The sequence below is a fragment of the Sphaerodactylus townsendi genome, linkage group LG03, assembly GCF_021028975.2.
Source record: "Sphaerodactylus townsendi isolate TG3544 linkage group LG03, MPM_Stown_v2.3, whole genome shotgun sequence".
Lineage (NCBI taxonomy): Eukaryota > Metazoa > Chordata > Lepidosauria > Squamata > Sphaerodactylidae > Sphaerodactylus > Sphaerodactylus townsendi.
Window position 1 is genome coordinate 177,725,559 of NC_059427.1, and position 125,022 is coordinate 177,850,580.

Genomic DNA, 125,022 nt, shown 5'->3' on the forward strand with positions numbered 1-125,022 from the left:
GGGGCTCTGCCCTCACTGACCCCCACCTGGAGACAGAGCTCCACTCCCCTCCACCCCACCGGCTGAGCCGGCAGTCCCTTCTGCCCTCCGCTCCAGGGAGACCACAAGAGACTGCCGTCCCTGGCCTCGGAGAGCTGCTTTTATAAGCACTGAGGCTGGGGGAGCGGGGCTCAGGGGGTGGGGTCACACCCACTACACCCCTGGGGGCGTGGCCATGTCTCCCCAAGCCCCACCCCCCGGAGTCAGTGTTTATAAAAGCAGTTCTCCGTTATAACAAGACAACAAAAAGGCCGTTATAACGAGACAACAAAAGATTTAGAATATTACATAAACTTAGTTGATATGGCAGCAGCAAAGTTTCAGGGAGTGACTCCAATTTTGCAAGTTCTGTTGTGGGTAAAATGCTATCAAACAGCATCATATGCTACAGAGAAATCTTTTGTGTAAGGAAGAGCCAATCGATGCGGTAAACTCCATTGCTGCCTTATTTTAAGAAATTGCCACAGTGACTCCAACCTTCTGCAACCTCAACCCTGAAAAATCAGCAACCATCAACACTGAGGCAAAACACTCCATCAGCAAAAAGGTTACACCTTGCCAAAGGCTCAGGATTAGCATTTTTCAATAATAAAGTATTTTTAATTAAGATATGTACATTTTTAGTCATAATGCTACTGCATGCGTAATAGACTATGGTATCATGTAAACATCACTTTTCTATGCACTGTCAGATCAAAAAATAAATTTCTGTTACTCACTTTATTGTTATATTGACTTTATTGCAAAACCGCAATATCTCTTGAGATATCTTGTGTATTATTTAAACTTCAGCACTGAGAAACCCAAAGGATGGGTGAAAGTTGAATTCTGTTTGGCAACCGTGTATTCAAAGACTGCATAAATCAGTTAGGCCACAGGTGTCAAACTCGCAGCCCTCCAGATGTTATGGTTGCAAGGGATGATGGGAACTGTAGTCCATAGTATCTGGAGGGCTGTGAGTTTGACACCTATGTAATCTATTTAAAAGAAAGCAGCTGTGTGTGGCCTCTATTCTAGAAAGAGGGGGGCAGGGTTTGGGGGGGGTGGCCAGGCCAGTCCAACCAAGGAGTGGTTGCCAAGGGCCAGCCCCACCCTTGTGCTTTTCAGAAAAGTGGGGGAGATTCTATGGGGAAGAGGGGACCAGAAATGACTTCTTGCACATCTGCCAGCCCCTGAGCTGGAGCTTCCCAGCGCTCCTGGGAGAGGGGGGTCCGACCCCTGTGCTGAGTGGATGCCAACAGCCCGGGACACCGCCACTCGGACCGCCACCTTTGCACGGGACTTCATGTGCATAATTCACGTGGAGGTTGCCTTGTGTCGGAGCCTCTTTGGAGCAAAAGCCCCTTTGCAGAGTGGCGCCCAGAGTCTGAGACGCGCTTGTAGTTCATGCCTTTAGCCACCGGAGGGCAGCAGCAGCGTCCCCAGCGGCTGCTCTGCCCAAAGAGGCTCGGACACTCCACAACCTCGACGTGCGGCCTCGTGCGAAGGTGGCACCTGGGAAAGGCCGCCCTGGGCTCTCGGCTCCATTGTCCAACCGGGCTGCCAGGTCAAAGAGGCTCGGCAAGTCAGCGGAATCCTCCCCCCCTCCCCCCATAGCATCCACCTGCGGTCTCGTCATTCACTATGGGTTATTATGACGTCATTCACATCTCCCTTCTGCAAACAAGGAGATAAGCACATTCACATTTGGAGCATGTTTGTGTGCGCGCGCGTGTGTGTGTGTGATTGTTCCAGTCAAGCAAATAACTTTATTTTAGTCAGACCCTGGGAGGAGTTAGGGTCTCAGTTCTTCTAAGCAATAAACCTTGTTTTTGAACTGTTACACCTTACGTGTGTGTCTCCCATTCTGTTCCACCCAAGAACAGGGCACCTTTAGATTGTTTTACTTGGGGGACAGAACATGGTGAGTACCACCTTGGAAACCCCTCCTCTAAGGTCATTTCATATGAATCCCTGGTCCACACTCCTTTCTGTGCTTTGCTGGTTCCAAATCGCAAGACTCTCTTTCTGTGTACCTGTTCAATGTATGTTGTCTTTGAGTGCCCAGCTGAATTGTTCCGTTAGCCCTGCTTGCTAATCTGATGCAGATGACAGCACATCTTGCTGAGCGAAACCTGTGATCAAAGGAAACGCACTGATGCATCTGGAGCTGGCCTTGGCAGCATACTAAAGATGCTGTTGTGGATCTGCCTGCTATGAGCCCCTCCGCTGTAAGAGGGTCGGCATCCTGAATTTCATGCTTTCTGCTGCAGACTCTTTTCTTAGACACTTCTTCTGTTTCCCTGGTGGACTAAATGTAACTTTCAGAATTGCTCAGGTACTCAAGGGAGTGAGGTCCTCAACAGAGAAGGTTTGATGGCAGGAAGGCTTCCTCCAAATACCTTATTTGTCTGAGTTAGAAGGTATAATATCTGCGGCTTCCATGGTTTGTACCTTCTGATGCATTTTACAATTTAAGGAGAGCCATGCTTGGTCAGACCAAAGGTCCATCCAGTTCAGCATTCTGTTCACACAACAGCTGACCAACTGCCTCTAGGAGGCCGACAGACAGGACAATGGCTGCAGCATCCTCAAACTTGTGCTACCCATCAACTGATTTAAGAAGACACGGTGCCTCTGGTACTGGAGGGAGTAGGTCGCTATCATGACTAGTAGCCATTAGAATTTCCATCCTTGATGAATTTGTCCACTTCCCTTTTAAAGCCTTTTAAGTTGGTGGCCATCAGCAACTTGGCGGGGAGTTCCACAGTCTGTTTGTGTGTTCAGTTTTTCTGTCCTGAACCTCCCACCCTTCACCCCAGGTTCTAGCATTATGAGAGATGAAGAAAAGCAGCAGTGGTGTAGGAGGTTAAGAGCTCATGTATCTAATCTGGAGGAACCGGGTTTGATTCCCAGCTCTGCCGCCTGAGCTGTGGAGGCTTATCTGGGGAATTCAGATTAGCCTGCGCACTCCCACACACGCCAGCTGGGTGACCTTGGGCTAGTCACAGCTTCTCGGAGCTCTCTCAGCCCCACCTACCTCACAGGGTGTTTGTTGTGAGGGGGGGAAGGGCAAGGAGATTGTAAGTCCCTTTGAGTCTCCTACAGGAGAGAAAGGGGGGATATAAATCCATCCTCCTCCTCCTCCTCCTCTTCTTCTTCCTGTCTGCTCTCTCTTCACTGTGCATCATTTCGTAGATCTTTGTGATGACTCTCTTACTTGCCTTCTTTTCTGAGCTAAGCAGCCTTAAGGATTTCAACCACCCTTGGGGTGACAGCAGTGCTGGGTTTTATCCATGCGACAGCTGTTTGTTTTGAGTGGTCCCAGCCAACACCACGAGAGTTCTCATGGCACGTATTGCTGTCCCCCCAGGTTGGCCTGAAATGCCGTCACGTGCTCCCTATGGATCAACTGTGGTCCCGAGCCCCAGACCCTTCAATTCTGTCGCTTGTAAGTATTTGATAACTTGTGCTGATGGGTCAAAACTTAGGTGTGTGTTTGGGAGATCGGTCAATGTGTAAGGTTGATTGGGCCAGAGATGGTTAAGCTGGGCCAGCAATTCATTGTTTATGCATTTTTTGTCTAATTTTTCTTATCCCACCTTTCTTCTGAGGATCTTGGGCGGCGCAGACGCTTATCCCCCTCTGCTTTATTCTCACAACAGTCCTGTCAGATAGGTGAGCAGAGAGCGAGAGGTCGGTTGGCCCAAGATCACCCAGGGTGCTTCCGCATTGTCGTGCTCGACCTGAGATCGACTAGAGTCCGACCCGAGTCCTCCGCACAGACGTAGCGTCGGACTCGTGTCTGACTCGACTCACCTCCCTCTCGTCGTTGATTTTCTCGACCCTGCTGGGAGGTCGAGTCGACCGGCGGACTCGGGTTGCGCTCGAGCCGAGGCCGGCGGAATGCGGAATCTCTGCCGACTCGACGCGGCCATCCAGCCAATCAACTTATTAGTATGTTCGCGCATGCGCAGAAGCTCCTACGCCGCTCCTACGTCGTTGCCCGTAGCAACGTCGCTCCTACTTGGCAAACGGGAAAAAAAGCGTACTCACGGCAGCCAATCGGAATGAGGAGCGGAAAACGTGCGGAGGTGGTCCCGCCCTCTGAGCTCGGCTCAGCTCGTAAGCTGAGTCGAGCTCAGCAACCAATCGGAAAGCAACGCAGGGAGGTGGTCCCGCCCTCTGAGCTCGGCTCCGGAGACACGAGTCGGCTGCTGTGCGGAGGAACGGGAGGACTCGAGTCAAGGTAAGACTCTGCCGACACGAGTCAAACCTGAGTCGACTCGTGTGTCCGGAAGGGGCCCCAGAGAGCTTCCATCATGCCAGAGGTGGAATTTGAGCCCAGCTCTCGCAAGTCCCAGTCAGACATTCTTAACCCTTTGAATATACTGGCACACCGATGTTAATACTTTTATTCTTTCTGTGAGGTTCTGTGCTTTCAAAACCGTTCTTTTGTGGTGCTGGGAGGGAAGTTGTCTGTCTGTGTGGCAGAGTCTGACCACTGGGGGAGCTAAACCCCCAGTCCAGTCCCAGCTCTGACTCCTATACTGCTCTATCTCTACCACGTACAAAGATGTTCCCAATCTAGTGTGAGCTGGTTGCAAATGATGACAGGATAGTCTGCTGATGTCTCTGATTTTGCTCTGAAGTCAACGCACTGATGCAGCCAAGCAATTGGAAACCAGAGGTGGGGTCATTAGCAGTGTGGTCTTGTTACCGTGGCTTGCCAGGTAACAATAAGTGATTTCAGCTCAGCAACTTAATGAGGCGCAGGAAGCAGGCGTTCTTCAAGCAAAAGGATTTTATTGCAGATGGTGGTCACAGCTCGGTCAGGAGGGAATCGCGCCTTTCAATGCAGTGCAAGAACTTTTTATTCCCAAACTTCAAAGGGGGCAGAGGGGAGGGGAGGGGGCAAGTCCCTCACCCAAAACACCAATCGTAAAACAAGACAGTTTACAAACAAGATACAATTACACTTTTCTGAATGGGACTCCCAAATCCCGCTGTCAGGCGTCTTCCCGCGAGATCTCGCAATGGTGCTGAAGGAGAGACCATAAGGTTTTTTTTCATAAAACTCCTGAATGCTATCGCACTCAGCTAATCCTATTATCAGCTGGCTGTTTCCTTCAGTGATGCCCTCAGGCTCCCGCTTCACTCTGCTGTAACAAAGAAAAGTTCAAACTGTCCAATGGTGGTCCCTGCATGTCTTCCAATGGCTGGGTGACCCTTGGGTGCTGGCAACAGATTCGATTTGTAAATCCAAAGAGGGACGTTGTCCTTATCAAAGGGTCGGCTGGGTGTTGGTCTAAGCTGCATTCCAGAGCCAACTTCTTTGTCCCTTAATATCAGACCTTTACAGGCTATTGCTTTTACTATCAGACACAAATTTCAAAAATAACATTTCTAACTTAAACATTAGGGAAACCTTAAAGGATAAACACATATACTTACACTTATAGGCATGACTTTACATATACCTAATGGCAGGGCTTGCTTAAAACTAACAATAACAAAACCTTAAGCTAACTGAAGAACCTAACTAAACTAACATCCTAAATTCAATTTAAAAGGGGCATTTATTACATCCTAGAATGACACAAACACAAGGGAAACCATATAGCATTGGCACAATCATACATATACATTCTTTGTGAACCTTATGAAGGCTTCTGAACCACACAAGTCTCTGCATCCGGGCATGGAGCCAGTGTAGCCAGGCAACCTGTCTTCAAGAAAATATTTCTTTATTTTCTTGTGGCGGTAACAGACTCTAGTAGGTTCCAGTCTCTTGTTAGCTTTCAAGTTTCTTGAGATCTGAGAAGGCCACATGCCCTCCTTTTCTAGTGCATCACGCCACCTGGCTTGCCAGGGGTCCGCATCAATTGCAAAACTGGCCAGGTGTGGGTATTTGGTTGGGTAGAGCCAAGACTGAAGAAATTCTTCTCTTCCTTATCCGTTCCCTCTAAAAAGGTTGTTTACACAAATTCCTAGATTGTGTTCCTCACTATCACCAAGAGACTGAAGGTCACCATTAATTTTATTTAATTTATTTCCCCCCAGTGGAGACTCAGAGTGACTTTCATCGCTTTCCTTGCCTCCATGTTATCTTCACAACAACCCTGTGAGGTAGGTTAAGCTTAGAGGGTGTGACTGGCCCAAAATCATCCAGCAAACTTCCATGGCAAAGTGAGGATCCTGGTCCAACACTAATCCCTGCATCACACTGGCTCTCATTTTAAGGAGGAAAAGCAGAGGAAGAGACCGTGATGCAGAGAATCCTGGGATGCAGGAGGCTTGGATGAGCCCTTGGGTGACATCGTGGAATATTCCCAACAGGAAGTGAGGTAAGAGCCTGAGCAACGTTCGTATCCGATTCAATAGGATGGGTTTTTTAACGTTTTATTTTCTCATATGAGTGGGCAGCAGCATGTTCTGTGGGATGCAGCCTTGAGCCCAGGTCTGATTTTGTAATTGCCCCAAATAAATGCTTCCTGATGCATCATACTTGGAGAAGCAGATATGTTATACATGCCTGTGTTTTCCATGCCACGTGGCTGGCATTTTCTGTATACGGTCTTTCCCGAGCTCTTAGCTTTGCATTCCCGAGAATGGGAGCAGCAGTGGCGTAGTGGTTAAGAGTAGGTGCACTCTGATCTGGAGGAACCGGGTTTGATTCCCGGCTCTGCTGCTTGAGCTGTGGAGGCCTATCTGGGGAATTCAGATTAGCCTGTGCACTCCCACACATGCCAGCTGGGTGACCTTGGGCTAGTCACAGCTTCTCAGAGCTCTCTCAGCCCCACCTACCTCACAGGGTGTTTGTTGTGAGGGGGAAGGGCAAGGAGATTGTCAGCTCCTTTGAGTCTCCTATAGGAGAGAAAGGGGGGATATAAATCCAAACTCCTCCTCCTCCTCCTCCTCTTCTTCTTCTTCTTCTTCTTCTTCTTCTTCTTCTTCTTCTTCTTCTTCTTCTTCTTCTTCTTCTTCTTCTTCTTCTTCTTCTTCTTCTTCTTCTTCTTCTTCTTCTTCTTCTTCTTCTTCTTCCTCTTCTTCCTCTTCTTCCTCCTCCTCCTCCTCCTCCTCCTCCTTCTTCTAGTTCTGGCCAGCTGTTTGCAAGCAGCAGAATGACATAGAAATAAGATATCAGAGCAGATTTCTAGGCACAAGAATGGCCTGGAGCTAGAGTGGGTGATTATACCAGTCCAGCTCGCGGGGGTGTCAGGCTAAATTATTTAAAATGCATATAAATCTAGAACAATAATACAGTTTGAAAAAGCGTTTCGTTTTAGTTCTCTGTGCCAGTCCTTCACTCTCAGGGAGTTGTTCATGTTGGGGCATACTGGGGCATTTGTCAGCTACAGGGGTACATTCTGCTATACCATTTTAGGGATTGAGCACCCCATTCTTTTGTGGTTGGGGTTCAGGCTTTATAGCCGTGTCTTGTGGGAGGAGGCCTTCCCAGCATGTGAGAGACGGCCCATTGCAGTTCTCTCTGTATGTTCAAGATCTGCTGGAGCAGGGGTCCTCCGTGCGCACCACGGCCCCTGCCAAGTGTTTTTTAAGAAGTGGACGGAGCCAGGTAGGAGCTTGAGTACACATCTTGGGCCCCTCTGAGCTGGCAATCCGGTCTGGTTTAAACAATCCTCCCTGGTAGTTGATTGCAGCTGCTTTTGTCTGCAGCGCGTGTTGTTGCTGAGTCGTGCCGTTCTCCGTTTGGATCAGCTGCCTTTAGCTCACCGTTAACCCCACCCTGTGACCCACTTTTTAAAAACTTCATACTTCTACATTTCTCTTGCTTCCGAGGGCAGCTGAGGACTCCTGTGCCTTTTCGTAGCTGTCAAGTAGAGGCAAGCTAGATAGGAGCAGTTTTTCTCCCTCTTTTGCGGTGCTCTGACTGGATGAGCAGAAACCCTATTCTTGGTTCTCATCTGAACCCTCTGCCTGTCTGGCTGTTTGCAAAATAAACACAAACACAAAAGACACAGACGTAAATGTCAGGCGGGGCAGCCCGTATCTGGATCCCCTTTCGCAGTGGATGCAGCTGAGCCTGCCCTGCGGCCACCCTTGCGCAGGCTGCGTAGTCTTCATCTGCTGCACCATTCAGCTTGTGCATACAGGGCCTCGATTCCAATCCCTCACAAAGCCAGAGAACGTTTGTCTTTTCCTTTTCTCCTTGCACAGAAGGAGAGTTGCACAACTGCAGTACAAAACTGAAGCAAACATGACCACCAGTCAAAGGACTAGAAAACTTAACAGTTTACTAATTCAGCAACGTACACAGCGTCTGCAGAGGGGCTATACTACATATCATGGCCCTCTAGCATTCATGTGAAAGCATCAACAAGACATCATTTGTACATCAACAAGACATCATTTGTACCATATACACATAATTCTCTAAACTAATGTGAAAACCTACAAACAAGCAGCCAGATTCCAGCATAAGTCTGGCTTTGTAGAATCTTCAGTGGCTCATGGGATTGTGGTATTTTCCACATGCATCCAAATTGTCCTATAATATAAGGTGACCAGATGGTCACCTTTGTGAACCGGGATGGGGGTAGGCGGCTGCGCGCACATGCGCGCCAGCTGCAGGAGTGCACTGCCTTCTGGGGCTTGCTGTTTCCTGCCCTGTCACAGGGCGGGAAGCGGCAAACCCCCAAAGGCCGTGCTCCTGCGGCTGCATGAGCGCATGGCCTTCTGGGGCACTGTTGTTTCCCACCCTGTCACAGGGCGGGAAACAGCAAGCCCCAGAAGGCTGTGCTCCTGCGGCCGCGCGCAGGGGAGGCTGCCGCACTGCCTTGCGCCCCAGAAGGCAGTGCGGCAGCCTCCCAAAAAGCGGGACAATTGAAATAACCCGTGGGACGTGGGACAAATTGTTTGAAGGCGGGCACTGGCATAATGCCCATTGGGCAAGGTGGGCAGCTGCCCAGGGCATCACCTTGTGGGGGGCATCAAAATGCTGGGTTCGTTTTTGGGTATTTTAGTAGTTTTCCATTTTTGGCCTGCAGGGGGCGCAGTTTTTAGGCTAGCAGCACCAAAATTTCAGGGTTTCATCAGGAGACTGTCCTTATGATACCCCCCAAGTTTGGTGAGGTTTGGTTCAGGGAGTCCAAAGTTATGGACTCCGAAAAGGGGTGCCCCTATCCCCGATTGTTTCCAATGGGAGCTAATAGGAGATGGGGGCTACAGTTTTGAGGGTCCATAACTTTGGCCCACCTGAACCAAACTGCACCAAACCTGGGAGGTATCATTAGGGCAGTCTCCTGATGAGAACCTGAAAGTTATGAGACTGTGCCTTCAGAAATGTGCCTTCTCAGTGCCTCGCAACCCCCCCCATTGACAGCAATGCAAGCTCAATGTAGAACAAAGATTCTTGGGCAAATTTCGGGATGTTCTTGCAGGGAAAGCATTTCTGATGGACCAGTATCAGCACCAAAATTTCAGGGTTATCATCTGGATCACTGTCATGATGGCTTTTAAGGTTCTGAGTGCAGTTACTGGTTCAGGGTCTAAGAGTTATGGACTCTCTCAAAGCGGGTAGCCCCCATCTCCTTAAGCAAAGAATGGGGGGGATGGGGCACCCCCTTTGAGGCAATATCCATAACTTTGGAACCCCTAAACCAAACTGCACACTGAGAAACGTTGAGGGGTATTTTCCATACGGACCTGTTTCCCAGATGATACCCTGAAATTCTTGGTGCTGGGATACATCCAAAATAAAAAATTGCGCCCCCCTGTAGGAACATCCCAGAAATTTACCCAAGAATCTTTGTTCTGCATTGAGTTTTCAGTATTGCTGTCCATGGGGGTTGCAAACTGGGGGGGGGGGCACATTTTTGAAGGCACAGTCTCAAATCTTTCAGGGTCTCATCAGGAGACTGCCCTAATGATTCCCCCCATGTTTGGTGCAGTTTGGTTCAGGGGGGCCAAAGTTATGGGCCCTCAAAACTGTAGCCCCCATCTCCTATTAGCTCCCATTGGAAACAATCGGGGATAGGGGCACCCCCTTTGGGAGTCCATAACTTTGGACTCCCTGAACCAAACCTCACCAAACTTGGGGAGTAGCATGACAGTCTCCTGATGATATACTGCAATTTTGGTGCTGATACGTCTAAAAATGCACCCCCTGCAGACACCAATGTCCTGGTGCAAAAAAATTGATTGTGGTGGAGTGGCCGCCTGGGGTGGGGTGGGGGGCATCCAACTCAGGTTTTGCCCAGGGCTACAGTTTGCCCAGGGCTGCCTCGTTACGCCCCTGAAGGCGGGACTGTCCCGCCAAAAGCGGGACGTCTGGCCAGCCTGCCATAATAAGACTTTCTTATCGTTCAAACGCTGTCCGTGAAATGTCCTACACTTGCTCTCCTTCCTAGCTGATGTTCTCTGTCCACTCCGCTCTTTCTCTAGCTCTGTTCCCGCAGAGCAGCAGGATGAAACGGGGCATCCATCAAGCCCAGAAAAGACATACGCTCTCCGGCTCTGTGGGGGATTGGAATCGAGGCCCTGTATGCACAAGCTGAATGGTGTAGCAGATGAAGACTACGCAGCCTGCACAAGGGTGGCCGCAGAGAGACTTTCCTGGTCTGCTCAAGGGGGTCCTCCCAGGGCAGCGAAGGGATGCTCTTCAACCCACAGCACAGCAACCCAGGCCAGACTGAGCAGCAGCAACCGGGTTCAAGGGCTCCGGGGACCCCAGCAGCACAGCAGGGCTGGACTGCAGTGGGAGCAGGCGCCCAAGGGAAAGGAAACCTCCAGAAAGCGAAGATACACGGAAGACAGGGCCGGCGTAGCACCCAGGGACAGCCTTCTGCTTGACGTTGTCATGCACACACAGGCAATGCCCAGTAGTCAGAGTCCAGTCCAAGGTCAACACCAAGAGTCCTGGCTCACAATTGTCCAAGCAGGGATCCAGGCCGGTGTCAGAATGAAGGAGACAAACCACACACACTGCTAGGGCAGTTGCTTCCATACAGCCTCCTGTTTCCCAGCCTCCTTCAACAGAACACTGCCAAAGCATCTGGAGTTGCATCAACCCTCCTCCTGCGACTCCACTGCTGCTGGGTAGGGATGGAGCCCCCTGCCACCGCCACCATCGGCCTGCTCCGCTGAAGAGACCTCGTTTCCTGGACTCCATTGAGCCTAGCTGGCCATTGGCAGGCATATATTTTTGCTTGTTCTTTTTGTCCTTGTAATATACTGATTCTCCAAGTTTTCTGGCATGTCCTGTCTGTGTCTGGTTTGGATCAATACTTTGTTCTGGATCGGTGTGAGCTTGTTTGTAGATAGGTGCAGGCTGGAAATGGCAGCCAGCCCGGCTTGCATCATAGGCTCCTATGAACGTTACTGCGGCACACAACCAGAGGCGTAGCAAGGGGGGAAGCGCCCGGTGCACTGGTGCATCCTCCGCCACCCCGCCCCAGAACGCCCCTGCCGCACACCCCCACATGGGCTCACGCCCGGTGCATCGCACACCCCTGTCCCCCTTGGAGCTACACCTCAGCACACGACTCCCCTGCATGTAAACAGCAGCATTCCCAGATCATCAAAATGTGATGAGATGCTCATTTTACCAGACACCTCGCAAACATTTAGTGCGGGGCCCTTGAAAATACAGGGCACGTAGCATACAATACTTTTGCTACAAGGTTGATCCGGCAGTGCTGCCTTCTCTCCCACATTGAGGGGGTCCTGGAGCACAGATCTTGGATCCATTGTCGAAAGGAAAATATTACGGCTGTGTCTGGCTGACCACATTCAAGAAAAATGGGAAGGGGAGATGGGGAAAAGTCGTGGACACATCTTTTGCAAGAGCAGCAGTAACCACCTAGCTCAGGGGTAGGGAACCTGCGGCTCTCCAGATGTTCAGGAACTACAATTCCCATCAGCCTCTGTCAGCATGGCCAATTGGCCATGCTGGTAGGGGCTGATGGGAATTGTAGTGGGGGGTGGGGGGGGGGGGGGGTGGGGGGGGGGGGGGGTGGGGGGGGGGGGGGGTGGGGGGGGGGGGGGGTGGGGGGGGGGGGGGGTGGGGGGGGGGGGGGGTGGGGGGGGGGGGGGGTGGGGGGGGGGGGGGGTGGGGGGGGGGGGGGGTGGGGGGGGGGGGGGGTGGGGGGGGGGGGGGGTGGGGGGGGGGGGGGGTGGGGGGGGGGGGGGGTGGGGGGGGGGGGGGGTGGGGGGGGGGGGGGGTGGGGGGGGGGGGGGGTGGGGGGGGGGGGGGGTGGGGGGGGGGGGGGGTGGGGGGGGGGGGGGGTGGGGGGGGGGGGGGGTGGGGGGGGGGGGGGGTGGGGGGGGGGGGGGGTGGGGGGGGGGGGGGGTGGGGGGGGGGGGGGGTGGGGGGGGGGGGGGGTGGGGGGGGGGGGGGGTGGGGGGGGGGGGGGGTGGGGGGGGGGGGGGGTGGGGGGGGGGGGGGGTGGGGGGGGGGGGGGGTGGGGGGGGGGGGGGGTGGGGGGGGGGGGGGGTGGGGGGGGGGGGGGGTGGGGGGGGGGGGGGGTGGGGGGGGGGGGGGGTGGGGGGGGGGGGGGGTGGGGGGGGGGGGGGGTGGGGGGGGGGGGGGGTGGGGGGGGGGGGGGGTGGGGGGGGGGGGGGGTGGGGGGGGGGGGGGGTGGGGGGGGGGGGGGGTGGGGGGGGGGGGGGGTGGGGGGGGGGGGGGGTGGGGGGGGGGGGGGGTGGGGGGGGGGGGGGGTGGGGGGGGGGGGGGGTGGGGGGGGGGGGGGGTGGGGGGGGGGGGGGGTGGGGGGGGGGGGGGGTGGGGGGGGGGGGGGGTGGGGGGGGGGGGGGGTGGGGGGGGGGGGGGGTGGGGGGGGGGGGGGGTGGGGGGGGGGGGGGGTGGGGGGGGGGGGGGGTGGGGGGGGGGGGGGGTGGGGGGGGGGGGGGGTGGGGGGGGGGGGGGGTGGGGGGGGGGGGGGGTGGGGGGGGGGGGGGGTGGGGGGGGGGGGGGGTGGGGGGGGGGGGGGGTGGGGGGGGGGGGGGGTGGGGGGGGGGGGGGGTGGGGGGGGGGGGGGGTGGGGGGGGGGGGGGGTGGGGGGGGGGGGGGGTGGGGGGGGGGGGGGGTGGGGGGGGGGGGGGGTGGGGGGGGGGGGGGGTGGGGGGGGGGGGGGGTGGGGGGGGGGGGGGGTGGGGGGGGGGGGGGGTGGGGGGGGGGGGGGGTGGGGGGGGGGGGGGGTGGGGGGGGGGGGGGGTGGGGGGGGGGGGGGGTGGGGGGGGGGGGGGGTGGGGGGGGGGGGGGGTGGGGGGGGGGGGGGGTGGGGGGGGGGGGGGGTGGGGGGGGGGGGGGGTGGGGGGGGGGGGGGGTGGGGGGGGGGGGGGGTGGGGGGGGGGGGGGGTGGGGGGGGGGGGGGGTGGGGGGGGGGGGGGGTGGGGGGGGGGGGGGGTGGGGGGGGGGGGGGGTGGGGGGGGGGGGGGGTGGGGGGGGGGGGGGGTGGGGGGGGGGGGGGGTGGGGGGGGGGGGGGGTGGGGGGGGGGGGGGGTGGGGGGGGGGGGGGGTGGGGGGGGGGGGGGGTGGGGGGGGGGGGGGGTGGGGGGGGGGGGGGGTGGGGGGGGGGGGGGGTGGGGGGGGGGGGGGGTGGGGGGGGGGGGGGGTGGGGGGGGGGGGGGGTGGGGGGGGGGGGGGGTGGGGGGGGGGGGGGGTGGGGGGGGGGGGGGGTGGGGGGGGGGGGGGGTGGGGGGGGGGGGGGGTGGGGGGGGGGGGGGGTGGGGGGGGGGGGGGGTGGGGGGGGGGGGGGGTGGGGGGGGGGGGGGGTGGGGGGGGGGGGGGGTGGGGGGGGGGGGGGGTGGGGGGGGGGGGGGGTGGGGGGGGGGGGGGGTGGGGGGGGGGGGGGGTGGGGGGGGGGGGGGGTGGGGGGGGGGGGGGGTGGGGGGGGGGGGGGGTGGGGGGGGGGGGGGGTGGGGGGGGGGGGGGGTGGGGGGGGGGGGGGGTGGGGGGGGGGGGGGGTGGGGGGGGGGGGGGGTGGGGGGGGGGGGGGGTGGGGGGGGGGGGGGGTGGGGGGGGGGGGGGGTGGGGGGGGGGGGGGGTGGGGGGGGGGGGGGGTGGGGGGGGGGGGGGGTGGGGGGGGGGGGGGGTGGGGGGGGGGGGGGGTGGGGGGGGGGGGGGGTGGGGGGGGGGGGGGGTGGGGGGGGGGGGGGGTGGGGGGGGGGGGGGGTGGGGGGGGGGGGGGGTGGGGGGGGGGGGGGGTGGGGGGGGGGGGGGGTGGGGGGGGGGGGGGGTGGGGGGGGGGGGGGGTGGGGGGGGGGGGGGGTGGGGGGGGGGGGGGGTGGGGGGGGGGGGGGGTGGGGGGGGGGGGGGGTGGGGGGGGGGGGGGGTGGGGGGGGGGGGGGGTGGGGGGGGGGGGGGGTGGGGGGGGGGGGGGGTGGGGGGGGGGGGGGGTGGGGGGGGGGGGGGGTGGGGGGGGGGGGGGGTGGGGGGGGGGGGGGGTGGGGGGGGGGGGGGGTGGGGGGGGGGGGGGGTGGGGGGGGGGGGGGGTGGGGGGGGGGGGGGGTGGGGGGGGGGGGGGGTGGGGGGGGGGGGGGGTGGGGGGGGGGGGGGGTGGGGGGGGGGGGGGGTGGGGGGGGGGGGGGGTGGGGGGGGGGGGGGGTGGGGGGGGGGGGGGGTGGGGGGGGGGGGGGGTGGGGGGGGGGGGGGGTGGGGGGGGGGGGGGGTGGGGGGGGGGGGGGGTGGGGGGGGGGGGGGGTGGGGGGGGGGGGGGGTGGGGGGGGGGGGGGGTGGGGGGGGGGGGGGGTGGGGGGGGGGGGGGGTGGGGGGGGGGGGGGGTGGGGGGGGGGGGGGGTGGGGGGGGGGGGGGGTGGGGGGGGGGGGGGGTGGGGGGGGGGGGGGGTGGGGGGGGGGGGGGGTGGGGGGGGGGGGGGGTGGGGGGGGGGGGGGGTGGGGGGGGGGGGGGGTGGGGGGGGGGGGGGGTGGGGGGGGGGGGGGGTGGGGGGGGGGGGGGGTGGGGGGGGGGGGGGGTGGGGGGGGGGGGGGGTGGGGGGGGGGGGGGGTGGGGGGGGGGGGGGGTGGGGGGGGGGGGGGGTGGGGGGGGGGGGGGGTGGGGGGGGGGGGGGGTGGGGGGGGGGGGGGGTGGGGGGGGGGGGGGGTGGGGGGGGGGGGGGGTGGGGGGGGGGGGGGGTGGGGGGGGGGGGGGGTGGGGGGGGGGGGGGGTGGGGGGGGGGGGGGGTGGGGGGGGGGGGGGGTGGGGGGGGGGGGGGGTGGGGGGGGGGGGGGGTGGGGGGGGGGGGGGGTGGGGGGGGGGGGGGGTGGGGGGGGGGGGGGGTGGGGGGGGGGGGGGGTGGGGGGGGGGGGGGGTGGGGGGGGGGGGGGGTGGGGGGGGGGGGGGGTGGGGGGGGGGGGGGGTGGGGGGGGGGGGGGGTGGGGGGGGGGGGGGGTGGGGGGGGGGGGGGGTGGGGGGGGGGGGGGGTGGGGGGGGGGGGGGGTGGGGGGGGGGGGGGGTGGGGGGGGGGGGGGGTGGGGGGGGGGGGGGGTGGGGGGGGGGGGGGGTGGGGGGGGGGGGGGGTGGGGGGGGGGGGGGGTGGGGGGGGGGGGGGGTGGGGGGGGGGGGGGGTGGGGGGGGGGGGGGGTGGGGGGGGGGGGGGGTGGGGGGGGGGGGGGGTGGGGGGGGGGGGGGGTGGGGGGGGGGGGGGGTGGGGGGGGGGGGGGGTGGGGGGGGGGGGGGGTGGGGGGGGGGGGGGGTGGGGGGGGGGGGGGGTGGGGGGGGGGGGGGGTGGGGGGGGGGGGGGGTGGGGGGGGGGGGGGGTGGGGGGGGGGGGGGGTGGGGGGGGGGGGGGGTGGGGGGGGGGGGGGGTGGGGGGGGGGGGGGGTGGGGGGGGGGGGGGGTGGGGGGGGGGGGGGGTGGGGGGGGGGGGGGGTGGGGGGGGGGGGGGGTGGGGGGGGGGGGGGGTGGGGGGGGGGGGGGGTGGGGGGGGGGGGGGGTGGGGGGGGGGGGGGGTGGGGGGGGGGGGGGGTGGGGGGGGGGGGGGGTGGGGGGGGGGGGGGGTGGGGGGGGGGGGGGGTGGGGGGGGGGGGGGGTGGGGGGGGGGGGGGGTGGGGGGGGGGGGGGGTGGGGGGGGGGGGGGGTGGGGGGGGGGGGGGGTGGGGGGGGGGGGGGGTGGGGGGGGGGGGGGGTGGGGGGGGGGGGGGGTGGGGGGGGGGGGGGGTGGGGGGGGGGGGGGGTGGGGGGGGGGGGGGGTGGGGGGGGGGGGGGGTGGGGGGGGGGGGGGGTGGGGGGGGGGGGGGGTGGGGGGGGGGGGGGGTGGGGGGGGGGGGGGGTGGGGGGGGGGGGGGGTGGGGGGGGGGGGGGGTGGGGGGGGGGGGGGGTGGGGGGGGGGGGGGGTGGGGGGGGGGGGGGGTGGGGGGGGGGGGGGGTGGGGGGGGGGGGGGGTGGGGGGGGGGGGGGGTGGGGGGGGGGGGGGGTGGGGGGGGGGGGGGGTGGGGGGGGGGGGGGGTGGGGGGGGGGGGGGGTGGGGGGGGGGGGGGGTGGGGGGGGGGGGGGGTGGGGGGGGGGGGGGGTGGGGGGGGGGGGGGGTGGGGGGGGGGGGGGGTGGGGGGGGGGGGGGGTGGGGGGGGGGGGGGGTGGGGGGGGGGGGGGGTGGGGGGGGGGGGGGGTGGGGGGGGGGGGGGGTGGGGGGGGGGGGGGGTGGGGGGGGGGGGGGGTGGGGGGGGGGGGGGGTGGGGGGGGGGGGGGGTGGGGGGGGGGGGGGGTGGGGGGGGGGGGGGGTGGGGGGGGGGGGGGGTGGGGGGGGGGGGGGGTGGGGGGGGGGGGGGGTGGGGGGGGGGGGGGGTGGGGGGGGGGGGGGGTGGGGGGGGGGGGGGGTGGGGGGGGGGGGGGGTGGGGGGGGGGGGGGGTGGGGGGGGGGGGGGGTGGGGGGGGGGGGGGGTGGGGGGGGGGGGGGGTGGGGGGGGGGGGGGGTGGGGGGGGGGGGGGGTGGGGGGGGGGGGGGGTGGGGGGGGGGGGGGGTGGGGGGGGGGGGGGGTGGGGGGGGGGGGGGGTGGGGGGGGGGGGGGGTGGGGGGGGGGGGGGGTGGGGGGGGGGGGGGGTGGGGGGGGGGGGGGGTGGGGGGGGGGGGGGGTGGGGGGGGGGGGGGGTGGGGGGGGGGGGGGGTGGGGGGGGGGGGGGGTGGGGGGGGGGGGGGGTGGGGGGGGGGGGGGGTGGGGGGGGGGGGGGGTGGGGGGGGGGGGGGGTGGGGGGGGGGGGGGGTGGGGGGGGGGGGGGGTGGGGGGGGGGGGGGGTGGGGGGGGGGGGGGGTGGGGGGGGGGGGGGGTGGGGGGGGGGGGGGGTGGGGGGGGGGGGGGGTGGGGGGGGGGGGGGGTGGGGGGGGGGGGGGGTGGGGGGGGGGGGGGGTGGGGGGGGGGGGGGGTGGGGGGGGGGGGGGGTGGGGGGGGGGGGGGGTGGGGGGGGGGGGGGGTGGGGGGGGGGGGGGGTGGGGGGGGGGGGGGGTGGGGGGGGGGGGGGGTGGGGGGGGGGGGGGGTGGGGGGGGGGGGGGGTGGGGGGGGGGGGGGGTGGGGGGGGGGGGGGGTGGGGGGGGGGGGGGGTGGGGGGGGGGGGGGGTGGGGGGGGGGGGGGGTGGGGGGGGGGGGGGGTGGGGGGGGGGGGGGGTGGGGGGGGGGGGGGGTGGGGGGGGGGGGGGGTGGGGGGGGGGGGGGGTGGGGGGGGGGGGGGGTGGGGGGGGGGGGGGGTGGGGGGGGGGGGGGGTGGGGGGGGGGGGGGGTGGGGGGGGGGGGGGGTGGGGGGGGGGGGGGGTGGGGGGGGGGGGGGGTGGGGGGGGGGGGGGGTGGGGGGGGGGGGGGGTGGGGGGGGGGGGGGGTGGGGGGGGGGGGGGGTGGGGGGGGGGGGGGGTGGGGGGGGGGGGGGGTGGGGGGGGGGGGGGGTGGGGGGGGGGGGGGGTGGGGGGGGGGGGGGGTGGGGGGGGGGGGGGGTGGGGGGGGGGGGGGGTGGGGGGGGGGGGGGGTGGGGGGGGGGGGGGGTGGGGGGGGGGGGGGGTGGGGGGGGGGGGGGGTGGGGGGGGGGGGGGGTGGGGGGGGGGGGGGGTGGGGGGGGGGGGGGGTGGGGGGGGGGGGGGGTGGGGGGGGGGGGGGGTGGGGGGGGGGGGGGGTGGGGGGGGGGGGGGGTGGGGGGGGGGGGGGGTGGGGGGGGGGGGGGGTGGGGGGGGGGGGGGGTGGGGGGGGGGGGGGGTGGGGGGGGGGGGGGGTGGGGGGGGGGGGGGGTGGGGGGGGGGGGGGGTGGGGGGGGGGGGGGGTGGGGGGGGGGGGGGGTGGGGGGGGGGGGGGGTGGGGGGGGGGGGGGGTGGGGGGGGGGGGGGGTGGGGGGGGGGGGGGGTGGGGGGGGGGGGGGGTGGGGGGGGGGGGGGGTGGGGGGGGGGGGGGGTGGGGGGGGGGGGGGGTGGGGGGGGGGGGGGGTGGGGGGGGGGGGGGGTGGGGGGGGGGGGGGGTGGGGGGGGGGGGGGGTGGGGGGGGGGGGGGGTGGGGGGGGGGGGGGGTGGGGGGGGGGGGGGGTGGGGGGGGGGGGGGGTGGGGGGGGGGGGGGGTGGGGGGGGGGGGGGGTGGGGGGGGGGGGGGGTGGGGGGGGGGGGGGGTGGGGGGGGGGGGGGGTGGGGGGGGGGGGGGGTGGGGGGGGGGGGGGGTGGGGGGGGGGGGGGGTGGGGGGGGGGGGGGGTGGGGGGGGGGGGGGGTGGGGGGGGGGGGGGGTGGGGGGGGGGGGGGGTGGGGGGGGGGGGGGGTGGGGGGGGGGGGGGGTGGGGGGGGGGGGGGGTGGGGGGGGGGGGGGGTGGGGGGGGGGGGGGGTGGGGGGGGGGGGGGGTGGGGGGGGGGGGGGGTGGGGGGGGGGGGGGGTGGGGGGGGGGGGGGGTGGGGGGGGGGGGGGGTGGGGGGGGGGGGGGGTGGGGGGGGGGGGGGGTGGGGGGGGGGGGGGGTGGGGGGGGGGGGGGGTGGGGGGGGGGGGGGGTGGGGGGGGGGGGGGGTGGGGGGGGGGGGGGGTGGGGGGGGGGGGGGGTGGGGGGGGGGGGGGGTGGGGGGGGGGGGGGGTGGGGGGGGGGGGGGGTGGGGGGGGGGGGGGGTGGGGGGGGGGGGGGGTGGGGGGGGGGGGGGGTGGGGGGGGGGGGGGGTGGGGGGGGGGGGGGGTGGGGGGGGGGGGGGGTGGGGGGGGGGGGGGGTGGGGGGGGGGGGGGGTGGGGGGGGGGGGGGGTGGGGGGGGGGGGGGGTGGGGGGGGGGGGGGGTGGGGGGGGGGGGGGGTGGGGGGGGGGGGGGGTGGGGGGGGGGGGGGGTGGGGGGGGGGGGGGGTGGGGGGGGGGGGGGGTGGGGGGGGGGGGGGGTGGGGGGGGGGGGGGGTGGGGGGGGGGGGGGGTGGGGGGGGGGGGGGGTGGGGGGGGGGGGGGGTGGGGGGGGGGGGGGGTGGGGGGGGGGGGGGGTGGGGGGGGGGGGGGGTGGGGGGGGGGGGGGGTGGGGGGGGGGGGGGGTGGGGGGGGGGGGGGGTGGGGGGGGGGGGGGGTGGGGGGGGGGGGGGGTGGGGGGGGGGGGGGGTGGGGGGGGGGGGGGGTGGGGGGGGGGGGGGGTGGGGGGGGGGGGGGGTGGGGGGGGGGGGGGGTGGGGGGGGGGGGGGGTGGGGGGGGGGGGGGGTGGGGGGGGGGGGGGGTGGGGGGGGGGGGGGGTGGGGGGGGGGGGGGGTGGGGGGGGGGGGGGGTGGGGGGGGGGGGGGGTGGGGGGGGGGGGGGGTGGGGGGGGGGGGGGGTGGGGGGGGGGGGGGGTGGGGGGGGGGGGGGGTGGGGGGGGGGGGGGGTGGGGGGGGGGGGGGGTGGGGGGGGGGGGGGGTGGGGGGGGGGGGGGGTGGGGGGGGGGGGGGGTGGGGGGGGGGGGGGGTGGGGGGGGGGGGGGGTGGGGGGGGGGGGGGGTGGGGGGGGGGGGGGGTGGGGGGGGGGGGGGGTGGGGGGGGGGGGGGGTGGGGGGGGGGGGGGGTGGGGGGGGGGGGGGGTGGGGGGGGGGGGGGGTGGGGGGGGGGGGGGGTGGGGGGGGGGGGGGGTGGGGGGGGGGGGGGGTGGGGGGGGGGGGGGGTGGGGGGGGGGGGGGGTGGGGGGGGGGGGGGGTGGGGGGGGGGGGGGGTGGGGGGGGGGGGGGGTGGGGGGGGGGGGGGGTGGGGGGGGGGGGGGGTGGGGGGGGGGGGGGGTGGGGGGGGGGGGGGGTGGGGGGGGGGGGGGGTGGGGGGGGGGGGGGGTGGGGGGGGGGGGGGGTGGGGGGGGGGGGGGGTGGGGGGGGGGGGGGGTGGGGGGGGGGGGGGGTGGGGGGGGGGGGGGGTGGGGGGGGGGGGGGGTGGGGGGGGGGGGGGGTGGGGGGGGGGGGGGGTGGGGGGGGGGGGGGGTGGGGGGGGGGGGGGGTGGGGGGGGGGGGGGGTGGGGGGGGGGGGGGGTGGGGGGGGGGGGGGGTGGGGGGGGGGGGGGGTGGGGGGGGGGGGGGGTGGGGGGGGGGGGGGGTGGGGGGGGGGGGGGGTGGGGGGGGGGGGGGGTGGGGGGGGGGGGGGGTGGGGGGGGGGGGGGGTGGGGGGGGGGGGGGGTGGGGGGGGGGGGGGGTGGGGGGGGGGGGGGGTGGGGGGGGGGGGGGGTGGGGGGGGGGGGGGGTGGGGGGGGGGGGGGGTGGGGGGGGGGGGGGGTGGGGGGGGGGGGGGGTGGGGGGGGGGGGGGGTGGGGGGGGGGGGGGGTGGGGGGGGGGGGGGGTGGGGGGGGGGGGGGGTGGGGGGGGGGGGGGGTGGGGGGGGGGGGGGGTGGGGGGGGGGGGGGGTGGGGGGGGGGGGGGGTGGGGGGGGGGGGGGGTGGGGGGGGGGGGGGGTGGGGGGGGGGGGGGGTGGGGGGGGGGGGGGGTGGGGGGGGGGGGGGGTGGGGGGGGGGGGGGGTGGGGGGGGGGGGGGGTGGGGGGGGGGGGGGGTGGGGGGGGGGGGGGGTGGGGGGGGGGGGGGGTGGGGGGGGGGGGGGGTGGGGGGGGGGGGGGGTGGGGGGGGGGGGGGGTGGGGGGGGGGGGGGGTGGGGGGGGGGGGGGGTGGGGGGGGGGGGGGGTGGGGGGGGGGGGGGGTGGGGGGGGGGGGGGGTGGGGGGGGGGGGGGGTGGGGGGGGGGGGGGGTGGGGGGGGGGGGGGGTGGGGGGGGGGGGGGGTGGGGGGGGGGGGGGGTGGGGGGGGGGGGGGGTGGGGGGGGGGGGGGGTGGGGGGGGGGGGGGGTGGGGGGGGGGGGGGGTGGGGGGGGGGGGGGGTGGGGGGGGGGGGGGGTGGGGGGGGGGGGGGGTGGGGGGGGGGGGGGGTGGGGGGGGGGGGGGGTGGGGGGGGGGGGGGGTGGGGGGGGGGGGGGGTGGGGGGGGGGGGGGGTGGGGGGGGGGGGGGGTGGGGGGGGGGGGGGGTGGGGGGGGGGGGGGGTGGGGGGGGGGGGGGGTGGGGGGGGGGGGGGGTGGGGGGGGGGGGGGGTGGGGGGGGGGGGGGGTGGGGGGGGGGGGGGGTGGGGGGGGGGGGGGGTGGGGGGGGGGGGGGGTGGGGGGGGGGGGGGGTGGGGGGGGGGGGGGGTGGGGGGGGGGGGGGGTGGGGGGGGGGGGGGGTGGGGGGGGGGGGGGGTGGGGGGGGGGGGGGGTGGGGGGGGGGGGGGGTGGGGGGGGGGGGGGGTGGGGGGGGGGGGGGGTGGGGGGGGGGGGGGGTGGGGGGGGGGGGGGGTGGGGGGGGGGGGGGGTGGGGGGGGGGGGGGGTGGGGGGGGGGGGGGGTGGGGGGGGGGGGGGGTGGGGGGGGGGGGGGGTGGGGGGGGGGGGGGGTGGGGGGGGGGGGGGGTGGGGGGGGGGGGGGGTGGGGGGGGGGGGGGGTGGGGGGGGGGGGGGGTGGGGGGGGGGGGGGGTGGGGGGGGGGGGGGGTGGGGGGGGGGGGGGGTGGGGGGGGGGGGGGGTGGGGGGGGGGGGGGGTGGGGGGGGGGGGGGGTGGGGGGGGGGGGGGGTGGGGGGGGGGGGGGGTGGGGGGGGGGGGGGGTGGGGGGGGGGGGGGGTGGGGGGGGGGGGGGGTGGGGGGGGGGGGGGGTGGGGGGGGGGGGGGGTGGGGGGGGGGGGGGGTGGGGGGGGGGGGGGGTGGGGGGGGGGGGGGGTGGGGGGGGGGGGGGGTGGGGGGGGGGGGGGGTGGGGGGGGGGGGGGGTGGGGGGGGGGGGGGGTGGGGGGGGGGGGGGGTGGGGGGGGGGGGGGGTGGGGGGGGGGGGGGGTGGGGGGGGGGGGGGGTGGGGGGGGGGGGGGGTGGGGGGGGGGGGGGGTGGGGGGGGGGGGGGGTGGGGGGGGGGGGGGGTGGGGGGGGGGGGGGGTGGGGGGGGGGGGGGGTGGGGGGGGGGGGGGGTGGGGGGGGGGGGGGGTGGGGGGGGGGGGGGGTGGGGGGGGGGGGGGGTGGGGGGGGGGGGGGGTGGGGGGGGGGGGGGGTGGGGGGGGGGGGGGGTGGGGGGGGGGGGGGGTGGGGGGGGGGGGGGGTGGGGGGGGGGGGGGGTGGGGGGGGGGGGGGGTGGGGGGGGGGGGGGGTGGGGGGGGGGGGGGGTGGGGGGGGGGGGGGGTGGGGGGGGGGGGGGGTGGGGGGGGGGGGGGGTGGGGGGGGGGGGGGGTGGGGGGGGGGGGGGGTGGGGGGGGGGGGGGGTGGGGGGGGGGGGGGGTGGGGGGGGGGGGGGGTGGGGGGGGGGGGGGGTGGGGGGGGGGGGGGGTGGGGGGGGGGGGGGGTGGGGGGGGGGGGGGGTGGGGGGGGGGGGGGGTGGGGGGGGGGGGGGGTGGGGGGGGGGGGGGGTGGGGGGGGGGGGGGGTGGGGGGGGGGGGGGGTGGGGGGGGGGGGGGGTGGGGGGGGGGGGGGGTGGGGGGGGGGGGGGGTGGGGGGGGGGGGGGGTGGGGGGGGGGGGGGGTGGGGGGGGGGGGGGGTGGGGGGGGGGGGGGGTGGGGGGGGGGGGGGGTGGGGGGGGGGGGGGGTGGGGGGGGGGGGGGGTGGGGGGGGGGGGGGGTGGGGGGGGGGGGGGGTGGGGGGGGGGGGGGGTGGGGGGGGGGGGGGGTGGGGGGGGGGGGGGGTGGGGGGGGGGGGGGGTGGGGGGGGGGGGGGGTGGGGGGGGGGGGGGGTGGGGGGGGGGGGGGGTGGGGGGGGGGGGGGGTGGGGGGGGGGGGGGGTGGGGGGGGGGGGGGGTGGGGGGGGGGGGGGGTGGGGGGGGGGGGGGGTGGGGGGGGGGGGGGGTGGGGGGGGGGGGGGGTGGGGGGGGGGGGGGGTGGGGGGGGGGGGGGGTGGGGGGGGGGGGGGGTGGGGGGGGGGGGGGGTGGGGGGGGGGGGGGGTGGGGGGGGGGGGGGGTGGGGGGGGGGGGGGGTGGGGGGGGGGGGGGGTGGGGGGGGGGGGGGGTGGGGGGGGGGGGGGGTGGGGGGGGGGGGGGGTGGGGGGGGGGGGGGGTGGGGGGGGGGGGGGGTGGGGGGGGGGGGGGGTGGGGGGGGGGGGGGGTGGGGGGGGGGGGGGGTGGGGGGGGGGGGGGGTGGGGGGGGGGGGGGGTGGGGGGGGGGGGGGGTGGGGGGGGGGGGGGGTGGGGGGGGGGGGGGGTGGGGGGGGGGGGGGGTGGGGGGGGGGGGGGGTGGGGGGGGGGGGGGGTGGGGGGGGGGGGGGGTGGGGGGGGGGGGGGGTGGGGGGGGGGGGGGGTGGGGGGGGGGGGGGGTGGGGGGGGGGGGGGGTGGGGGGGGGGGGGGGTGGGGGGGGGGGGGGGTGGGGGGGGGGGGGGGTGGGGGGGGGGGGGGGTGGGGGGGGGGGGGGGTGGGGGGGGGGGGGGGTGGGGGGGGGGGGGGGTGGGGGGGGGGGGGGGTGGGGGGGGGGGGGGGTGGGGGGGGGGGGGGGTGGGGGGGGGGGGGGGTGGGGGGGGGGGGGGGTGGGGGGGGGGGGGGGTGGGGGGGGGGGGGGGTGGGGGGGGGGGGGGGTGGGGGGGGGGGGGGGTGGGGGGGGGGGGGGGTGGGGGGGGGGGGGGGTGGGGGGGGGGGGGGGTGGGGGGGGGGGGGGGTGGGGGGGGGGGGGGGTGGGGGGGGGGGGGGGTGGGGGGGGGGGGGGGTGGGGGGGGGGGGGGGTGGGGGGGGGGGGGGGTGGGGGGGGGGGGGGGTGGGGGGGGGGGGGGGTGGGGGGGGGGGGGGGTGGGGGGGGGGGGGGGTGGGGGGGGGGGGGGGTGGGGGGGGGGGGGGGTGGGGGGGGGGGGGGGTGGGGGGGGGGGGGGGTGGGGGGGGGGGGGGGTGGGGGGGGGGGGGGGTGGGGGGGGGGGGGGGTGGGGGGGGGGGGGGGTGGGGGGGGGGGGGGGTGGGGGGGGGGGGGGGTGGGGGGGGGGGGGGGTGGGGGGGGGGGGGGGTGGGGGGGGGGGGGGGTGGGGGGGGGGGGGGGTGGGGGGGGGGGGGGGTGGGGGGGGGGGGGGGTGGGGGGGGGGGGGGGTGGGGGGGGGGGGGGGTGGGGGGGGGGGGGGGTGGGGGGGGGGGGGGGTGGGGGGGGGGGGGGGTGGGGGGGGGGGGGGGTGGGGGGGGGGGGGGGTGGGGGGGGGGGGGGGTGGGGGGGGGGGGGGGTGGGGGGGGGGGGGGGTGGGGGGGGGGGGGGGTGGGGGGGGGGGGGGGTGGGGGGGGGGGGGGGTGGGGGGGGGGGGGGGTGGGGGGGGGGGGGGGTGGGGGGGGGGGGGGGTGGGGGGGGGGGGGGGTGGGGGGGGGGGGGGGTGGGGGGGGGGGGGGGTGGGGGGGGGGGGGGGTGGGGGGGGGGGGGGGTGGGGGGGGGGGGGGGTGGGGGGGGGGGGGGGTGGGGGGGGGGGGGGGTGGGGGGGGGGGGGGGTGGGGGGGGGGGGGGGTGGGGGGGGGGGGGGGTGGGGGGGGGGGGGGGTGGGGGGGGGGGGGGGTGGGGGGGGGGGGGGGTGGGGGGGGGGGGGGGTGGGGGGGGGGGGGGGTGGGGGGGGGGGGGGGTGGGGGGGGGGGGGGGTGGGGGGGGGGGGGGGTGGGGGGGGGGGGGGGTGGGGGGGGGGGGGGGTGGGGGGGGGGGGGGGTGGGGGGGGGGGGGGGTGGGGGGGGGGGGGGGTGGGGGGGGGGGGGGGTGGGGGGGGGGGGGGGTGGGGGGGGGGGGGGGTGGGGGGGGGGGGGGGTGGGGGGGGGGGGGGGTGGGGGGGGGGGGGGGTGGGGGGGGGGGGGGGTGGGGGGGGGGGGGGGTGGGGGGGGGGGGGGGTGGGGGGGGGGGGGGGTGGGGGGGGGGGGGGGTGGGGGGGGGGGGGGGTGGGGGGGGGGGGGGGTGGGGGGGGGGGGGGGTGGGGGGGGGGGGGGGTGGGGGGGGGGGGGGGTGGGGGGGGGGGGGGGTGGGGGGGGGGGGGGGTGGGGGGGGGGGGGGGTGGGGGGGGGGGGGGGTGGGGGGGGGGGGGGGTGGGGGGGGGGGGGGGTGGGGGGGGGGGGGGGTGGGGGGGGGGGGGGGTGGGGGGGGGGGGGGGTGGGGGGGGGGGGGGGTGGGGGGGGGGGGGGGTGGGGGGGGGGGGGGGTGGGGGGGGGGGGGGGTGGGGGGGGGGGGGGGTGGGGGGGGGGGGGGGTGGGGGGGGGGGGGGGTGGGGGGGGGGGGGGGTGGGGGGGGGGGGGGGTGGGGGGGGGGGGGGGTGGGGGGGGGGGGGGGTGGGGGGGGGGGGGGGTGGGGGGGGGGGGGGGTGGGGGGGGGGGGGGGTGGGGGGGGGGGGGGGTGGGGGGGGGGGGGGGTGGGGGGGGGGGGGGGTGGGGGGGGGGGGGGGTGGGGGGGGGGGGGGGTGGGGGGGGGGGGGGGTGGGGGGGGGGGGGGGTGGGGGGGGGGGGGGGTGGGGGGGGGGGGGGGTGGGGGGGGGGGGGGGTGGGGGGGGGGGGGGGTGGGGGGGGGGGGGGGTGGGGGGGGGGGGGGGTGGGGGGGGGGGGGGGTGGGGGGGGGGGGGGGTGGGGGGGGGGGGGGGTGGGGGGGGGGGGGGGTGGGGGGGGGGGGGGGTGGGGGGGGGGGGGGGTGGGGGGGGGGGGGGGTGGGGGGGGGGGGGGGTGGGGGGGGGGGGGGGTGGGGGGGGGGGGGGGTGGGGGGGGGGGGGGGTGGGGGGGGGGGGGGGTGGGGGGGGGGGGGGGTGGGGGGGGGGGGGGGTGGGGGGGGGGGGGGGTGGGGGGGGGGGGGGGTGGGGGGGGGGGGGGGTGGGGGGGGGGGGGGGTGGGGGGGGGGGGGGGTGGGGGGGGGGGGGGGTGGGGGGGGGGGGGGGTGGGGGGGGGGGGGGGTGGGGGGGGGGGGGGGTGGGGGGGGGGGGGGGTGGGGGGGGGGGGGGGTGGGGGGGGGGGGGGGTGGGGGGGGGGGGGGGTGGGGGGGGGGGGGGGTGGGGGGGGGGGGGGGTGGGGGGGGGGGGGGGTGGGGGGGGGGGGGGGTGGGGGGGGGGGGGGGTGGGGGGGGGGGGGGGTGGGGGGGGGGGGGGGTGGGGGGGGGGGGGGGTGGGGGGGGGGGGGGGTGGGGGGGGGGGGGGGTGGGGGGGGGGGGGGGTGGGGGGGGGGGGGGGTGGGGGGGGGGGGGGGTGGGGGGGGGGGGGGGTGGGGGGGGGGGGGGGTGGGGGGGGGGGGGGGTGGGGGGGGGGGGGGGTGGGGGGGGGGGGGGGTGGGGGGGGGGGGGGGTGGGGGGGGGGGGGGGTGGGGGGGGGGGGGGGTGGGGGGGGGGGGGGGTGGGGGGGGGGGGGGGTGGGGGGGGGGGGGGGTGGGGGGGGGGGGGGGTGGGGGGGGGGGGGGGTGGGGGGGGGGGGGGGTGGGGGGGGGGGGGGGTGGGGGGGGGGGGGGGTGGGGGGGGGGGGGGGTGGGGGGGGGGGGGGGTGGGGGGGGGGGGGGGTGGGGGGGGGGGGGGGTGGGGGGGGGGGGGGGTGGGGGGGGGGGGGGGTGGGGGGGGGGGGGGGTGGGGGGGGGGGGGGGTGGGGGGGGGGGGGGGTGGGGGGGGGGGGGGGTGGGGGGGGGGGGGGGTGGGGGGGGGGGGGGGTGGGGGGGGGGGGGGGTGGGGGGGGGGGGGGGTGGGGGGGGGGGGGGGTGGGGGGGGGGGGGGGTGGGGGGGGGGGGGGGTGGGGGGGGGGGGGGGTGGGGGGGGGGGGGGGTGGGGGGGGGGGGGGGTGGGGGGGGGGGGGGGTGGGGGGGGGGGGGGGTGGGGGGGGGGGGGGGTGGGGGGGGGGGGGGGTGGGGGGGGGGGGGGGTGGGGGGGGGGGGGGGTGGGGGGGGGGGGGGGTGGGGGGGGGGGGGGGTGGGGGGGGGGGGGGGTGGGGGGGGGGGGGGGTGGGGGGGGGGGGGGGTGGGGGGGGGGGGGGGTGGGGGGGGGGGGGGGTGGGGGGGGGGGGGGGTGGGGGGGGGGGGGGGTGGGGGGGGGGGGGGGTGGGGGGGGGGGGGGGTGGGGGGGGGGGGGGGTGGGGGGGGGGGGGGGTGGGGGGGGGGGGGGGTGGGGGGGGGGGGGGGTGGGGGGGGGGGGGGGTGGGGGGGGGGGGGGGTGGGGGGGGGGGGGGGTGGGGGGGGGGGGGGGTGGGGGGGGGGGGGGGTGGGGGGGGGGGGGGGTGGGGGGGGGGGGGGGTGGGGGGGGGGGGGGGTGGGGGGGGGGGGGGGTGGGGGGGGGGGGGGGTGGGGGGGGGGGGGGGTGGGGGGGGGGGGGGGTGGGGGGGGGGGGGGGTGGGGGGGGGGGGGGGTGGGGGGGGGGGGGGGTGGGGGGGGGGGGGGGTGGGGGGGGGGGGGGGTGGGGGGGGGGGGGGGTGGGGGGGGGGGGGGGTGGGGGGGGGGGGGGGTGGGGGGGGGGGGGGGTGGGGGGGGGGGGGGGTGGGGGGGGGGGGGGGTGGGGGGGGGGGGGGGTGGGGGGGGGGGGGGGTGGGGGGGGGGGGGGGTGGGGGGGGGGGGGGGTGGGGGGGGGGGGGGGTGGGGGGGGGGGGGGGTGGGGGGGGGGGGGGGTGGGGGGGGGGGGGGGTGGGGGGGGGGGGGGGTGGGGGGGGGGGGGGGTGGGGGGGGGGGGGGGTGGGGGGGGGGGGGGGTGGGGGGGGGGGGGGGTGGGGGGGGGGGGGGGTGGGGGGGGGGGGGGGTGGGGGGGGGGGGGGGTGGGGGGGGGGGGGGGTGGGGGGGGGGGGGGGTGGGGGGGGGGGGGGGTGGGGGGGGGGGGGGGTGGGGGGGGGGGGGGGTGGGGGGGGGGGGGGGTGGGGGGGGGGGGGGGTGGGGGGGGGGGGGGGTGGGGGGGGGGGGGGGTGGGGGGGGGGGGGGGTGGGGGGGGGGGGGGGTGGGGGGGGGGGGGGGTGGGGGGGGGGGGGGGTGGGGGGGGGGGGGGGTGGGGGGGGGGGGGGGTGGGGGGGGGGGGGGGTGGGGGGGGGGGGGGGTGGGGGGGGGGGGGGGTGGGGGGGGGGGGGGGTGGGGGGGGGGGGGGGTGGGGGGGGGGGGGGGTGGGGGGGGGGGGGGGTGGGGGGGGGGGGGGGTGGGGGGGGGGGGGGGTGGGGGGGGGGGGGGGTGGGGGGGGGGGGGGGTGGGGGGGGGGGGGGGTGGGGGGGGGGGGGGGTGGGGGGGGGGGGGGGTGGGGGGGGGGGGGGGTGGGGGGGGGGGGGGGTGGGGGGGGGGGGGGGTGGGGGGGGGGGGGGGTGGGGGGGGGGGGGGGTGGGGGGGGGGGGGGGTGGGGGGGGGGGGGGGTGGGGGGGGGGGGGGGTGGGGGGGGGGGGGGGTGGGGGGGGGGGGGGGTGGGGGGGGGGGGGGGTGGGGGGGGGGGGGGGTGGGGGGGGGGGGGGGTGGGGGGGGGGGGGGGTGGGGGGGGGGGGGGGTGGGGGGGGGGGGGGGTGGGGGGGGGGGGGGGTGGGGGGGGGGGGGGGTGGGGGGGGGGGGGGGTGGGGGGGGGGGGGGGTGGGGGGGGGGGGGGGTGGGGGGGGGGGGGGGTGGGGGGGGGGGGGGGTGGGGGGGGGGGGGGGTGGGGGGGGGGGGGGGTGGGGGGGGGGGGGGGTGGGGGGGGGGGGGGGTGGGGGGGGGGGGGGGTGGGGGGGGGGGGGGGTGGGGGGGGGGGGGGGTGGGGGGGGGGGGGGGTGGGGGGGGGGGGGGGTGGGGGGGGGGGGGGGTGGGGGGGGGGGGGGGTGGGGGGGGGGGGGGGTGGGGGGGGGGGGGGGTGGGGGGGGGGGGGGGTGGGGGGGGGGGGGGGTGGGGGGGGGGGGGGGTGGGGGGGGGGGGGGGTGGGGGGGGGGGGGGGTGGGGGGGGGGGGGGGTGGGGGGGGGGGGGGGTGGGGGGGGGGGGGGGTGGGGGGGGGGGGGGGTGGGGGGGGGGGGGGGTGGGGGGGGGGGGGGGTGGGGGGGGGGGGGGGTGGGGGGGGGGGGGGGTGGGGGGGGGGGGGGGTGGGGGGGGGGGGGGGTGGGGGGGGGGGGGGGTGGGGGGGGGGGGGGGTGGGGGGGGGGGGGGGTGGGGGGGGGGGGGGGTGGGGGGGGGGGGGGGTGGGGGGGGGGGGGGGTGGGGGGGGGGGGGGGTGGGGGGGGGGGGGGGTGGGGGGGGGGGGGGGTGGGGGGGGGGGGGGGTGGGGGGGGGGGGGGGTGGGGGGGGGGGGGGGTGGGGGGGGGGGGGGGTGGGGGGGGGGGGGGGTGGGGGGGGGGGGGGGTGGGGGGGGGGGGGGGTGGGGGGGGGGGGGGGTGGGGGGGGGGGGGGGTGGGGGGGGGGGGGGGTGGGGGGGGGGGGGGGTGGGGGGGGGGGGGGGTGGGGGGGGGGGGGGGTGGGGGGGGGGGGGGGTGGGGGGGGGGGGGGGTGGGGGGGGGGGGGGGTGGGGGGGGGGGGGGGTGGGGGGGGGGGGGGGTGGGGGGGGGGGGGGGTGGGGGGGGGGGGGGGTGGGGGGGGGGGGGGGTGGGGGGGGGGGGGGGTGGGGGGGGGGGGGGGTGGGGGGGGGGGGGGGTGGGGGGGGGGGGGGGTGGGGGGGGGGGGGGGTGGGGGGGGGGGGGGGTGGGGGGGGGGGGGGGTGGGGGGGGGGGGGGGTGGGGGGGGGGGGGGGTGGGGGGGGGGGGGGGTGGGGGGGGGGGGGGGTGGGGGGGGGGGGGGGTGGGGGGGGGGGGGGGTGGGGGGGGGGGGGGGTGGGGGGGGGGGGGGGTGGGGGGGGGGGGGGGTGGGGGGGGGGGGGGGTGGGGGGGGGGGGGGGTGGGGGGGGGGGGGGGTGGGGGGGGGGGGGGGTGGGGGGGGGGGGGGGTGGGGGGGGGGGGGGGTGGGGGGGGGGGGGGGTGGGGGGGGGGGGGGGTGGGGGGGGGGGGGGGTGGGGGGGGGGGGGGGTGGGGGGGGGGGGGGGTGGGGGGGGGGGGGGGTGGGGGGGGGGGGGGGTGGGGGGGGGGGGGGGTGGGGGGGGGGGGGGGTGGGGGGGGGGGGGGGTGGGGGGGGGGGGGGGTGGGGGGGGGGGGGGGTGGGGGGGGGGGGGGGTGGGGGGGGGGGGGGGTGGGGGGGGGGGGGGGTGGGGGGGGGGGGGGGTGGGGGGGGGGGGGGGTGGGGGGGGGGGGGGGTGGGGGGGGGGGGGGGTGGGGGGGGGGGGGGGTGGGGGGGGGGGGGGGTGGGGGGGGGGGGGGGTGGGGGGGGGGGGGGGTGGGGGGGGGGGGGGGTGGGGGGGGGGGGGGGTGGGGGGGGGGGGGGGTGGGGGGGGGGGGGGGTGGGGGGGGGGGGGGGTGGGGGGGGGGGGGGGTGGGGGGGGGGGGGGGTGGGGGGGGGGGGGGGTGGGGGGGGGGGGGGGTGGGGGGGGGGGGGGGTGGGGGGGGGGGGGGGTGGGGGGGGGGGGGGGTGGGGGGGGGGGGGGGTGGGGGGGGGGGGGGGTGGGGGGGGGGGGGGGTGGGGGGGGGGGGGGGTGGGGGGGGGGGGGGGTGGGGGGGGGGGGGGGTGGGGGGGGGGGGGGGTGGGGGGGGGGGGGGGTGGGGGGGGGGGGGGGTGGGGGGGGGGGGGGGTGGGGGGGGGGGGGGGTGGGGGGGGGGGGGGGTGGGGGGGGGGGGGGGTGGGGGGGGGGGGGGGTGGGGGGGGGGGGGGGTGGGGGGGGGGGGGGGTGGGGGGGGGGGGGGGTGGGGGGGGGGGGGGGTGGGGGGGGGGGGGGGTGGGGGGGGGGGGGGGTGGGGGGGGGGGGGGGTGGGGGGGGGGGGGGGTGGGGGGGGGGGGGGGTGGGGGGGGGGGGGGGTGGGGGGGGGGGGGGGTGGGGGGGGGGGGGGGTGGGGGGGGGGGGGGGTGGGGGGGGGGGGGGGTGGGGGGGGGGGGGGGTGGGGGGGGGGGGGGGTGGGGGGGGGGGGGGGTGGGGGGGGGGGGGGGTGGGGGGGGGGGGGGGTGGGGGGGGGGGGGGGTGGGGGGGGGGGGGGGTGGGGGGGGGGGGGGGTGGGGGGGGGGGGGGGTGGGGGGGGGGGGGGGTGGGGGGGGGGGGGGGTGGGGGGGGGGGGGGGTGGGGGGGGGGGGGGGTGGGGGGGGGGGGGGGTGGGGGGGGGGGGGGGTGGGGGGGGGGGGGGGTGGGGGGGGGGGGGGGTGGGGGGGGGGGGGGGTGGGGGGGGGGGGGGGTGGGGGGGGGGGGGGGTGGGGGGGGGGGGGGGTGGGGGGGGGGGGGGGTGGGGGGGGGGGGGGGTGGGGGGGGGGGGGGGTGGGGGGGGGGGGGGGTGGGGGGGGGGGGGGGTGGGGGGGGGGGGGGGTGGGGGGGGGGGGGGGTGGGGGGGGGGGGGGGTGGGGGGGGGGGGGGGTGGGGGGGGGGGGGGGTGGGGGGGGGGGGGGGTGGGGGGGGGGGGGGGTGGGGGGGGGGGGGGGTGGGGGGGGGGGGGGGTGGGGGGGGGGGGGGGTGGGGGGGGGGGGGGGTGGGGGGGGGGGGGGGTGGGGGGGGGGGGGGGTGGGGGGGGGGGGGGGTGGGGGGGGGGGGGGGTGGGGGGGGGGGGGGGTGGGGGGGGGGGGGGGTGGGGGGGGGGGGGGGTGGGGGGGGGGGGGGGTGGGGGGGGGGGGGGGTGGGGGGGGGGGGGGGTGGGGGGGGGGGGGGGTGGGGGGGGGGGGGGGTGGGGGGGGGGGGGGGTGGGGGGGGGGGGGGGTGGGGGGGGGGGGGGGTGGGGGGGGGGGGGGGTGGGGGGGGGGGGGGGTGGGGGGGGGGGGGGGTGGGGGGGGGGGGGGGTGGGGGGGGGGGGGGGTGGGGGGGGGGGGGGGTGGGGGGGGGGGGGGGTGGGGGGGGGGGGGGGTGGGGGGGGGGGGGGGTGGGGGGGGGGGGGGGTGGGGGGGGGGGGGGGTGGGGGGGGGGGGGGGTGGGGGGGGGGGGGGGTGGGGGGGGGGGGGGGTGGGGGGGGGGGGGGGTGGGGGGGGGGGGGGGTGGGGGGGGGGGGGGGTGGGGGGGGGGGGGGGTGGGGGGGGGGGGGGGTGGGGGGGGGGGGGGGTGGGGGGGGGGGGGGGTGGGGGGGGGGGGGGGTGGGGGGGGGGGGGGGTGGGGGGGGGGGGGGGTGGGGGGGGGGGGGGGTGGGGGGGGGGGGGGGTGGGGGGGGGGGGGGGTGGGGGGGGGGGGGGGTGGGGGGGGGGGGGGGTGGGGGGGGGGGGGGGTGGGGGGGGGGGGGGGTGGGGGGGGGGGGGGGTGGGGGGGGGGGGGGGTGGGGGGGGGGGGGGGTGGGGGGGGGGGGGGGTGGGGGGGGGGGGGGGTGGGGGGGGGGGGGGGTGGGGGGGGGGGGGGGTGGGGGGGGGGGGGGGTGGGGGGGGGGGGGGGTGGGGGGGGGGGGGGGTGGGGGGGGGGGGGGGTGGGGGGGGGGGGGGGTGGGGGGGGGGGGGGGTGGGGGGGGGGGGGGGTGGGGGGGGGGGGGGGTGGGGGGGGGGGGGGGTGGGGGGGGGGGGGGGTGGGGGGGGGGGGGGGTGGGGGGGGGGGGGGGTGGGGGGGGGGGGGGGTGGGGGGGGGGGGGGGTGGGGGGGGGGGGGGGTGGGGGGGGGGGGGGGTGGGGGGGGGGGGGGGTGGGGGGGGGGGGGGGTGGGGGGGGGGGGGGGTGGGGGGGGGGGGGGGTGGGGGGGGGGGGGGGTGGGGGGGGGGGGGGGTGGGGGGGGGGGGGGGTGGGGGGGGGGGGGGGTGGGGGGGGGGGGGGGTGGGGGGGGGGGGGGGTGGGGGGGGGGGGGGGTGGGGGGGGGGGGGGGTGGGGGGGGGGGGGGGTGGGGGGGGGGGGGGGTGGGGGGGGGGGGGGGTGGGGGGGGGGGGGGGTGGGGGGGGGGGGGGGTGGGGGGGGGGGGGGGTGGGGGGGGGGGGGGGTGGGGGGGGGGGGGGGTGGGGGGGGGGGGGGGTGGGGGGGGGGGGGGGTGGGGGGGGGGGGGGGTGGGGGGGGGGGGGGGTGGGGGGGGGGGGGGGTGGGGGGGGGGGGGGGTGGGGGGGGGGGGGGGTGGGGGGGGGGGGGGGTGGGGGGGGGGGGGGGTGGGGGGGGGGGGGGGTGGGGGGGGGGGGGGGTGGGGGGGGGGGGGGGTGGGGGGGGGGGGGGGTGGGGGGGGGGGGGGGTGGGGGGGGGGGGGGGTGGGGGGGGGGGGGGGTGGGGGGGGGGGGGGGTGGGGGGGGGGGGGGGTGGGGGGGGGGGGGGGTGGGGGGGGGGGGGGGTGGGGGGGGGGGGGGGTGGGGGGGGGGGGGGGTGGGGGGGGGGGGGGGTGGGGGGGGGGGGGGGTGGGGGGGGGGGGGGGTGGGGGGGGGGGGGGGTGGGGGGGGGGGGGGGTGGGGGGGGGGGGGGGTGGGGGGGGGGGGGGGTGGGGGGGGGGGGGGGTGGGGGGGGGGGGGGGTGGGGGGGGGGGGGGGTGGGGGGGGGGGGGGGTGGGGGGGGGGGGGGGTGGGGGGGGGGGGGGGTGGGGGGGGGGGGGGGTGGGGGGGGGGGGGGGTGGGGGGGGGGGGGGGTGGGGGGGGGGGGGGGTGGGGGGGGGGGGGGGTGGGGGGGGGGGGGGGTGGGGGGGGGGGGGGGTGGGGGGGGGGGGGGGTGGGGGGGGGGGGGGGTGGGGGGGGGGGGGGGTGGGGGGGGGGGGGGGTGGGGGGGGGGGGGGGTGGGGGGGGGGGGGGGTGGGGGGGGGGGGGGGTGGGGGGGGGGGGGGGTGGGGGGGGGGGGGGGTGGGGGGGGGGGGGGGTGGGGGGGGGGGGGGGTGGGGGGGGGGGGGGGTGGGGGGGGGGGGGGGTGGGGGGGGGGGGGGGTGGGGGGGGGGGGGGGTGGGGGGGGGGGGGGGTGGGGGGGGGGGGGGGTGGGGGGGGGGGGGGGTGGGGGGGGGGGGGGGTGGGGGGGGGGGGGGGTGGGGGGGGGGGGGGGTGGGGGGGGGGGGGGGTGGGGGGGGGGGGGGGTGGGGGGGGGGGGGGGTGGGGGGGGGGGGGGGTGGGGGGGGGGGGGGGTGGGGGGGGGGGGGGGTGGGGGGGGGGGGGGGTGGGGGGGGGGGGGGGTGGGGGGGGGGGGGGGTGGGGGGGGGGGGGGGTGGGGGGGGGGGGGGGTGGGGGGGGGGGGGGGTGGGGGGGGGGGGGGGTGGGGGGGGGGGGGGGTGGGGGGGGGGGGGGGTGGGGGGGGGGGGGGGTGGGGGGGGGGGGGGGTGGGGGGGGGGGGGGGTGGGGGGGGGGGGGGGTGGGGGGGGGGGGGGGTGGGGGGGGGGGGGGGTGGGGGGGGGGGGGGGTGGGGGGGGGGGGGGGTGGGGGGGGGGGGGGGTGGGGGGGGGGGGGGGTGGGGGGGGGGGGGGGTGGGGGGGGGGGGGGGTGGGGGGGGGGGGGGGTGGGGGGGGGGGGGGGTGGGGGGGGGGGGGGGTGGGGGGGGGGGGGGGTGGGGGGGGGGGGGGGTGGGGGGGGGGGGGGGTGGGGGGGGGGGGGGGTGGGGGGGGGGGGGGGTGGGGGGGGGGGGGGGTGGGGGGGGGGGGGGGTGGGGGGGGGGGGGGGTGGGGGGGGGGGGGGGTGGGGGGGGGGGGGGGTGGGGGGGGGGGGGGGTGGGGGGGGGGGGGGGTGGGGGGGGGGGGGGGTGGGGGGGGGGGGGGGTGGGGGGGGGGGGGGGTGGGGGGGGGGGGGGGTGGGGGGGGGGGGGGGTGGGGGGGGGGGGGGGTGGGGGGGGGGGGGGGTGGGGGGGGGGGGGGGTGGGGGGGGGGGGGGGTGGGGGGGGGGGGGGGTGGGGGGGGGGGGGGGTGGGGGGGGGGGGGGGTGGGGGGGGGGGGGGGTGGGGGGGGGGGGGGGTGGGGGGGGGGGGGGGTGGGGGGGGGGGGGGGTGGGGGGGGGGGGGGGTGGGGGGGGGGGGGGGTGGGGGGGGGGGGGGGTGGGGGGGGGGGGGGGTGGGGGGGGGGGGGGGTGGGGGGGGGGGGGGGTGGGGGGGGGGGGGGGTGGGGGGGGGGGGGGGTGGGGGGGGGGGGGGGTGGGGGGGGGGGGGGGTGGGGGGGGGGGGGGGTGGGGGGGGGGGGGGGTGGGGGGGGGGGGGGGTGGGGGGGGGGGGGGGTGGGGGGGGGGGGGGGTGGGGGGGGGGGGGGGTGGGGGGGGGGGGGGGTGGGGGGGGGGGGGGGTGGGGGGGGGGGGGGGTGGGGGGGGGGGGGGGTGGGGGGGGGGGGGGGTGGGGGGGGGGGGGGGTGGGGGGGGGGGGGGGTGGGGGGGGGGGGGGGTGGGGGGGGGGGGGGGTGGGGGGGGGGGGGGGTGGGGGGGGGGGGGGGTGGGGGGGGGGGGGGGTGGGGGGGGGGGGGGGTGGGGGGGGGGGGGGGTGGGGGGGGGGGGGGGTGGGGGGGGGGGGGGGTGGGGGGGGGGGGGGGTGGGGGGGGGGGGGGGTGGGGGGGGGGGGGGGTGGGGGGGGGGGGGGGTGGGGGGGGGGGGGGGTGGGGGGGGGGGGGGGTGGGGGGGGGGGGGGGTGGGGGGGGGGGGGGGTGGGGGGGGGGGGGGGTGGGGGGGGGGGGGGGTGGGGGGGGGGGGGGGTGGGGGGGGGGGGGGGTGGGGGGGGGGGGGGGTGGGGGGGGGGGGGGGTGGGGGGGGGGGGGGGTGGGGGGGGGGGGGGGTGGGGGGGGGGGGGGGTGGGGGGGGGGGGGGGTGGGGGGGGGGGGGGGTGGGGGGGGGGGGGGGTGGGGGGGGGGGGGGGTGGGGGGGGGGGGGGGTGGGGGGGGGGGGGGGTGGGGGGGGGGGGGGGTGGGGGGGGGGGGGGGTGGGGGGGGGGGGGGGTGGGGGGGGGGGGGGGTGGGGGGGGGGGGGGGTGGGGGGGGGGGGGGGTGGGGGGGGGGGGGGGTGGGGGGGGGGGGGGGTGGGGGGGGGGGGGGGTGGGGGGGGGGGGGGGTGGGGGGGGGGGGGGGTGGGGGGGGGGGGGGGTGGGGGGGGGGGGGGGTGGGGGGGGGGGGGGGTGGGGGGGGGGGGGGGTGGGGGGGGGGGGGGGTGGGGGGGGGGGGGGGTGGGGGGGGGGGGGGGTGGGGGGGGGGGGGGGTGGGGGGGGGGGGGGGTGGGGGGGGGGGGGGGTGGGGGGGGGGGGGGGTGGGGGGGGGGGGGGGTGGGGGGGGGGGGGGGTGGGGGGGGGGGGGGGTGGGGGGGGGGGGGGGTGGGGGGGGGGGGGGGTGGGGGGGGGGGGGGGTGGGGGGGGGGGGGGGTGGGGGGGGGGGGGGGTGGGGGGGGGGGGGGGTGGGGGGGGGGGGGGGTGGGGGGGGGGGGGGGTGGGGGGGGGGGGGGGTGGGGGGGGGGGGGGGTGGGGGGGGGGGGGGGTGGGGGGGGGGGGGGGTGGGGGGGGGGGGGGGTGGGGGGGGGGGGGGGTGGGGGGGGGGGGGGGTGGGGGGGGGGGGGGGTGGGGGGGGGGGGGGGTGGGGGGGGGGGGGGGTGGGGGGGGGGGGGGGTGGGGGGGGGGGGGGGTGGGGGGGGGGGGGGGTGGGGGGGGGGGGGGGTGGGGGGGGGGGGGGGTGGGGGGGGGGGGGGGTGGGGGGGGGGGGGGGTGGGGGGGGGGGGGGGTGGGGGGGGGGGGGGGTGGGGGGGGGGGGGGGTGGGGGGGGGGGGGGGTGGGGGGGGGGGGGGGTGGGGGGGGGGGGGGGTGGGGGGGGGGGGGGGTGGGGGGGGGGGGGGGTGGGGGGGGGGGGGGGTGGGGGGGGGGGGGGGTGGGGGGGGGGGGGGGTAATCAGCTAAAAATCAGCTAAAATACCTAGCTCAGGGGTAGGGAACCTGCGGCTCTCCAGATGTTCAGGACCTACAATTCCCATCAGCCCCTACCAGCATGGCCAATTGGCCATGCTGACAGAGGCTGATGGGAATTGTAGTTCCTGAACATCTGGAGAACCGCAGGTTCCCTACCCCTGGGCTAGGTATTTTAGCTGATTTTTAGCTGATTTGTAAGATTGGTTTATGTATATTTCATGATTATGTTATTGTGTTTTTTTTTACATATACATAAAACCTTTATTAGGCATAATACCAATATAACAACCAGCATTATCCAGGCAAATGTTCCATACATAAAACCATCACAGGTATTATTCCAAAGTTCCTAAAAGGAACCTAGCTACAGAATTTAAAATCACAGAAGAAGAGTTGTTTAGTAGGAATGCAACCTTCCCAGCAACAGAGTATTCCTTAAACTTAGCAGGAAGAAGAGTCAAAAGCCTGGTCCTAGCTTCTTCGTATTTGGGGCAATTAAGCATTATATGTTCCATAGATTGCACCACTATAGAACAGTGGGGGCATTTCCGCTCTTGCGAGTCAATTTTAAGAAACCTCCCTTGGAGTACAGAACAAGGGAAGGAATTACAACGTTATTGTTTATGTCATGAGCCGCCTTGTGCCCAGCATTTGGTTGGGGCAGGGCAGAATAAAAGTTGAATTAAAGTAAAGCAAAAGTTCCTCTGGAGAAAATGGCCACTTTGGCAGGTGGACTTTTGTAGTATTATGCCTGCTGAGGTCGTTCCTGTCCCCAGATTCCCCCCCCCCCAATCTCCGGAGATTTTCCCCACCCAGAATTGGCAACTGTAGTAATTGGTAAAACTCTATGGTTATTTACCCAAATGCCAGAATGCCCCTGGCTTCCTCCACTGACACACTGATGTCACTTGCAGGCAAACGGGAAGTGATGTCAGCATATCGGGATTCTGCCAATATCTTCCCCCCGTTTCCTCTCTGCCAGGCAGCGGAGCATCAGCAGGGAACATCTTCCGACAGCAGCAGATTCCCTTCCACCAGTGGGGGGCTGGTCAAGCCTGCTCGGAAGGGCCCCTAAACTCCTTTTTCATTGTGTTTGCTTTTGGTTTCCAAAGAGAAGGAAGGGTTGTGTGGGCACAGAGAGAGGTTGCACAGCCCAGACATATCTGTGTCTACAGCCAGTGCAAATCTCAGAGCTAAGCCACACCTGTGTAGGGTGAGCACAGCACTCTGCTCGCCAGCTAGTGGGTAGGGACTGACCCTCAGCTCTTTTGGTGTATTTGTTTTTTTCTGTGGCATTCAAGACCATTTGGAAATGACCTCCAAGACTCAAAGAAAATGGGTGCCAGGTGACACATCAGAGGACGCCACATTAGGAATCGTTGTCCTGTCCATTGTGGCTGAATAATACTTCCTCCTTGTATAGCGAAACTAGAAGCGGGCTTTAGGCTATGCTTCCTCCCATCTCTCCATCACTGCGTGTAGAAGGGAACGCATTAATTGGTGAGCCTGCCTGTATGTCGGGTCTCTGGATGCCCCAAACTAGACTGATCTTGCCAGATCTCAGAAGCTAAGTGAGGTGGCCATGGTTAGTGTTTAGATGGGAGACCACCAGGGTTGTTAATGCAGAAGAAGGCAGTGGTCAACCATCCCTGAACGTCACTTGCCTTGAAATCCCTCATGGGTAACATGAGTCAGCTGCAACTTAAAGGCATGACTACTAGTCTCTGTCTGTCTCTCTCTGTCTGTCTCTGTCTCTCTGTCTCTGTCTTTCTGTCTCTCTCTCTCTCTCTCTCTCTCTCTCTCTCACACACACACACTCACACACACACACACACACAGGGTTTCTGGTGTCCTTGGATTGGACACTGCTAGCTAAATTATAGTTTTAGAGGGCAGCCATGTTGGTCTGCAGTAGAATGGCTAGATTTGAATCCAGTAGCACCTTAGAGACTTAAGAAGATTTTTGTGGAAATATGTTTTCAAGATCCAGGGTAGCGGTAGTGGAAAGGACTGTCAAGTTACAGGTGACTTATGGTGTGACCTGTGGTGAGGCAAGAGATGTTCAGTGGTGGTTTCCCACCTCATGCCTCTGGGTTTACTTGGTGGTCTCCCATCCAAATACGTACCAGAGCCAACCTTGATTAGCTTACGAGATCCAGGGTAGAGGAGATTAATGCAATATCTCCTGATCTTGGTATTTTCCATGTTGTTAAGGGAATCATGAGATCTTATAACTATCACTAAGTATAGAAGCAGTAATAGCCCCAAACATCTGAAGACCCCGTTATTTTTAAAGGATCAGTAAAGCTGAGTTACAAACTTGATACTGGTATCGCCAGTTGGAGCAAGAAACAGCACACTTCCAACCAAGAGTGTTGTGAAACTCTGAAACTTGCTTCCAGCATCCAGTTAATTGGTCTTGCCTTGTTTGCTCAATAGTGTTTTATGGTAGCAATTCCAGAGAGGTGATTGTGTTCATCTGCTTCATCAAAACAGAACAGCAGTCCAGTGGCACCAAATGTATTCCTCATGTAAGCTTCCATGAGTCAGAGATCGCTTCATCAGATGTATCGGAGCAATGCTCATAAGTACCAATAACAGCTTGGGATATGCACTCCATGCATCTGAAGAAACGAACTCTGACCCAGGGAAGCCTGTGCGGTATTCGTCTTTTAAGGTGACGCTGGAAGTGTGTTCTGTTTTTATGTCTCATGAGACTCTTGGAAACTTGTGTGGGAGGGGAGTGGAAGACCAAGAGCCGGACTCATGCAAGCGCCCAAGACCTGGAATCCAGGTAGGAGTGGGATTGGGTGACTCTCTCTGCCTAAACTCGTTCACAGGCTTGCTGTAAGAATGAAATGTGCAAAGGGAATAAAGTCTGACGCCCACGTTCCTTGAAGGATGGACAGGATGGCATTATTGTTTAATTGTTTCTTAACTTTACCTCATTTCTACCCCACCTTTCCCCACCCCCCACCCCCAGCAGGGACCCAAAGGAGCTTACAGTATTCTCCTCACCTCCAACGTGGTGTAGTGGTTAAGAGCAAGTGGACTCTAATCTGGTGAACTGGATTTGTTTCCCCGCTCCTACTCACGGACCTGTTGGGTGACCTTGGGCCAGTCACGGTTCTCTCAGAACTCTCTCGGCCCCACCTACCTCACCAGGTGTCTGTCTGGGGAGAGGAAGGGAAAGGAGCTTGTAAGCCCCTACGGGTCTCCTTACAGGAGAGAAAGGGGTGGGGAGTGGGGTATAAATCCAACTCTTACTCCATTTTATCCTCGCAACAACTCTGTGTGGTTAGGTTAGGCATGCCTAAGGTCACCCAGCAAGCTTCCATAGCAGAGCAGGGATTTGAACCCCGGTCTCTTGGATCCTAGCGCAATACTCTTAACCGCTACCACACTGGCTCTTACTGGCTAAAAGGCAGGAAGCATCGTTCGAGACTTCAGACCCAGCCATCGTAAGCCACCGAGTTGACCGTCTCATAATGTGTTCTCCCCTCCCAGGTATATCAGTTCTTCAGCTGCCTCCCAGAAGACAAGGTCCCGTACGTCAACAGCCCCGGAGAACGATACCGCATCCGCCAGCTGCTCCATCAGCTCCCCCCCCATGACAGTGAGGTGAGGAGTCGCTTTACTCCTGGGCATAAGGATGAGAGTCTTTCCCCACAGTCTCTCGCAGCAGTTTTAGTGCTTGACAGGGAAGGGTGTGTTTGTGACTGGATGGGGCCGACTTTGTGGCTGAGAGTAGTGCCAGCGAAGCAGAGCTTCACGCCGTGTCTGGGCATGGCAAAGGCAAATGGTGATGACCACTTCCTTATTTCTTTGTGATTAAATACGCTGGGTGCAAAATGATGTTTGTTTACTCCCCTCTTTCCATGTCTATAAATCGCTGCCACCAGGAATTTAATTCCAAACCCCTTTTTATGTCCTCCCAGAGTCGTGTGTCTGAGCTCTAAATCGGTTTCAAAGGGCTACGTGGTCCTGAGGAAATTGCTAGTGGGGGGGGTTGTTTGTTTGTTTGTTTGTTTGTTTGTTTGTTTATAGTATTTGTAGGCCACTTCACCCCCGAAGGGCTCGAGGCGGTTCACAGGTACGGCAATATCCAATACCGCAGCATACAAAACATAAATTAACCCCATTAAACAACAATAATACAGCAGCAAATACTTTAAAATTGAATAAAACAGAAATAAGAACGTCAGAACATAAGGTTCCAAGTTATATTTCACAAATGAAAAATGTATTTATATATGTTCTTTAGCTTAAAGGTCTCAAGAAATAATTTGCAATAAATCAAACAATCTGAGGCAACAACTTCTGCTGAGGTGACTTTCACTTCACATCAATCCACACTCTCTCACTCCTTTACATCTCTTGAGTACTATACAGCTTTCTCCCATGGGGCTGCCCTTGATGACTGTCTGGCAGCTTCAGACCATCCAGCCCCTTTGCTGGGGCAGGTTGTTGAGAGGTCATTGTTTAGTATTTAGGTTTCTCATACTTTCATGATACGTTTCGCAATGTTAATTTAATTTATAAAACCCTTGTTAACTTAGGGGCCATCCACGCAAACCTTCAGAGCCTCTCTGCTCTTCCTGAGCACGGAAACGACTACATGCAATCAGTCTTAGCCTGGCTTAGATGGGAATTATAACAAACACGAGAGTCTGCTGTGTTTTTTTTAATTTTTTTTAAAATTTATTGTATCATTTGAATATTCCATTTTATATTAATACTCTTCTTCATTCGTTTTCAAACAATACATTTTCCCCTTTTCCCCCTCCCCCCTGTATTTTCTTCATAGTGTTATCAAACAAACAGCAGTAAGTTCATACTTTGTCATCTCTTCTCCCATATCTCCTCCTTGACTCCAGCTTCTTTCATCCAGTCCGCGTATATTGTCCATATCTTCAAAATTTCACCCTGTTTATGATCTGGATTAGAATTGTGTGCCCTAAACAAAGCAGACAAGATGGAACAAGCACGCTGTCGAAGTGGTTTTGTTCCATGCACAAAACTGTGATGTTTGCCTTTGAATTTAATATTATGGACTGTTGTTGAATGGTGGACATTGCGAGTCTTTCCTAGAGGACTTGGTGTGAAAATTGCACAGTATACTTGAATGTTATACATTGTTGGAGATTCTTGAGTCATATGTTGATAACTATTTTGCAGTTTCTGTGCTTCAGAAGACACACTTGCACACAAGTATTGAAAACACTTTTGCACTTTATAATTTTTTCATTGTAGCCTTGGTTTGGTTTCCTTCTGGTTAGGTTTGATAGTCACTGGCCAGCAAGGGCACATGCAGAGGTGTTGTTGGTGTCTGCCACGCAGTTATAGTGAAGTTTCCACTGAAGGTAGCACCATATTGTCAGGACTGAGGGCAGGGGGAGGTGGTTTACCATCCTCTGATATGGGGCGAAAGTCCGGCGTCTTCCCCTGGCACCCCAGGGTATCCCGCACACAGATCCCAACAAAGGAAGGTGTGAACTGTTCCCAGGCTCACAATGCTTTGGAGTGAATGCTTTGTAGTTTGTAGAGGGGAGTAGGAGCCGTTTGGCTCCGTGGGAGGGGGCAACGGGAGATAGGTAAGGGGTTTGCGCGGGAATTGCCAGATTCCTCTTTTGACGATGTTACCTACGCTCTGAATGAAAGGCTTTAGAACAAACCTACAGTTTCCGTGATTTCCAGATCCGAGGTTTGACACCGATCCACGCTTGAATTCTTGCCAGCCAATCTGTATGTATCTCCTTTTAGGGCTAATTCTGAATGCCCATTAGCTAAGGAAGGAAGACACTGGGGTGCTATAGTGGAGTGGTCATGAAAGCAAGCTGGATCTGCTTCAATTCAAAGATCTCTCAGCTGTAAGCTTGCTAGGTCTGTGTTTTGGGGGACTAGACCCTCCCATTCTTCACTTACATTTCAGCATACACTATTTCCCCCCAAACCTGCATTAACCATCGACTACATGCAATCAGTCTTAGCCTGGCTTAGATGGGAATTATAACAAACACGAGAGTCTGCTGCAGGCAGGAGTTTGCGTGTTGAAGAAGAAGAAGAAGAAGAAGAAGAAGAAGAAGAAGAAGAGTTTGGATTTATATCCCCCCTTTCTCTCCAGGAGACTCAAAGGGGCTTACAATCTCCTTGCCCTTCCCCCCTCACAACAAACACCCTGTGAGGGAGGTGGGGCTGAGAGAGCTCCGAGAAGCTGTGACTAGCCCAAGGTCACCCAGCTGGCGTGTGTGGGAGTGTACAGACTAATCTGAATTCCCCAGATAAGCCTCCACAGCTCAGGCGGCAGAGCTGGGAATCAAACCCGGTTCCTCCAGATTAGATACACGAGCTCTTAACCTCCTACGCCACTGCTGCTCTGTTGATATTTGCATGGAGCTGTGGGGGATTTCATTTGAAATGTGGTGTTGGAAGAGAGTATCACGGACACTGTGAACTCCCCAAAAGACAAATAAGTGGTTTCTAGAACAAATCAAGCCTGAACTCTCCCTCGAAGCTAAAATGACTAAACTTGGCCTGTCATATTTGGGTCACATCACGAGAAGACGAAACTCCCTGCGAGAGGCCTCTTTTCCTGCTGCCTTCAATATTGCTAGCAAATATTGAAGGCAGCCGGAAAAGAGGAAGACCCAAAATGAGATGGATTGACTCAAATCAGGGAAGTTGTGCAGTTCGATCTGCAAGACTTGAGCAAGTCTGTTAAGGATAGGCGTTTTGGAAGATGTTAATTCATTCATTATCCTGGAGAGCCACAACCAGTCTGCGTAGACCAGGGGTCGGGAACCTGCGGCTCGGGAGCCGCATGTGGCTCCCCCGCCCCTGCACAGCGGCTCCGCCCGGGCACAACACAGTTGTCCGGGAGCGGGGACTCTCCCCTTCCCGGACCTTGCAGAGATCCCCAACCAGCCCCTGACTGCGGGCGCTCCGGCAAGTGAGAGCACCGTTGAGACGGCTGGCCGCAGCCCTCGTCCTTCTGCCAAGGTCGGCAGCGTCGGGGGAGCGTTGGGCGGCTACCGAGCTGCCCAAGCCGGCTGGCTGGGACCGGAGGAAGGACGTGGCTGGCGACGGAGATGGCAGTGGCGGCGGCAGCGCAGCATAGAGCCCCTTGGACCTGGACCTGGCCGGATCGGACGGCGGCCCCAGCTGCAGAGGGCGCTAGCAGGTGTTGGAACTGATGCCCAGACAGGCGAGAAGGAGGGAAGCAGGAGGAGGAACCGACGCCCGGACGGGGCCGAGGTGGAGAGGCGGGTGCTTTATGTATTCGGCAAGCTCCGGAAGGGAAAAAAGGTGGAGGGCTGGATGCAGAAGAGGGCGGTGTGCTGAGGAGCGGGGCGAAGAGGGAGGAGGGCATGAGAGACCAGGAGAAGGAAAAAGGACGAGGTGGGGAAAATGGAGGAGGAGGAGGTGGTGCCAGGGAAAGCCAGAAACTCAGAGGTCCTGGTGTGTCAAGCTTCACCCCAGCTGCCTAGGCAATCAGGCATGCAACTGCCGCCACAGAGCCATCTGCTACAAAAAAGGGATCCCCTCCGCACCTTCTCTCTCCCCAGTGCACGCACCCATGAGGCTCCACCCTTTACCCACACCCTCCCACAAAAAATGTTCAAAATCCACACTCCATACAAATAAAATACAATTTTCTCTGTAGCACCGCACGGACTCCATAACACTACAACTGTCTACTCTATACAAAGCATGAAGGCAAAAAACAAACAAACACATACAGTGCTATCCTCCCTTCAAATGCCCAAAAATATCTGCGGCTCCAAGTGCCCTCCCCTCCATGGAAAACGGGTCCAAATGGCTCCCTGGGTGCCAAAGGTTGCCGACCCCTGGCGTAGACAGTACTGACTTTGAGGGACCGAGCTCTGATTTGGTGTAAGGCAGCTCCATGTATTTGTGCATCCAAGTGGGCTCCAGTGTGTGAAAACATGGGTTGGAACAAAATGTGGTTTGCTTTTCTGGTGGCCACTAGGCTATTGCTTGTTTTACCGTCATCCTTTTTGCAAAGTTCCCATTCTGAGAAGAAAGGAAGTGGGGGGGGTGGGGGGGCGGGGGGAGAGTTGTCTTCTGACACTTGGCATTCTGAGGGCAAACATCTCCCACGGGGAGTTCTCACGTACACTTCGAAAGCTGATTGCCGCTGTCAGAATCAGAAAGGATTTTCCCTCGGGATCAATTGGGTTGGTTTATTGGATGGATTCCGCTTTCTTACCTGTTGTGGGTTTCTGTCTCCTTGTCCGGAGTCACCGGCAGTTATCTGCTCTGCAGGCACTCTTGTTCCCTGTTGCTTGTGGTTTGCCGTCTGTTTTATCAGTGTGCGTATGTTACAATACCTGTATGTCTTACAAGAGGACTGATAAGCACCACAATAAGGCACATAATTTTCCTGCAACGCACTGAGTAAGCTGTGCCAGTTCTTCCAAACGCTGTCGGTGTTTTCTGCTAAATGGAAGTATGTCTACATGCAGCATATAGGTAATTTGTAAAATTTCCTGCCGCAGGATGTAGCTGCCTGCTTGGAAGGCTTTAAAAGGGGACTGAAGAAATTCATGGGGGGCAGGACTATCCATGGTGGATACCAGAAACAGTCTGCGGCGGGGCACGGACGGGAGGATGCTATTGGAGTCCTCCTGTTTGTGAGCTCCCTCGGAGTTGTCAATTGTGCAAAGAGAATGGTGGATTTGATGGGACTTAAGTCTGATCCACCACAGCTGTTCTTATTATGCTGCAACTTTTTCATTTGGAGGAGCTCAATTCTGTGGCAAAACCCAAACCCCTCCCACTAATTTCCAAAAAGCACTTAGAGCCTAGTTTTCTGTCATTTATTTTGGTTTTGTTAGCCATGATAAGAGCGTGGAGTTTGATAGGAAATGAAGGTTGGTTTGAGCTTTTATTTGGCTTTCCCCTTACGCTGTCCAGTTCATTTCTGCAGCCATAATGGCTTGGAAATTTGCTGTTTATTTTTAAACAAAGCTTAATTTTTTCGATTTTCAATTCCAAAATTGCTCCAGTTTCTGTTCTTGCATAAGGTAATGGATTTCATAAGCTCAGCTGTGTGAGAGGGATGAGGGATCTGATTGTCAGGTCAGAGTGTAATCCAAAGTTTTCTCCGCTTTTCTCCGTCCTTCTACGAGGTCATCTTATATCACACTGATTAACGATGAGGTCATCTTGACCTCCTCCCCCAGATGACCGGGTAAATATTCTGGCACCTCATCTTAGGATGGTCCTAATATTCCTAACATTTTACTCAAAGCTTTCTGCTGTTTTCACAGGGTGATATATCCAAATTCCAAATGGCTTACCGCTTCTGTATTTGTGGGAACCCATGTGGGAACCCATGGGAATGTCAGCTCAATGCATGGCAGCTGTGAAAAAGGCAAACTCTATGCTGGGGATCATTAGGAAAGGAATTGAGAATAAAACTGCAAAGATTGTCATGCCCTTATATAAAGCAGTGGTGCGACTGCACTTGGAGTACTGTGTCCAGTTCTGGTCGCCGCATCTCAAAAAGGATATCGAGGAGTTAGAAAAAGTGCAGAGAAGGGCAACAAGGATGATTGAGGGACTGAAGCACCTTCCCTATGAGGAGAGGCTGCAGCGTTTGGGACTCTTTAGTTTGGAGAGGAGACGGCTGAGGGGGGATATGATTGAAGTCTATAAAATTATGCATGGGGTAGAAAATGTTGACAGAGAAATTTTTCTCTCTCTCTCACAATACTAGGGCATTCATTGAAAATGCTGGGGGGAAGAATTAGGACTAATAAAAGGAAACACTTCTTCACGCAACGTGTGATTGGTGTTTGGAATATGCTGCCACAGGAGGTGGTGATGGCCACTAACCTGGATAGCTTTAAAAGGGGCTTGGACAGATTTATGGAGGAGAAGTCGATTTATGGCTACCAATCTTGATCCTCTTTGATCTGAGATTGCAAATGCCTTAACAGACCAGGTGCTCGGGAGCAACAGCCACAGAAGGCCATTGCTTTCACATCCTGCAGGTGAGCTCCCAAAGGCACCTGGTGGGCCACTGCGAGTAGCAGAGAGCTGGACTAGATGGACTCTGGTCTGATCCAGCTGGCTTGTTCTTATGTTCTTATGTTCTTATAACTTGCCCCCATACGTAGAATCCAGGAAACAAATTTATTGAAAAGATAATTCCATGGACTCTGTGCACCTGAGACAGCGAGATATCTACTTGGTTGTTATCTGATATTGATTCCCATGATTTGAATAGAATGGCTCTGTTTGGTCTCGCATCCAGGGAGATTACATTCAAAGTGCTTGCGAAGTGGCCGACCCATTTTAACTTTGTAATAGATTTTGTTCTACTTTGAGTGTTTTATTTTCTTGTTTCATCCTTTGTTTTATTTTGTTTTGCCTTTGACGAAATATGATAACATTTGACAACTGCTACTATAAGTGGAACCTCGGTTTTCGTTGATAATCTGTCCGGGAAAACTCGGCGAAATCCAAAACCTACGAAAACTGAGGAAAACGCGGGAAAGCAATGAAACTGCATGGGCTGCCGTTCATTGTCGCAAAATTAGCACATGCACGCCGACGAAATCCAACGAAAACCGAAGCAAACGGTGAAACCCCAGACAAAATTTTCGGGGAAATTATCGACGAAAACTGACGACAACGAAAACTGAGGTTCCACTGATAGATAGATAAACCTTTATTAGGCATAGAATCCATATAACAGCCAACATTGTCCAAACAAGTATCCCATACATGGGCGATCTGGCTGCGACATCTGTCACCCCATTGATCGCCAGGGTTGATTCGGCTGATCTGGCTGGCTAGGCGGGTGTCCCCTCCCTCCCTCACCGCTCCATGTGCGTCCCTCCCGAAGCTGCACGCTCGGTGGAAGAGGACGACCATCCCAGATAGAAGGAGTGTACCGTTCTTCGGTCGAGGTTCCACTGTATGTGCTCTCTAGAGAGGAGTTGCAAATAGATTGCTGACCCAAGAAAATGCTGCTAAACAAGTGCTCCTCAGGTAACGAATCCAGCCTTTCGTTTACATTGTTCTCACAAACTACACATGCACAGTTTCGGAGAGTAGCTGCATTAATCTGTGGTAGAAGAGCTAGGTTCCAGGAACACCGTAGAGACCAACAACCTTCTTGGGGCATGAGCCAAAGATCCCTTCATCAGATACAAGTAAGAGTGGACATTCCTGATCCTGAAGGCTGGGGGGTTTTGCAGAAAAGGAGTTGTTAGGTCTCGAACCTTAAGCCAATAAACGGACTCTGTGTTATTGACCCGCACCAAAGCTCGGCAAAGCCAGTTCTGGAAAATCTGATCTTTGCCACCCCCTTTACCCTCCCGTTTTCCCAAGGAGTTTGAAAGACAGAGTTTGCAGAGCCGGGGCACCCCGAGGTCAGTGACAGATAGTATTAGAGAGCCACATGGAAACAACGCCGTCTCTCATGAGACCAGTGTCAGGGAAAAGCCTAGTTATCTACAGAGCGTGTGAAGCCATAAAGTAAAGATCAAGGAATGAATGCCCCAGATGACAGAGGTAACATAAAGCAGGCTGGCTACATGTATCTTGTAGCAGCACTGATGTATAGTTGCAAGCAGTTCCATTGAGTTAGGAATGCATCTCAATCTCCTAGCTCAGTGGTTCTCAACCTTCCAAATGCCACGACCCTTTAATACAGTTCCTCATGTTGTGGTGACCCCCAACCTTAATATTTATCCATTTTACAGATGGAGAACACTGATGCAGAGAGTCTTAGGCGACCCCTGTGAAAGGGTTGTTTGACCCCCAAAGGGGTCCCGACCCCCAGGTTGAGAACCACTTACCTAGATAGCATCCCCCTGACAGCTTGATTAGAGGAGGGCAGAAATGCAGAGAGGCAGAATGTCAGTATTTGCAGTGAGCTTCTGCTTACGTTATTTACTTTGTTTATACCCTGCTGTTCACCCAGTGGGGACCCAAAGCTTTTGTTGTTTGCCTCTCTTCCGTTTTATCCTCACAGCAACCCTGTGAGGTAAGCCAGGCTGAAAGTGTGTTACTGGCCCAGGGTCGCTCAGAAAGTGTCTCCCTGATACCAATCCAACACGCTAGCCACTGGCTCTCATGTCACTCTTTTCCTCTGTTTTCGTGGTATTTAAGATGATGGTGGCCAGCTCGTTGTGGACTGACTTTGCTTGTGTGAATTGTCCTCTGAAGGTTACCTTCTCTCTCCTTGTAACCTGCTCTTTGCCCTGACTGCATAAGTGTGGTAGGGTGTGGTGATCTAGCCAGCAAATGGTCCTCCCTTTTGACAGAGGGCTGGTTTATGTGGATCCTCCCTCCCTCTCCATTTGAACTCTAGGTTTCTGTGATGCCCATACAGATGGGGTGGGGTGGGGGGGCTGAGATTCACACAGGCCTGGTAAAAACCGAAAGTTTCCACTGGCCATGACTCTCTGTGGCCATATAGTGGCACTGGCATTTCTAGAGAGGATTTTCGCAGTACTTTAAATTGGAAACTAGAACTGAAAACCGGTTCTGTATCAGTCTGGGAAGTGTCAGTGTGAATCACACTGGGATTGTTTCTCCTTTGAAACCAGTAGAGTAGGCCTGCTGCATAGGGTTACCAACTTCCAGGTGAGGTCTGGAGATCTCCCAGAATTACAAATGATCTTCACCCTATAGAGATCAGTTGCCCTGGTGGAAATTTCTGCTTTGGAGGGTGGAGTCTTTCTTTGAGGTCTCTCCGTCCCCAAACCCTGCCTTCTCTAGACTGTACTCCCCAAATCTCTAGAAATTTCCTACAGAACTTCTGTCTGGGGTTTTATTGTTGTTGTTATTAGACTTATTATACCGCCCACCCCAAAGGGCTCTGGGCAGTCTACAAAGGAATTAAAACATCATAAAATTACAATTAAAACATAATCAACCACAGCATGATTAAAAACCTGACAAATGGCGATTCAACATATAACCTCCTAACCCCACCCCCACCCCCCCAGGAGGGGATTGGGCACAGAGAGGACAATAGCCCATTACAGTGGCATGCAGGGGACAGCCTATTCAGCGGCCAGTCCCCCCAAAAGCCCGGCGGAACAACTCTGTTTTGCAGGCCCTGCGGAACTGCTCCAGGTCCTGCAGGGCCCTGATGGTCGGAGGCAGAGCGTTCCACCAGGCTGGAGCCAGGGCACTGAAAGCCCTGGCCCAGGTGGAGGCCAGTCGCATCATAGAGGGGCCACCAACAAATTTGCCTGTGCATAATGAAGAGGTCGAGAGGGGACCAGGCGTCCTGAGTGAGAAGAGGGGAGGATGGAGTAGTGGCCACGTTTGAGGTCACAGATACTTCCTCTTTGCAGGCCAGAGTTCTACATTCCTTTTGGGTTCTGTTCTGGAAACAAGCATAAGGAAAGTCAGAAAATGCCGAGAGAGGGGTGGGTCTGGAGTCGCTTCTCAGCAAGGAGGGATTGGAAGGGATTAGTGCTTTTGAGCTCTGTAAGAAAGCGGAGGATAAAGATCTCTGTCGGGATCCTGATTAGTGCTGAGAAACCAGCTGTGGGCGGTCATTTATCCTCCCTTATAATAAGAGGACTAGGAAGAGGCGCCAGATGAAATGACCAGGCAGCGAGTTCGCTCGTCTCACGCGGGGATGTGTGCGGAGCACTGGGCTAGCTAGGGGGACAGCTGCTGTGAACACCAACGGCAGGCTCCTGCTGCAGGGACGCCATGGGGGCAATCCCGAACAGGCAGGTGCAGCGTGAATAAAACTAAGTGGCTGTTGCGAGGGTGCACCTGGTCCTAGGGCAAACCATTACTTGGCTTGGCTGGAGCCCAAGGCTGAGCATCTGGGGAGTTCCTCCAGGTGAGGAAGGAGGGGAAGAAAGTAACGCAAGGGTGACAGAGGTCGGGCAAGGCCATGAGACAGCAATGTGGTGTGAGCTACTGGGAGTGGGAAGACATTTTAGCCAGAAGCACTGTGCAGCTCGGGGTGTTTTCATGGAACCTGCGGACTCACGTGCCCAAGCTCAGCCAATCAGGAATGGAGGGAGAAAGCCCAAGTCATTCTTCTTTTCACGAGCCCTGTCTGAGGACCCCCGTTCAAATCACATCAGGCGGCTGTTTCTAAACTGGTGGTTGAGCTAGGTTTCTGAAATGGGAGTGGGCAAACCCAGCTCGTCGGCAACAGAGAATGGAGGCCGACGTTCAAAGCCATTGAGGCCTTTTTCATTACCAAAAGCTCAGAGCGGCACCATAACGGGTCCACTCCTCACTTCTAGGCAGATTCCGCATTGGGGCAAAAACAGCTGTGTGAAAACGGTTTCACACCACTGTTTTTGGCCCGTGCGGAATCCGCCCTAGAGAGGAAATGAAGTAAAAGTCAAAGAAAGAAAGAAAGCTGAGAGGTGATGGTCGCCACCTTCAGGTTTTTGAAGGGCTCTCATGGAGAGGATGGAGGAGAACTGTTTTCCGGTGCTCCAGAAAGTCAGACCAGAGCCAACGGATTGAAATTGCATTCCTGACGAAACATGAGGAAGAACTTCCTGACAGCTAGAACAGTTCCTCAGTGGAACAGGCTTCCTTGGGAGGTGGCGGGACCTCCTCTCTTGGAGGCTTTTAAACAGAGGCTCGATGGCCGCCTGTCGGCAAGGCTGATCCTGTGAACTGAAGCAGATCATAAGAGGGAGGGCAGGAAGGGGCAAGTCAGCGCTTGGCTCTTCTTCTGCTGCTTCTTACATGCCCAGGGTAATAATGTTGATTGCCACTTTGGGGTCAGAAAGGAATTTTCCTCCAGAACAGATTGGCCAGGGATCCTGCGATTTTTTTTTTTGCTTCCTCTGGGCATAGAGCATAGGGGGAGAGGCTGTGCAGTCAGAGGTGGGATCCAGCAGGTTCTCACCAGTTCCCCGAGAGGGGGTTACTCATTGGGTCCGCTTTTCCGTTAGAAATTCCATTAGGTCCAAAAATCATCAAGTCCTGTTGTTTCCTATGTGGCTGGTTAGCGAAGGTAGAAAACGGGATAATTCTCCCTGTGGGGCTGTTTTAAAAACATGTTTTAGAAATAGGGTAAAGTTCCTTGTTGAAGGAAAGTATCCTTCTTTTGATTTCTAGAAACAAAATTAAGTATTTGAAAGTATTAAGTATTTGACAGGCAGTCAATTAGAGGAGAAGTAGTTGTTTCTGTTGGCAGTAGACGATAGGACTTGCTATAATGAGTTTAAATTATGGACAGAAAGATACCAGCTGGAAATTAGGAACTTTTTTTTTACAGTAAGAGTTTTTACAGTAACAGAGAAATTATTAAAGCCCCGCCCCTGGAATGTCCGGCCACGCCCTCACCACGCCACGCCCACCCCCATTGGCGCTACACCACTGTTTGAATCCCACCACCATGGAAACCTGTTACTAAAATTTTTGGATCCCACCGCACACAGTGGGACTCTAGATGAGGTCCCTTCCAGCTCTCTGATTCTATGAGTCCTTTTCTCTCTCCAGGCTCAGTACTGCAGCTCGCTAGAGGAAGAAGAGGCAAAGGAGCTGAAGTTGTTTTCTCAGCAACGGAAGCGCGAGAACCTTGGCCGTGGAACGGTCCGGCTTTTCCCCGTTACCATCACCGGAGCCATTTGTGAGCAGGTACAGGACTTCGTTTTCTCTCGTGGTGTCCCAAAACAGGCCGAGAAGAGTTTGCAATTCTTGAGGAGCCAAACAATGAGGGAGAGCCTCTCTAGACGTTTGGCACAGGCTCTTCTTGGTGGTTTGCGGTACAGGGGGGAAGGGTGACTGGGATGGAAGAAACAGCAGGAAGAAGAACGTGCTGTTGAGTTGAAACTGACTCGTAGTGATCCCATTCATGTTGTGTTTCAGCAAAGGGTGGTCTGTTATTCCCTTCCTCTCCATAGGTGCTCTCCCATCCAAGGGCTAACCCTGCTTAGTTTTGAAGCTAAGGTCAGGCTAAGCTGGGGTATTCAAGAAGCCACAAAAAGATGCTTAATTCTTCCTACCATTACCCGCCTCTTCCTTTGTTCCCCTCCAGAGTAATTGTTCCTCATTTTGGTTCCCAGATTATTATTATTATTATTGTAGATTTCACAGCTGCCAGATCTTTAGCTGGTTGTTGGCCTTCATTACAATTCGAGCCTCACCCAGAGGCCTAGGAAGTTGTAATGTATCGGCATAATATTCGTGCGGATCCCAGCAGGGCTGCCTTCTGAATTTGACCAATGTTAATTTTGTCAATTCGAAGATGTTTCAAGTGCTACCCTAGTGTTTTCGGGACGGCGCACAGCGTGCCAATTACCACTGGGATGACCTCAGCTGGTTTGTACCATAGACGCTGAAGCTCGATTTTCAAATCGTGGTATCTAGTGACCTTCTCATGTTTCTTTTTCAATGACCCTGCTGTCCCCGGGGACTGCTATGTCGATGATGCTCATTTTCTTGTCCTCGATCACGGTGATTTCTGGTGTATTGTGTTTCAACACTTTGTCCGTTTGGAGGAGGAGGAGGAGGAGGAGGATGATGATGATGATGATTATTATTAATTGGATTTAGTATACCACCCAACCCCCAAAGGACTCTGAGTGGTGTACAATAAAACAACAATGAACAAAATGATATATAACATAATACAAACAATATAAATCAAAATAAAACGTTAAAATCCTTTAAAATCAGTAGCAGCATCGCAACCCACAATAAAACCCATATTATGGGAGGTGTCCGGGCCCCAACTCCCCTGCTCTCAAACTCCCAGGAGGGGACCAGCGAATTGATGAAGATGGTATACACAAATGGTATACCCACAGATAATTCCCACTGGGAATCGCTAGTCAGACACTCTGTCCACTATTCCACATAGCCTCTCAAAAAGACCCCAAATCACAGTTCTTCCCGTCCTTTGGAGGGGGAGGGGGTTGGCTTGTGCTGCAGAGCATCTAGGACATGTCTTCTAGCCCTTTTCGTGTGTACATCAATGCTATTCTGTCTTTAACAGAACAGCAACCTCTTTTTTTTAATTACCAGATGTGTTTTGCCATGGCTTGGCAGGGGTTAGGTACACAGAAGAAAAACAGCAGCTAAGAGGAAGGGCTACAGACCTTTTGTCATCCCCATTTCTCTCTTCCCCTTTTCAGATGTTTGGCAGAGACCTAGATCTGTCTCCAAAGACAGGTCATCTTTTCCAGAGTTCTAGTTTGGCTTTTACAGTAATTGTATTCTTGGGTGGCCAACCTAATTCTAGGTTGTGGAGCTCCCTGTGACTCATCAGAGCAGGGGTACCCAATCTTTTTGAGCGGTGGGAATATTTGGAAGTCTGACATGGCACAGTGAGCACCGCAACAAAATGGTTGCTGCAGGAAGTGAAGCCAACCACAAAAGAAGAGACCCACAGCTTAACTTCAGTGACACAGTGTGAAGCCTTGTGTTGTGATGGTGGCTGCTGCTGTACAGCCTTGCTGAGCAAAGGAATACACTTGGTGGGTGACAAAATACATGTTGGAGAGGCCTGCCTCTTTAACATTAAGAACCTGGAGTAGAAGAAGGATGTTGCTATCTACTGAGGTCCATAATAGGATTCGACTTGGTTCCAATTCATATCCCTACCGAGGGGAACTTACTGTCAAAGATCTCTTTTGAAGGTGGGTGCATGTCATGTGGTAATGTATGCAGACATCATTCATTGCACAAGGTCTTCCAGTTTACAGAATTGCCTGCATTGCTGCACTCGTGTGAGAAGTAGCTGTAGAGAAACTTTATGGATGTGGGGCTTGTGCAAGTTATTCTGTGTCCTCTGTGTAGAACCAGAAGATCAGCTCATGGGATTCTCAAGAACGTCTCCAGAAATACCAAAATGCTATTTACCACTCTTCGTTTGAATATGAGGCCACAAATCTAAGCATATAGTAAAGCCTATTGAAATAAGCAGGATTTACTTCTTTTAAAAACTATCAACTTTATTAATGTACACTTTAAAAATGCAGTGTCACCTTTTACGCTTTCACTTTAGCAGATGTTCCGCCCTAAATGCAAAGACTTCACAAAAAAACGGATTAATCTCTTTTCTATTTCATCTCTTACTATCACCATACTAATAGGATATAATAATGTCTTATTTCTAGTACAATTGGGTCTACACACTACTGTCTCATGCATAAAGCATTTAATTAGGTAGCCAATAATTGGTTTCCAGGTGTTAAGATATCTATCGGAGTCTTGTCCTTTTATTCTGTTAATTTGTCCATTTCTTCTAAAGCGATCAGTTTCAGTCCATGGTAGTTTTGATCCTTTCCATTTCTGAGCAAATCTGTTTACAAGCAAGATCCCAGGAGAGTAAAATGAACGGTCAGCAATTTCTGTTAGTGACCTGGAGCACCTGGAAAGGAATATCTGATCTCAGAGCTGCTTGGGGCTTCTAAGTGGGGAAGCTACAGCTGATTCAGTGGTTGTTAAATGAGAGTTGTGATCTGTTGGCAATGATGAGGTTTTCCCAGGTGTTACCAGGAAACTCCCTTACCTGCTATCTCAGGTCATTGTCAGGTCATTTTTTATGGCCTGGAGGCAGTGGTGGGATTCAGCAGGTTTGTAAACAACCTGTTGTTAAATTATTTGAATGCCACCACTGCATGGAGGGAAACTGTGGTTATAGGAATGATCTAGAGCAAGAGTCCCCAGCGTGGTGCCCAAAGAGAGTATGGTGCCCACCAACACCTTGGAGCAGCAGTGGCGTAGGAGGTTAAGAGCTCGTGTATCTAATCTGGAGGAACCGAGTTTGATTCCCATCTCTGCCGCCTGAGCTGTGGAGGCTTATCTGGGGAATTCAGATTAGCCTGTGCACTCCCACACACGCCAGCTGGGTGACCTTGGGCTAGTCACAGCTTCTCGGAGCTCTCTCAGCCCCACCTACCTCACAGGGTGTTTGTTGTGAGGGGGGAAGGGCAAGGAGATTGTAAGCCCCTTTGAGGAGAGAAAGGGGGGATATAAATCCAACCTCCTCCTCCTCCTCCTCCTCCTCCTCCTCCTCCTTCTTCTTCTTCTTCTTCTTCTTCACCTGGTTTAAGAAAGCAGGTGGGGCCAGATGGGAGTTTTGCCCAGTAAGGTTTTTGATTGACCGTTGGATATTTGATTGGCTGTGCAGATATTTAAAAACATTGACTTTGGCTGCAGCTGCCATCACAGTACAAGAACTATAGAATCATGATTCTTCAACCCTAGAGCTTGAAAAGACCACCAGGGTCGTCTAGCCCAACCCACTGCCATGCAGGCATACACAATCAAAGTAATGGATTCAAAGTACAGGAAAAGAGGTTTCACCTAAACTCCTGACTCATGGCCATCCAGTATCTGTTTAAAAATCTCTAAAGAAAGAGACTCCACCACACTCTGAGGCACTCTGAGGCAATCCACTGTTGAAGTGCCCTTGCCATCAGGAAGTTCTTCCTAATGTTTAGGTGAAATCTCTTTTCCTGTACTTTGAATCCGTTACCCGTTGTCCTAGTCTCTGGAGCAGCAGAAAACAAACTTGCTCCGTGACATCCCCTCAAATATTTAAATGTGGCTACACATCATCCCTTAACCGTCTGCTCTCTGGACTAGACATACCTAAGTCTCCCCTCATAGGACATTGATTCCAGACCTTTTCCCCTTTTGGTTACCCTCCTCTGGACCCATTCCAGCTTGTCAATATCCTTCTTGAATTGTGGTGCGCAGAACTGGGTACGGTATTCCAGGTGAGGTTTGACCAATGCAGAATAGAGTGGTACTATTACATTCCTTGATCTAGACACTATACTCCCAGTGGCGAAGCTGCAAGGGGGAAGGGGTGCATCGGGCGCACGCCTGGGGGGTGCAGAAAATTGCCCCAGGCCCCTCCCCCTTTTCCTTGCCCCCCATGGTGCCCCCCTTCCCACACTTACCTTAGTTCCTTTTTCTTGAACTTTTTCAGGCTGCAAAAGCCCTGTTTGCAGTAAAAACGGCCTGAGGAACTTGAGGCTCACAAGGTCTCCTGGGAAGTATAGTTCCCATCAGGCCGTTTTTACTGTGAACAGGCCTTTTGCAGCCTGAAAAAGTTCTAGAAAAAGGAAAGGAACTAAGGTAAGGGGGGAAGGGGGGCGCCGCTGTGGGGGAAGGGGGGGCAAAAATATAGAATGCACACCGGGCGCAGTTTGGCCCAGCTACGCCTCTGTATACTCCTGTTGATGCTGTCCAGAATTTTTGTCATTGAATCTTCATTGTGTAACTTTAGGTAAGCTGTGGCAGTCATTTTGTGGTGGCGCTCATCACGCTGTGTCAGGATTCCAAAGGTGCCCACAGGCTCAAAAAGGTTGGGGATCTCTGAGCTGGAGAGACCTCTGAGTCCTGGTTGGCCACTGTGTGAAACAGGATGCTGGACTACATGGACCGTTGGTCTGATCCAGCAGGGGGTTTTTGTGTATGTTTTTATGGAAGTGGTTTAATAAATTAAGCATTCCCCAATACACAAAATAGGAGCGACATGGGAACCGGGAGTGGGTTGGCCATGATTTACATCATCTGGAGTGATTTTTTTGATTTCTGAATCCACACTGAGAAGCAGATAGTTGGGAAAGGTTAGGATTGGGAGCTGGGAGTGATAATACTTGAGGGAAGCTGTCCCTCAGTGTGTGTGTGTGTCTCTGGTTCAGAGCACCCTCAACCCCAGCACTGTAGGACGGTTCTAATCAAGGCAGCACCAACACACCTGAGTGAATTAAGAGTCAGAACATGATCTGGCAATGAGCTGGATGCTCTAGGTGGGCGGGACTGCCAGGGCAGGTTATGATGGAGCAACAGCGACACCTTCAGCTCAGAGAAGACATGGCATTATTTACTTATTTAAATAAAATAAATACTTATGTATTTATGTATTTATTTATTTATTGCTGTCAAGTCCTATCATAGTGACTCGATCGGATCTTCAGCACGAGAGATGTTCAGAAGTGGTTCTCCACTTCCAGCCTCTGCAGAGCAATTCTGGATTTCCTCGGTGATCTCCCATCCAAGAACTAACCAGGGTCAAGCCTGCTTAGTTTCTGAGATCTGATGAAATTGGGCTAGTTACATCATCCAGGTCAGGGCAGACATGCAGAGGTGATTTGCCGTTGCCTGCCTCTGCGTAGCGACCCTGATATTCCTCCCATCCAAATACTAGCCAGGGCCAAGCTGGCTTACACATCACTTTTGAGATCTGACGAGATCCAGCTAGCTCAGGGCATCCACCTTTCCAGATGATTAGGGATTGGGGGGGAAAACCCTTCTGTTACTTATAGTTATCTATTTAAAATGGAGAAATTGCATTTCTAGTGAAATGGCTTAAATGAAGCAAGTTAAGAAATATTTTAAAAGTAGTAATAGTGGTTATCTGCAGGACCAGAAAATGGCCAGAAAAACCAACCTGTTTGTAACCTGTCTAAATCTGAGTAGGGTGATGATGGCTGATAGTCTTCTTGGGGCATTCCGTAACTGTGGTGCCATTCCTTGGAAGGCTCTTGGAAGCCCTTCACGGGACGAAGACCTGGAGCAAAGCCATTGCCAAAGACTCTGGAATCTGTCATGTTTCACATGGAAGAAGGATGCTAGTTTGGGCTTTGTGAGTAATAGTGACCCTTAAAAAACTTTATTTAACAAAACAAAATGAGGAGAAAAAAGACAAGAAGGGGGGGGGGAAACCCTTGAAACCCAATAACTAATTTTGAAAGGGTGGAAATTGGAAGCCCACATAGAGTAGAAATAAGAATATAACAGTGGTAGCAGATCTACATATAAGCTCCTGTAAAAGGTTTCCAAATGTCTAATGTAATAAAAAAAAAAAAAAAAAAAAAAAAAAAAAAAAAAAAAAAAAAAAAAAAAAAAAAAAAAAAAAAAAAAAAGAAAAAAAAAAAGAAAAAAACAAAAAAACAAAAAAACAAAGAAACAAACAAAAAAAAAAAAAAAAAAAAAAAAAAAGAAAAAAAAAAAAAAAAAAAAAAAAAAAGAAAAAAAAAATTGTACCCTATATGCAATGTCATCTATATGTCATGCATTCAAATACTGATAAAGCTGTAAGGTCCTCAGTCCTTTGATTTACCCAAGGTTGGCATTTTAAACAATTATACCCCACCTTTCCACTTGGCTCCAGGCAGCCCAAGTGTTTAGTTGTTAGCATTGTAACGTAGGACACCTCCTTTAACTGTATGCTTATGCACGACCAGTCATTCAGCTTTTGGGGGAAGAAGTTCTTACTCATTTCAATTCCATATTAGAATGTTAACAGATGTTTGACAACACTTGTGTACTTTTAAACAATTTGCTGGCTCTTGGAGGCTAACCTCTTGGGGTCAATGAAAACACCCGCTCTGCAGTCCTACTCCAGCTAACAGACTCTTCATCGATGTAAATTTGTGAGCAGAGCACACGCCGGTGCAGCACACCTGTGGATTTCCCTTATTTGCAGGCATGCATAGAGTTGCTACCCAAGATATTTAAGAGCTCCTGCAAAGAGGGAGAAAATTTGCTAGCCAAGATTTTTAAGAGGGATAAAATCTTTGGAACTGGGAATCTGACAACACTAACGGAGGAAAGTCAGGCTTCTCGCAAGAAACATCATGAACGCCCACGACATTTTATTTGAAGTGTGAGATTTAAAAAACCCGAAGAACAATACGGAGGAAAGAACAGATGCAGTGAGACAGTTTAGTCGAATGAGAAATGGGCACGCTCAATCAGGCTATCAGTTCAAGAAGAACTTGGGCTAATGGTTGAATTGCTTGAATGTTTGCACTGTACAATCTTTTTTAAAGAAACTGCACATCCCCCTACCCAGAACTGCATGTTTCAGGTCAGAGTGCACTTTGAAAGAACCCGAACCCTGGAATAGTGCTTCCTTCCTTGGCATCAACTCAGTGCTCATAGGGTGCATGATAACCTGTCTTCATGTAGTCGTGGAAGTAGCCATAGCTTTGCTGCCAAGGATAGCCATGTTCCTTTTTGAATGCTGCAGGGCAGGTGTGCCCCCTGCTGCTTCGTTCAGGGATTGCAGCACAGCCTGAAAAGACCTGGCGAGGAACAACTTGAAGGATGTCGCCATAGTTTTGGCTTTTCCATGCTAAGCAAGAGGGGAAGGTACACACCAAAGTGAAAATGAAGAAAACTTGTACCAACAGGCTACAATAATGGCTTCAAAAAATTAGTTCTCCCACTGGAGTAGCAATTTACTTTTAAGTAACCAAAATAATTTTATAATTTTACAAACAGTAACCAAATGTTTTGGAAAAATTGTTTACATTCTCCCATTGGAGTAATATATATAAACATAAGTTAGAACGGCACGGCAATGTAATCTAAATATAAATATAACAGCTAGCCAGATTCTAGATAATTAACCAACTGGCCTCGTTAAACTTCACGGCTGTTCTGAAAAGAAACAAAAAAAAGACTTGTTACAAAGAATTACAATTTACTTGTGAAACTGCTTTCCAAAACATAAAAATACTTACAATTGTTACTGGTTGAATGCTATAATTACAACTGTTTACTTATTTTTTTGTAGATTGTAACCATTATTGTATTTTGAACAACCCTGACCTGCCTTTGTAAGTATTTTTATGTTTTGGAAATCAGTTTCACCTGTAAATTGTAATTCTTTGTAACAAGTCTTTATTTTGTTTCTTTTCAGAACAGCCGTGAAGTTTAATGAGATTTTGGTTACTTAAAAGTAAATTGCTACTCCAGTGGGAGAACTAATTTTGTGAAGTCATTATTGTAGCCTGTTGGTACAAGTTTTCTTCATTTTCGCCATAGTTTCGGCTGACATGTTCCAGACAATTCAGTCAGGAGTCCTCAATCTTTCTGAGCCCGTGGGCACTTCTGGGATTCTGACCCAGAGTGGTGGGCACAACTACAAAATAGCTGCCAAAGGATGTGACCCTGGTTAGTGCCTGGACCAAGGAAGCCCAGTGTTGCCGCGCAGAGGCAGGCAGTGGCAAAACACCTCTTTGTATCTCTGCCCTGATCTGGAGGGTCCAGGCTAGCCCAGTCGCATCAGATCCTGGAAACTTACAACCCAAGCAAGCGCCTGCCTGGGGCAGCCAGGGGTGGTCCCTCCCTGCCGCCTCCAAAGAACTTTTTGGAGGTGTGGGAGGTAAAATACAAAAACCGTCTCCCTGCCACCGAAAAGCCCTCCATTGGGCTCAATTGGCTGAAGGCCATGCCCCGGGCGCAGCATCCCAGGAGCTGAGGTGGAAGCCAACTAAGGTTGGCTTCACTGTGGGCCGAGCCTCTGGGACACCCCACCACGCCGGCAGAGCCGGTGGGGATCCAAGTGCACTGGCATAGTGCTCCGTGCTGCCTCTGGCCGTTGTGGAGGGCTGTGGTGGCTGCCCACTGGCAAATTTGCCCCTTTGCTGGGGTGAGTGCCCCGGGGAGGGCAAATCCACTGGCATAGGGCCCTGCCTCCTCCACAACTCCCTTCGTCCCCTACCCTGGATTGGACTGCCAGCAGTCAGCCCTGGTTGGTGGGATAGGAAACCACCAAGAAAGTCCCTGGTTGCTAAACAGAGGCAGGCAGGCAGGGGCAAAGGGTCTGGTCTGGGTGGCCCAGGCTGGCCTGACCTTGCCAGATTTTGGAAGCTAAGCAAAGCCAGCCCCAGTCAGTACAGGGTTGGGAGACCACCAGAGTGGCAGAGGCAGGTGAGGGCAAACCACCTTTGCCTTGAAAACCCTATAAGGGATGGTCATAAGTCAACTGCGACTTGACAGCACTTTCTACCACCAATCCAATGAAGACAAAGAAGAGTTGGATTTATATTCCCCTTTCTCTCCTGTAGGAGACTCAAAGGGGCTGACAATCTCCTTGCCCTTCCCCCCTCACAACAAACACCCTGTGAGGTAGGTGGGGCTGAGAGAGCTCAGAAGAACTGTGACTAGCCCAAGGTCACCCACCCAGCTGGTGTGTGTTGGAGTGTACAGGCTAATTTGAAGCCTTCACAGCTCAAGCGGCAGAGCGGGGAATCAAACCCGGTTCCTCCAGATTAGAGTGCACCTGCTCTTAACCACTACGCCACTGCTGCTCCTGCTCAATGAGAGAGGTCAGAGATGACAGCTGAGAAAAGGTCACCCCTGGAGTAGGGATCTGAGCCAATCCTGATCCAGGCGTCTCGTTACCTCATCTGTGTTTGTTTGGAAAGGGGAAAAACCCACAGTTTTTGTGGGATCGAATGAACAAGCATGTTGCAGTGTGAATAAGACCAGGGTGTTCTTTGCAGCAGATTAAGAGGGGCTGAGAACCTCCCTACAGATCGTGGTCTGAGTACAGGGGAAACGTTTGGCCCTCCCTGACAGAACAGCAACTTTGAGGAAAGCTGCCCAGCTCTTCTGCAAGAAATGTGGCTTGATGGCACCAAAGATGGTTGAACTGCTTTGACGGGAAACAGTAATCCTGGCCTACTTTGCAGGGTTGTTGTGCTCCAGCATTGTGTGACCAGGAGAATATTAGCATTGTGTTTAAAGCATTTAGCCAGAGCACCGGGCAAGCCCTAAGCGTTGGCTTTCTTTCCTTGGCAGTGCGGGAAGCAGATATGCGGCGGGGACATTGCCGTCTTTGCCAGCCGAGCAGGGCACGGGGCCTGCTGGCACCCACAGTGCTTCGTTTGCACCACCTGCCGGGAACTCCTTATCGACCTCATCTACTTCTACCAGGAGGGCAAGATCTATTGTGGGCGTCACCACGCCGAGCGCCTCAAGCCCCGTTGTGAGGCCTGCGATGAGGTAAGGGGTCGTGCCAGGGGACGCGGGACTGTTTTCCACGAGGACTTGCGGCAGGGGAGGGGAAATCTCATTTTTCCTGCTGGCCCTCTTATTCTGTCTCCTCCCCACCCCGCCCCACCTGTGGCAATCTTCCCTTCCCCAGTCCTGCCGGTCGCTCCCCTCCAACCCTTCCCACCCACCCACCCACCCACCCACCGTCCGTCCGTCCGTCCATCTGTCCTCCCCTCCCTCCCTCCCTCCCTGAAGCTTTGCAGCCATGTCTTCCAATCCCCTCCCCTTGGCTAGCCTTTAATTTTAAAAATAACTCTTTTTTTTTAATTTGCCAGATCATCTTTGCAGACGAGTGCACAGAGGCCGAGGGACGCCACTGGCACATGCGCCACTTCTGCTGTTTCGAATGCGAGGAGGCGCTGGGTGGGCAGCGGTACATCATGCGCCAGAACCGCCCCTATTGCTGCCGCTGCTACGAGAGCCTCTATGCAGAGTATTGTGACGCCTGTGGGGAGCACATAGGTACGAAAGCCCCGTGTCTGGGCCAGGGAACCGAGTGTGGGAAGGTCAAGAGGCAGGTGGTCTTGCAGAAACTCAGTTGCTCTTGGGCAGAGGCCTTGGCTCAACGGTAGGGCCTCCGCTTTGCAGACGGAAGGTCCCAGGTTCAATCCCTGGCATCTCCCATTAAACAAGGGCCAGGCATTTGGTGATGTGAAAGGACCCTGAAGAGCAGCTGTCAGTCAGAATAGGCAGAATTGACCTGGCTGGTCCGAAGATCCGATTCAGCAGAAGCCAACTTTGTGTGCTCTGAGAACATTTGCTAATTGGGCCGTGATGAAACTAAGGAGTTAAATGCCAGCGAGGGAGGCTGTTCGTTGACCATGACAATAAATACAGTGACGGCACGTCTGTTGATGGCCTCCCAATAACCAGATTCAGGGCTGCAGAAATCAGGTTTATTGCATCAGAGGTTGGTTCACTCCAACTAAGGTTTTTGCTAAATCTGACATTCACCTGCAAAGCAGCAGTCTGTGTCCCCAGCTAAGCACCCCCTCCCCTGATGATCATCAAGGTCAGAACTCTGATAAGGAGCAAGTGTTGTCTGCCAGTCTTTAAACAAAGCACAAGCAAGGAAGTCTTTGGTGCCACGGTCTTCTGGGCTCCCCTGGGTGGCCATGGCAAGACAACAGGAGGGCGTTGGGCGACTCAGTGCTGGTAAGCCGCTTGGCGCTTTCAGTAAGGAAGAGCAGGATGTCATGAAGGTCTCCCCTACTCTGAAGGAGGTGCCAAGGTGTGTGCCTGGCCAGAAGATTTGCCCTGTGATCTGGAAGCCTCCCAGAGTGGCTGCACTGCGGTAAGGAAAAAGCCCCTGGGATGTGTTTAGCAGCAACTTTCTCCAGGGCAGTAACTTCTGGCAATGAGGGACAAAGCTTGTTGCATGATGGGAAGACCCCCAAGGCTCAGGGGTGGACTTCTGTGCATCCATTTTCAGGTCAGCGGAGGGCTTTGCTTTACAAATAGAGTACCAGGCGAAAAGCTCCCTAAATGGCTCTCCCTTCTCAGAGTGGGGTTGCCAATCTCCAGGTTGGTACAAGGAAACACTTCGCTCTCACTCCTTGGCTCACCGTAATAGAATACTGCATATTTCAAAGTCCGTTCAAGATTACTGTCCAACGAAATCTTCTTCTTACCTATCACAATTTAATATATATTCCAAAAATCAAATGTATCTTCCATCAACTGGTTTCCAAACACAAATTTCAAAGTAAATTTCAATACTTATTGTTCACATAAGACCATCTAGGTTCAAAAAAATAACAGCACACTGATGTAATCGGTCATATAATCCAGTAGCTAGTGGTGGTGAACTTATGGCGCTCCAGATGTTCATGGACTACAATTCCCATCAGCCTCTGCCAGTATGGCCAATTGGCCATGCTGGCGGGGCTGATGGGAATTGTAGTCCATGAACATCAGAAGTGCCATAGGGTTCGCCACCATGGCACTATGCTAATTGGCTACCAGTTGAAGCATAATCTCAAAGATTCTTCATTGACCCGTGGAATATGTACATTTCCATATAGCTCTGTCAAATCTCATTCTGGGAGCCGAGGAGTGCAAAGTGTTTCTTTGCATTTACTTTTGTTGGACTGACCTCCCTATCCTTTTGAAATCTGGTGGAACCTCCAGCACATCTGGACATCCCATGGCATCACAAGCGCTCTCCAGATGTCACAGATCAGCTCTCCTGGAGGAAATTGCTGCTTTGGAGCGTGGACTTTGTGGCATCCGCTGAGGTCACTTCCCAAACACTGGTTTTCCCAGGGTCCATCCCCAAATCACCAGGAATTTTCTTAGTACAGAGTTGGGAACTGTCTCTCAGAGCCTGGGACAAGCTAAAACTGTATTTGCGGTTATTCAGACTTATTGTGCAGCCTGAATCATTTGACAGCACAAATGTATGTTTTCCCGCATTCTGTTTTGGAATGTTATTTCACATCTGATTCAGGTTTCCAGGAATTTAATTTTTTTTAAAATCACTTTGCATTTGGGAGGAAAGGGAGACGATAGAGGGGATTGATTTAGGAAAGGGGGCTTGGCTGTACATTTCTCCACCAATCTGAGTGGGTGCTAATCCTTAATAGTAGGTTAAGGCCCATCACCAGAACATGATTCTGATGCCAGGATTCAACCCTTCAAAAAGATAGCTTCTCAGACAAAAAGAACACGATTTCGGAGGATTTCCCAGGCATGTTCCTTTGTGTTCCCCCCCTCGCCCCCCCCCACAGGCATTGACCAGGGTCAGATGACCTACGAGGGCCAACACTGGCACGCCACCAACGCCTGTTTCAGCTGCTCCCGCTGCCACCAGCCCCTGCTGGGGAAACCATTCCTGCCCAAGCAGGGCCAGATCTTCTGCTCCCGTGCCTGCAGCTTGGGCGAAGACCCCAACGGCTCGGACTCCTGCGACTCGGCCTTCCAGAGCGCCCGCTCACAGGATTCTCGTCGGGTCAGCTGGCAGCAGCGGCGGGTCCAGGCCCAGCGCCTCCCACCCTCTCATGTAGCTCGTTCTGTTTCGTTTGGAGGACAGCCGACACCGTCTCACTCCACCCCCAAAATCCGAAGGAGCTGGAGCGGTTTGCCTGGGGAGGAGATGCCCAGGGGGTCAGGGGAGCTCTCGGATCCAGATAGCAACGGTTCAGGCTGCAGCCAAAGTGGCAAGGAGCCTGTGAAGTGCACCTCCCGTGGAACTTCCACCTGCCCGCCACCTGCAAATCAACAGGAGCAAGGCACAGGTGAAGTAGAGAGGAGTATGGTGGTGAATTGGGGAGAAAATCCACACAGAAGTGGGATGGTGGTTGCAAAACCATGGGGGTGACTGAGGAATTCTTTTTGGTTTGGGATCTAGGCCTCCCTCGAACCCTAACCTTTCTGAGCCTGCAGGCATAGCATGGTGGGCACTGTCACAAAATGGCTGCTGCAGGAGGTGGAGCTTGACTTCAGTCACGCAGTGGAGATCCTGTTCAGTGGTGGGAGCTGCAGCCAAAGTAATGCCTTTTTAAAAAATATCTGTAGAGCCAACCAGAATCTCCGGTTGTCAATCAGACGTCTTGCTGGACAAAAGCCCCACTAGCCTTGGCCATTTTCTGAAAACGTTTGGCGTGTGCCAGAAAATATGTCAGACTCCCTGGTAACTCAAGGGCGCTCCACTGGGGACTTCTGCTCTAACACTTTTTTTCCCTCCCACAGGTACTGAGCTCCGGCCTCGTTTCCAGCGTGCCTCTCCTTTGCGCCATTCCATGCCAGAGTTGGGGATTCCTTCTTCCAAAATCCCAGATTGGAGCTGTAGTTCAGCTTCCAAACTTGAAGCATCTGGCCGGTCGCGACGCAGTGAGGGGAGTGAGCTAGGGATGGAGAGTTTTGCCCGGGCAGGAGTCCCGCGGGTTAGCTTCCGGGAACCTCTCATCTCTGGAGAGCCAAGCCCTTCTTGTCCTGAGCAGCCTACCTTGAACCCCCAGTTGCTTCAGCATGGAGGGGCCGGGCAGCGGCACCCCTGTTCCACTTCCGACAACTCACTTAATCTGGGGGGGCAGGGATGGAGATCAAGAAAGGGGGCGGGGCAGGGCAGGGGAGGCAGCCTTTCCTATTCAACTTCTGAAGGTGCTTCTACTTGGCACCACCGCTACCCACCCCGGGGGTGGGACTTCAGCTCCTCTGACTCTTCTGACTCCTCCTCAGATGAGGAAGGCTACTTTTTAGGGGAGCCTATACCCCTGCCTCCACACTTACGAGGTGGGGCTAGCCCCACAGAGACCACAGCACCCATTGAATCTCTGCAGAAACAGCGGCGCCGGAGTCTACGAGTTGTCCGGGACAAGAACTGTGTTGTGGCATAAACATTCTGTCTTCCAGACTTTGGCCATGATTCTCCCACTGTGAACTTGGGACTTCTGGCCTATTGAACCGTTAAGTGTTGACCATTCTGTGGGGGTGGGGGCTGCTGAGATTGAGCCCAGTGTTGGTTACTTGCTTCTTCCATTCTGACCTCTTAGCTTTGATGTGTGACCTTGCCAGGTGTCCTCAGAGAGCGACCTCTTCATGATAACCACTGAAAAATTTCTGACCTTTCCTCAGGGACACATAAGCGCTGGCATTTTTCACCATGACCCTTGATCTTTAGACTGCATCCTTCCCTGAAAAATACTGAGCTCCCTTCTGTGGTGGACTTTTGTGTTGATTTTTCCATTGTGGCCTTTTGACCTTTCTACTGTGACCTTTGAACACTGATTAATCCTTTCCTCTTGAACCTTGGACAGGGGTCTCCAGCCATTTTGAGCCTGTAGACACCTTTGGAATTCTGATACCGTGTGGTGGGTGCAACCACAAAATGGCTGCCACAGTTGCTGGGGCCAACCACAAAATGGCTGCCACAGTTGCTGGGGCCAACCACAAAATGGCTGCCACAGCTTGCCTTCAGACACTCAGCGAAGAACCCCACCAGGTGCTGCCATTGCAGTGTTATAAAAACCAATTAAATCTCCAGTAGCCAGTCAAACACCTTGCTGGCTAAAAGCCCCACCTGGCGCTACCCACTTTCTAAAAGAACTTGGCGGGCACCAGGTAAGGCATAATCAGGCAGCATGGCACCCGCAGGCATCACGCCAGGGCTCCCTGCTTCAGAGTGATGGATCCTTTTTTTTAACTTATGCACTGTGTGCCCTATGAACTTCTTACCTGGGAACCCTTGAACTTTGGTCGTGACCTATCCACTGTGACCTCTGAACTTCTGACATGTCTCCCAGAGGACCTTTTTGATCCTCAGTCTTTCAAGTTGCCATTATTAATGTTTAGACTGTTGACAAGATTGCACCTTTTCAAGCTTTTGGGGTGCTTTTTTCTCTATAGACAAGGTGTTTGGCTGTGTTTTAATATATATATATATATATGTGCGTGTGTGTGTGTGTGTGTGCATGGAATGGGGTGGGGTAAAACTCCTGTTCTTCGCTAGAACAGCTCCCCACCAAATTGAGTACAGGCACAAAGTGCCTTTTATGAGGTAGAGCCTACAACAGAGTATCCTCCCAATTCAACTGGAATTCCCTCCTGTCACCTGAATTCCCAAACTTGTGCATTGCTCATGTTTGCATTTTTTTTAAAAAATGTAAAATTTGTTTTTCTAATTAAGGTTTTAATTTAAGCAAAATTTAAATTAAAAAAATTATGAAAATGCTTTGGGTTTCAGAGAATTGTGATAAGATACTGGGCATGAGCGAGCAGAGGGGGTGGGGAAATGTGAAAATACTGTGCTTCGTATGTTTGGGATAAGGACAGGAAAGCAAAGTAACTCCCATCTCAAAAGGGGTGGCGCTGTACAAAGATGATGATTTTTTTTAGCATTCGTACCTTATACTGTCCCAAAAACCTAACCCAAGCTCAGTTGATTAAATCTGCCTATGTTTGCATGTGATTTCTGAAGGAAATAAAAACATGTTTTCTGCTGTTTTAAAGGACATACATTCATGTCCTGGCAGTTACCATCATAAAACAAGAATTTCCTTCCTCTCTGACAGAGAATGGGAGTAAAACCCTCTCCTGAACTGTGGCTGGCTTCCACCTGTTTCTGTGAGTTCTTGCATTAAAATAATTACACATTTTTTAAAAATCTATTTCTTCAATTTTTTTGTGGGTGCTTTTATACAAGTTTATAATGGCTTAATCAGCTTAAGGCTGCAAAATTTAGTCAGACTGAGCATCACCTGCATAATCAATTCACTGGGACCCCCCCCTCCCCACGTTCCATCACAACATGCCCTGGCCAAAAGCTGAGGTGCGAAACTAAGGTAAGTGTATTCATGTGTTAGTTATCTCGGTCTTTTTCACCAATGCACATTCCTTTACACGTGAGGGTGGTTTGCAAATCTGACATTGCTCTTGTACTTGTGGCCCTATGGACTAGAAACTTGCCTTAAAAAAACAACAACAGTGAAAGGCAAGATTCATGAGACTACCCTCTTGGGGGCAAGCCCAGAAATACAAGTGATTGCCTCACCAGCTGCCTGAGAAACATGGGGAGGGAAGTGAGGGAATGCAAGATGGACTCTGCAGCATTGTTACCCCACGGAGGCCACTCCCCAGGTTCTACCCAAAAATATCCAGAAGTTTCCCAACGTGGAACTGGCACCATCCCCTACCCACCATTCCCCACCAGCGGCCAGGGAAAACTTGACAGCCCTGTGGGGAATCCTTGTTTAGAGGAACAAGAAGAGGCCGTGGTGAAGAAGAGTAGTAGTAGTTTGGATTTATACCCCACCTTTCCCTCCTATAAAGAGGCTCATGGCGGCTTACAAACTCATTTCCCCTTCCTCCTCCTACAGCAGACACCTTGTGAGGTAGGTGGGCCTGAGAGAGTTCTAGGTCACCCAGCAGGCTTCTTGTGTAGGGGCAAGGAAACAACGTCCATCGCTCACGAGGAGTGGCGAATCAAACCCAGTTCTCCAGATTAGAGGCCACACTGTGAAAGGCGTGATGGAGACTCCCGTGTACACGTCTCAATCTATCGACAGCTAGATACTTGATCATTCTTTTACAAAACCAGCTGGCTCAGACATCCAACGTGAAGACTGCACCAACATGTGTTTTGTTTGCAAATTCAGTTTATTCCATTTTGTCGATAAAGCACACACAGACTGAAGTGAATGGCAGAAAAAAAAGCAATACACAGCTAGGCAGCGGCGTGCCCGTTTGGGATACTGGACGCAACTTTCCTCCCCCATTTCTTCTGGACCCAATCCAGACGGGTGGGAGAAGGCCCAGTGGGAAGTAATGGTCCTGTGACCTCCTTCTCCTTAGAAGAACACAACCAATATCCAAGCCCCCTCTCCAATAATGAAGTATAAAATAATAAATCAGAAGTCTGCACCGGTAACCCAAACTCCTTTCTAAGAACAGTATTGTGAGACCTGTATACATTTGCATAGTTACGCATCATTGTGAAAAAAGCTTACTTTTGTGGTATAAAATACTCCCTTTTTATTGATTTTGGTGAAGGGGAAGAAACCTCTCTTCAGCGCAAGGAATCCCTGCCTCCTGACTATCTTCTTGAAGAAACCCTCTGACCTTTGAAAATTTGCCAGATGTTTTTGAGCATCTGGGCAAGCACCTTTTGGGCTGACCTGAAATCACAAGTTTCAGGCCGTCCTGCCTATGACCTGGTACTCCATCCAGTAGGAAAGGTATGAGGGGAAAAAAACCATCCCTCTTAAAAAGTATCAACAGGATGTAGAAAAAAAGGGCTATGGGGGAAATTTTTGCCCCTCAAAAATGTTTAAAAGTAGGTTTATAAAAAACCTGACTCCTTAGCTCAATGATCTCTCACACGGAGGCTTTAAAACGATCCAGGGCTAGATATGAAACACAGTCACCCAGCAGCCACTGATCCCCTGCACAGATTTAGACATAATTGCTTCCTGCCCCCATTTCAAATGGGGGAAACTGAGGCACATCAAAAGGGAAAGCAGTTCATAGCCAGCAGCAGGAAGGTGACCCACCAGTCACCATCATCCACCAGCTTCATCTCCTAGAACTGGGGGAAGAACCAGGGGTCCCATTTCCCCACCCACATCTTCCAGAAGCATAAAGGCCCTCCTACCATTTTAAGGCTCACACCAAGTTTTTGCAACCAAAATAATCTTTTTTTCCTTTATATCATCACAGAGGCGTCTTCAGTTCTTAGCATTCTAGTGGGGACGGAAGCCGGAAAACATTTGAGAAGAGGACTTCTGAACCTCAGCCAATGTGGAGAGGCGGCACTTCCTAGACGTAGACATTAACTGGGATTATTCTCTAACCTCCTCTCCTCTCCATAACTGTGGGGCAACCGTTCTTCCCCTAAATGTCTTCCGTTCCCCCATTAGGACAGAGCTGGAAGGGAGAAACTGCAGCTGAAGTTGGGGGAGGCAAAGAGCTGGTTTAAAAATTCTCTTTTACAAGGATTGAAAGGCCTCTGGACAGAGACAGGGATGCTCGGAATTTAGACGCTGGGGCAACTTCCCTCCTGAAGCTGCAGCAGGTGAGAGGAGAAGAGTCCAATGTGGAGCTTCACCGGTGGAGACGACTTCAGATCCCCCCTGTAGGTTCTGTAAGAAGCAGACGGACCAAAAGGAAATGCTGAGAAAGGGCATTCCAGCTGCTTTCCAAACAGAGAGAGATTAACACACTACTATGAAACCCAGGGTAGCCCAATCTTGTCAGATCTCGGAAGCAAAGCAGGGTTGGTATTTGAATGGTAGGCCACTGAGGAGTATGAGGGTCACTACGCTGAGGCAGGCAAATGGCAAACCACCTCAGGTTGATTCTTGCTCTGACTTGGATGGCCCAGGCTAGCCCAATCTCAACAGATCTCAAAAAGCTAAGCAGCATTTTAGCCCTGGGTAGCATTCACACAGGGGACCACCAGGGATTACCAAAGTTGCTACCCAAAGGCAGGTAATGGAGAATGACGTCTGGACATCTCTTGCCTTGAAAACCCTATAGGACAGTGGTGGTGAACCTTTGGCACTCCAGATGTTATGGACTACAATTCCCATCAGCCCCTTCCAGCATGGCCAATTGGCTATAGGATCATGCTAAATCAGCCGTGACTGGACAGCAAAAAGAAACCTGAGAGTCAAAGCCTAACCCAGTTAGTAGGTGAAATCATGCTTCCCCACAACCTCTAAGGAACGTGTCACCCCGTTGGCTCCAAAAGGTTCTTCCTGCCAACATATAGCCCACCAGGGACAGGAAACAGCCTAGCTCCAAGCTTCCAGCCCTCCCCAATCTCTTTCCTTCACCTCCAATGCTCTGCCAGCCAACCTGTTCTGGATCTTCTTCCCGCCTGGGAGGAGCCAGGGGTCAGCAGAAGAGCATCTGCTTGGCATGCAGAAGCTCCCAGGTTCAATCCCTGTCATCTCCAGTTAAAAACTTCAGGGAGCGGGTGATGTGAAAGACCCTGGAAAGCGACTGCCAGCCTCAGCAGACAATACAGTCCTTGGTGGCCCAGTGGTCTGACTAGGTATAAGGCCTATGTTTGTATGCCCACATTTATTTTGAGCTCCCCTTTCCCCCACTGAGCGTCCTTGTCTGAACAAAAGATTCACCAGTATCTGACTGCAACAGAAAGCATCTCCCACCTTTTACACCTCAAGCAAGTTTCTCTGCAACCAAACCAACACTTCTCGCCAGCCAGAAGTGCTGCCATTTGTCAACGTTCTATTGGCAACCTAGACCCATCCCTCACAACAGAACAATTGTGACATCAGAGCATCCCAGCCAATGGAGCAGTTGCAGAATGGCAGGTCAAGCATTTGTAAATACAATCTCCACCTCCTGAGGTCACAGTGAGACTGAATCAGCCAGGGCTGATGAACAGCCATGCAGGAAGACTCTCCATCTCCTTCCACAGTGAAAACGTACCAGGGTTGGGGACTGCCGAATGCTGCTTTCTCAGCTGGGGTACAATGGTGTAGGCATCGTAGCCCATAACAATTCCCGTCAGCAACCCAAACACCTGTTGGAAAGGAATGCAAAAATCAGCTTGAAGACCCATCAACTTAATTATATGTTGCAAGCAAACTCTTACAATGGTGATCAAAACTCCAACGTGGTGCCCACCGACACCTTCCCCGGTACCCGCCAAGTGAGTAGGGCTAGAAGAGGGTTTTGCCCAACACGGCTTCTGATTGACTGAGCAGGTGAAAAGGCATCTTTTGAAACAGAGCATCAGCCGGAAATGAAGACTCACCACTGACACTATTCAAAATTTTCTCCTTGACATTTTGTGGATGGCTCCGTCTACTGCAACAACCATTTCATAATGGGGCTCGATTTCCAAGGTGCTTGTACTCTCAAAAAAGTTGGGGACCCCTGCCCTATTTGGTTTGGGATCAGCATTTAGCTGATTTTAAATGTTAGATATTTGCTTGTTGGACACCGCTCTAAGCCCCTTGGGGGAGGGTGGTGTACAAATTTAATAAAGAAATTAAATAAATAAACAAACATATCTGAAGGTTCCTTATGAAGCTGCCCAAGAACTACAGTCATCCTTCCGAGATTAGGAGGATTCCAACCCCGGAGTGGGCTTTCTCGGTCATGGCAGCAAAGCTTTACACCTCTCTCCAAGGAGATGTGTTTATCCCCTCCTGTTCCTGTCTTGTGCCAGTGCATGAAGACTTTTATTTTGACTGGCATTCCCTCAATGTTTCCTTCTTCCTGTGTGGTACAGCGGTTCAGAGCAGATGGACTCTAATTTAGAAAACTGGGTTTGATTCCTCGCTCCTCCACATGACTGTTCTTTGGTGAACCAGTTTTGTTTCTCCACTCCTACATGCCCGCTGGGTGACCTTGGGCTAGCCATAGTTCGTTCAGAACTCTCTCAGCCCCAGCTACACCTCACTAGGTGTCTGTTGTGGGGAAAGGAAGGGGGAAAGAGTCTGTAAGTCCCTTTGAATCTCCTTACAGAAAAGAAAGGAGGGGGATAAATCCAAACGCCTCCTTTTCTTCCCAACCAAATATTTTTTTAAATGTTTCGTACGTCGTTATAATTATTTTAATGATGTGTGCTTGGGGAGGGGGTCGATTTTAAGGGCTTCACAGTGTGATTTTATCATTATGTTTTAAATTGTTAACCACCTTGTTGACCCTTGTAAAGGAAGGAAGTCAGAATACAAACTTTGTAAATAGATAATAAAAGTAAATAATCCTAGTAAAAAGGGGGATTTGGCAGTCGCTTGGCAAAAAATATAGCTATTTGTTCTACAGCAGTCAGGTTACATTTTCTAAAAGCAGCGACAATCTAATTTTAATTACCCATAAAATTGTTAGACACTTTCCTTCTTTTACCTTAATGGAAAATCCTTTGTTAAGCAAATGTAGAAAAAAAAACACCCCACTAAGTTATATTTTAAAGATAACGTAACATTCCTCAGCACAGAAATGAATTATTAAAAATGTAAGCAATGTTCTCTATATAGATGTCAAATTCATTCATTGATATTTGTATGTTGTAACGTTATAAAACCTTTTTACAGAAGAAAAAGGGACAGGGCCTACATAGCCAGGCCTGGGACAGCCTCAATTACCAGCCTACCCAGTCCCCTAAAAATGATGTCAATAACAAACTGGTCTGACGACCCCCCACCCCCCCCCCATCACTGTGGAGGGCCAGCATTAAGAAGTTCTGGTGTGTGGGTATGGGGTGTGTGTGTCTATAATTCAGCTCCCACCACTGGCCTTCAGAAGGCAAAGTGCAAAAGAGCACAGGCAGGCACTCCAGGAAATGAATGTAAGGCGGGTTTCATTCAGTTATGGTAGCTGCACCTGAGAAGCAAACATGGCCTCTGATCTGCCTTCAGGCATCCTGAAAACAGACAAGCAGAATGGAAGCCGGGCTTTATGCTGAAGTCCAGATGCTGTCTCATAGTGTTAAGAATTAAGCGCCCTCAGGGAAGACCCACTGATCTGCTTCCTGTACATGCTACCGCTCGCCCTGAAAGGAAAACATGTAAGAAGAGGAGTTTGGATTTATATCCCCCCTTTCTCTCCTGCAAGGACACTCAAAGGGGCTGACAAACTCCTTTCCCTTCCCCCCTCACAACAAACACCCTGTGAGGTGGGTGGGGCTGAGAGAGCTCAGAAGAGCTGTGACTAGCCCAAGGTCACCCAGCTGGTGTGTGTGGGAGTGCACAAGCTAATCTGGTTCCCCAGATAAGCCTCCACAGCTCAAGCGGCAGAGCGGGGAATCAAACCCGGTTCCTTCAGATCAGAATGCACCTGCTCTCAACCACTACACCACTGCTGTAATCGCTCGCCTAGTTTGGAAACAGGCATTATGCAATCTGGCTTCCACAGAAATTTTAGCCAAGATGTCCTGTCAAGTTATTTTCACTTGATTTAACATGACTACCAGACTTCTGTCCTGCTTTTGGCCTTTCAAAGGACCTGAGAATTCCGCATGGTGTTGGAGAACGGGGTTACTAGACTTTCAATTGCAGGCTGCCATTTTTGTGTCCTCCCAGAAGGCTACGAGGCAATGCCATCAGCTCGACCCAGCATCAAGTCTGCCTGATGACAGGATGGAAACAAAAAACCCTGAGAATAGGGTCCAAAACGTCTTTGTTTTCTTCCCTCCACCCCACCATTTTAAAAACAAGATGCAGCCTGATGCAGAATTCTGGCTGATATCAAAAGCTCGCACACAGCCGAGTGTTGTTTTTGGGTGGTCCTAATAAAAATAATTATATGCCTTTCATGTTTGGAATGTTTTTCACAACCAAGGCACACCAATCTCAAGCCTAGATTAGTTTCAGGGAGGAGCTGTTTTCGTTTGTAGCAGAAGAGCAAGATTTGAGTCCTATAGTACTTTAAAAGCCAACAAGATTTCCAGGGTATAAGCTTTTGAGAGCCAACACTCCCTTTGTCAGATACAAGTGGGAATGGAAATCCTCCAGTGGTTATCCGGCGAAGGGAGCCTTAACTCTTGAAACCTTACACCTTGGAAATATTATTGGTCTGTAAGGTGCTACTGGACTCGAATCATGCAGGTTCAATTCATCCATTGATAAAAGAGGAGTCTTGGGGTACTGTACAGAGTACCAAGACTGAATCCAGTTTATACTTTTGTGGACTAGATTTCACTTCTGGTGTTTCAGATGGACTCAAATCTTGGCTAATTTCTAATACCGTATATACTCGTGTATAAGTCAACCCGCATATAAGTCGAGGCACCTAATTTTACTACAAAAAACTGGGAAAACTTATTGACTCGCGTATAAGTCGAGGGTGGAAAATGCAGCAGCTGCTGGTAAATTTCAAAAATAAAAATAGATGCCAATAAAATTACATCAATTGAGGCATCAGTAGGTTAAATGTTTTTGAATATTTATTTCAAAGAAAAACAGTAAACTGGCTCTGTAAGTGGAAAAGAGGGTCAACAAGAACAATATGGTATCAACAATAACTTTAAAAGTACAAAAACCTTAGCTCAACCAGCAACCAAGCTAAAACACAAGAGTTAAAATCCTTCAAAACTGGATTCCTCATCATCATCTGTATGTCCCAATGTAATCCAACTTAGATTTTAAGAGGAATATTATCAGAAATGGAAAATCTACTATTAGCTTCCATTGTAAACAATGGGGGATGGGGCATCCCCTTTGGGGGTCAATAACTTTGGATCCCCTGACCCAAACTTCACCAAACCTGGCTGGTATCATAAAGAGACTCTCCTGATGAGACCAGCCAGGTTTGGTGAAGTTTGGTTCAGAGGGTCCAAAGTTATGGACCCTCAAAAGGGTAGCCCCATCTACTAATAGCTCCCATTGAAAACAATGGGGAATGGGGGCACCTCCTTTGGGGGTCCATAACTTTGGACCCCCTGAACCAAACTTTACCAAACTTGGCTGGTATCATCAGGAGTGTCTTCTGAGGGTACCCTGAAATCTTGGTGCCGCTAGCATAAAAACTGCGCCCCCTGCTGGCCGGCAAAGTAAAAACACACATTTTTTTTAATGACCCGCATATAAGTTGAGGGGAGCTTTTTCAGCATTAAAAATGTGCTGAAAAATTAGACTTATACATGAGTATATACGGTAAGTAGGTTGCAAAGCTCAGAAGGCATTTCAAAAAGGGGGTGACGATTTTTGCCAGTCCCCCACCCTATTCCCTACTTTGCCTCCTACACAGTTCATGAGGACCATCTGACCTTCAGGAAGAAAATTATTATTACTATTATTTGGATTAAACCTGCCACCCCTCCATTTGGGGGCTCAGGGCAGCTTACAACATGCATTCAAAGCATAAAACTCACAACATACATCCAAAATATTAACATTAGAACACTCCATCAATAAAACCAGTTAAACGTTAAATATGCCAAACATTAAATATGCCAAAAATTCCATTTTTCCCAGATGGCAAAAGTACACCCAATCCTAGGAGGGTTAATCACTAACTGAACACAACAAAGGGGGAAAGGGAAGGGGGAGCCAGATGGTTAAGGCTAGCTGAATTTCTCTAGGGCCAGGGACCACCAGTAAATTACCCCAGCAGCGATGACGGCTCCATGGCGGTATCCTATGAGAACGATGAGAGAGGTGATGATGAAGGCCACAGACCCGATAAGGGCCCTGAGGAAATCCTAAAGACAAGGACAAAAAAACCAATAAATTAAAAAGCAAGTCTATTTGTGTTATCACTGACACCTGAATTTGAATACTTCACGCTCAAAGAAATGTGAAGCAAAATACAGAAACTGAACAAAAGCCAGCAATTGTTGCAAGCTAAGGTGCCTTGGGGGCAAAACTACATATGTTGTAAGACAATGGGGAGAACAGTCAGGTGTACGCTAATCTGGTGGAACCAGGTTTGATTCCCCGCTCTGCTGCTTGAGCTGTGGAGGCTTATCTGGGGAATTCAGATTTGTTACCTAGCTGAACAGTATGAGAACCTTTTAAAAGTAGCAATGGGGAATATAACTCAGCTTGGCAGTGCAAGAGGCAGGCTAGGTAGGATCTTTTAGACAGCTATACCAGAATTGGCTTTTGAAACGTTCTACAGAGAATACGACAGAGACCAAATTGTAGTTTTAAAATGTTTTTATATATGTTTTTGGTTGCAAACATTCATACAGTGAGACGTTAAGAAGCATACACACAGTTCCTAAGTGATATAAGCAGGGAGGAAAAGATAGGTTTGGATGATAGAGTAGGAGGGGGAGCAGGGGACTTATATGTTACCTAAATTCTGCAGAGAAGTTCTTGAAGAAGGCAAGGATTCCTATGCCAGCATAGAAATCCAAGTGAAGGACGATATTGTGTCTCAAACCAACTAGACTGAGAGGTTTAGCCAGTAAAGAGCACTGAGGCTAGGGTGCACAGTATTTTTATACCCCTTAGTGCAGGTAGGGGCGGGAACCAGTAAGTTTCAGTTTCGTTTTCCTGGATCCTTTGGGATTTCCATGCTGGGATCGCTGGCTTGAGCTAATCAAAGGCTCATCTACTGTTTCTAAGTGTTGGGATAATAGAGCCGATTGTTCCTTGATTATATCAGCAAAGCCTTGAATGGCTTTGAGCAGGGCATCTTAAAAGACTGCCCAGGTATTCAAATTTGGCTGAGGCTTTGAGTGGATCAGGAAGGGATCGTTTGTTAGGGAGATGGTATCTAAAGGCAGAGGAAATGTAAAATCCTTGTGACAGGGAGTAGCCTGGAATCATTGTGTTTCAGCAGCTTTGGCGGGGTGTGGTATTCAAGGTGCATGTCCATAGTCTATGAGACTTCCAGATTCTATTGACTGGAGTAACTCATTCACTGATCTAATCTTGCAAACAGACCTTTTGCCTTTTGCCTTTTTTAAGGTGGGCACACACACACAAATATGAGAACTGGCATTTGCCAGTACAGTTTTGTATGAAAAATCATATTCCATAAGGCAGGGGATGAAGGGCAGGCTAACAGATTAGCCTGTGCACCAACACATGCCAGCTGAGTGACCTTGGGCTAGTCACAGTTCTTCGGAGCTCTCTTAGCCCCACCTACCTCACAGGGTGTTTGCTGTGGGAAAGAAAGGGAAAGGAGATTGTCAGCCCCTTTGAGTCTCCTTACAGGAGAGAAAGGGGGGATGTAAAGCCAACTCCCCACCCCCTCCCCCTCCAAATCAAAGAACTGTGCCCTTGCCATTTCAAAGCAAGAAACACTGGGAGCACCATGTCAGAGTTGTTTGACTGGCAGATAGGTTCCCTTCATATTTTCTGACCTGTTGATGTGACTTGTGGCTACACCAGGAAGCCACACCATTTAGGGAAAAGAGTCTTCACACAGATCTGAATCAGAGTGAAAGCAACGAAGAAAGACAGGGCACCCATGTAGGGAAGGGCGTGTTTGTGGTTAGATCAAGCCGACGTGCCAGATCTGCCCCGCACCAATCATAACCCCCTGCATACAGGGCATCTGGAAGAGCCTTTGAAGAGTCCAATACTCCCACCTATCGCATTGTCAACATGCCTGAAACTTTAGAGGGACGTTGTCACTTTTTGTCTACTTCATTTATTCAGGAAGTCTACATAGCACACAGGCTTTTAAGCAAAAAAACCTGAAATACGTGAGGAAAAGAAACATTCATCGCTATATGAAAAAGTAAACTTTGAAGCAAAAGATGAGTTTAGATCGGGGGGGGTGGGGGGGGGAGGCGAATCCCGCTCTGGAAGCACAGGCTTACACCAGCAGAAATGTCCTCCCTGCGGAGGGGCAAATCTGCTGGTGCCTGGCCACTGCGGTGGCAAGCCTGGCATCAGAGCTCCCAAGCCACCGCCAGCTGTGTTGGCCAGCTGAGTTGGCATGGACGGCAGAGCCAACCTTAGTTGGCTTCCAGAGCCCAATCAGCCCCCCTGCGCAGGTGGAATTACCAGCAAAGATAAGCCACGATGTTCGTGGCATATCTCCATTGCCCCTATGGAGGAGCTTCAGGTAAGTCTCGTTTTGTACATTTTCGAGCTTCCCGTGCTGTGAGAAAGTCCTAGGAAGTGGGGCACCTTCCTTATGAGGAGAGGCTGCAGCGTTTGGGACTCTTTAGTTTGGAGAGGAGACGTCTGAGGGGGGACATGATTGAAGTCTATGAAATTATGCATGGGGTAGAAAATGTCGACAGAGAGAAATTTTTCTCTCTTTCTCACAATGCTAGAACCAGGGGGCATTCATTGAAAATGCTGGGGGGAAGAATTAGGACTAAAAAAGGAAACACTTCTTCACGCAACGTGTGATTGGTGTTTGGAATATGCTGCCACAGGAGGTGGTGATGGCCACTAACCCGGATAGCTTTAAAAGGGGCTTGGACAGATTTATGGAGGAGAAGTCGATTTATGGCTCCCAATCTTGATCCTCCTTGATCTCAGATTGCAAATGCCTTAGCAGACCAGGTGCGCAGGAGCAGCAGCAGCAGCAGGCCATTGCTTTCACATCCTGCATGTGAGCTCCCAAAGGCACCTGGTGGGCCACTGCGAGTAGCAGAGAGCTGGACTAGATGGACTCTGGTCTGATCCAGCAGGCTAGTTCTTATGTTCTTAAGTGGGCAGAGCATCTCTGAAGCAGCACTGTCCCCTCCACCCTAGCCTGACAGTCTGGATTGCGCTGCTGAAGTGCTACAGAATAGTTGTATTTCAAATACATGCATTGGACACAGAACACACCACAGGGCTTCATCTGTGCCATAATTTTACTGGTGCAGGCAGAGGCATTCCTCCCATTGGGCAAAATGGGCAGCTGCCCAGGGCGCCACCTTGTGGTGGGCGACAAAATTACAGGTTCGTTCGTGGGGGATTTTGTATTTTTGGCCTGCACGGGGCACAGATTTTAGGCTAGCAGCACCTAAATTTCAGGGATGTTTTGGGAGACTCTCCTGATGATATGACCCAGGTTTGGTGAGGTTTGGTTTAGGGAGTCCAAAGTTATGGACTCCCAAAGGGAGTGCCCCCACCCCCATTGTTTCCAATGAGAGCTAATAGGCGATGGGGGCTACACCTTTGAGGGTCCATAACTTTGGACCCCCTGAACCAAACTTCACCAAACCTGGGTGGTATCATCAGTAGGGTCTCACAAAGATACTCTGAAATTTTGATGCTGCTATCTTAATAATTGCACCCCTGACAACAGGCACCCCTAAATTTCCCCAGATTCTCTTTTTAAATCCATTCCCTTCCTGCCAATGCTTGGTTTTTCTTTCTTTTATTCTCTCAATGCCTAATAAAGGTGGTTGTTGTTGTTATTATTATTATTATTAAATCCATCCCCTTCGGCATGGATTTAAAGGGAGAATCTGAAGTCCCCAGTTTTAACATTGAAAGGGATGATGTTTCAGGGTGGGGGAGAATCCACCCCAAAATAGCATCACTTTCAATATTGTTTTAACTGGGGACCCCAGATTCTCCCTTTAAGGTGGATTTAAAGGGAGAATCTGGGCTCCCTAGTTTAAACACCATTGAAAATGATGCTGTTCGGGGGTGGATTCCAGCATCACTTGTTTAGGGAGTCTAGATTTTCCTTTTAAATCCACCTTAAAGGCAGAATCTGGGGTCCCCAGTTTAAATAACATTAAAAGTGATGCTGTTTCCCCCAATTGGGGGGACTGGATACAACACCATAAAATGTTTTCATAGCAGTAATAAAACATTTTGAAAGCATTTTGAAAATGTTGTCCAAAAATTATTTCTGCTGTGTGGCATTGCCCATTGCTGCGCTCAGATTTGTGAGTTGGGGGATGTTCTAAAATGTGATGGTGATGTGATGGTGAAACGACCTGGTGGAAAAAATCATTGTTGGTGGTGGAGGGTGGCCACCCATTGGGGGGGGGGGGGGGATCAAACTCAGGTTTTGCCCAGGGCTCCAGTTTGCCTAGGTATGCCTCTGGGTGCAGGGAAAAACAGAATGTGGCATGTGATTCAGAATTCAGTTCCTTATGCAGCTCAGCTCAGCTCTTGTATTATTTTTAGCAATCTGGGATTGAGCTCTTTGCTTATCTCCCCTTGTCTAGTTCAAGTAGAATAAATGATTTAAAAAGTATTAAGATCAAAAGAACAAACAAAAAAGGAGAATGACACAAAAAGCACACAATTGGCACAATATATACAAGCTGCAGAATTTGGGTTCTTTCATCCCCTGGTACGCAGCAACTCCATCTGAAGCATAACAGGACTTTAAAAAGGAGCACGGCCGCTTTCCCCCCTCCACATTCAGTACAGAGAAAAAGCCTTACCGTCCATCCCCAGTGGATAAAAGAGATCTGGAGATTGAACTCGAAAGCAAAGATGATAAATATGACGATGGTGTAAATCATCTCGAAGATGGCCAGAGAGACATAGCCCAGCGCCGAGGCCCCATAGCAGATCAAGATGATGATACACAGAACCTGGGAGAAATGGGAAACATTAACTGTCCATCAAAGAGGGGGACTGATCAAAAGAACTGCAAAGGACAGACAGACATACGGTAAACGTCCAAAATGAGTTTGAGGGGCAAAGGTGGACCCCTGGATAGATGAAGTTACTCCTCCCAGCTCCCCTTATCACACTGTGCAACATTTAGATCAGTGGTTTCCAACCTGTGGTACCTGTACCTCCAGGGGTATGTGGCAGAGTGTTTGCAGGTATGCGGGGGAAAAAATCATGTAACTGATTTGCTAATATGAGGGTAATATTTTAGGGAAAGGGGTTGCGAAGGGGTACGCGAGTGAAAAAAGGTTGGGAACCACTGATGTAGACTGCATACCTGTGGGCACAAGTTAGGGTCGCCATCCTCCAGGTAGGGCCTGGAGATCTCCCGGAATTACAACTCATCTCCAGACAAGAGATCAGCTCTCTGTCAATTTTCCCGTTCAGACAATAACTCACTTGATGGGTTCAAGGATTTTATTGAAGACATGATGAGAGAGACAAGAGAAGACAGTTCCGGCGAAAAAAGCGCCAAAGCAGTTGATAGTATGTTGCAGCAAATCCCCACCCTCATTTGTGAACCAAAACAGTTAGAAAAAGTCCAGCCTGAAGGCCCGTCCCAGCCTCTGAGCTCCAAGGCCAGGGAAATAGATAAAGCAGCACCTTCAAATGCTAAAGCTCTCCCCAGCAAATCACCCCTCCCAGCAATGGCATCCTGACACTTTCCCAGAGATAATTTCTGCTTTGGAGGGTGGATTCTGTGGCATTAAACCCCCCTGAGGTGCCTCCCCACCTTGAACACGGCCTTGCTCAGGCCGAACCCCCAAGTTGCTAGGAATTTGGCAATTCTAGAACATGTGGCTTCCGGTTTCATTTCTGCACTGTGCTTAATAGGCTTTATGATTATGATTATTATTATTATTCATGGCGGGGTGTAATGATTACAGTGTCACTCTGGGACGTGAGATGATTGGGTTCAAATCTTTGCTCTGTCACAGAATCTCATTGGACAAACCTAGGTCCATTGCGCAAGCACTCTCTCTCTCCTCCCCCCCCCCCCCCCCCGCGTAACCTACCTTACAAAGCTGACGTTGGGAGGACAGGGTGGAGGAGCTGATGATTCCCAAAGGATTCCACAGCCTACTCTGCCAAACTTTTGATATCTTTTGGGTTGTACAGCGAATTCTAGCATTGGAATTTTCTAAGGGTAGCCAAGACTCAATTGGCATGTTCACAAAATACCCATAATAGACTTTGGGTCTTCCCCATGCGAGCAATTTGCCCCTTGGCTCTTGCTGCCACTGCGAATACATTTGCAGTGACCACAGAGTAGCCACATTAGGAGCCTGGAATAGATCTTGGTGTCCCCCACTGTGTGCCCTACGCCATCTGGTGCTTGAATCGGGTCAGCACTTCCTAGAGACAAGGGCATGGTTAGCTGCATTTAAATTCTGGATTTGTTGATGCTTCCATTCGGAGGTTAAGAGTCTTACTTATTTATCATTAGCTGAGCGCCAATCCTCTGATTGGTGGGCGCTCATAGAAGCAAAAATACTCTCGTTAGGCTTGCCCTTGGAAACTCTTGCAACGTCTTCAGCTAATGCGTGTGTGTGTGTGTGGGGGGGGTGTTTGGCGCTTTAGATGTTCATGGCTGATGGGAATTCCAGCTGATGGGAACTGTAGTCCATGAGCATCCGAAGCGCCAGAGTTGGACACCCCTGAGTCCGATCGCAGCAAAGAACAGAAAAGCATGGGAAGTAATGAGATAATGTTGTGTGGATGCCCCCCTATCTAAATCCCTACTGAAGTTCTCATGCCAAACTGGAGCAAAATCTCCATTCGAAAGTGATTGTACAGTTTCAGAACACACAGGCAGGCAGTGCCTTCAAGTTTGTTCTAAGCAACAAAGCAGCATTTGAACCCAGTCCTGGCACGTGTCCCAGGAATGAACAACTCACTTCTAAAATTGCCTTAAATCAAGTCAGGCCCCCTAGGCCAGCTAATTTTGGACAGCACTCTTTGGCCGTTTCCGCACGGCCCAAATATGACGTTTGTAGGAGGACGGCAAAATTGCTCGCCCCTATAGGCGAAACCGCTTTCGCGACAGGTATGCGGCAGCTTCGTTAGCAGAAATCCGCAGCAGCGCCGACCTGGCTTCCCTCCACCTCCCCCAGAGCGGCATCAGGCCGCCCCAAAAAACCTCCCTGTTTTCCCCGTCCCCCTCCTTTCACCTTTCGTCGGGAAGATCCTGGCGTCAGGCTTCTAACAGATACTGGAAAGGCTGGAGACCCTCCCTCGCTGTCCTCCGACCCCTGGAGGTCGGAGGGCAGCGTGGGCGGGTCTTAGTAGTCCAGCAGGGCGACGCAGGATGACAAGGTGAGTGTGGGGGGGACGGGGAAGAGGTGGCTCCATGCGGAGCCGCCTCTCCCGCGCCAGCCTCTGCGGGGGCCGCTTGCACGCTCCTGTGCGAACGGCCCCCACCCCTCCACCGGCAGGATTCCTGCCGGTGCAGAGATGCCCTTTCCGCAGTGCGGAAAGGGCTTTTGAAAGAAGAGAAGTCCCTATTGGTCGTCACAATGGAGGCCTTTTTACCAGAGATCTCCAACGCCATGAAGCTTTCCGAGTGATTCTGGTAGACCTAGGGTTGCCAGCTTCCAGGTGAGGGCTGGAGATCACTAGTATTACAGCCAAACTCCAGACAATAAAGTTCAGCTCTCTTAAAAATGGCTGCTTTGGAGGTATTACCTGCTTCTTAGGTATTACCTGCTAAGGTATTCATCTCCCCAAAAATCTTCAGGAATTTCCTAAAGTTGGCAACTCTAGGTAGCCTGCTTATCCGAATGCTCACCAGGCTCCTGTGAGGGTAAAATTGGGAACTGCAGCAAAGGGCAGAATTGAGACACATACCACACATTGGCCCTGCTATCTGATGTTTCCTGCTACTGGGCTATAGGCCCTTCCTGATTAATACCTTCCACAAACCATCTTTTAAAACGTTATTATTGTTAGGTTATTTATAGATCGTCTTTCTGGCTGACTCTCAGGGTGGATTGTGTTTGTGCGTGCTGGCAACTCACAGCTGACTTACGGGTGACCTGTAGGGTTTTCAAGGCAAAAGACATTAGGGTGTGGTTTGCCACTGGCTGCTTCCACATGGGCCAAGAAAGAAAGAACTGTGACTAGCCCAAGGTCACCCAGCAGGCATCATGTGGAAGAGCGGGGAATCCAACCTGGTTCACTAGATTAGAGTCTGTTGCTTGTAACCGCTACACCATGCTGGCTCTCTCTTACATATGTCAAGTGTATTCACCAGGCTAAGGCATCTAATGAACAATGAAACAGGACGGGGACTACAGAAATCTGAAAACAAACTGAAAATCTCAAACAAGCACGAGCTGTTAAACATGATAAATTAAATAGTGTAGAAACGAGTAATCTGGTGCATACAGGTAGCAATACAGTAACAGAAACTACCTCCCTATGCCTTTATCAATGTGACTTTCTAACCATTTTATTACAGTACAGTCCCATTTAACCTCTGCAAAAAGGCCTCCTGAATAATTCCACTTTGCATCATTTGTGGACAGCCAGGAGAGTGAGAGCTTCCCTAACCTCATCGGGGAGGCCATTCCGTAATGCAGGGTTGTCCAACTCTGGAGCCCCAGATGTTCATGGACTACAATTCCCATCAGCCCCTGCCAGCATGGCCAATTGGGACTGATGGGAATTGTAGTCCATGAACATCTGGGGCACCAGAGTTGGACACCCCTGCCATAATCTCTCCTCCTCCAAGGAAACTGGTGGAGAAGAGGTACAGGAGAGTTTTCCATGATGCTTTCCAGGAAAGATTGACAGGCTGTGAGAATATCCTGATTGCAACATCTGGCAGCTAAAAATACCAGAGGTGGAGACAAATACTCAACGTGTGGTGCCTAGGAGAGGCAGCAGCACAGAGGAGCAGGAGAGGAGCCATTGCTGGGCAACCATTAAACAAACTAGGAATTTGCTGGCAAGGTTTCTCAGGCACAGCACTGCAAGAAAAGCAACCTGGGAAGGAATTTAGAGAGGCAGGGAAAATGCTAAACGAATTGCCAGGGGCAAAACTCTGGGGTTGTCCAGTGCTTAAGCACAGGTCCTCAAGCAACTTGAGCCTGTGGGAACCTTTGGCATTTTGACACAGTGTGGCAGGTGCAGCCAGGAAACGGTTGCCACAGAAAGCAGAGATAGCCACAAAATAGTTGGTGCAGTGAAAAGCCCGTTGTGCTGCGGTGCCAGAGTTTGCCGAAATAGTTTTTTTTAATATAAATATATTTGTAGATATAAACAGAATAAGAAGGAAAAGAAAAAATTAAAAACCATATCAAAACAACAGCTATCAATTATGTCAAAAGTCATAATATACATACATAATAAACTATGATATAATAAACAATAAGTGATAATAGTTTATTAATACTAAATACTAAGTTTATAAATACTAAAGTTTATAAATACTAAGTTTATAAATACTAAACAGTGTTGTAATAACGGGTATTAAATAGTGATCATAATAATCTTAGCATACACCATAAGATATCCTATAAACCCAACAGTGATGTTCAATAATAGGATGAATTATAATAAAATAATAAATTATATCAAAAGGATAATAACATAATTTTTTAAGCTTGCAGTGTTGCTAGCTACTCCAAATTTCTAAAAAATCTTCCCAAATATTGAAAATTTAATTTACATATTATAATCTATTAATAATATATTTTAAATGCCCCCCTTTTACACGTTTTCAATACATGTCAAGAGGATTCTATTATATAAAAGGCTAGCTGTGGTGGCAACGACTCACTTCCAGCCAATCACTGTGCACACATGGCTTGGGGTGGGGCTTGCACAGAACAGGTAAAAAACAATGTGAACGTAACAGCAGAATATGGCGGTTACTCACTTCACATGCTCGCCCTTCTCCCCCACTGCTAAATAATTAGTCATTGTACTGTCTGCAGCTGCCTGAAGATGAGCAGGCATTGGCAATTCTCCGTGGGAAGGTGGCGACTACTCGCGGCCACAATTATGCTGTTAACTGTTGTGTGGCAATACAGCCGTCAGGAAAAGGAGGGAGCTGGTGACACGGGGCCAAGGGGAAAGAGAGGCAGAAGGGGCTGGGCCCCTCAGTCGGCACCATTAACCCATCAACAGTTTTGTAGAGCCTATTGTATTTGTTTGTACAACATGCTTTACTGCTTGCTAGCTATTAACAATTCATATGCATCATTTCAACAACATTCTTAGTCTCTCTGACATTATTGAGGGAAACAAGTTTTATAGTCCACATTCAACAGTGAGAGAGGGCTGCAAGATTGCAGAACTGTTGGATTCTTTATGTATCAACGTTATGTAGGCTTCTTACTCTGATGAGGACAATATTTTTAATAATCTGCATATCCAATCTGATCTCTAGTGGCCAAAGACAAGCCTTACTAGGTAAAAGCCCCACTTGGTCCCTCTGACCTTGGGGGCACTAGGGTACCCACCGCACCATGTTGGGGACTCTTGGCTTAAGGGCCAGTTCATTCCAGCCTCTTTGCATTTGGGTCACCGTAGACAGAATTTGTCAGTTGCCTCAAACACATGAAGCTACCTTACAATGAGTCAGACCATAGGACTACCAAGGTCAGTCTTGCCTCTTCTGAGCAGTGGCTCTCCAGGGTTTCAAGGGGATGCTGCCCTATTCTCTCATCATCCTTTATTAATTGGAGATGTTGAGAACTAAACCTGGGACCTTTTCCCCAGCAGCCACTCTGTCCTTGAACCGTAGCTCCTTTTGTTAACACAAGTTGCAGAAGGTGGCTTCTGGGTACAGTTTTTCTGTTCTGGCCCAATACCAGCAGCTACAGCCCCAGTCTGCTCCAGAAATAGCTGACTTTACTCAACAGAAAAGAGGGATTCTTAAAATGGAGGAAACAACCTGGGAAAAGACTGTGCTTTACGGGTTTTTTGCTTCCTTAACATAGTACAGTGGTATCTTGAAAATCACCGATAATCCGTTCAAAAATGGCGTATTTCGAGGTATGCTGTTTGCGCACGCACAACACCGTTTCCGTACCCTCGGCGGCCGCCGAAGATCAAGGTGGCCGACGATTTTAGAGGGCGGAAATTGGCGCCTGGCAATCAGTTGATGGATGGTTAATTTTGTGTGTGATTCTGGATATTGATTAAATTGGGATAGGCCATAAGAACCATTCGTACGAAGATAGTACTCAACATTGACTGAATATTTATTGAGATGTATAGTACTGCATTACCATGAGCCGAGAAATGCAAGCAGTTTATTGGTTCAACCTCTGGGCAGATTCTAGAGATCTCCGGGAGTTATAACTGATCCCCAGAAGACAGAGATCAGTGCCCCAGGAGAAAATGACCCCTTTGGAAGGTGGACCGTTTTTGGCATTCTGCCATATTGAAATCCCAAACTCTTTCCAAACTCACCTCCCCCCATGCTCTACCCCCAAATCTCCATGAATTTTGAAACCCAAAGCTGACAACCGTAATTATACACTGCTCCAAATAAAGATGTCAGTTCGGTCAGTTGAGGTGCAGCGGTTGAGAAAATTGTATCCTTCTGCATTAGAATATAGTCCTGAATGAATATGAGAATTATTCATTTTTATGCATTGCCTTTGTCAAAACCATTATTTTGTACATTACTGAACATGGTACTTTTGATACAAGAGCATTTATGCCAGAATGTATTTTTACTTCCAAACAGATGGGGAAAGTAGGTCAGGGTAGATAGACACTAGGACCTTTTCTACAACAAAGAAGGTCCGGCATGCTTTGTTCTGTGGTGGAGGTATATATAATCTACTAACAATCTTTATGTGACACAGAGTATAGCTCACCCATTGCTCCCTCCCAACAACTGCTGGTAAAGCAGGACATCTCTTCCACGGTTGATGAGGGACCAAGCTGTTGCTGCAGCAGGGGTCCCCAACACGGCACTCCTGCGTGCCAAGACACCTGCTAACATCTTTCCTGATGCCCATCAAGTGTTTTTGGAAAGTGGATGGGGCCAGGGGGGAGGCTTTTGTCTTGCGACTTCTGACTGGTCACCAGAGATTGGACTGGCAGTGTGTAATTTTTACAACGAAGCCTGGGCAACAACTGCTACCATACCCCACATATCTTTATTGTGTGACTGAAAGTAAACCGTGGCCGCCATTTTCTGACTGGCTTCTCCTCTTGTGGTAGTCATTTTGTGGTTGCCTCCACCAAACTGTGTCAGGATTCCAAAGGTGCCAACTTCTGGTGGAATGGCATTTTATTTTGGTTGAGCCTCTGAGTGCTCCCAAACTACACACTGCTGATAGGGGCTATTTTGTTGGCTGTAGAGCAAGTTTTTCTTAGCTCTCACCTCCTCAGATATTGAGGACCTTAAATTTGACAGGCAGACCAGCAGGGTCTGGATTTTAGACCATTTTTGAAAAAACCCAGGCTAAGCAGTGTGAGTGAGCCGTAGTGCTGTTAGAAACAGCCTCTCCTTCCTCTTTGTTTACTTTCCTCGTTAGTTTCTCTTTTCCTCTTTTATCTTTAACTTCTTTTTAATTTTATTATTTATATTTGTATACCGCCCTCCCCAAAGGCTTTCCCCTTTCCTGTAACTCTTCGCTGATAAAATAGAAACAATTTGGAAAAAAAATTCCAAAGGTGCCCATAGACTGAAAAAGAAGAAAAGAAGATTTTGGATTTATACACCGCTTTTTTCTCCTGTAAGAAGACTGAAGGTGGCTTACAAATTCCTTTCCGCTCCTGCCCCCACAACAGGCCCCTGGTGAGGTAGGGGGGCTGAGAGAGTTCTGAGAGAACTGGGACTGGCCCAACACTCAGCAGGCCTTATGTAGAGAGGCGGAGAAACAAACCCAGGTTTCCAGGGTAGATTACACCTGCTCCTAAGCACTATGCCACACTGGCTCTCAAATGTTGCGGACCCCTGTGTTAAAGCTCAGTTATACCTGCTCCTAGACCAGTGGTGCCGAACCTATGGCACTCCAGTTGTTCATGAACTACAATACCCATCAGCCACTGCCAGCATGGCCAATTGGTAAAGACCAATTGGCCATGCTGGTAGGGGCTGATGGGAATTGTAGTCCATGAACATCTGGAGTGCCATAGGTTCGCCACCACGGTCCTAGACTCTATGGCTGTTTCTGCATGGGCGGAAAACAGCACCCTAGGGACGGTAAAAACACCGTCCCTGGGGCGCTATTCGCACAGCTGGTGTGCTCGCCTCCCCTCAAGCGGCACAAAAATGCTGCTTTCAAAATTTGCTCAACGAAAAAAGCAACGTCTTCCACAGCAGCGGGTGGAAGGCGGAGTTTTCCCCACGCCGCTTCCCCCCCTTACCTTCTCTTGGCTGCCATTGCTGCAGAGAAGCTTCCATCCCTAGAGGCGTCACCATGGCTACGGGAACATGTCCCCTGGCCTCTCTACAGTGATGGCAGCCGAGAGATGGGAAGAGGGGAGAAGAAGAGGCATGCCCCATGTGAAGGCAGCCCCGCAGGCCACTGGGGCACCGGGGCCGTTTGCAGAATGGCGTGTGAACGGCCACGTGTGTGTGTGTGTGTGTGTGCACTGACTGCAACTATGTTGGTGCACCCATGCTCGCTCGCCCGTGTGGAAACAGCCTAGGGCAGCGATCCCCCAGGAAATTTCCTTATAAGTTGAACGGTCAATCTGCCCCTGTTTGTATGCAAAGGTTAAGCATATTTATAACAAGAGCAAGACAGAGCACTGTTCTGTTAGTCAGGGTTGGGCTCAGTGCCAGATTTAGATGGCGTCCAGCTATTTCACTTGTGAGGCCCCTCCCAATCCCCCACCCTCATGACCAGAGGAAGATGGAACAGTGTTTTAAATACAATTGAGTAAAGCCAAGGATGACGATGGGTGTTTAAAATTTCATAATTCACAATTACTCCTCTTAAGGACATAAGATGTTATTGTTAAATATTGTAGTGATTGAAAAAAATTCATAATGAGTTTAGAACATGCATATCACAGTGTCAAAAATATTATTCACCTTGGCCAGAGATCCCACAGATTTTGAGGGCCTAGGGGTCAGCCTGCCAAGCCTATAGGTAAATCTGGTATGGGATGTGCTGTTCTCCAAAAGAAATACAAAGTTGTTAAGGGAGAAATGTTTTACGAAGGGAGCATTTGAGAGTTTGAAGACAGACGTTTTTAAAGAGTTGGAACAGCAGTAACTAACTAAACTTAGAGTTACTATTTGTGTCCTGACATCTCTGAGGGAGAAATGGCCTAGAGTTTTCTTTACAGCAGTTTGTCATGTAAGAAATCAGCTGGGGGATCTCTTTCCACATACACCCCACCACCAGAATGCCAAGGGGGTTTACCACACGATAATATGCTCGCACGTTCAGCATCTCTTAAGACACACAGCAAGCTGGGTCAGCAAGACGCTAGCAATCCTACTGCAGGCCACTCACACATAAATCACTGCAAAAAAAAATTGCAATATTTGAAATCCTAAATCCTAAAGCCACACATCTGCTCTGGGTATTAGTTGACAAAAACCATTTTGTTGTTTTGAAGGCTATACATTCAGCTCTGGTTATTATTTGACCATCAAGGAAGTCCATGGTTGCTCTCTCTAACCACTAAATAATAATTACTTTTTTTGAAATAAAAAAGGAGCAACCCTTTTGTCCTCCCAGCTTTTGTGCAGTCTACTATACCTTGAATTAAGCCGCAAATTACTTTCTGAAGCTAGATTTGATCTCTTTATTTTACTGACTTGTCGATCAAACTAATACCAGGACTGTTTGGAACTAATAGTTTTTAAGTCTTATATTTTAATGAATTGAGTTGCACCTTTGTATTGATATGTTTTACTGATTGCTGTTGAATGTGCAACTATTCTGTGAGCCGCCTCGAGCCCTTTGGGGGTGAGGCGGCTTATAAATCACATAATAAATAATTATTTTTTATTTATTTATTAAACTTTTATACCGCCCCATCCTCTAGGGGCTCTGGGCGGTAATAAATAAATAATACCAGACGTGTGATTGGTGTTTGGAATATGCTGCCACAGGAGGTGGTGATGGCCACTAACCTGGATAGCTTTAAAAGGGGCTTGGACAGATTTATGGAGGAGAAGTCAATCTATGGCTACCAATCTTGATCCTCTTTGATCTGAGATTGCAAATGCCTTAACAGTCCAGGTGCTCGGGAGCAACAGCCGAAGAAGGCCATTGCTTTCACATCCTGCATGTGAGCTCCCAATGGCACCTGGTGGGCCACTGCGAGTAGCAGAGTGCTGGACTAGATGAACTCTGGTCTGATCCAGCTGGCTTGTTCTTATGTTTATAGTAAAGCTTGATTGCTACAAAAACAATAATAATCTGGGCCAGACATGGAATGATCCCTATAATCAAAGAATATTTGGGCTGGTTAAAGTTTCAGAACTGGTGCAAAGCAAAAAATAAAGTCACACAATTCACTGCACAAGAGTTTCCGAGAACATCTGGCTCAGAAATTGAATCTGAGGGCCTAAATATCAAACAGTTTTTGATAACAGAATTGGCACAACTTACAGGAGTAAAGGAGGAAGAAATGCAGAGGGGGTTGACAAGGTTTTTAGTATTAACTCCAACTTTGCTAAACAAAAAAAGTTACATTGTCTTGATCAGTTTTGCTCCAGAGCCATGTTCTTTAGGCACATTATGCAAACAACCTAACATTGATGGAAAACAAATTATAATATTAAAGGAAATACCATTCAGACTTTTGAAGAAAAGGAGATATTACAGATTTGTGACTGACAGTTTGAAAAACTCCCACCTAGGGAGATCCCAGAGAGGGTGTCATTCTCTTACAAAGGCAAAAGACATTCTTGAAATCTTAAAGGCTGAGGAATTCCTTTGTAAATATAAAAAAGATTTTGAAACACAAGAAAAATAAACATGAAGCACTGTCTTGAGTGTTAATGGTCTAAATAGGCTAGCGAAATAGAGAAAGATTTTATATGAATTGCGCCCTAGGGACGGTGTTTTAACCGTCCCTAGGTCGCTGTTATTGGGCTGTGTGGAAACAGCCTAAGTGAATATGCTAGAAAAATGGGCCATGCATACAGAGTTGCTGACTTATCAAGACAACAAATGTGAACTTAAACCTTTGAATGATTTAAAGGATATAATCCAAAATTGATTTCACTATTATCTACTGTTAGAAATGTTTAACAGTGATAATAAGAAAGCTGGTTTTAATCCACAAATGACAGATTTTGAACGTAATTTATGTAAAAATGATGACAAATAGATTACCAAAATGTATAAGATGCTACTACAATGGGATACAGAAGATGAGGGGGTTAAATCTGTAATGATTAAATGGTCTACAAATGTTGGCCGTGATATTTTGATGGAACAGTGGGACAGACTGTGGAAGAAAGGTTTAAAATTTACAACATGTTGCAATTTGAAAGAAAATTGTTACAAAATGATGTGTAGATAGTATTTAACACCAAAAAATTGGCAAAAGATGTATATCAAATAGATGCTGGAAGTACGAAAGCAAGAGTGGTCTTTTTCATATCTGGTGGACAAGTAAAGAGGTTATGACTTTGGAGGATATGATACTCAAGGATACTTAAAAAGAAATCCTGTAGTCTTTCTGTTGGGAATTATGGGAGAATCAAGGACTTTATCTGTACAAAAATGGAGATACAATGAGATACCAACAGAAGAGGACTAAATTCTGAAAGTTGCAGAATATGCAGAAATGGTAAAACTGACAACAGAGAGACCAATTTGGACATTTTTTTCACAAAACTGGAAACTCTTTACAGAATACCTTTTGAAGAACTATTGAAATAGAGAAGTAGTGTCAGGGTTCAAGATCTAAAGAAAAGGTTGTAATTACCAGAAGACATTTAAGAAAGAATTACTAAAACAACATAATGGCACACGTTGAAGGTAAAGTTAACCTGCAGTCCAAGATTAGATGGCTTTAAGTCACCTTATGTGTAATAGGTTGTGTTTTGTTTTTTCTTTTTGCATTTTTGTGTGTTGTCTTTATATGAGAGAAAATAAAAACATATTATTTGAAAAGATATTGATTTAATGTAGTGGATATTGACATAAGGCAAGGCAACTGGCCAGGAAGAGCAGAGTGACCTGCTGGTGTTCATTTTGGAGGGCTTTTCTCAAAGCCACATCTTTTAAAACAGTGTATTTTTAACAGGGGTTTGCAGGGGTTTTCTCTTTTTCTCCTTGTAAGGTTGCTAAGAGCTGAGACTGCTGGAGGTGGGGCTTAACAGGGGTTAACAGAGGTTACTCTTTGTCCTGGGCTGCTAAAGGTGGGTCCTCTCGGAGGTGAGTCATTCAGTCTTTATAAGTTCAGTCCTCCTGGGAAACCAGCAAGAGAAAGGGAGCAAGCAGGGTGGACCAAAGCGCCAACTGGCCAGGAAGAGCAGAGTGACCTGCTGGTGTTCATTTTGGAGGGCTTTTCTCAAAGCGTCACATCTTTTAAATAACAGTGTATTTTTAACAGAAGAAGGCTTTGCAGGGGTTTTCTCTTTTTCTCCTTGTAAGGTTGCTGAAGAGCTGAGACTGCTGGAGAGGTGGGGCTTAACAGGGGTTAACAGGAGGTTACTCTTTGTCCTGGGCTGCTTCCCATACAAGGTGGGAGCTCTCCTGAGGTGAGTCATTCAGTTCTTTAGATTCCAGTGCCTCCTGGAACCAGCGGCGCGCGCCTAGCATGGCCGCGTGCACCCAATTTCTTCTTCTTTTTTTAAAAATAAATAAATTAATTAATTAATAAGGACATTTTTTTTGAAAGGGGATATAGTAGGTACAGATAGCTCAAAGTGGGCACTGACTAAAAAGTTTAATTATCTAAATATATAAACAAAAGCAGATATGAAGGCAGGAAGCCAAGCAGGGGGGGATGGGGGCTTCAGTGCGTTTCTGCAACTGAGTGCTCACATGTATGACTATCTCGCCACTCAGGCCAGAAGTCGTGGGTGTGCCTCCTCGCTGCAATGAAAGCTCCTGGCATACAAAGTGAACGTGTCCGTTCTCTTGAAGCCAAGGTGGCAGACCTGGAGGAAGCTAGAGAGAGGCAGAGAGGGCAACAAACAAGGGCTTTTCAGGGACCCAGCAGCCGGGTCCCACTCCCAAGGTGACATCTCTTCAGATGGCATGGAGAATGAGAGTCTGGGTGACAGTGAGTGGTGCCAGTTCATGCTTGGTGGGGGAAGATAAATTCCCTTAGATGGGACCCCTTCCTTAGTTGGCGGTGGTCAGATATCCCTCTCGCGACTGAGGATACCCCTCGGGGAGGTGCGGGGGCTCCTTGTAGTGGGTAGATTCGATCATCAGGGAATTATAGAGAGTTGGAGTTTGTGGACAGGCGTGATGACCGCATGGTGACTCTGCCTGCGTCTGGTGCGAAGGTTGCGAGGATGTCACGCCACGCCTAGATAGGCTGTTAGACAAAGTACGCTGGGGTGGAGTCAGCTTAGTTGTGGTCCCACATTGGCACTACCAATGACATTGGGAAATGTAGCCGGGAGGGTTCTGGAAGCTAAATTTTAGGGCTGCTAGGAAAAAGGTTAAAATCCAGGACCCCCCAAGGTGGCATTTCCTCTGAAATGCTACCTGTTCCCACTGCCGCATGAGAGGCGAAGCTAGGCAAGCCGGAGACACAGGGATCTCAACATGCGTGGATGAGAAGGTGGGTGTGCAAGGCAGAGTGGGTTTCAGATTTGTCAGTGAACTGGGGAACCTTTTGGGATAAGGCAGGCCTGTACAAAATGGGGACGGGCTTCATCTTTAACCAAAGAGGAACCAGGCTGCTGGCGCTCAACATTAAAAAAAAAGGTGGCAGAACAGCTTTTAAACTGGATCCCCTGGGGGAAATGGCCGACAGTGAGCTGAGGTGACTTCGGTTCAGGGAATACAGAGTCCATGGGGATGCAGACAGAGAAAGGAGGTTTTTTTAAATCAACCACATACAAGTGAAGAGACACAGCAATGTGATAAGTGAGTAGTGTCTACAAAAAGGCTAGAGGGCAAAACACATAAATCCCAGGTTAGGGGACAGAGACAGGAGGTATACAAGTTGTCTCTATGCTAATAGTAGAAGCATTCGACCTAAAATGGGGGAGCTGGAGTACAGAGTTTTGAAGGAGGACATTGATATAATGGGCAATCACAGAGACATGGTGGAAATCGAGGAGAACCAGTGGGATGCTGTTATCCCAGGTTACAGGCTCCTTAAGCAGGGAAGGGATAGGACAGGAGCGTGTGTGACAGGGGTGGAGGGCCCTCTACATCCAAAAGCAAGGAAGCATAGTGTCACATAAAATAGACAATGCAGTGGGGAGCTGATTCCCTACAGAAGCATAATCTGTGGATATCAATACCAGAGGGTGGAAGCATAGTTTAACATTATTATTAGGAATATATTATCGTCCCCTCCTGACCAAAGCGCATTTAAGAGGAGTTCTGAGATGGAAAAGAAATTAGAGAGGAGGCCAACAAAAGCAAAGAAATGTACAAGTGGTAATGTATGATTTTAACTATCCCCATATAAACTCGGAAAAATGCATACGTTCAGGTCATGGCAGTAAGGAGAGAACATTCCTGATAAAAGCTAAATGACTACTGTGGCTTAAGAGCAGATGGTTGTAGAAACCAACCAGGGAGATGTGATCCTAGATCTAATCTCTATGTGGGACCCAGGACCTGGTGCGTGGAAGTCCAGTGTTGTTGAGCCGATAGGGAACAGTAGCCGCACCTCACAAATGCTGTCCAGGATTCAGTATCTCTGCATGCTGAACAAGTGACAACTACTAATGTAGTTACATTTTGCCTTCAGAAAGGGAAATTTCTCAAAGTATTTAGAAGGGGGGGATAGTGCGCAGGAAGCTGAAAGGGAAAATCCAAGAGAGTCAAAAATGTCCAAGATGCTTGGAGGCTATTTAAAAACACAGTCACAAAAGCTCCCAGCTGGAATGTGTTCCTTGAGGTTAGAGAAAGCCAGCCCAGTCCAAAAAAAGAAAGCCACCATGGTTAACAAGGGACGTTATGAAATTTATTAGGAAAAAAAAAGATGTCTTTTAGAAAAAATGGAAGTCCAACTTAACTGATAAAAGAATACCAGAGAGAAATCACAAAATGGTGTTGGCAAAGAGAGAGCAAAGTTAGCTGTAAGGGGAGGCAAAAAGGATTATGCGAGGGAACACACATGGCTGTGGAACATCAAAACCAGCAACAAACAGTTCTTCAAGTACATCATCAAAAGCAGGAAGCCAGCAAAGGCAGCTGCAGGCCCAGTTAGGATGACAAAGGAACAAAGGGTGTGCTAAAATTGACAGGGAGATTGGCAGAAAAGCTGAATGAATTTTTGCATCTGTCTTCACCAAAGAGGAGGTGAGGAAAATTCCTGCACACCTGGAAACCAAGCTTCTTAGGCCCGTAATCCCGAGGAACTAACAAAGAGATAGTGGTGAACAAGGAAGAAGTTCTGGCATAGCCATTTGATAAATGCATTAAATGTTACCAAATCCCATGGCCCAGATTGCATTCACCCAAGAGTTCTTAAAGAGCCTCAAGCATGCAAATTGCTGAAATCTTCTCTACTTTAATATGCAACTTATCCTTGAAATCAGGCTCCATCCCTGAAGACTGGGAAGATGGGCCAATGACGTCACACCAATCTTTAAGAAAGGATCTAGGGGGACCGAGGGAAATTACAGGCCACAGTCAGTTTGACATCTGTTCGTCTGGTAAATTAGTAGAATCTATCATTAAAGATAAAAAATTATAAAACATGTAGAAAAGCAAGACCTGCTTGAGGAAAAGAGTTCAAGCAAACTTTTGCAGAGAACAAATCCTGTCTTACAAAACTTACTAGGAGTTCTTTTGAGGGATGTAAACAGGCATGTGGATAAGGGGAACCAGTGGACATTTGTCTACTTGGATTTCCAAAAGGCTTTTGACAAAGTTCCTCACCAGAGACTATTGAGAAAACTTTCAGCAATGAAGGAATAAGAGGGGAAGTCCCTCCTATGGATTAAAAAACTAGTTGAGTAAAAAACAGGAAGCAAAGAGTTAGGTGTAAAATGGGAATTCTCACAAATGGAGAGATGTCGGGAGTGGGTGTCCCCCAAGGATACCGCTTTGGGACCAGTGCTCTTTAACCTATTCATAAATGACCTGGAAGTAGGTGGTGCAGGTAGCGTGGTGGCCAAGTTTGCAGATGATACCAAATTATGTAGGGTGGTGAGAGCCACAAAGGGATTCTTGAGGAGCTCCAAGCGACCTTGATAAATTAGGTGTGAGTGGGCTAAGAAATGGCAAATGCAGTTCAATGTAGCAAAATGCAAAGTGATGCACATAGGGGCAAAAAATCCAAACTTCACATTAACATGCATACAGGGGTCAGTGCTATCATGTCACAGACCAGGAAAGGGATTTTGGGCTGCCTTAGTTGATAGTTCCATGCAGAATGTCAACTCAATGTATGGCAGCTGTGAAAAAGGCAAACTCTATGCACAGGGATAGTTAGGGAAAGGAATTGAGAATAAAACTGCAAAGATTGTCATGCCCTTATATAAAGCTGTAGTGCGACTAGCAGCACTTGGAGTACTGTGTTCAGTTCTGGTCGCCACATCTCCAAAAAAGGATATTGAAAGAGATAGAAAAAAGTGCAGAGAAGGGCTTGACGAGTGATGGTCGAGGGACTACAGCACCTTCCTTATGAGGAAAGCGCTACCATTTGGGACTCTTTAGTTTGGAGAGAAGGCGTCCCTGAGGGGGGATATGATTGAAGTCTATAAAATGCTATGCATGGGGTAGAAAATGTTGACAGAGAGAATTTTTCTCTCTTTCCTGTCTAGAACCAGGGGGCATTCCATTGAAAATGCTGGGGAAGAATAAATAGAACCAATAAAGTGCGAAACACTTCTTCACTGGCGTGTGATTGGTGTTTGGAATATGCTGCCACAGGAGGTGGTGATGGCCACTAACCTGGATAGCTTCTTTAAAAGGAGACTTGGACAGATTTTAATGGAGGAGAGAAGTCGATTTATGGCTGCCCAATCTTGATCCCTTCTTTGATCTGAGATTGCAACAATGCCTTAACAGTCCAGGTGCTTCGGGAGCAAGCAGCACACAGAAGGCCATTTGCTTTTCACATCCACCATGCCAGACTCCCAAAGGCACCTGGTGGGCCACTGCGAGTAGCAGAGAGCTGGACTAGATGGACTCTGGTCTGATCCAGCTGGCTTGTTCTTATGTTCTTATGTTCTTATAAATCTTTTGCTTTGTTTGGGATCAAGGGTAGGGTCACCAGTTCTGGGTTGGGAAACACCTGGAGATTTTGCGGGTGGAACCTGGGGAAGGTAGGATTTAGGGAGGGAGGGATGCTCAGCCACATATAATGCCATAGAGTCTACCTTCCAAAACAGCCATTTTCTCCAGGAGAACTGATTTTGGTTTTAATGGAGATCTCTAGATGCCACAGTAGCTCAGCCAATGGAGTAGCTGTGAAATGGAAGATCACAGGAAAGAGCTACCCTAACCAAGAGAAAGGTGTCTATGTTTAATGTAATAATAATCAATTCATGATTGCAATGCTAGAGAGTTGGGATATTTTTAATTACAAAAGCAGCACACTGCAGCACCCACATTCTTTTCTATGATTAATCTCAGCACGCCCTTTTATCAGTACATCTGTCTCCCACCCACACGCTTACTTTACACAGAATTTCTATGAAACCGTAAAGCTAGCTCTTGGTTTTATGGTTTTAGTTGCCATCCTTATTCTTCCTTTTTCATTCCCACATCCCCAGCTTAAAGTATTGGAGAGGTGTGAGTACAGGACCACATATATAGGGTCACATGTACATCCACTGAAATATACATTTGAATAAATACATGAAGTAAATAAATGCATGGAAGTTGAGCCCTAAGATACACAGGATATTTATTTATTAACTTCATTTATACCCTTTCCTTTCATTATTAAGCTTCAACAGCCAAAGGTTTAAATCATGATTTAAATCACTAGTCAGTAAGACTAAGGCCCCTTCCGCACACGCAAAATAATGCGTTTTCAAACCACTTTCACAACTGTTTGCAAGTGGATTTTGCCATTCCGCACAGCTTCAAAGAGCACTGAAAGCAGTTTGAAAGTGCATTATTCTGCATGTGCGGAATTAAAATCCTGGGTTTCCACATTCCTGCTAGAATAATCTTAACATTTAAAACCAGATGAAGGTTTCATTTTTAGAATAATAACTTTTCAGATTAGTTTTACAATTATAGCAAAAAAAATTTCTGATTTGGTTACATTATTATTTGTTTCATTTGTATTAGAAACACACAGATTTTATTTGTATTAGAAATTGTTAGGTCTCGATCCTTGAATCAATAAACAGGCTCTGGATTGTTGATCAGTAGCATTTATTGGAAAGGTAACGAAGAACCCAACTTGCAAGAAGCTAGCTCTGCCAGACCTGGCTTTTGCGACCACCTTTATTCAGAAACAATCCCCCCTTCCATTTTCCCCAAGAATGTGAGAAAAAGTTACAATGGAGCCTAACAGCACCCGAAGGTCAGCGACAGACAGAGATAAAGCCACCTGGCCTTTTAGCTCCACTGAGCCACGGAAACATTCTGCATCCCACAGGAGTAGAAAGTGTCAGGGGCAAGCCTAGTTATCTATCAAGCGCATGAAACCATGAAAGTAAGGTGAAGGAAGGAATGTTCCATTAACACAGTGGTTACATTTAACAGGCAGAGTACATATATCTAAAAGAAGTTACACTGACAGGAATGCATCTCAATCACCTAGAACAGGGGTCTGCAACCTGTGGCTCTTCAGATGTTCATGGACTACAATTCCCATCAGCCCCTGCCAGCATGGCCAATTGGGAATTGTAGTCCATGAACATCTGGAGAGCCACAGGTTGCAGACCCCTGACCTAGAAACAATCGCCGTCTATATTTTATATAGCCATGACCTGGAATTAGGAATGCCTCTCCATCAATTAGATGCCATCCCTGACAGAAATACATAAGATATATAATTATGAAATTATTGTGAGATGAACCAGTCCCGTGGTGGCGAACCTTTGGCACTCCAGATGTTATGGACTACAATTCCCATCAGCCCCTTCCAGCATGGCCAATTGACAGGGGCTGATGGGAATTGTAGTCCATAACATCTGGAGTGCCAAAGGTTCGCCACCACTGAACCAGTCCCATTCGGGCCATCAGGGTTTGCATTTCTTCATGGAAGGTTTGCATTTTGCATACATGCCAGCTTTATCCAGAAGTAGATTTCTTTTCTTTTTTTTAATCCTTGATTTTTATCCACCTTGGATTTGAGTCATCAAGTCCGTGACACATTAAAATAATATACAACAATGGGTCTTTATAGTTTCTCATAAATCAGCAATGTTTTAGGGAGATTACTATTGCCAGATATTTAGCCTACCTTTATACCTGCCTTTTTCGCAACCAGGGGCTGAGAATGATTTACACCATTTTCTCTTCCTCTGTTTTATCTGCACAACAACCCTGTGCAGTGGGTCTGACTGAGTGTACTATTGGGGTGTTGTCAGGGCCTTAGTTTAGGCTCAGCAGGAGTCCTATCCAAAGCAGGTTATGTATCTGAAACACACATTACTCTCAGTGGGTGGGGGCAGAAGATCATTAAACCAATCCCACAGAACTAACAGAGAAGTCCTTCCTCAGGCCAAGAGAAAAAACCACCATGCTCAGGCAAGGAGCCAAGGGGAACCACAGCAACACAATGGACACACAGGAGGACCCTGACAGCGATCGCTTCAGAGCTACTCTCAGGGTCTGACACCCAGACAACATCTCAGATCCAGGGTGGATAAAAATCAAGGTGTTGTGTTTTTTTCATTTAAAAAATCTATCTATGGCTTATGCTGACAGGTATGCAAAATGCAAACACCGCAACAAAGAAATGCAAGGTCTGGTGGTCTGAATAAAACTGGAGATAGTTCCCCTCACAATAATTTCATAGTTATCTATCTATGCCAGGGGTAGGGAACCTGCGGCTCGAGAGCCGCATGCGGCTCTTCTGCCCTTGCACTGTGGCTCCATGAGACCGAGCTCCCCATTCTTGCTCCGCCTCTGCAGGTCAAGCAGGGGCAAAGCGCACTAACTGCCCACCTTTTGGTCAAGCGGGCTGCACCGCGGGCTTCCCCTCTCGCCCGCCCCGTTGGAGTGGGGCAGGTGCTTTCCCAGCGGCCAGCAAGGCCAAGCCGCCGGCTTCATCCTTGCCTGCCCTGCAGGCAGCAGGGCAGGCGCATCCATGTGCTTCTCAGAATGAGCAGAGTAAAAGGTTAAAAAAAACCCTATATATATAGTGTTATCTTTATTTTAAATGTCAAAAATTATTTGCGGCTCCAAGTGTTTTCTTTCCCCATGGAAAACAGGTCCAAATGGCTCTTTGAGTGTTAAAGGTTCCCTACCCCTGATCTATGCACTTCTACTATTATAACCAAATCAATAATTTGGGATATAATTGTAAAACTAATCCAAGAAGCTTTTATTCTAAAAATGAATCAAACAGACCCTGCTCAAAACTAGGAAAGGACGAGCTAAGAGTTAAAAGGCAGTTCTCAGGCAAACTAAAACAGCGGCTCTTCTCCTCTGACCTTCCCACTTTCCCCATCAGTTTAGCAAACGTGAACCGGTTCCATTTGGGCCATCAGGCTTTGCATTTCTTTGTTGAAGGTTTGCATTTTACATACATGCCAGCCTTACCCTGAAGGCTAATTTTTTTTTAATCTAATTTTTTTTTAATCCTTGATTTTTATCCACCCTGGATTTGAGTCTAATCTAAACTAGCAAATGTGGAATAAGCAAGAGTGCTGGATGCAGAGGAACATACGAAGAATTCTGCTGGATCAGAACAACGGTCCACCCAGCTCAGTATCCTGTCTCACACGGCAGCCAACCGGTTCCTCTGGATGTCCAACAAGGAGGCATAAAAGGCAAGACGTTCACAAGAACTTAAGAAGAGTCCTGCTGGATCTGACCAGTGGTCCATCTAATCCAGTATCCTATTTCAATCAGTGGCCAACAACTTTCTCTGGAGATCCAGCAAATATGGCACACAGAGGCCAAGGCCTTCCCCCGATATTGCCTCCTGGCACTGAGTATTCAGTGGTTTGCTGCCCTGAAATGCAAAGATTCCCTTTTGTTATCAGGGCTAGAAACAAAAAAGGGAAATTATTGTGACCAGTTCCACCTCTCACGCTGACCCCGCACTGCCCCCCACATCCACCAGAAAAACCATTTAGAGAGGCATTTTAAAGAAAGGTGGGTGGGGGCCAGCAGATCCTGCTCCATGAATGACAATTCTATCAGCAGACATTCTATGAGGCATACAATAACTACAACCCAGTAGTAGTTATTTCAAGCTTATTATTCTGGAGTTAACAGAGGAGTTTCATTTTTGGTCCAATTGGGCTTTTGAGAATACCTCTAGGAATGACAGTCTTTGAGAGTTAATACGCCAGTACATTCATTAGCTTTGGAGGCCTTAGAATTGGTGAACAACATAAAATACAATAATATAATAATAATTAGCATTAAAACCTATTCACAATTAAAACAATAAAACCAGAATAATATTATAAATAGGAACTAAACATAGCAGCAGACGGCGATAAAAAAACCCCACCCCCCAACTGAACCCACAGGAGGCCTAGCTGTAATGGGTTCACAGTCAACCTGGCTGGCCAAATACCTGGAGGAAGAGGTCCGTTTGCAAGTCCCACAGGGCCCTGTTCTCTCTAGGGAGCCTGTTCCACCAGAGAGGGCTGTAAAAGCCCTGTATGCAAGTATGCAGGCTCAAGACCACTTATAGCCTTGAAAGTTAAAACCAACACTTTGAACATGACCCGGAACTCGATGGGCAGTCAGTGAAGATGGTACAGGACTGGTGTGATCTGGTTCCGACTAGACGTCCCCGTAAGGAGTCTGGCTGCTGCATGCTGGACGAGTTGAAGTTTCCAGTTCACAGCCAAAGGCCAGCGTTCAGTGGGGTCCTGACCATCAGAGCCTGGCGGTAGCCGTTGCATGGATTGCTTCAGCTGGAATTGAACAGAGGTGAATGAGGGCCTGCCGCAGATGATGGAACGCCGCCCGGGCAGTCTGAGCAGCCTGGGCCTCAAGCGGTAATGCTGGGTCCGAGGTTACTCCCCGGCTTTTCACCTTGATTCCCTCACAATGATCAGTGCAGCAAGAGATGATCAAGTGTGGTTTTAGCTGTCAGAGGTTCAAGACAAGAGACCCAAGATCAAATCGTCATTCGTTGCTGAAACTCACTGGATGATAGACTTCCGGTCTATCACACATTTTTGCCCTAATCTACCTCACAAGGCTGCTGTAATAAAATGGAAAAATGAGACCCCTGGATGCACCCCAAGCCCTTCGAGCAGGGGTCTCCAACCTTCTTAAACCCTGTGGGCCCCTTTACAATTTTGAGAGGGCGGCGGTGAACGTTACCCTACAATGGCTGCCACAGCTGATGCCACCAACTCAAAATGGCTGCCTCGGAAGACAGAGCCAAATGGAATACTTCCCTTCTCATACCTCCTAGGAAGAAGCTAATCTTGAAGGGAATCACATACTGATTAAGGAAAGCCCAGATGCTTATCAGCCATCCTTAAACCGCTGAGGAAAACCCTTGCATTTGAATGAGGGGAGCCAATAACAAGCTCTGTCTTATGTTGGTCTCACCCTTTATGTGAAAATCTTGGTGGGCACCAGAGGAAGCGCTGGCGGATGCCAAGGCGCCTGTTGGCACCGTATTGGTCTCAGAGGAAGGTGATGATTTTTTTAAAAAGCAGAATCAGAGAACTGCCTTTATAATGTAGAAGAGTATCAGAGTGATAGGTAGGGTGTGGTCCAGCAAGGCTAGCAGAATACCTTCCCTTGTTTTCTTCATCCTCCTAATGGATCTTGTTGGGACCTGTTGCTCATGACCCAGTAAAAAAAAATAATCTATCATTCCTAAGTTGATATCACACACCCAGCCCTGCAGCCTTAAAGGAGCCATTGGGTGCGCTGCAATTCCAGTACTGTGTTGTGGGACCAGTTCTTGGGTCTAGATGGGGCGGGACCAGTTCCTGTCTGCAAGGGCTTGTAAGAACCTTCTGAGACAGCGGCCAACAGAAGCCCACAAACGCCCGTGCACCTTCTTCCCAAGAAGCTAGATCAAGAGTCAGGAACGTCCCTCCAGACTTGCAGCTGGGTGGGGAGAGGTTTTGGTTAATAATTAACATCAGCAGAGCGATTTATGGGACAGCAAGGCTGACTGCTCTGGCACAGAAGGCACAACAGCAGCTGCGCCTATAACTGAAACAGGGGCAGGCTATTCTAGTCCTCTCCTGTCTGGGCAAAGCGGCAGCAAATGCCTCTTCCCAGGGGTGGGGTGGAACATCCAGAATACATGCCCGCGCACTGCCTTGGACATAATTCAAACATGCTTGGATTAAATCTCAGTTCAACACTGCAATACACGCTCAATACACTTACCTACTGTATGCAAGTGGTACATTACAAATTACCCATCCTTATACATAATTGCCTGAGGGATGGAATGTCCGACTACAAACCCCCAGCCAGTGGGTGTGCAGGACTCACAACTTTCCGTCCCGTTGCCACCCACCTTCCTTCAACCCAGGAGTCCACCCCACCCCAAACAATATGGGCTGCTCTCCTGGAGGGAAGGGGGAAAAGCAGGACTCCCGCCCACCCTCCCTGCTTCTTGAACCCAGTTTAATTTAAATTAAAATGGGCTTCAGTGCTAGTATAGATTGTAATGTACCCCGTATTTTCAAGAGCATGTGTACAGACCAATAAAAAGAACACACAGACAACAGACAGGTGGTGAAAATATGCATTCGCATAAATATGTACTTGGATTACAGCTGCAAACAAACGCCTGCCTAATGTTTATAAATGGATATTCTCCTTCCCACAGCACTGACACCTCTTGGCACACTGTCATTCACAGCGCACAAATAATCACCCACACACCAACTACAACTGTGCCCTCTTGTCAAAGCACAAGCGGCATCTTGCCCGCATGTACAGAGCTACCAGAATGGCCTGAAGACCTCCCGTGTTGAGCGTAGGAGCACTCACACGTGGAGATTCAAAACAGACCTTTTCCCCTTGCACAATACTGTGAAATGCTGGAGCAATCCCCAGATCAGAAGGGAAGGTGCTGTCGAGGTCTCCATGGTTCTATCAGAGTCCGACGACAAGCAATGTCACATTTATTCGAAAGCGGACTCTTTCTCCATTGTACAGGTTTGCAGCCATAACAGGCAGTGCTAGAAAGCACCAGCAAGTCAAAACTGACTTACTCCGACCCCCATAGGGTTAAGTGGCACAAAACCTGGTAAACAGAATAACCTGCAAGCACGAAACCGCCACTAATTATAAATGACAATACTGAATTCACAACAGACCAGTTTTATAATGTTTTTTCAAAAATCCAAACTTGGGTGCAGCAGCCACACCTACTACGGGGCAGTGGAACGAACGACTACTGGACTTGAAGGCTGATTTTGATGTGCAGCACAGGTCTGGAAGCTGAATCACTTCTCAAGTTATGTGAACGGCCGCTTCCATGAAAAACATGTGCTGGCAGCTAAATTCTGCTCCTGGTGCGAGGGGGCCAACTTTGTTCTGGCTGCTCGAAACGCAACAGGTGGTAGTTGCTAGCACAGAAGATCAGAGATTGCAGGTGGCCGCATGGATCCAAGCCAGCTCCCCACCCCCACCTTTATGCCCGCTTTTGACTTCATCATAAACGACTCCGTGTTCTGGAGAACTCTCAGAAGCGGCTTGAAAAAATGCTCCATCTGGAACTCTGCCAGAGGAAAAAAGAATCGGCCACCCGAGGCAGGGTGGCTAAGAGCCGCTAACGGTGAGGCTGGCCGCAGATTGGCTGCCCCCTCATGAGATCCCTGCAATATTTTGTCATCCCTGGCAGTGCCCTATATTGGTGTCAACCTTAGGCGCTGCCAGCCCCTCCCAGCCTTAAGACCAGGTGCTACCAACATGGTTTTTTAGGCTGCCATCAGTTGATTTGTTATGCTGCATACTGAATTTTAATTGTTTTAAATGTATTCTAAGTAATTTATTGGACATGATATTGTATTGTGAACCGCCTGGAGCCCTTTGGGAATAAGGTGGTCTATACAAATTTTGTATTTATTTATTTATTCATTTATTCATTCATACATACTTTAGACTTTTATACCGCCCTGTCCCCGAAGGGCTCTGGGCAGTGTGCAACATATAACATGGTACAGTCGTAAGATAACTAAAACCTTTAAAAGCAGCGATAACAATAAAACTAGGTATACTAATATAATCCAATAAATAAATAAATAAAATAGCGACAACTTCCCCCTCCTCCTGGTTCCCACAATGCAAAGGCTGATAGGGCGTTGGGTGCACACCTGGGGGGGTTTGCAAACGTTCTGCAGCCCCGGTAGGTCTCTTTTTACACCCCCCCCCCCCGCCTTCCCCTTGGCCCGCAGCCCTGCGGAAGCCAACGAGGCCGGCCGGCCCGCCCTGCAATTAGCTGGCCAGATGCACACAACGAGTCACTCCCGCCGGGGCGCGCCCAGGAGCTGCCAACGGTGCCGCACGTGTTCAGCAGCCACACCCAAAAACATGGCGGTGAGAAGGGCAGCGGGACAGAACCGGGACCTGTAGCCAGAGGAAACGGGACAGGCGTGGCTTGGCCGGGCCGGCCTCCTCCTCCAAAACGGGCTGCGGAACCCAAAGGTCCTGGCAGCGGCGGCACATCAGGGGCACGGGTGGGGCAGGGGGAAACTACACTTTTTATTAGTTTTACTGGATTTCTAGCCCACCTTCCCCCTTCCCAACCGAGCTCCGGACGGCAGCAAAATGCACACGAGTGAGCAGAGTGAAATACAGAATGGATTCCACAAAGCCAAGACTACCATGTCACGCCCAAACCGAGGGCGAACAAGCTGTGGCCCCTCCCCCAACAGGCAGAATCCTTCAATCCACTCTGCAGCTGTGCTGAGCAGCAAAGTCCACTTGCAAACAATTGAGAAAGTGGTTTGAAAGTGTATTATTCTGCATGTGCGGAAGGGGCAAATGACAGATCCGATCCTCTGTTATTATATACCCTCCCACCCCCACCACGGCACAGTCGCTATCCCAGCAGGGGACTGAAAAGAAGAAACCCAGGGGGGGACATGAAAGCGCTTCACGCAACGTCTGAAAGGGGAAGGTTTCCGCCTCGGCCTGGCTTTTCCAGGGCTCCTCTTCGGATGGCGCGGCCGCAACTGACTTTCCACCAGAAGACCCCCCCCCCCCCCCGGTGTTGGAAGTGCAGCAAAACCATCCGGTGGCGCCGCCGCCGCCGCCGCCTTCCAAAAAGGAGCCAACACCTGGCCACAACCGCGAGTCTATGTGCATTAGTTACTTTCTAACACTTGTTGTAAGACTTTGGATAATCCAAACGCAAGATCTCCGCTCCCCGCCGGGAAGCCCCTTCCGAGCCCACCGCAGCTCCCTCCGCTCCGCATTAAGCGGCCCCTCCGCGCTCTTCGCGGCGTCTGGCTCCGAATTCGAATCGCCTCCTCCTGGCGCCTCCCTCCCCTCGTAACCCTTTCCGCGCCGGCGCAGCGCCGTCCGCTCTCCGAACAGGGCGTTTGCTGGCGGGGACAGCAACCTCCAGGGGCGCCCCAGCGAAGGGCAGATGCAGCAGCCCAGCCGCCGCGCCTCCGAGCCTGGCGTTCCCCCGGCCCTTTTTTGCGCTCCCTCCCGAAAGGGACGAGACAGCGAGGACCCCCCCCCCTCCTTACCAGCCGTTACCTCCCTCTCCCGTAGTCGCCACGTGCTAAATTTCAATCCGGTGCAAGAAAAAGAAGGGGGGGGGGCTTCGAGGTTTTTCTCTTCCAAAAATGACGGCGTAAAGCGAACCCAAACCCTTTCTGGGCCGCCCCCCCTTAGGGAACGAAAGCCAGGCTCGGGTCGCCCCGCGGAGCTGAAGCGCCCCCCCCCCCTCAGCCGTAGTAGCTTTACTCCTCCCAACTCTTGCCTTCCCGCCCGACCACTTGTCGAATCAATGGGAGGAGGGGGGGGGGTTCTGGCTTTTTTTTGCACCGGATTTAGCGCCCCCCCCCCACCATCCCTCCACCGCGGATCGAGGCGAGCAGCAGCCCCCCTGCTCGGCCCTTACGATCTCGGTGGTGAGCAGGATCCCCTTGTGCGTGCGGATGAAGGTGAGCAGCTGCTCCATGCAGCCTCGGGAGCTGCCGGATGAGTCCATGGCGGCGCCGGGCAGAGACGCCGAGTGGCCCCCGCCAAGCTGGGCTGGCTGCTGGAGGCTCCCGAGGGGCAGGGCTTGGCTGGGCTGGGGGAGTAACGGGCACTGCCCTTTTAAGGGCGGGCGGAGGCGCCAGCCAAGAACGCGAGGCTCTCGGGCATGGCCAGGAAGCGTCGCCGGGGCGTGGTTAGGGTTAGGGCAGTCCGCCTTCGAGCCGCTTCCAGTGCGCTTGAGTTGCGGGCAGGGCACCCGGCGCGGTCTCTTTGCAACCGATCGCTGAAGCGGACTGAGCAATCCAGCCCGCACCTAAAGCAGCGTGCGCACGAGGCTTACTTCTGAGTAAGCATTAAAAAAAAAATGCACCCTGAGTTGCCTCCTGCAGCTTTGGAATGAACCTGTAGGTCAGGGGTTCCCAACCTTTTCCCGCCCCTGTATCCCTTGGCAACCTGGTTCCCTAAAATTGTACCCTCCTATTAGCAAGCCTGTGATGTAATTTTTCAGCGTACCCCTAAAACACTTTGGTGAGTGTCCCCGGGGCTATGTGTACCCCCAAGTGGCAGTTTATGGAACGGAGAGGATGTGATTTAGGGTTTCCAGCTCCAAGTTCACAAAATACCTGGGGATGGAGCCCAGGAGAGTGGGCTTTAGGGAGGGGGGCACCTCGGTTTCTAATGCCTTGCAGCCCTCCTTCCAGAGCGGCCATTTGTACCAGGAGACGGGGGAATAAATGATTCTAATTCATAAATAATAAACAAGGGATTTATGTAGCTTGGAGCTAATTTGTAATTCTGGGGAATCTCCAGCCCCCATCTGCAGGTTGGCAATTCTGTGCTTCTTTACTTGGATGTGAAAGACACCCCCACCCACCCACCGTGGCTGCTGAGAAAACCTGCACATTCATAGAAGTGGTTGGGGAGTGTGGGGGTGATTGGGACTCACAAAGTTGTGCTCCAGTTTTCATGATCACAGTGTTTGTTCCCAAGGAAGTGTCATGTGCTTGTATCAGATGAGAACAAGTGACATTTTAAAAAATATATATCCCAGAGAAAAGATGGAAGGATGTTATCTGCCTACTACATTTCTCCTGTCAGATAGCTCTTAAAAACTGAAAACACCCCCGCCGCCCTGGAACTGCCATCTTTGGGGCAAGTAAGCAGAACTTCCGAGGTGCAACTTTCTCCCTTCTCCAGACTGAGAAAGGCTTCACCTGTTGATTAATCAACCCATCAGACAGTCTGAAAGCTTAGAGGGGTACAAACTGGTGATTTCTTGGCTGGATATTGGTATGCATGGATCGTCAGCCGTTCTATATTGGGCAGAGGACAACTTTCAAAATAAGTCAAGAAATAAGCAGGCCTTTGTTCAGAATGAAGCTGTTAAAAGAAAAAGGAGTCCTCGCAGCGGAAAAGTTGTGAAGGGCGCTTTCTGTGTGCGAGGAAGTGCGTTTATAGCTGTAAGCCTTGTGTGTGTGTGGTGGCATGTGTGTATTAACTGCAGTCTAGTCACAGTTGAGTGTATAAAACGTTGATTAGAGCAATACATGCAGTGATAGCGGTTGGATGGAAAGATAAGAAAAAATGGACGATTCAGAAATGGTTGGAATATATATGGGAACAAGTGACATTAGACATTTTTGAAATATTATCAAAGAATAAAACATGGCAAGAAAAACAATGAAATAATGAAGATATGGACAAGTTATGAGAATTGGATGAAGGAGACGGGAGTCAAAGAAGACATATGGATAAGAAGACAACAACGAATGAACTTACTGCTGTTTGGTTAAAGAAAAATAAACATAAAATTGGGGGAGGGTGGGAGGAAAAAAAGGGAAAATGTATTGTTTGGAAATTATATCAGAAAGATGTAAATAGAATGATTATTTCAAACTATACAATAAAAATATTTTTAAAAAATTAGTCACAGCTGAGTTACAGGTGTCGCATAGGATTTCCAAGGCAGGTGGTTTGCCACTGCCTTCTTGTGCAATTTTGGACTTCTGTGGTCTCCCATCCAAGTACTAGTCAGGACTGACTTAGCTTAGTGATGAGGTGAGTGTGGTCTGGGCCTGCAGGTCAAGGCATGCCCTGATAGCCCAGCTATTTTGTAATTGCAGAATAGGTGCAGGAGCAGAACGAGAGTTGCTACCAATTTTGCCACCCATCCTGGCCTGCTACGTCCACACAGAGGTTTCTCTTTGCTTTGGTTTCCAAATTGGAGCATCCTCATGATGCCATGTTCCAGAATCATAGAGTTGGAAGAGATCCAGTCCAACCCCCTGCCATGCAGGAACACACAATCAAATCACTCCCGACAGATGTCCATCCAGCATCTGTTTAAAAACTCCAAAGAAGGAGACTGCACCACTCTCCAAGGCAGTGAATTCCACTGTCAGACAGCCCTGACAGTTAGAAAGTTCTTCCTAGTGTTTAGATAGAATCTCTTTTCCTGCACCTTGAATCCAGAAAACAAGTTTGCTCCCTCTTCGACATGACATCCCTTCAAATATTTAAACGTGGCTATCATGTCACCCCTTAACCTTTGCTTCTCCAGAGTAACACATCCCCAGCTCCCTAAGTCTCTCCTTGTAGGGCATGGATTCCAGACCTTTTACCATTTTGGTTGCTCTCCTCTGGACACATTCCAGCTTGTCAATATCTTTCTTGAATTAAGGTGCCCATAGGGGCAGATCGCCTATGGGGGTGCTGGCACCAGTTCCGGGCAGTAGGCCTGGACGCCGGTGGCAGCTCTGAGCAGTTGACCTGGACGCTGGTATCAGCTCCAAGCAGTAAACCTGGATGCTGGCGTGGGCTCCAGGCGGGAGACCTGGGCTCTGGGTGGTAGACATGGGCGACGGGGGCAGGGGTGAGTAATGGGCACTACCCTTTTAAGGGCAGGCGAAAATGCAGATTTTGTCTCTGGGGTCCATTTCCCCCAGATACGCCTCTGGGTGCCCAGAACTGAACACAATACTCTGGGTGAGGACTGACCAATGCAGAGCAGAGTGATACAATTACTTCCCTCAATCTAGATACTATACTCTTATTGATGCAACCCAGAATTGCATTGGCTTTCTTAGCTGCCATATCACACTGCTGACTCATGTTCAGTTTTTGGTCTATTAGCACTCCCAGGTCCCTCTCGCGTGTACTGTTGTCAAGCCAGGTGTCACCCATCCTATATCTGTGCATTTAGTTTTTAGGATTGGTGACACCCAGCTTGACAACAGTGTCATGTGAAAGGGGTCTGGGTACATGTGAACGGGTTCTAATTGCCTTCTGTCCGCAAGATGTTCCTTCTCTAGCCTGCTTCACTCTGGCCCTTTGGGAGAGAACATGATCCAAGTTGTCAGCATTTATCTTAACACTCGAACCTTCTCAGGTTTGTGTGGTTTGTTCAGAGGCGCGGCCTTCCATGCTGAAGAGGAAAAGGCTCACTCCTCAAGGAAGTGAGAGTCGTGGCCAGGTCTGCACAGGAGCCTGACAATGCGCCCTCACTAGAGCCCTGGCAGCAACTGGTTTGTAAATGCGTGGGAAGTGCATCCTTTCCCGGTGCCACTTGATGCCCCTCCCGCCCAGCCTTCTCCCTTTTCCTCCATTATGTCTGTGCAGAAGTGTTGCTGTGCTGCTCCGAGGTATAGGACGCCCTCCCCTTCTAAAGTTTCTGAATGCCTCAGCTGGAAAAGGAAATAGGCATCTTAATTGTCGCCAGAGGGACATATAATAATTATTTTGTTTTTAATATAGTTTTGATAGATATATAATGTTAGTAGACTTTAGGTTTTATTTTGATTTTCTGTAAAGTTTTCCTTCCTGCTGTAAAATGCATTACTCCCTAAAACCATTGTCTAAGTCACAAGCTTGCTGAAACAAAAAGATCAGATTATGCTAAAGGTGAACCCAGAGAAACAGGATGCAGACAGTTAACAAATCAGGCAAACCCCTTTTGCATTTTGACATAGCCCCAAGTAATTGACACCCCCCCCCCCGGAAAAGCTGATGGCAGAATTTATGTTAAGTAATTTCCTCCTAGTTTGGGAAAAATCACGAAAGAATAACCTAATCACCTGGCCTCACTAAATGCTGTAAAAACCTATTAACAGCCAGCTACAGGGCAGAAGTCAAGGTGAATATGCATAAGAGCCAGCAGGCAAACATTTACGCCAACACAGGGACAGCTATTCGGACATGGACGTAGGTAAGGGGAGGGTTCTCGGGTTTGAACCCCCCCATTCTACAGTCCCAAAGCTCCGCCCCTCCGTTTGTGGGTTTTAAAAACATTTTAGTGCTTTTTCGGTTTTTGGCCTGCAGGGGGCGCATTGTTTGGGCTAGCAGCATTTCAGATACTCTGAAAGTTTGGTGCTTCTAGCTTAACAATTGCACCCCTGACAGCAGGCACCCCCCAAATTTCCCCAGATTATCCTTTTAAATCCACCCCCTCAGCATGGATTTAAAGGGAGAATCTGAGGTCCTCAGTTTAGAAGAAGAAGAAGAGTTTGGATTTATATCCCCCCTTTCTCTCCTGTAGGAGACTCAAAGGGGCTTACAATCTCCTTGCCCTTGCTCCCTCACAACAAACACCCTGTGAGGTGGGTGGGGCTGAGAGACCTCCGAAAAGCTGTGACTAGCCCAAGGTCACCCAGCTGGCGTGTGTGGGAGTTGGGGGGGGGGGGGGGTGGGCGGGCGGGGGGGCGGGGGGGGGAGGGGGGTGGGGGGGGGGGGGGGTGGGGGGGGGGGGGGGGGGGGGGGGGGGGGGCGGGGGGGGGGGGGGGGGGGGGGGGGGGGTGGGGGGGGGAGGGGGGTGGGGGGGGGGGGGGGTAGGGGGGGGGGGGGGGGGGGGGGGGGGGGGGGGGGGGGGGGGGGGGGGGGGGGGGGGGGGGGGTGGGGGGGGGGGGGGGTGGGGGGGGGGGGGGGAGGGGGGGGGGGGGGGTGGGGGGGGGGGGGGGGGGGGGGGGGGGGGGGGGGGGGAGAGGGGGGGGGGGTGTGGGGGGGGGGGGGGGGGCGGGGGGGGGGGGGGGGGGGGGGGGGGGGGGGGGGGGGTGGGGGGGGGGGGGGGCTCGCGGCCCTCCAGATGTTATGGACTACAGTTCCCATCATCCCCAGGGGATGATGGGAACTGTAGTCCATAACATCTGGAGGGCTGCGAGTTTGACACTTGTGCTTTAGAAGAAGAGTTGCTTTCTATATATCCTCCTTTTTTTCCCACTGAAAGGAGTCTTAAAGCAGCTTACAATTGCCTTCCCTTCTCCCCACCCATACACAAGCACCTTGGGAGGTAGGTGGGACGGAGAGAGTTCTGTGATTGGGCCAAGGTCACCCAGCTGGCTGTATGTGGAGGAGTGGGGAATCGAACCCAGTTCTCCAGTTCTATCCAGATGAGAGACCACTGCTCGTAACCACTGTGCCACACTGGTTCTCATATTTGCTAGTATCCTGGGCACGTACTTAGTCTGGGGAAACTTGCTAAATTAGGGGTGGAGAAATGATGAGGTCATTGAGTGATGGGTGGAAGGAGCCAATGCCTGCCCTTGTCCCCTCCTTCAGGGCAATATCTGAGATTAGCAACCATACATACAGCCCGCTCTGTGTCCCAGAGAGACATTCAGCTTCCTTTTTCATTTTGTCTGATTTCTGTTAACGCTGAAGCAGGTAGGGATGCTGTGAGTGACGGGTTATTGATGAAACAAATGGAACTGAAGAACCTTTCCAACTAGGCATGCATGATGCATTTTAATTCAGAATTGTGAATTTACACAAAGGATATGACTTACGGCAGCCCCGTTGGGTTTTCAAGGCAAGAGACGTTCCTTGAAGGTCTCGAATCCAAAAAATAGCCATGGCCAACCCTGCTTAGCTTTGGAGGACTGGCATGATCAGGGTAATTTGGACTATCCAGGTAAGGGCAAGAGGCCAACGGAGGTGGTGTGTTGTTTCCCACCTGTGTGTAGCAGCCTTAGACTTTCTTGGTGGTCTCCCATCCAAATTCTAACTAGTGCCAACCCTGCTTAAGCTTCTGATTTGACAAGATCAGGTTAGCCTGGGCCAGGGGTCGGCAACCTTTACCACCCAGAGAGCCATTTGGACCCGTTTTCCATGGCCCCGAATATCTACCGAGCTGGAGAGGCGGCTCCACACAGAGCCACCTCCGGTTTGGCCCCTCCACTCACCTTTCCTTCCGGTACTGGGAGGCAGAGGCGCCGGGCAGGAAAACCCCTTCTGCCCGATGGAGCTGGCAGCCGTCTGCTCTGTGGGGCAGAGGGGAGGTTGCGGCTGTGGGGATGGCAAAGGGGGGATGGTGGCTGCTTGGGCGTGTCCCTCCAGCCCTCCAGAGCAGCGCTGGAAGGAGAGGTGAGTGAAGGGGACATGAAAAGTGACACACTCGCGCATAGAGCTGCCTCCGGTTCAGCCCCTCCACTCACCTTTCCTTCCAGAGCTGCTTTGGAGGGACACAACCACGCTACCCTCTGACCTCCAGGCCACGTGGAGCCACAGTATAAGGCTGAAAGAGCCGCATGCGGCTCCAGAGCCACGGGTTGCAGACCCCTGGCTGTCCACGTCAGGGCTTAGAAAGCTTTACCTGTTGGTTTATACCATGGGTCGTCAAACTACGGCCCGGGGGCCAAATGCGGCCCCCTGAAAACATTTATCCACCTTCCTTTCAGGGGCTTCCTCTCGAGCAAGCGCGCATGCACTTGCAGCCTCGGAGACCTCGGTGCATGCAAATCTTTGCAAGGATCCTCTCAACCGCAAGCCCCGCGGGAGGTGAAAGGTCTCTGTTCCTGGGGGGCTGCAATGCCCGGCACGCAGAAGGCAGCCCCCTGGCATGGCAACTCCTGCAACCAGGCGCCTTGAAGGCGGCAGGCGGGTATACCCACCAGGCAATCCTTGCCGACCGTAGCTGCAGGTGTGACTACTGACCATGCTCACCGTCATCGTGCGCCACTCCCCAGCCTCGGTCATCCCCTTCTAGGGATTTGGGCATCTTAGTTGATAGTTCCACGGGAGTGTCAACTCAATGCATGGCAGCTGTGAAAAAGGCAAACTCTATGCTGGGGATCATTAGGAAAGGAGTTGATAATAATACTGCAAAGATTGTCATGCCCTTATATAAAGCCGTGGTGCAACCGCACTTGGAGTACTGTGTCCAGTTCTGGTCGCCGCATCTCAAAAAGGATATTGAGGAGATAGAAAAAGTGCAGAGAAGGGCAACAAGGATGATTGAGGGACTGGAGCACCTTCCTTATGAGGAGAGGCTGCAGCGTTTGGGACTCTTTAGTTTGGAGAGGAGACGACTGAGGGGGGATATGATTGAAGTCTATAAAATTATGCATGGGGTAGGAAATGTGGACAGAGAGAAATTTTTCTCTCTTTCTCACAATACTAGAACCAGGGGGCATCCATTGAAAATGATGGGGGGAAGAATTAGGACTAATAAAAGGAAACACTTCTTCACACAACGTGTGATTGGTGTTTGGAATATGCTGCCACAGGAGGTGGTGATGGCCACTAACCTGGATAGCTTTAAAAAGGGCTTAGACAGATTTATGGAGGAGAAGTCGATTTATGGCTACCAATCTTGATCCTCTTTGATCTGAGATTGCAAATGCCTTAACAGACCAGGTGATCGGGAGCAACAGCCGCAGAAGGTCATTGCTTTCACCTCCTGCATGTGAGCTCCCAAAGACACCTGGTGGGCCACTGCGAGTAGCAGAGAGCTGGACTAGATGGACTCTGGTCTGATCCAGCTGGCTTGTTCTTATGTTCTTAGCTTCAATCTCCTCGTCTGTCACCTGCCAGTTCCCGAAATGGGGAGGAAAGGCCCCTGCCACCGGCCTCTCCTCGTCTCGCTTCCTCAGCTCGGACTGCTTGCATGACTTGGACCTCTCGTACAGGGGTTGCAAGTGAGCAGTCCAAGCCGAGCGAGCGAGACGGGGAGAGGCCGGTGGCAGGGGCCTTTCCTCCCTGCTTTGGAGCCAGACGGGATGACTGAGGCTGGGAGCGGCGCACGACAACGGTGAGCATGGTCAGTAGTCACAGCTGCAGCTACGGTCGGCGAGGATCGCCTGGTGGGTGTACCCGCCTGCTGCCTTCAAGGCACCTGGTTTGAGCGAGCGGCATCGCTTGCTTTGGTGTGTTTGCCCTCCGTGGAGCACTTACCCAGTGGAGGAAGCAGATATGCTGGTGGCCGCATGCCTCCCCTCAGCCCTGCCACCACAAACCCCAGAGGTCCGTGGTGGGCGGGACTGTGTTGGCATCCCAATTGGACACCAGCATGGGGGAGAGGGGTCCTGAGCATAGCTGACCTAAGTCAGCTTCCTCCTGGGGTTTAGGGCCAGGCGTGCAGACTTAGGCCACTCTTTCGGGTAAATCCTGTAAGTCCTATGAAGGGCTTTCTGGTGGTGGTGGTGGTGGTGGTGCTGTGTGTGTGTGTGTGTGTTAATGTTACAATGAAGATAGACTTTGTGTTTGCAGTTAGTAGTCAGTTGAATTGACAAGGGAAGTTACTTTTGCAGGAAGAAATTGACAAGGGCCTGCTGCAGTGATCATTATGCAATGCATTGCCATAGCTCTAATGAAAAATCTGGGTATTTTGTGCGGTGGGGGGGGGGGGGGGAAAGCTACACGTTTCTATTCTTCTGTTTTGGGTCGGCAATTCTCAGAGGTAGAAAGGGAGGCTGAGACATTGGTTGCATCCCTGCTTCAATGTAACTGCACAGTAACGCTTGAGCACCTGAGCAAAAGGGGGAAATGGAGCAGAGTTGTTCTTCTGCATCACGGAAGCCATGCCACCCCCATTCGGAATAAGATGTTTTCAGCAGCAGCAAATGGAATAAATGCCACTGTTACCCACAGCCAGGGGTAACTAGAAAGTGATTTCAGAGTGATTTCAGCTTTGTCAGCAATGAGCGATAGTGATTTCAGAGTGATTTCAGCTTTGGCAACAGTGAGTGGATGCAGAGGCAGGCTGCCTTCAGAGCAGAGGTTCTTTATTGTGATTTCCAGGCCAGACTGCCCAGTACAGAACGAAACACAGCCCTTTTTATACAGTTTTTCACCCAATCCGAGGAGGAAGGGGGCAGTCCCCTGCCACATAATACAGACAATTTAAAATAAAGAGGAGGAAGACAGTCTTTTGTTTTTGCTGATGGGATTAAGTCCCAGAAGAAAAGGCTGCCAATGAATCTTGAGATCCTAGAAGTGGAAACTTCAATAGTCCAATGGGTCTTGAGATCCTAGAAGTGAAAATTCAAATAGTCCAATGGGAAGTAGGGTGATGTCCTCCAAACGGCCAAGGCACTCCTTGTAAGTCCAAAAAGGTCTTTTGTTGAGGTTGACAAACTTATCAGATTGTAAGAAGGAGTTGTCCTTACTTTGCATTTTCTGATCTACTTCCTTGTTACCTAGCTAAAATAGAACTACTAAAATCCTAAGAGGCTTCTTCTATTAATACAATAAAGTAAGAAGAATATTTCTAATCCATTTCTCTTCTTGTCTATCACTTAAAGTACCTCTATAGAATCCCTTAACCTTATAACAAAGAACCTCCAATACAGTACAAGCCCATATAAACATATAAGCAAGAGTATCCTAAATTAACAGTAACAAAACCTTAAATCAACTGGAGAACCTAGCTAAAGTATAATCCTAAACATTTGGCAAATAATAAATCCAACACTGAGGGGCTTACATTAAACCTTAAAAGGGAAAAAGGCAAGAAGGAAACCATGTGAAATATCAGCACATTTGTATATACATGTTCTTTCCAGGACTTGTGGGGGCTTTTGGACAACACTGGTCTCTTTGCTCTGATCCTTAGCCAGTGTAGTTCAGTGGCAGGCTCAGGAAAATATTTTTCCTATTTTCCTGCTGGTGACACCACTGAATAGACAAGTGGGGAAAAGATGGGGGGAAGGGGTGCTTGGAATGATTTCACAGAAAACATTTCCGAGACACATGGTCTGACAGCTGGGAAAATTTGCAGTGAGCTGTGCCTGCAGCAGAAAAAGCCACAAGCTCTCTCTTTCGGGCTCCTGCCAGCGGAACATGTTATCAAGGTTTTCCAGCGGACAGAGCGGCACAGAACGCAGCCTAATCAGATAGGGAGGAAATGTTGTTTGCCTTTCGAAGCCGCTCCTAGGTTTTCTTTCAATTGCGGAAGCTCAAAGAGCAGGGTGGAGGAAATGCTCTGGGCCCTAAATCTGGATGGGCCTTCAAATATACCACTCTTATCAGGGAAGACTGAGCCCTCCTCTGGCCTCCACCCCAAATGACAGCCTGTGAAGTGTATAGTGCAGTGATGGCGAGCCTTTTCGAGACCGAGTGCCCAAACTGCAACCCAAAACCCACTTAGTTATCGCAAAGTGCCAACACGGCAATTTAACCCGAATACTGAGGTTTTGGTATAGAAAAAATGGTTGGCTCCGAGACGTGCGTTACTCGGGAGTAAGCTTGGTGGTAGTCGGTGGCTTTGCTTTGAAGCAACCATGCAACTCTTACAACAGGTGAATCACGACCCTAGGAGGACTTACTCAGAAACAAGTCCCATTACCAGCAACCGAGCTTACTCCCAGGTAAAGGATCACGCTTTAGTTCTTCGCATGAAAATCGGTGGGGTTTAACAGCGCTTAACAGGGTTACCTACACTGCTTCCCCAAAACTGGGTCTTAGGTTTAATGCTAATAATTGAGCCCAGTGGCCCAGGACAGCCTAGATTGGGGGGGGGGGCACTCTGTTTGCGCATGCCCACAGAGAGGGCTCTGAGTGCCACCTCTGGCACCCATGCCTTAGGTTCGCCATCACTGGTATAGTGCATTCAATATACCTAACAGCACTGGTTTCAGTATAGGCATTGGGGCCTATGGATTTAACAAATTGTTCTTAGAAAACAGGCATACCACCTCCACCAAGAAATAATGTTTTAAGGTAAAAACTAAAATGTTTGTTTAAAAAAAGCAAGGGATTGCAAGCCCATAGGAGTGATTTTAGACAGTGAGATTAGATTGCCAGTGGGGTGTGGTGGACTCTAATTTGGAGAACCAGGTTTGATTCCCCACTCCTCCACATGAGCAGCAGGCTCTTAGCCAGTGAAGTGGATTTGTTTCCATGCTTCTCAGTATGAAGACTGCTGGGTGACTTTGAGCCAATCACGATTCTCTCAGAACTCTCTCAGCCCCACCTACCTCACAAGGTGTCTGTTTGTGAGGAGATGAAGGGAAAGGAGCTTGTCAGCCACCTTGAGTCTCCTTACAGGAGAGAAGGGTGGGGGTATAAATCCAAACTCTTCCTCTTCTTCCCTTTTGAGTTGGGAAATTCCTGGAAATTTGTAGGTGAGGCCTGAGGAAGATGAGGTGTGAGGGGAAGAGGGACCTCAGCAGGGCATAATGCACCATGGAGTCTATAAGCCAAAGCAGCCATTGACTTGAGGGGAATTGGTCTCTGTAGCCTGGAGATAAATGGTCATTCTTGAAAGATCTCCAAGCTTCACTTGTGGAAGTGGGCGGCCTAAAAGGTCAAAGGCAAATTTCATTAAAAAACTCGATGGAGCTTAGCTTTTATTTTTTATTTTTACTGTAGCTGAAACTGCAATGCTTTATCTGGATACTACGACTGGCTCTTTCATTTCCTGGGACATTTCCCACAAGGTTGTTACCCTAGAGCAGTGGTGGCGAACCTATGGCACGGCACGGGTGCCAGAGGTGGCACTCAGAGCCCTCTCTTTGGGCACGCGCAAACAGAGTGCCCCTCCCCCCACATCTAGGCTGGCCTGGGCCACTGGGCTCGATTATTAGCATTAAACCTAAGATCTAGTTTTGGGGAAGCAGTGTAGGTAACCCTGTTAAGTGCCGTTAAACCCCACCGATTTTCATGCGAAGAACTAAAGCGTGATCCTTTACCTGGGAGTAAGCTCGGTTGCTGGCAATGGGGCTTGCTTCTGAGTAAACCCTCCTAGGGTCGTGATTCACCCACTGGAAGAGTTGCACGGTTGCTTCAAAGCAAAGCCACCGACTACCACCAAGCTTACTCCTGAGTAATGCACGCCTCAGAGCCAACCGTTTTTTTCTAAACAAAAACCTTAGTATTCAGGTTAAATTGCCGTGTTGGCACTTTGCAATAAATAAGTGGGTTTTGAGTTGCAAGTTGGGCACTCGGTCTTGAAAAGGTCCGTTATCACTGCCCTAGAGGGCCACTGGCAACCTAGAATTAGGGACTCTGTGGGACCGACTGCACTCCAGGGGCGACATGGTTCAGACCCAGGACGTGAGATAGTTAACAATAGGGGTGGGCCTACCCGTGAGCCTGGATTTGGGAAGAGCAACTTTTAAGGCATAGGTGTCAAACTCGCGCCCCTCCAGATGTTATGGACTACAGTTCCCATCATCCCCTGCCAGCATCATGCTGGCAGGGGATGATGGAAACTGTAGTCCATAACATCTGGAGGGGCGCGAGTTTGACACCTGTGCTTTAAGGCATTAATAGGGCCACTCCGGGCTGTTTTTAACAACCCAGTCTGGCCCATGAGTGTTTGTCTAATCTGTGAGGACCGAAGACCTCGAGGGTTATGAGCTGGCAGCCTGGCAGAATGTATTTCAGCTTGCCTTTCTGCCAGGAAAAACGTAATGTCATGGTGTGGGGCTAGGGAATTCTCCTGAGTGTCTACTCTTCAGCAGGGTGTAGTCAGAACATTCCATTCTTTCCCAGAAATATCAATATCTCCCTGTTCCACTTCCCAAGTTTCTTCTTGTCGGGTTTTCTGGTTTCGAGGTGAGTTAGCCCTGAGGTTTCAGGGTGAAGCTGCTTGGTACATTTTCTTTTGTATGACTTTTTAATCTTTTTTTTCCAAAACCAAAATCCATATACTGGGACTTCAGTTTGGGGAAGAGAGACCCCTGTGTATCTGAATGTGGGGTAGGGGAGGTCTGGGGAAATGGCATCTCACTTTGGTTGAGCCTCTGGACTGGTGCAAGAAAGATAGATGCATAGGCATAATTTTGATTTCAGTGTATATGTATCTGTGTAACTTTAATTTCAGATATACCCATTAGAAGCCTCAAAGAACTGTTGGAAGTTGATTGAACATACTGGCATACTGAGGAAGACGCACGAAAAACGTTCTATACGCGCGAGGCGTTTTTATGTAGAACCTACAGAATTGGAATATGGACTATATGGAACTGAAGCTTTGTTTCTGAACAAAGAATTGAATGGACTAAGCGATTATTTATGTTTAGTTATAACAAGAGTTGGAAGACTTATGCTGTATCTTTTAAGAACTTTGTCAGAGAAATAAGGAAATGTAAATACAAATAGAAGTGTTAAGTTGTTTAATTATATGTAAGATCAATATATAAGATTGGACACAGCCAGAGTGCAACGTGTTTATTTTTGAGTTTATTTGGCCTCTGGTTGAGCTCCATACTTGCTGATAGGAGTGATTTTGCTGAGTTCTTATTCAGCTCTTGCCTTCCCAGATATTGGGGACCTTAAATTTGACAGGCGGACTAGAAGGATTCTGACCTAGACCCACGAGGATCAGCAAGTGTGAGTGAGCCGTGAGCTCTTAGAAGCAGCCTTCCCCTCTTTCTCTCTCAGCCCCCCTTTCCCTTTCTCTTTGTTAGCTTTTTTTTACTTCCTGAATATGTTTGTCTTTATTTTTTATGATTGTCACATTTGCTTATTTTCTACCTTAAACCCCCCACCCCACCCCATATTTCTTTAGCTGGTAAAATAAAAATTATTTGGAACAAAAAAGGAATGCGGGGTAGGCTGGACAACCTCCAAGCCGGGCCTAGAAATCCCCCGGGATTACAGCTGATCTCCAGATGACAGAGATCAATTCCCCTGAAATAAATGGGTGCTTTGGAGGGTGGAGTCTGTGGAAAGGGCTCAGGGCGGTGAACAACACAAAATCATACATAAAACATAAAAAATTCTTAAAACAAGTATATTCTAAAATAGGGGCCCACGAGACCCATATACCACCCTCTTCCAGAAAAAACGAGGATGGGTCCCAATGATGTTAGGGGACCCTGCCAGCAGGGGGGGAGGGAGGGGCATTATCGGCGGCTGGACTCTCCAAAGGCCTGGTGGAACAATTCGGTCTTACAGGCCCTGCGGAACTCTCCAAGGTCCCGCAGGGCCTGGACAGCTGGTGGTAATGTGTTCCACCAGGCCGGTGCCAGAGCCGTAAAGGCCCTGGCCCGTGTGGAGGCCAGCCGCGTCATCGAGGGGCCAGGGATCTCCAGTAAATTCGCCTCTGCTGATCGCAGAGGACGAGCCGGGACATATGGGGTAATATCATGAAAGCAAGCCTGGGAGAGCCATGCTTGTTTCAGTAAAACCTGGGTTCTTTTATCCAATAACTCCAACTAGCCGAGGTCTCAACGATTTTTATTGAAAAACAGAAATAAAAGAAATAAAACATGATTGCAGTTAAGGGATTGCTTAGCTGGTTACGTCCCTTTTGGTTCTTTGTTCCCATTCCGGGAACCCATGGCCCAGAGATGCTTCTCTGTCCACGTCTCAAGATGGAATTCAAAAACCTTTGTTTTCCCCTTCTCAGGAAAACTCTGTTCAGGTCACGAGGTAACTTAGGCCTTTGAAGTTTCATCCTGGCACCTTTGTATGGCTTCCTGTCCTCCCTCCAGGAGATCAAAAGGCAAAGATGCTTTTCACAGTCATGTGTGATTTTGCTAGTTTTACAGTACTATTCCATCACAATATATTATTTCCATCCCAATTCCCCCCCCCCTTTTTTGAGAAGCAATATAGTTTGCAAAGAAACTGAAAAAAAATGTGATTTAGGCTGATTATACACTAGTCTAGCGTTCTGCCCCTCAGCAAGCAGATGGTTTCTGTGGGGGCAGAAATTCTGGTACTGACGCCATTAGAGTTGCATTACCAAAGATCCTGGGCGCCCCACGGTTTGCGAGAGTGGGGAAACCACAAGGTTTCCCTCTTGCTCCAAGATCTCCCTCCTTCCGAGTCGCTACAGTCAAAAGGCAAGATGAAGGTTGCCTGTTTTGCTTCTTTAAATTCTTTTAAAGATAACATCAATATTATTTATATCGACATTGTTGAGACTGTTTCTCGTTGCTTTCAAATTTTTAGGGGAAAAACCACTCCCTGAGAGGAGTAGGAGCGGGGAGACCATTCCCTCCCCTCAGGGATCCATGGCCGGTTTCCCCCTAAAAATGCAAAAGCAACGAAAAGCAGCCCCAACAGTGTTGATATAAGCAATATCAATATTACCTTTAAAGGGTAATATCTTGCTTTTTGAGTGGCGGCAGCTAGGGGCGCAATGGTGGCTGCACGGACGACACATTTAAGCAGGGAAACACGAGGAGACCCCACGGTGAAAGGACTTGAGGGCTAGGAGCACCGCAGAAAGCGCTCCATGGACAATGGGCCTTGGATGCACAAGCAAGAGTCTAACACCATTCCAGAGCTGGTCTTGGATCCACGGGGCTGACTCCTC

The 125,022-nt window shown here is 56.7% G+C and overlaps 2 protein-coding genes across 2 annotated transcripts; one reads left to right on the plus strand and one right to left on the minus strand.

Moving 5' to 3' along the window:
- Positions 1-3,924: 3,924 nt before the first annotated feature.
- On the plus strand, positions 3,925-68,861 carry LOC125428044 (prickle planar cell polarity protein 3-like). Its single transcript, XM_048487619.1, has 11 exons — positions 3,925-4,066; positions 6,311-6,365; positions 7,443-7,597; positions 10,440-10,852; positions 39,654-39,770; positions 40,478-40,597; positions 52,454-52,591; positions 62,510-62,713; positions 63,040-63,226; positions 65,494-66,000; positions 66,455-68,861. The coding sequence occupies exons 1-11, from the start codon at positions 3,925-3,927 to the stop codon at positions 67,099-67,101; spliced, it is 2,685 nt and encodes an 894-aa protein (XP_048343576.1). The 3' UTR covers positions 67,102-68,861.
- A 979-nt stretch (positions 68,862-69,840) lies between these two features.
- PLP2 (proteolipid protein 2) lies at positions 69,841-109,711 on the minus strand. The gene is made up of 5 exons (XM_048491226.1): positions 109,462-109,711; positions 81,984-82,136; positions 77,283-77,378; positions 72,659-72,752; positions 69,841-71,340 (listed from the first exon to the last, which is right to left on the minus strand). The coding sequence occupies exons 1-5, from the start codon at positions 109,549-109,551 to the stop codon at positions 71,321-71,323; spliced, it is 453 nt and encodes a 150-aa protein (XP_048347183.1). The 5' UTR covers positions 109,552-109,711; the 3' UTR covers positions 69,841-71,320.
- Positions 109,712-125,022: the final 15,311 nt, after the last annotated feature.

Bases quoted from the DNA above. Each gene is read 5' to 3' on its own strand.
- LOC125428044 (XM_048487619.1), top strand. From the start codon at position 3,925: ATGCGGAATCTCTGCCGACTCGACGCGGCCATCCAGCCAATCAACTTA. The intron at 10,853-39,653 runs GCAATGCCCAGT...TCGTCTTTTAAG, and splicing joins ACGTTGTCATGCACACACAG to GTGACGCTGGAAGTGTGTTC. The intron at 40,598-52,453 runs GTGAGGAGTCGC...TTCTCTCTCCAG, and splicing joins TCCCCCCCCATGACAGTGAG to GCTCAGTACTGCAGCTCGCT.
- PLP2 (XM_048491226.1), bottom strand. From the start codon at position 109,551: ATGGACTCATCCGGCAGCTCCCGAGGCTGCATGGAGCAGCTGCTCACC. The intron at 77,379-81,983 runs GTAAGGCTTTTT...CCTTGTCTTTAG, and splicing joins TTATCCACTGGGGATGGACG to GATTTCCTCAGGGCCCTTAT. The intron at 71,341-72,658 runs GTACGTTTTCAC...TGCTTCTTACAG, and splicing joins TTCGGCAGTCCCCAACCCTG to AACCTACAGGGGGGATCTGA.